The sequence below is a fragment of the Strigops habroptila genome, chromosome 3 (genome assembly GCF_004027225.2).
Source record: "Strigops habroptila isolate Jane chromosome 3, bStrHab1.2.pri, whole genome shotgun sequence".
Lineage (NCBI taxonomy): Eukaryota > Metazoa > Chordata > Aves > Psittaciformes > Psittacidae > Strigops > Strigops habroptila.
Window position 1 is genome coordinate 74692788 of NC_044279.2, and position 140669 is coordinate 74833456.

At 47.4% G+C, this 140669-nt stretch overlaps 5 protein-coding genes and 3 long non-coding RNA genes across 14 annotated transcripts; 5 read left to right on the forward strand and 3 right to left on the reverse strand.

The window, feature by feature from the left end:
* Positions 1 to 7396: 7396 nt before the first annotated feature.
* LOC115604696 lies at positions 7397 to 11122 on the reverse strand. The gene is made up of 3 exons (XR_003990377.1): positions 10968 to 11122; positions 10719 to 10812; positions 7397 to 9454 (listed from the first exon to the last, which is right to left on the reverse strand). It is a non-coding gene; the product is annotated as an uncharacterized LOC115604696 (long non-coding RNA).
* Positions 11123 to 13447: 2325 nt separating this feature from the next.
* On the reverse strand, positions 13448 to 14400 carry LOC115604699. 2 transcript variants are annotated; one of them, XR_003990382.1, is made up of 3 exons: positions 14269 to 14400; positions 13815 to 13913; positions 13448 to 13647 (listed from the first exon to the last, which is right to left on the reverse strand). It is a non-coding gene; the product is annotated as an uncharacterized LOC115604699 (long non-coding RNA). The 2 variants fall into 2 exon arrangements; XR_003990381.1 differs by having other exon boundaries at positions 13815 to 14046.
* Positions 14201 to 17315, forward strand: LOC115604691 (neuropeptide FF receptor 2-like). Its single transcript, XM_030478020.1, is given in 4 exon segments — positions 14201 to 14521; positions 15450 to 15549; positions 16443 to 17103; positions 17105 to 17315. Coding segments are annotated over 4 exon segments (1260 nt in total). The 5' UTR covers positions 14201 to 14205; the 3' UTR covers positions 17288 to 17315.
* LOC115604697 lies at positions 16392 to 40223 on the reverse strand. 2 transcript variants are annotated; one of them, XR_003990378.1, is made up of 5 exons: positions 39646 to 40223; positions 25810 to 27669; positions 24085 to 24175; positions 17727 to 17898; positions 16392 to 16557 (listed from the first exon to the last, which is right to left on the reverse strand). It is a non-coding gene; the product is annotated as an uncharacterized LOC115604697 (long non-coding RNA). The 2 variants fall into 2 exon arrangements; XR_003990379.1 differs by lacking the exons at positions 25810 to 27669; positions 39646 to 40223 and adding an exon at positions 24345 to 24956.
* A 2487-nt stretch (positions 40224 to 42710) lies between these two features.
* On the forward strand, positions 42711 to 57973 carry HMGXB4 (HMG-box containing 4). 3 transcript variants are annotated; one of them, XM_030477993.1, is made up of 12 exons: positions 43360 to 43614; positions 44187 to 44276; positions 45931 to 46036; positions 46662 to 46777; positions 48107 to 48182; positions 48719 to 49878; positions 51079 to 51160; positions 51670 to 51734; positions 52012 to 52117; positions 52266 to 52435; positions 53529 to 53651; positions 55623 to 57973. In XM_030477993.1, the coding sequence occupies exons 3-12, from the start codon at positions 46006 to 46008 to the stop codon at positions 55665 to 55667; spliced, it is 1974 nt and encodes a 657-aa protein (XP_030333853.1). In that variant the 5' UTR covers positions 43360 to 43614; positions 44187 to 44276; positions 45931 to 46005; the 3' UTR covers positions 55668 to 57973. The 3 variants fall into 3 exon arrangements, with proteins under 3 accessions (XP_030333852.1, XP_030333853.1, XP_030333855.1); XM_030477992.1 differs by lacking the exons at positions 43360 to 43614; positions 44187 to 44276 and adding an exon at positions 42711 to 42771; XM_030477995.1 differs by lacking the exon at positions 44187 to 44276 and having other exon boundaries at positions 43372 to 43614.
* A 572-nt stretch (positions 57974 to 58545) lies between these two features.
* On the forward strand, positions 58546 to 79003 carry TOM1 (target of myb1 membrane trafficking protein). 3 transcript variants are annotated; one of them, XM_030478000.1, is made up of 16 exons: positions 58546 to 58691; positions 66046 to 66130; positions 67364 to 67442; positions 67586 to 67735; positions 67866 to 68000; positions 68250 to 68396; positions 69385 to 69501; positions 69949 to 70082; positions 70741 to 70774; positions 71348 to 71456; positions 72447 to 72567; positions 74987 to 75062; positions 75507 to 75569; positions 77104 to 77163; positions 77485 to 77521; positions 77625 to 79003. In XM_030478000.1, exons 1-16 carry the CDS (start codon positions 58640 to 58642, stop codon positions 77771 to 77773), a joined length of 1548 nt encoding a protein of 515 aa, XP_030333860.1. In that variant the 5' UTR covers positions 58546 to 58639; the 3' UTR covers positions 77774 to 79003. The 3 variants fall into 3 exon arrangements, with proteins under 3 accessions (XP_030333860.1, XP_030333861.1, XP_030333862.1); XM_030478001.1 differs by lacking the exon at positions 75507 to 75569; XM_030478002.1 differs by lacking the exons at positions 58546 to 58691; positions 66046 to 66130 and adding an exon at positions 66137 to 66572 and having other exon boundaries at positions 77625 to 77787.
* An 11156-nt stretch (positions 79004 to 90159) lies between these two features.
* Positions 90160 to 96598, forward strand: HMOX1 (heme oxygenase 1). The gene is made up of 5 exons (XM_030478021.1): positions 90160 to 90387; positions 90707 to 90827; positions 93212 to 93703; positions 94290 to 94398; positions 95858 to 96598. The coding sequence occupies exons 1-5, from the start codon at positions 90356 to 90358 to the stop codon at positions 95992 to 95994; spliced, it is 891 nt and encodes a 296-aa protein (XP_030333881.1). The 5' UTR covers positions 90160 to 90355; the 3' UTR covers positions 95995 to 96598.
* A 2240-nt stretch (positions 96599 to 98838) lies between these two features.
* On the forward strand, positions 98839 to 109064 carry MCM5 (minichromosome maintenance complex component 5). Its single transcript, XM_030477991.1, is given in 18 exon segments — positions 98839 to 98923; positions 99167 to 99349; positions 100250 to 100376; positions 100488 to 100616; positions 101066 to 101238; positions 102537 to 102692; positions 102792 to 102958; positions 103574 to 103745; positions 103923 to 104034; positions 104794 to 104880; positions 104882 to 104938; positions 105193 to 105258; positions 106118 to 106294; positions 106384 to 106496; positions 106744 to 106872; positions 107479 to 107621; positions 108292 to 108419; positions 108718 to 109064. Coding segments are annotated over 17 exon segments (2205 nt in total). The 5' UTR covers positions 98839 to 98923; positions 99167 to 99182; the 3' UTR covers positions 108820 to 109064.
* The last annotated feature ends 31605 nt before the right edge of the window (positions 109065 to 140669 follow it).

Below are 140669 nucleotides of genomic sequence, written 5' to 3' on the forward strand. Positions count from 1 at the left end.
CTTTCAGTACTTTCCTGGAGCTGTTGATTCTGTGTCCTGGTGTTTATTTGAGATCCAAGAACAGTGACAAACGAGATCTCAGAACAAGATCCTGTGTCAGCATGTGCCACATGGGCTACACAACGGGGAGCTCATTGCAGCTTCTCTCTTCCAAAGGACACATTCTTCCAATCCCTCAGCAGCATCTCTGTGAATTTGTTTTAAATTGACCTTTCCTTTCCTGAATGAGTGGGCTGTGTGCAACCCAGACTATTCCAGGTGAAGGCTTTCTAGCGCTCCAGCTTGTAAACCCACCACCTCCATCAGAAACACTTCACGTTGTGCTGTCCTAAGTTCCCAACGAGTTACTCACTCCCTCTTTCCTTGGGGGAATAAACCAGAGCTTCCTCCTTCCCTGGTATTTCTGATGGATGAGCTCCCATAATGCAGAGCCAGAAATCCTTGCTGTGACATAAATCCTGGCCTTATTATCAGGATGGAGTTTGATACCAGTTTTACTCTCTGACCTTCCTGTAGTAGGCAAATCAAGTAGTAAACATTCAGTTCATCGCCTGTGCCCATCAGTTGCCTATTCTAATCAGAAAAACAAAGGAGTGGACTCCCCCCACAGTCAGATTTGATGCCACAGATCCCAATGACCACGGTGTGTAGGGTGACTCTTGGCACCCCACAGACGCTTCCCACCACCTGCCCACCCTGTGTGTTGCTGCTGAGAGGATACTTTGAGGTGCTGTTTCCCCCTTTGCTCCAAAGGGTGCTGAGGGCCTGGCTGGGAAGGCAGCCCTGGAGATGGCAGTGGAGGTGTCAGAGCTGCTCGGTGTCAGCCACAGCTGAGCGAAGTTTTCAGGGTGCCCAGCAGGTCCCCATCACCCCGACGGCCTCACCTGGAGCCCCACCAGCCACACACCCTTCCCCATTGGCCCCAGTTCTGTATTTAAACTCAGATCGGGAGCTGCTTTTCTGTTCTCTGAGAGCTGTGTTATAAATCTTTTGGTTTTTTAATTAATTTTTTTATTTTGTGGCTATATGTGTTTTCTGGTTTTATTGTACTAGTGTTATTGGGCTGCTGTTGACTCTTGTTTAGGTAGTGTGGGGTTGTATAAGCAGGAGTAATCTCTGGTTTCCTGCTGTCCTTAGACTTAGGTTTGTTTGTCTTCTGGTTTTGTTGTCATTTGCCTGAGCTGGTACCAGTATGTGACTTCATGAGGATTTTGCTTCTATTGACTGATACAAGAAGGCTGGAATATGTTCTTTTTAAAGCATGTTTGTTAACTTTTGTCCTATTGATCACGCCTACAAATGCTCAGTCTGCTCACAGTGTAATGGTAGAGCTTCTTGTTATGTTGATCTCTGGTAAGCTGCTTCTCAACTTTTTGAGCCTAGTTCAGATTAAAGGGGCTCTTTGGTGACCTGTACCTACGGAGGGGGACCGTAGGGGACCTCTCGAGAGTAAGGACACTTTTTCCAGTTCAAGTCAGAGCCCTGGGGCTTCTGTTCTTGCTCTGGATGTGGAGACGTTAACTAAGGTCTGGAGCATTTGCCGTCATTCCTGAGATTCCTTTCATCTATCCTTTATATGATGAGGGAGAAGGCTTGCTGTGGTAATGGTGGGATGACTATTACCAACTCTGCTGTGGGGTCTTGATTCTGGGGAGGGAGGCAGGAACGGGAAAGGCAAAACCCATCATCCCAGATACAAAGGCCACCTGATTTAACCTGGGCTGTACAGACTATCCTTTCCCCCCTATCCTGGCTCCTCCTGCTGACCCAAAAGCTCCCCCTCTCTTTCTCTAAATGCTGTAGCTCAGCATGCAGGATGAGAGCCTGAGAGCTGCATTCTGTGCTGGGGAGAGCTTGGATGGTTGGGGATGGCTCTGGAGGGTTGTACCCCAGCTCTAATGGCTATGGGGGTGTCAGGAAGCTGGTAACTTAGTCCCTGACCCTTTGAACAGGCTTTCTAAGGTCAAGGGATGCTTTAAAAGGCAGGAATGGGAGGGTCTGTGAAGGAACATATGTGACAAACCCAGCCCAGAAGTGCAACCAGTTGTCCCCCTTCACTGCATGATGCTGGCGGCTGCAGGTGACAGCCTTGTAGCCCCAGGGCTCAGGAGCTGGGCTTTGGGCTGTCCTGCCCAGTCCCTCCTTCTTCCTCTGCCTCCTCCCTGCATCAGGCAGGAGCTGCAGGGTGTCTCTCTTCCCTCTCTGCTGCACTTGGGGCTGTATCCTTCCTCCTTGCTGCACTGAAGAAGGGGCTGCTGCGGAGCTCTGGCACCTGTAAGTGGGGGTCTCTTGTCTGAGTGGGGAGGGATGCTGCTCTTAACCTGGGTTGTTTCTCCCTTCCTGCTGTAACTGGGAGCTGAGGTAAAACTGCAGATGCTTTGTTGGCAACAGGTTTTGTGTGTGAGTGAGGTGGGATGCTGATCCTGCTGCTCTGAGGTGGGGCTGGGGTGCCCCAACTGACTTGAGGACATAACAGTGCCTGTATGGGGCTCTGAGTGATACCTCTCAGTAACCAGAGCCCTGTGTGCTGCTTAGGTTGGTGCTAGGAAGTACAAGGCTGCAGCTCTGGCCACTTCATGCCCTGGGTGGGTGGATAAGGGGTGGCTGTAAATGCCTTGAGCCCAAATGGCTTTGTAGTTCAAATGTTGGGGGTACATAGGACAAAACTTCTCTGTGCCAGTGGGGATGACTGTGTGTGCTGGGGGAAAGCATCTGTGGTGCTGCTGCTACTGGAAATACCAATCTACATAGGCTGGTTGCTTAAGCCCTGCACAGAGCTCCAGGTTTTCATAGAGGAAAGCCAGTTGCCACTACAAGCCCTCCTGTGGAAAAGGGCTGAGTAGAGCCACTGGTGTCACAGGATTTGATTTTTTCTTTTTCTGATTGACTCTAGAAAGAGCTGTCAATTTCAAAGGGCTGAAAGGATGTTGTGTCAGTTGTCAAATGCTGCCAGTTAACTCTGTCCCCCTGCTGTACTCTGAGGGACTTCTGTGCCAGGGATCAGAGTGATGTTAATTTTGCTGTGCATGAAGGTGCAGGAAGCCTAGTACAGCGTTTTGGAGCGAGTTTAGTGTTGGCTTGACCTCTATTACCCCACCTTGTATTTCTGTTAGTGCTAGTAGTGTAACTGGATCCAGATCAAATGGCAAATGTGCACAGAGATACAGTGGAGAATTCAACCTCAATTTCAATTGTTACTTTGAAGGGAATCGACATGAAGACTCTCATTGAAGATACATTTGAGATGGTTTAGGTCAAGGACAACCCCTTGTCAATCAGAACACCTCTCCAAGGGGCAACTTCATAATTTTTTCTTTGACTAAGAAAAGCTTTACATGATCTTACTTTGCTTTTATATCAATAGCAGACAACTACCAGTAGAATAAAAGTATCTGGAGCTTGAAGTACCTTGTTAGCTAACTCTATCTACAGAGGAGTAGTACCTTTATTCTTTAAATCTGAACCATATTTGGGGGCTGCAACGGATAAAATGCGGTGGGAGAAATTTCAAGTGTTTTGCTGTAGAAAGGGTAGTTAATTAAAAGTAACTCTGTGTAAGCCTCAAGAAATGGGTCTCCCTTGCAATGGGGTACTGCAAGATGGCATCTCAAACAAAAGGAATGGACCTGTGCTGCTGCCTTTCTCAAAACGGTAATCTTAGTAAGGAAGACTTAGTTCCAGTCCTTGCTGCTTGAGGCAGAGTAGCAGTGTGGCTGTTCGTCCTTATGGCCAAACCCTGGCTTAGTTTACCTTATGCCTATTGCATGTCATGAATCCTGGGTTGTGATGATGTTAATAGTGGTTTTGATTGGCATCTTAGTGCAGCTTATTTGCTTCCCCAGAAATCTCAGTCTCTTGAAGGTTGAAAGGTGAGTTTATGTACCATGTGATTTGGCAAGCAGTCCAATTGTACAGACCTCACACTACAGCCCCTCATCCTGCCAAGCCTCATACGGTGACCTTCTGTCACCCTCATGGATTTTTTGCTTTCATCTGGACTTGTTCGTTTGCTGAATCTGCTGGGGCTGATGGCGTGGTTCTGCACAGCAGTGCTAAAGGCCTAGGTACTGCCAGGGTTGTTAAGAGACTGTGGAGAGACAAGCAGGTGGCAAACTGCCTGGGGTGGTGTGGCTGTTACTGCTGTATGAGCTTGTAGAGCTCTGTAAGGGAGGAAGAAGATGGGGAGAAAATAGGTACAGACCTGCAAGTTAATTGAGCTGGATCAACTGCTTCCATAGCATTGCTCTAGTCATCTTGTGAGCTGTGATCTGAGCTCTTCAAGCTACAGTAATGGGTAGTTTCTACGTGAATCATGGTGCATGAGAAAGCTGACCCTCAACTTGCAGTTGCTTATTAGATAAGGGTGTCTGTATGGTGCAGACGTTGCCATGAAAGAAATAGAATGGGACTGTCTGCCCTGGCTGTTGCTGCTGGTGGAAGTGGGGTATCTCAAGGGTAAAATGAAGGTAGGATGAGTCTGATGGGGACATCTGTGCCCTGAGCTGCTGACATGCTGAATACCCTCAACTCCTGCAAACTGAAGGCAGCACTTTGTACTGGGTGAGAATGGCATTAGTTAAAAGTAGAAGTTTAACAGTTGGTAGTAGCTGATGCCAGTATTTGATGTGCTCATTCTCTTAAACTAGAAGTGATCAATCCTATAATGATAGATGGCTTTATAGGTAAAAGTAACTTTCCCCATGATATTTAAATCTTAGGACAAGGTGTTTTGAAGCTTTCAGCCTGACCTCTTGTGAGAGCAGGGTCATCTGTCTTGAATGCCAGCTTTCTGCCAGAGTAAGTGAAAGCTCTCAAGAGTACCACACAGACAGAAAAGCAGTTGTCACTCATGAAGATAATGATTAACTCTGCCTTTAGAAGTGAAGAGTTACTGTACTATTGGTTTTCAACTGTCACTAAGACCGATGACTCAAATCCTGAGGCTGAAGGTTTCACTAAAATGCCACTAGCCATGAGGTCACCCTAGTAAAGATGGCAGAGAGGGCTTGTTCTGTGGTTGTCTTCCAGTGGATAAACTCAGGTTGTTTGAGCAACCTGCTGGTAGCAGTGTTATGATATGGCTAGGAGAGAGGTTATGTTATTTAAGGTACATCATTAAACTAAAAGATGAGCACAGCTTAATGACCCATTAAATACACTACATTCTTTAGCATCAGCTGCTTTGAGTACAGAAGCAAATGCTGTTTAGAACAATTGTGGCATGCTTGAGATTCAGCTAGCACTTGTTGAAAAGTGTTGGTTTCAGTGGAGTGGAGGGAGCCAGGTTCCATGTGTGAGCTCAGGTCCACTGTGATGGAGACCTCTGAGCAGGGGCAAAATAGAGTCAATCTTTAGAGCTGAAATGCAGATGCGTGGGCAACTTGTGATAGGTGCATGCAAGGGCAGTTTCCAGTAGCTATTTTCACTGGGGTCTTGGGGTGCTGGTGAATGGATGGTTACTGCTAATAAGTGACAAAAGGGGTCCTCAGAAATGAGAGATGACAAAGCAGGACAGCTTACCATGTCACCAAGCCAGCTGGGTTCATCCCTGTCACTAATGCTGCATGTTGCTCTCCCCTTCATCCCTGACAAGATTCAGTGTACTTGGAAAGAACAGAGCAAAGGGGACATGGGTGACTGCAGAACAGCCTATGTTTGGACAGAAAACCACCTCAACCTTGACAGCTTGAACCCCACAGATTACATCACAGTGTGGTAGGAGTATGTAAAAGTTCTGACCTCTTCCAGAGGTACCTATCAGTGTTACCAAAGTAAGGGTTGAAACTGGAGTGGTTTTAATGGCTCAGTGCATAGTAACAATAAAGTCACTGAGGCAGTAAATAAGAGTTCAAGAGTACTAAATGGATTCAAATAATTAGAGCAACTCACAGAATTGACAGATCAATCTGTAAGTGAGTAAGTAGCTGTGTAGATGATACTGCACCGAGTTGGTAAATGTGAACAGTCAGAAAGCAGGAAGGTATGGGAGGACCTCACTCCATAATTCTACAGTCCTCCTACAAACTACTAGCTCTTCCTAGAGAGATGGCACTATGCAGATGAAACCCTTGCTACATGCTTAATAGCCATGTTTTCTTCTTTTAGTGTTGCTGTCCAAATAAGTCATGTTTCAAATGTGTCTGATCCAAGGAGTGCTCTGGCAGCCTGAGCAAATGGTTCTGTTCTGGGACCTGAATGACTTGCACTGCTCCCAGCTCTGTCTGGGGTTGGCAATGCTGGCTCCCAGAGTAGCTGACAGCAGGGCAAGTTGGGGAATTATTTACTTAGGACCCTTACTTCATTATTAGGACCCTATCTTCCCAACAGCATTATCCCATGTCACAGAATGGGAGCTTCTGTAGGGATTTCCCACGGGATCATCTCGCGGTTGTCCCACTTTGCAGCTTCTACCTAAGCTATGATTACACTTGCTTCCTTCTACCTGCTTCTCCAATTACTTGGTTCACTCTGAGTACTCCAAATGACATGGCTGTTATCTCCACTGGTGTGCTCTGCCAAGGACTGACTCATGTTCAGAGACTGAACCTGCCTGTGAAATCAGATGAATCAGCTTCGTGCCTACCATCCAGCCAATATTGAAGGACTGGGGATGGTAAAAATCGGCTCTTGTGCTGGAAGGTGGCAATTGAGGAGGCTCATCTCCCATTAGTGGGGAGCTCAGTGCTGAAAAAAGCTCAGCAGTGATAGTTCAGCTGTTCCTAGGGCTTAATCCACACCACTTAGTGCTAAGTGCTCACTGGAGTGTGTATGTAATTTCACTGCTCTCTACTCAGCTGAGTGCCTTAGGGTTATTTTCCCCTGTGTTGCTGCTGTTAGTGGTAGTACTGTCCTTATTTCTGGCCCTGCTGCTGGCTGAGAGTGTAAGACTAAAAAAACTCCTTAGATTCTGGTTGCAAAAAGACTACTAAGATGCAAAATGATGATGTTTGGGTTGTGAGTGGTCTTGGGGCAATTCCTGCGATGATAACAAAAAGCCATTTCCAAGTCTAAGGGAGCTAAACTCTTATGACTTGCCAGGCTTCTTGATAAAGTGGCTGGATAAGTGTGCCTCTGTGTGGAAATCTCACTTTAACCTGATTTCAGGGAACAGTTGGCTGTGGTTTTAGCCAATATTTAAAACAACTTGTGATGATTCAACTAGAAAAACTGTAAATTCAGAAGCTTAAAGGTTCAGTAAGCATTAAGCAAAAAAGAGGAGTATAATGACAAGCAATAGGGAAGCAGCTCAAGCTCTAATTTTTCAATGATTCAGACATTCTAAACCTATTAAATGAGATTTTTCAAACCCATGCAGTTTTTCCTGCCATTCATATATATGGAAGGGAAGTGACAACCTCATGGAAATGATTAAGCAATGGTGTAGCATGAGTGAAACTTTTGTTGGAAAGGATTTATTTCAGAAAATTAACATCCACATCCCCCTTAAAAAAACAATCTTCATTTGCTCTGCACATGCTCTGCAATTGTGTAAGGAAGTGGTAGAGTCACCAGCCCTGGAGGTATTTAAAAGACATGTAGATGTGACATTGAGGGACAGGGTTTAGTGGTGGACTTGGCAGTGCTGGGTAAACAGTTGGACTCTATGATCTTAAAGGTCTTTCCCAACCTAAATGATTCTATGATTCTGTGCTTGAAAGGCTAAAATTCATACACTGGCAGCTTAAGGTCAACTAATAGCAAATGGCAGAAAATGTTTAGCTAGAGCAAGGGTTTGCTATGGAACATTTTCAGCTTTACTCTTCCTTGTGTGGTGATAAAAATCAATGTTGGACATGAAAACTGTGTCATTATCTGAATGTCAGAAAAATGAAGGAGGAGGGAAAAAAATTCTATCTTCTAGAGAAACATAAACTTGCTGTGAATGCCTTGCCTGCCATCTTCTGATTTACATTTGAGATTTGGCTTTTAGATGAAATGTTTTAGATTCTTAGCTCAAGTGGGTGAGTAATCTGCAGCTAATTCTTGTTTTATTTATTACCGCAATACTACCACTACCATTGCTCTGGGGTTAAGGATTGGGGTTCTAGACAAGATAGGAAAAGTTCAAGATACTTGTCAAAGTATTTTACTTTTTTAAAAGCCCTTTCTTTGGCCCCAGCTAAGACTCCCCAGATAAACTGTTTCTCCTCCCCTAAGAGCCATTTAAGTCCATTCACAAAACTGTGAGCCATTCACAAGAGCTCTGCATGAATCTTAGAGTGGAGCCTCTCCTTGGCATTGCCCAGTTAAAAATGAAATATTTCCTTATCATTAGATACTTGGTTTTCTTCATGGAAGTAAATGTCGGTAAGAAAATGTATTTTTATGGCAACTTGCTATTTTTATTGTGGTTTTCTTTCACAATTTAAGCCTTGTCTTAAGCACACTTCTGCTTAGGTGGGAAGCTGACATTAAGTGCAAAATGAAGTTAAAACATTCCTTAAAGCAATTTCCAAGTAGTCAGTGGTACTCTCATGCCACCCAGACCCAGGGAAAAGGCCATCTGGCCTGTGGTCTGTATCTTGTTGAGCTTGGGTCCTGCAGTGTGTTAGGGACAGTCTGCACATCACGTACTTGAGCCTCAGCCTGGATCCTGGTGTTTGGCTGGCTGTTGAAGCCTTGCCTCTTCTCTGGAAGAGAAAGCAAAGATGAGCCCAGCTTGCATTGAACTGCAGACATCTGCCCTTCATGTCTAACCTATTGAATGTGTGATGCTATGATAAAGTATTTCTGAAACATACAGCAAAATGGGAGAACATATTGCCACATGTTACCTTTTAGATTAAATGACTCCTTATCTCACAGTATTTCCCTGTAGGTCATACTTTTGAGCCCTCTGATCTTTCCCATAGGCTTTCCATACTTGATCCAAGTCTGTGTTGAATTAAACCAACAATCACATCTATGACAAGCTATTGCTTCCTCCAAAAACTTTATGTTTAGTTAAGACAGAGGTCACTTGTGGCCACTTTCTGTTCTCATACCACTTTATATGCAATACTTAATTGTTTGAAATAGCTGCTAATAGCACTCCACACAGGTGGGAACGCTCACAGTTAAGCATGTGTTTGTTTTTTTAGGCAAGAATAATTAGTTTGTTTTGGTCAATAGCATCTTCTGATCCACTGAGGCTGAGGGTAATCCATGCATTGGTCTCCTCTGTATCTCTAAGACACTTACAGAATGAGCTCCTACTATTTTTGCCATCCCTCGGAAGCTGAATTTTGCAAGCAGGGTTTTCTAATGTTTCAGCAGACCAGAGAACATTTTCCAGGGTCTCCAGGAAATGGCTGTAGCTGACCCATTACTGAGTACAGAGCTCAGGACAAGGAAAGAACACATTTTTTTGGCACTTGTCACATTGAATTCTCCTTTTCTGCAACAACATGCTTCTGTTCTTCATGTCTCTGAAGGTTCCTTGTCTCTGTTCCAGCTTCTAAAGCCTCAGAGGAGTCTGTGATGAGATTTCAGACACATAAAAATCAAGATAACAACAGATGGTTGTGCACAAGGGTGAAGCAGTGTTGCCTGACTCCGGTGGTTACTGGATTTCCTCCATGTGACCAACTTATGAATAATTGCATTCACTTCATAATTACCTTGAACTGTTGTTGCTAAATGAAAAATTTATTTTCCATACCCAGTGGCATGGGATTATCATGGTCACACTGTGAGGCTTTATACTGAATATTGGTGTGTGAATGCTATCAGTGGGATTTCACCAGTGTATGAGCCTTGCGTGTTTAAAATCCCAGAGTGTGGGACTGGGCAGCTTTTCTCTAGTGCAGGTTCTTGCTTTACTTCTTTGCAGATTTTTCTCTGGCACATTAAATGAAGTGGGGAGGCTGTGCCCTTATCAAATTGCTGTGTGGTAGCAAGTTACTTGTATTTATCATCTTGTTTTATTTATGCATTGCATTATTTTGTCCCTTTTCTTAGATAACTTCTGGTTGTCTTCTGTTTCTCTCTCCTTTATTTATCACTGTGTTAGCTGGCAAGTACCTTGTGAAAATGCAAGGCACTGCTTTCATTTCTCCTTCCAGCCAATCTTTTCCCTCCCCAGCCTCAATATAATAAAAATACAGATACCTTTCCCATTCCCTGTGAGCTAAGATAGTTGTACAGCAAATTCACTGTGTTTGCTACAGCCACAGTGATGCAAGATTTCATTAGTGCAACTGGGGTCAGAGCACATAAGACAAACAGACACGGCTCCTATTTTGCTCTGAGGCTGTTTACAACTCCTTGTTTATCAGTTAGGAACAAGAACTAGTCCAGAGTTCATTACTGAAATGGTTGAAAGCTGTTGCTTTACAATACATTGGCAGAAAAAGAGAGAAAATCCAAGAGCTGTATCTAAAAATTATAAAATTATTCATCCTACTTTTAGTAAGTTAAGGCATCATTTCAGTTGTCTTAATGAACAGAACTAAGTTCATTAAGAACTAAGTAATTAATTTGCTAGAAAACTGCCCTTGCATAGAACTGTCCCACAAGGGTTTGTTCTCCTGTGCCCAAAGCCCCACACTAGTACTACCTGTGTAACAATCTATACTTGCAAAAATGCAGGCAAAAGCTTGTGTGGCCTGTGAAAAGTTCTGCATGTGAGGTGTGAAGTAGCAATACAATCTGCTTAAAATGAATTAAGTCCTTAAAAAAGAAAGTCCTTGCACAGAAGAACAATATTCCTCTATCAGGGAATGGCAAAGAACTCATACCATCAGAGGCCCCTCAAAAAGCCAACCTACAGAAGGCAAGGAAGGAAAAAGCCACCTCTGTCTCATCTGCTGGAGTGTCCTTCAAGCACCATCCCTGGGAAGCAAAGGATTACAGAAGAAAATTAGTATTAATTTACAATAATAGTAGTAAAATTGAATGCATTCATGAGTGTCCTATTTGCAGAGAAACATTGGAGAACATGAACTTAGGTGGAACCTCCAAGAAGCCAAAACAAAGGAAAAAAATACCTGTTTAGTTTTGTTAGAAGATGAGAAGAGGCAGAGGGCTTGACTTTATCCAGATTCTTGGGATTGGATGTATTACTGCTCTGTCAGAGAGATGCTGAGCTTCAAACGCAGCTTGACTGACACAGCATCTCCTGGGATTGATAAAAGCAGAGCCAGGGCTGTGATATAAGAAACAGAGAAAACTACTATTGTTGCATATTTACATGTGAATTCTGCCGACGCTCCTCGTTGTATGTGTATGCAAAGTGAATGGTAACATTGCCAATAAAACGCTTTCCACAGCAGTTCACTCTGATCTCTGGCTATTTAAAGCATTTGGCACTTAATACATTAGGATAAAAATATTCTCAATCATTTTGAAAATATGTTGATTAAAACCAATAAAGAGAAATAAACAGTCTTCCTCATAAGGACAGCCAAAGAGAATATGCAACTAGGACAGCTTGTATGTGCTGCCTTGTGAAAATATACAAGCAGACACTTTTTGGTGAGAGATTTCAGATTCTTGTCTATGTACATTCACATGCAGACATTTCAGCGAATATGTAAAAATAGAGACCCATTACAAACACTGTGCTGCTGTTGACTTCTAAAAAGGCAGAAAACACCAGCACTGGTGTGTTTTTCCACTACTCTGTTCCAAACCTGAGGCATATCAGAATAAATATTTCTTTTACTGCACTTGATACCTGGAAGTAAAATGCTTGCAAAGGCTTTGATGTCAGAATTGTAGAATGGTTTGGATTGAAGGGACCTTAAAGCTCATTTCATTCCAACCCCCTGCCACTAGACCAGGTTGCTCCAAGCCCATTCCAACCTGGCCTTGAACACTGCCAGGGATGGGGCAGCCACAGCTTCTCTGGGCAACCTGTGCCAGTGTCTCACCACCTTCACAGGGAAGAACTTCTGCCTAAGAGCTCATCTCAGTCTCCCCTCTTGCAGCTTAAAGCCATTCCCTCTTGTCCTGTCCCTACAGGCCTTTGTCAAAAAGACCTGTTCATGGCTTGGTGTTAGGGCCAGTGTTGTTTAATATCTTTATTGATGATCTGGATGAGGGGATTGAGTTCACCCTCAGTAAATTCGCAAATGACATCAAGTTGGGTGGGAGTGCTGATCTGCTGAAGGATAGGAAGGCTCTGCAGAGGGATCTGGACAGGCTGGATCAATAGGCCAATGGGATGAGGTTCAACAAGGCTCAGTGCTGGGTCCTGCACTTGGGCCACAATAAGCCCATGCAACGCTACAGGCTTGGAGAAGAGTGGCTGGAAACTGCTCATGGAAGAGGACCCGGGGTGCTGGTTGACAGAGCTGAACATGAGCAGCTTGTGCCCAGGCAGCCAAGAAGGCCAACAGCATCCTGGCCTGTATCAGCACCAGCGTGGCAGCAGGGCCAGGGCAGTGATCATCCATCCCCCTGTACTGGGCACTAGTGAGGCTGCACCTCGAATCCTGTGTTCAGTTCTGGGCCCCTCACTGCAAGAGAGACATTGAGGTGCTGGAGTGGGGCCAGAAAAGGGAAATGGAGCTGGTGAAGGGTCTGGAGCACAAGTGTGATGAGGAACGGCTGAGGGAACTGGGGTTTAGTCTGGAGAACAGAAGGCTCAGGGGGGACCTTGTCGGTCTGTACAACTCCCTGAAAGGAGGATGGAGTGAGGTGAGGTCGGTCTCTTCTGCCAGGTAACAAGTGACAGAACAAGAGGAAATGGCCTCAGGGAAGGTGTAGGTGGGATATTAGGCAAAATTTCTTCACAGAGAGGGTGTGGAGGCATTGGAACAGGCTGCCCAGGGCAGTGGTGGAATCACCATCCCTGGAAGTGTTCAAATACTGTATAGATGAGGCCCTCAGTGACATGGTTTCATGGTGGACTTGGCAGTCCTGGGGTAAAGGTTGGATGTGATGATCTTAAAGGCCTTTTCCAACCTGTTTGATTCTATGATTCTAAAAGCCTCTCTGAGGTTTCTTGTCAGCCCCTCTGGGCACTGGAAGATGCTCTAAGGTCTCCCCTGAGCCTGCTCTTCTCCAACCCCAGCTCTCTCAGCCTGTCTCCATAGCAGAGATGCTCCTTCCCTCTTACTGAATTTCACTGACAAGCAAACTATAGAAAAGCTGCAATGCTTTCCTGAGAATTAGGTGTGAGTAAATATATCAGGGAACAAGAGGCAGAGACAGAAGGTAAATTAGAATCTCTCTGAAGTAAAACAAAACCCACCAGAAGAATGAAGAAGAAACACCAGCCCTTTTAGCATTGGTACCTAACACTTATTTTCTTTTCCTAGGGAGAGGGCTGACCTATGCAGAGTGACAACAGAATGTCACCTTCCATCTTTACTCCACAGATAGATAGGGAAAGCTCTGGTCATCGGATATCTGGGAGGCAGCTGAAACCTGAGCTTTAGAACTCTGGTGTAGCATCTAGTATAACCAGAGGTTCTTCAGGGCAAGAAACCAGACTGTGGCCTGTGAAGTTAATCTCAAGCAGTTAAATTGGGAAGTAATTCAGTTTGGGGCATACAAATTCTGTACCTGCCTTAAATGGATTCTTTCAGCTCCAGGCAAACCAGAAGTCTCACGTCCCTTATGTTCAAGCCATCACACCAGCCCAGGTGGTTCAATATCAAGAAAGTTCAGACTTGAAAAAGTCTCTCCTAGAAAGGCCTTGTAGTGTTTGACAACAGTCATCTAATAAAATATAAAATGGGGAATTTACTTGACAGTGTAAATAAACCATGTGGGAAAAGTATTACATTTCATAATAGGAAAACCACAACATGGAGAAATTACCAGTTCCCCAATATCCCCTGGGAGTTCAGTAGCAGAGGCAGGAAACGAATCCAGCCACCCTGTACCTGAGCGTGTTTTAAACACGGCATAGTCCTCGGTGTTTGCAGACTCATCTCCTGATCTATGCAGCTTGTGGGCAGGGCAGTGATGTGGTCTCAGGCCAACTGTACACAAAAATATTTCATTTTCAGTCAAGGGGGATTGCATTTGGATGCATTCAGGCAGAAGGTGTGAGCCACTTCACAAAGATTTCATTTCGTCACTATTTTTCCTATTTGGGGGGGCTCAGAACATGGACTGTTAAAAAAACAGAGAGGGATGAGTTTATATAAGCTCTTCATGTTTTTCAGCACACAGTATGTCCAAACCAGTCATATTTCTTCAGATCAATTCCAAACACACTAAAACAACCTCTTTAAAATGTCTTTTAAAGCACATTACAACACGAGTAAGAAAATGGACTCAAACTCTTCATTCGAATGGCCTCACACACCGAATTATAATGGGACTTACAAGTACCTCTACTTAGAAGGCAATGTCTCCTACGTGGACTTCTACCTTCATCAGCCTTTAGTGGCAGCTGTCTTCATCATTTCTTACCTCCTGATCTTCCTGCTCTGTATGGTCGGCAACGGAGTGGTTTGCTTTGTTGTCCTGAGGAGCAAACGCATGCGTACAGTCACAAACCTTTTCATCTTAAACCTGGCTGTCAGCGACTTGCTGGTGGGAATCTTCTGCATGCCCACAACCCTCCTGGACAACATCATTGCAGGTAGGCTGGTTCGCACCCCGTGGCATAAAGAGCTCGAGGGGGGCTCGCCTCGAGACCCTGAGAGCTGGGTGCATGTTTCTGAGTGGGCTATGAAAGCTTTTCACAGAATCACAGAATGGGTTGGAAGGGACCTTAAAACTCACCTAGTTCCAACCCCCTTGCCACAGGCAGGAACACACCAGGAATAGACACCTGGTCTATTCCACTAGACCAGGTTGCTCAAAGCCCAGTCCAACCTGGCCTTAAACACTTCAAGGCCAGGTTCAAGTCATTGGAAGTCAGAGATAAGGAAGACAAGCCTCTGACCCACGTCCTGACTGGGGCTGTCTTCACTGACTTCCATGTCCCTTGTCCTTCAGAAGGGATTCTCCCGCTGCCAGGTTACATGTTTAGAAAGACTTGGCAGATGCTATGAGCCAGATGCAGGAACAATGAACTGCGGTGGTTGATTCTCTTCCTTGTCCTGAGATCTCCTTTAATGGGATGTTAAACCACAACTTTCTGGACACAAGGAAAATTTTTCACAATGGGAACAAACAGCCATTGTTCTCATTGTGAAAATCCACCACAGTAGTGATGGATTCCCCAACACTGGACACGTCTAAGATCTGGCTGCACAGGGTGCTGGCACATCTAGTCTAGGTCATGCTTGCCTAGAAAAGTTGGACCAGATGATCCTTGAGGTCCCTTCCAACCTGGGATTCTATCACTTTATGAAATGTTGCTTTGCTGGTTTTTGGAACATCAGAAACTCACCCAAGGTGTTTGGCAAAGTGTTTGTTTACAAAACCTCTGCTTCCCTCATCCCTGCTATGGCCTGACACAGCCAAAGAAACATATTAGTTCTGGGGTGGAAATTTCCTCTTTCATGTGTAAGTACAGTGCTGCAGTGAGCTGGTGGAAATTTCAATTGCCTGTTTCCTTCCAGGATGGCCATTTGGGAGCCTGGTTTGCAAGATGAGCGGAATGGTTCAAGGAATCTCTGTTTCTGCCTCTGTCTTCACCCTAGTTGCAATTGCTGTAGACAGGTAAGATGGTGCAGAGACTGCAAACTGCCCCTTCATCTCCTTCGTCCACCTGACCATGCTGAGGCTGATTCATTAATCCACACAAGACTGCAACAAACTGGATGTATTTTGCTGCTAAGGCTATTAAACAAATCAAAATGTGGCTGGGTCTAAAGAGCAGCCATGGCAATTTCCTCCTCCCCTGGTATCTCTTAAAGATGCTAGACCTGGTCTACGCCTAGCTGCCTAGAATTAGACTGTTCCTTAGCTATTAAGATATATAGGAGAGGCACTAGTACCTGCTTTGGTTCAGCGAAGTAGCAGAAGCAGCAGGCTGATACATAGCGGCCTTCCAGTGTCTGAAGTGGCCTACAAATATGCCGGAGAGGGACTCTTCGTTAGGGACTGTAGTGATAGGACAAGGGGTAATGGCTTCAAACTTAAACAGGAGAAGTCCAGGTTAGATATAAGGAAGAAGTTCTTTACAGTGGGGGTGGTGAGGCACTGAAACAGGCTGCCCAAAGAGGTGGTAAATGCTCCATCCCTGGCAGTGTTCAAGGCCAGGTAGGATGGGGCTTGGAGCAACCTGGTCTAGTGGAAGGTGTCCCTGCCCATGGCAGGGGGTTGGAACTAGATGATCTTTAAGGTCCTTTCCAACCCAAACCATTCTGTGATTCTATGATATGGAGATCAAAATGAGGAAATTTGAACAGTAAATGTGCCCTTTTTTTGAGATTGTTTTTACCACACAGCTCTTGAACGGAGCAACTCAATGCAATTCCACTCGTCCATGCAGGATGAGAAAATTATTCCATCTGTGTTTTTAGAAGCCATACGAGTTCAATGTATGTGTAGGCTTGCCTGTTAGACTCAGCATTCCTTAAACGGCTTCTCCACATCCACCATTGACACAGGTTCCGGTGCATCGTTGACCCGTTCAAGCAGAAGCTGACCAGTGCAACTGCCATAGCCAGTATTGTGCTCATCTGGATTCTGGCTGTCGCCATCACGTGTCCTTCCGTGGTCATGCTGCAGGTACAAGAAGAGAAGCATTTCAGGGTCATCCTTGGCTACGGCAATGAAACCCGCCCCGTGTACTGGTGCCGGGAGGACTGGCCTGACCCAGAAATGAGAAAGATCTATACAACAGTTCTGTTTGCCAACATCTACCTGGCTCCCCTGTCACTCCTTGTTCTCATGTATGCCAGGATAAGTATTGCTCTCTGCAAAATAGCAGTGCCTGAGGGGGGCAAAGACAGCCAGGAGCAGCGGCACAGCAGGTCCAAGAAGAAACAAAAAGTCATCAAAATGCTCATTATTGTGGCTTTGCTCTTCGCCCTGTCCTGGCTTCCTCTGTGGACTCTGATGATGCTCTCAGACTATGCCAACCTTTCTGATGTGCAGCTGCAGATCATCAACATTTACATCTACCCCTTTGCTCACTGGCTGGCCTTTTTCAACAGCAGTGTCAACCCCATCATCTATGGGTTCTTTAATGAAAACTTCCGCCGAGGCTTTCAGGCAGCCTCCAAACTCCAGCTCTGCTCCAGGGAGATGGGTCACAGGGAGCTCTACCTCTCAGCGAGGCCAAGGCAATGCCATTCTGCCAGCTGCCAATGACCAGATGCCCCAGGATCAAGCTTGTCAAAATGCAGAAGAGGAGGTGGGGAAGACAGTCAAGAAAGGAAATTGGGTGAATAACCAGCAGGATTTGATAATGGAGGATCTAGAAGAGCCCTGCAGTGATGGGCTCAAGTGAAACGTGCTGTGAAGCCCTAAATGACTTACACCTGGCAGAGTTTATTTATCTTGTGAAGCTCATGCTCTGTAAGCAGCCCTTTCTGATAACAATGTCAAGAAGGAGATAGGCAACTTTTTTGAAGGAGATAAACAACTTGCATCACATCTAAATGTCTGACATCTGTAGGAAACAGAATTCAGCCCTTTGTGTCACCAGCTTTAATCAGTGGCAGCTGCCCTGCAGTCGGTGATGACTGGCTGCTCTTAAACCAGGCTGGAGAAAGGACCTGATTCAAATGGGAGAGCCTTCCACTTACTGTGACATAAGAGAGAAAAAGATTGCTGACTTGGATACAATTACTGCAGATACTCACTGATGAAGAGGAGAACATTTATTCATTTTCTTCTGTGAATCTGAAATATTGGAGGTACAGCCTGAATATTTGAACCAAACTCACCGGTTCCTGGGTCTCCTTGCGGTTGGACTCGTGTTGCTTCTGCCTGGATATTTGGAATGCCAACCAGTTCTGACCCAAGTGACCAGAAGGAAGCGTCTTCAGCCACATTCCATTTACTCCCTTTTCTGGTTGCCTGTCCTGTTCATTCATTCAACATCAATTATTGTTGCAGCTAGAAAAATAAACAGGAGTGAAAGAATGAGAAATAAAGGATGAAAAATAGCTTTTGTGGTACATTTTTTGGGGGAACTCAACTCTACTTTTTGGGGATGGGGGGCATATAAGTCATCTAAAAAGATGCAGTTTCAGTACTAGCAGGGGATAAAGCACCTTTAGGGCCCTTTTGGTCTAACTGAACCCAGCATGTACAGAAAGCAACTCTGGGAGTGCCTCAGGGATGATCCTGAAATGGGTGAGGAGCACAGGGTAGTGTCTACACAGATTTGCTACAGAGCATTGCTGTGTCTCATCCCGTGAAGGTCTGTAGGTCCCAAGCACCAGGGAAAGTCATTCCCCAGCACAGTCCTCCTTTAAGTAAACTGGAGCACCTTTCAGATCATGACGTATTTCCACAATTCAGGAAAACTGACAACTTCTCAAGCTGTGTTGTCCCAAACTATGTTCCTTTCTGAAGACCAGAAAATAAGGAAAACATGTAGACAGTACTGGGAAGAAAAGATGCCAGAGCTGCTCTGATCTCACCAATGGTTTCCTTAATGCATTTTATCTAGGCTGGGATTTTCAAAGGAGATGATCTTAAAGGTCCCTTCTAACCCAAACCATTCTATGATTCTATGAAATGTGGATGCCTGACCCTGCTGTGCTCTGCTGAAAACCCCACCACAGTGGTTTCCCACCCTCCCTGCATCCCTTCCATCCATCCCTTTGTCCTTCACATGTAGTTTGCCCAAACCAGACCCATTTTTCCTGTCAAAGTTGGCCTGGCCTGGATTCCCCAAGCTCATTGCTATGGCCACAGATGGGACCAACACTATTTAGTATCTTCCTCAGTGGCACAGACAGCAGGATGACCCCAAGCTAAGTGGTGGGGTTGATGGTCTAGAAGGAGGGGACACCATCGAGGGGGACCCTGACCACCATGAGGAGTGGGCCCATGTGAACCTTGTGAAGTTCAAGCAGGCCAAGTGGAAGGTCCAGCACCCAGGTCATGGCAGTCCCCAGTACCAGGAGAGCCAAGGAGGATGAATGGAGCAAGAGCAGCCCCGAGGAGAGGGACCTGCGAACAGTGGTGGATGTTGAATTGGACTGGAGTGGGCAAAGTGTGCTTGCCGTACAGAAAGCCAAACCCATCCTGGGCTGCATAGAGAGCAGCATGGCTGCTATCCATCTTGCAGGGCAAGGTGTGAATGGATTTGAGAGGAATATTTAATATGCTCACATTTGAGACAGCCTCTTGTAGCAGTAGGTGGGATTTTCCTTTACAAGCTTTTGCCAAAGACATGTTTCCCTGATTAAAACTAAGGAGCAGATGAACTGCAGAGGTCCCATCCAACCTGTATGGTTTTGTGCTTCCCAATGATTCAGCAATGTTTTGAGAATATTTTAAAGTGTAACTACATGCTTACATTCATCCCAGTTCGGCAACACACTCAAAAAAAACCCCAAACCTGCATAAACTGAGTGCAAAGAAGACATAAAAATGCCCCAAAGTGTTTGGCTCAGGCTGGTACTTCTCATTCCACTGGAGAATAAGGGTGCTGAAGTAAAAGCCATCAAGCAGTTTGCCTTCATGAGACATTGGCCTGTGCTCAGCACAGATGTGCACTTTCTAGTTGGACCCATAGCTACCAACATTTGCCCACTTGTCCTACATGAAAGGCACCTTCATAACCCCGCATCAGCAAAGGCAGCTTGTCCTCTGGATCCCTGACAACCCTCACCAGTACATAATTATTGCCTGTGCTGCTTTTTCTTTTCTTGTGATTCAAATTACATTGATCACAAAAATTATCCTCTTCACTGTGGAAGTGATTTAGTCCTGAAATCATTTGACAGCTTATAAGAGCAAGTAATGAAAATTACTTTAGACAAACCAAGTTTTAGGAGATGGTTCAATTCTGCTGCTCAAAGACAGACAGAAATTGTCCAAAATCAGCAAGAACTAAATGTTGCAGGAAGATGGCCAAACAAAATGTGAAAATAAAAAATCGGGTTACCCTGTATAACACGAGAGCAAAAGTAGATCTGAGGGCTTTGGTGGGCTAACCTGGAGAGCAGTGAAAACATCCTAACAGTGATGGTGTTGCAGAAAGAAAAGCTAATATTGACAATAATAAGGAATCATTAAGCTTTAGTTTCCAGGGATGAATCAATACATTTCTTACGTCAGCTTGAACTAAACAGAACTAAACGCTATATACATGTTGACATTATATATATGTATATATCTCACTCTGGTCTGAATTTGCAGCAGCAGTTGAGAACCAGAAAGAACTGTCTGAAAACTATAAAAGCCTCTGTGCCCCACCATGGGCAAGGAGCTTTCTTAGAGTCTTCAGTGTCAAAGATGACCATGGACATGTTTTCTATGAAAGGAGAGAATTAAAGGAAGGAAAAGGAAGAATAATTTCCTGCAGCTAATGCTACTTCTTCACAATTCTAATAAAGGAATTTTAGGGAGCCACGGAGCATATGTGGTTTACCCACACTGTAAAACTTCCAGTGCTGGGGTTTAATAAACATTCTCAGTTTGCAAATACTAAGCTTTCCGACAGCTATCGGGATCCCAAGATAGAATCGTTGGCTGTTCCGGGGATTGCAGCAACAGCAACCACCTCCCAAAGATATGAATTCATGTGAGTGTGACCAAACATCCAGCAGTGTGGTACACAGCCCTCTCTTAGTACTGCCTTGAAGTAATTCACATTTGCTGGCAGTTCCTCCCTGGGCTTTGATTTAATCAACAGCTCCACACTCCAGTTATGCTGTGGCAGGGCCCGGCAGAGCCAGAGCAGCACACTGCGCTTCCTCACCATCCCTCACTCCCAAAGTGCTGCTCTACAACAGGGAGCTTCCAGACTTTGCAACACGGAATTACATGGTCAAGATAGACCTTTAGAAGACCTGGAAGAGACTTGCCCTTTCTGAAGGCAGAGAAGAAGGCAGACAAGTCTCTTTGCTCTAAACTGGTAGTCAATGCTTGCGGATATTGAAAACCTGGTAACTGTTATCAGTCATTCCTGGCAATTCGATTAACAAAAAATCAAGTTTCCAGCCTCACGTGCCAGACTAGCAGAGAAATAATTCACCCATCTACAGAGGGGATAATGGATGTTCCATCTCTCTGGACTCGTGCCTCTGAAGCCATCAGCGCCCTGGCTCCACGAAGGGAAGAACAAATCTGTCCCTATAACTCGTCCAAGGGCTCAGGCCACATTTCCTGCCATGTACTTCATTCCTCATGTCTACCAAACTGATGCAGTAATACACATATTCCTCTATCCCATGCTTTGGACCTTCCATGAACAGTCAAGATGGGCAGTTGTGGCAAAGATCCCCCAAAGCCAGCACTGCCTGCCTCCTTTAGCTCCCAAGGTGCAGTGGTGTGCAGACTGACAGCTGAGTGCTGCTGAGAATGGCTTTCATTTCGTTTGCTCAAGGGACTGCAGGATACCAGATATGATTTATCACAGATGGTAAATCATGCCCTTTGTCACTCATTTGGCCTGTGCCTGCCTTCGTTCTGTGGCACTGCTGCTGCTCTACCCTAACAGCCAACGGAGATGTGAGAGGAAGACTTACGGAATGAACACAACATTTGCAGAAGATAACTTGCTTCCGATCCATTGTAAGGCTTGCTCTCTCCAAGTGGTGGAAAATACTACTCCATATATCCATTCACTGAACCACAACTTCCTGTGCTGTGCTGGAGCTCCAGGCTCAGGACACTTGCTTAGGAAGAGTCTGTTGCAGAAGCACAGATGGTAGCAAACACGCAGCTGGTAATAAAGTTAAAATGTCTCCACAAAGCGATGGCAAAGCAAAACTACACTGACAAAGACCCTGCCTCTTGCTGCAGCATTTCAGCACTGTCAGAAAACGGCCTTCCTCTCTGTTTTCTGCTGCTTATTAGCAAACATCCCTCCTGAACCAAGTCCAAGACTGGAATTTCAACATTATAAAAAATTAAGCAAATGTAAAACAACAAGAAGAAGAAAAAGGGATGCTAACTGGCAGAATTACATTGAGAGGAATTCTAGTGGTAGGACAAGAGGTAATGGGTTTAAACTTAGACAGGGGAAGTTCAGGTTAGATATAAGGAAGAAGTTCTTTACTGTGAGGGTGGTGAGGCATTGGAACAAGCTGCCCAAGGAAGTTGTGAATGCTCCATCCCTGGTGGTGTTCAAGGCCAGGCTGGACAGAGCCTTGGGTGACATGGTCTAGTGTGAGGCATCCCTGCCCATGGCAGAGAGGTTGGAACTAGATGATCTTAAGGTCCTTTCCAACCCAAACCATTCTATGATTCTATGAAAGTAACATTGTCGCTGGCTAGAGAAAAACCAGGTCATTAAAATGAAATGATCCAAAGCCAGCAGAGTATCAAGGGAGCAAAGTGAATTCTGCAGTAACGTGTCAAAATCCTCAGCAGTGATGACTATGTTCTGTTTGCTTTTCCATTGCTTGCTTTTCTTTACCAAATTCAAATAAAGAAGTTTTCCTCTAACATACTATTAGACAACATTAATTCCTTTACATGCTTTTAACTTGAAAAGAAAAATGTATTCTACTGAAGTCTGGCTTTGCAAGCTGCTCTTATTGAGAGCTTGCAATTATTTAAATTCCTGCTCAATCAAAAAGAACCCAGCAAAAAGTCTTCAAAGTCAACACTGTGTGCAACTGTCAAGCAATTCCTCCAGAAAAGGCAAGAGAAATATCAGACACCAGTCATGCCTACTGAAGGTACCTAGGTGATGCTCAAGGGAGAGCAGTAATAAGCAAACTGTGAAAAAGAAATAATGGGAGTGCTGATTGCAATGCAGATGCTTGAATTTCATCTGGTGGAGGGGAAATCCTGTGCTTTAGGATGAATTTCAGTTTCTCCCTTACAATCAACACGTTACCTATAATTTCAAATACCCTAATGCATTCTCTTTTTTGAGGTGGTCATATAGTCAGAGGAGGATGTAATTTTCACTGAAAAATATAACTCTTTGAAAAAATTTAGCCCCTTTTCTAGCCAAATGAAGATTAGTGTTATGACAGCTCCAACACCTCTGTCAAGATTCAGCTCTACCTGCACCAACACCTTCTCTGAAGGAGAGATCACAATCTGCCATCCTACCTGCAGAAGCATTCAGGAGGGGGGACGTGTATTTCTCTAGTTCCTTTAATGCTATAGGAATCTCTAACAGTTAAATTTACACTGGCAGAAGGAGAACAAACAGCAGCTTTATCCTGGCTGGGAACCCCTCACATGAAGTCCCTGGAGGAGGGTTAATAATAAGCTCTGTGGTGTTGGGGCATTTCTAGCTGTCTTCCAGTCGTCTGCTATTGCGATCATTTATTAAAACCACAAAGCAGTCACTCATTGCAGTCAGTTACCAACATCATAACACATGAGTACATCTGTGTCCAAATGTCCTGCTAGAAAAGGCTCTTGCGTGTGCATGTGGACGCAAATAATGGTGCATAGATGCAAAATGACTCCTCCTGGCTGGGAATAAAACTCACTGACACTCCTCATCTCTGCAGAGATTGCATTTTAGAGGCCAGAGAGACCACTAAGTGTGGAAAAAAGGCTATCAGCTTTCGGCTCACCCTGGTAAAGGCTCCCAGTATCAGTGTGAGCTGGGAATGCCAACAGCAGTGGGAGGGAATGGACTGTAAGTACTCAGCAAGGACCATTTCCATAGCAAATGAGATTTTTGGTAAATAGAGTATTTGCTCTGTAAAAGCTGACTTCATTTTGCAGAAATTGCTCACAACACCCCATCTGCAGCTGCCAGCAATTGCTCCCAGAGTCCCCTGTTGCAGGTCTGCAACATGGGGACATTTCCCAAAGGAAAATTTCCATCTGGGAAGGTTTTGTTTAGAATTTGAAGCCCTTTGAATTTTGCTAAACTCTTTACTGCCGCAAACACACTGAATAACACTGCTACCTTGACTACCCCACACCAGTTCTGGAGTGAGAAAGAGCTTTACCTGTTTGCACATCTCTGCTCTTTCATAGCTAAACAACCTGGAAATCCATGGATCAACAACCTGACACGGCAAGTGCCAGATGGGGGCAGTAGGTGATACCTGATATACACTGCACCAGGAACAGAATTACAGCCTCAGTAAACATGTAACATGTGAGAAGAAAAAACCCAGTATTTGTACAGAAAATGTTTCTCACCCTGGGTGACCTTTGTGCAGATGACAAAACGTTCATGAGCTTCATGTACTGAAGTCCAGATGTACTGGAGAGGTTACTGGTTTTATTATACCTGTTTCAGAGAGCAAAGAGGAAAGAAGTAGATAATTAAGACTTGCTCACAAACAAGGGATTAGATATCCAACAGCACAAGCCCATTTTCCAGAAAGAAACTCAGGCTTGAAGTAGAAATAGGAGAGAAATAGAAATACAACAGGAGGAAAGCCCATCTCAATACCAACCATACTCTCAGAGCTGTAGGGAATTCATGCAGCAGGTGAAATCACATACGGAATATCTGTAAATTCAAAGGCAGAAACAGAAGATATGACAGCAGAAAGGCAGGAAAAGGGAAAGTCCTCAAAAAGCATTTCTGCAATGTAATGAAGAATTATTTTCAATCTCTCCAGTAAGAAAAATACTAACTGGCAGCTATTAAGGCTTTACTTTAAGATCCAACTAATTTATACTAGTGAGTTTTAGGAGAGATGAAGCTCTCTGAGTTGCAAGGAATGCTGCTCAACAACACATTACAAAGTAGCATGGTTTTGAGGCGATTTATGCTTTTTTCGAGCAGTGAAGAGGTGGTTGAGCTGGCTCTGACCCAAAACCAGACCAGTTTGTGTGTCACCTGCCCATTGCACCTCTCTCTGACACAAAGTAGGCAGAAATAACTGTGTGCAAGAAAGATGCTGGAACTATCAGCCCCAAATTATAGCAGCCCTCTAACTGCTAAGTTAAACTAGTTTTGCACTTGGGGGTTAAACTACCACATGCATCAGCAATCACAGCTATTTGTGCTGAAGGAATAAACATGTGCACACGGCTGTATAAGGACACCTTCACTTGAAAATGAAAGGTGAACATTTGACATTTCATTTCATGAAGTACTGAAAATAACAATTCAAAAGCATCCAAACAATCATCAGAAAACCATGAAGAGATTTGAAGCAAACCCTTCATATTTGGTGCCTGATTTGCAAATCAGAAAAGGTCTTCAAGGAATTAATTTCATTTAATCTAACACTATTTGATGAGTCTTCTCGTAGGCTATCGGGACATTGCAATACTTGGGTTGCACAGGCAGACTAATCTGTCAGCAGCATCTTCTCAAAACAGAATTACAGTCTCCATTTCAAACTGCCCCTGGACTTTGGTTTCCTCAAAGACAAATTAATAAACTGCTCATGGCAGTTTGGAGATTAAGCTCTCACAGAGGAAAGAATAAATATTCATCTAATAGCTTTTGTGATCTGCTGGGCTGAATTTCGAAGATTGAAGTATCCGTGCTACAAACATGAGAACCTCAAGTGGAAAACAAAGACTGTTCAGTGGCATATGAAAGCACCAGTTTGACAAACTTCTTTATTTTTCTGGTGACTTTTCAAATCAAGCTTTTAAACTGACAAACCTAAACTTCCAACCATGCTCCATCCTGTTGGCCTGGAGCAAGAGGAATACTCTCACAGATGGGGCATTTAAAGCAATTTCTAGAAAGCACTTAGAGCCCATAGAGAAGGTACAAACAGAGCTTTGTGGTTGTGATTGAGGCTGCAAATTGCTGCAAGAATTACACAACTCCCCAGGTGAGGTAGCGTTTGCAGTGGCAGCAGCTCAGCTTGGACCTGAGCAAGAGAAAGCAGTAAGAAGCATGAGCAAAGCACACAAAGCATTTCTGTTTTCCGTGGCCTTAAATGTCATGCTTACAAAGAGAGAATGCCAGTTCCAGGCCAGAAGGGTGATGCCAGGGACTGTTTTGCTACTCCTCAAAATAACCACTGCCAGAGCTGTGAACAGAAAATTACCCCTTTTCAGCAGACTAAATAGGCATAAATAAATAATCAAGTTAGACTGATGCACTTCTCTTCCTTGTGAAGTAAAAGGTTGTATTTGTCTAATAAACATTTGCCAGCAGAATAATAGATAAGATCCTAAGAATAAATGAGAGTGTGGTGTAAAACTAAAGCTTCACTCTGGTATGGGTGATGAAAAAGGCTTTAATTTAGATATAATACACAGTATGGCCTTCACTTTTTATATCTCTGTGTGAGCAATGAGCTGAGGGACTGTGTACACAGTACATTCAATCCTTGAGAGTTGAGTTAGATGATTAACCTATCGACTTCTTGAGCTCAAAGTCTGGTAGAGGGAAAAAGGAATATTACATCAAGGCATTGGGACTGTATATATTTTAACGTGCATTAACACATTATCCAATTTATCATTGGGCTGCTGACCTCCTACCTGGTTCGAAACACTGGGAGGACAACCAATTCCTGCTTTAAATCTACAGAAATTGGGGAAATCCTGCCAGAGATGAAATGTGTTCCACGTGGGCTTCTGAACAGCAGAATACTTTGTTGCTAAGGTTATCCTGAAGCCTAACACTGAGTCCATCTCATCTCTGACAAATCCACAATTTATCTGTTAAAGATAGTAATTGCACAGCAGGTCAGTTCTCTTTCAGATGTAGTAAGCTTATTATTTATATACACTCCAGCTGGTTAGGAATGCACAACTGAAATCGATAGCATATTTGGCTGTATGTGTAGTCATGAAGCAGGTACATATCAATATGGCCCATTCTGTTTTACCCTTTGTCCCATGAGGACAAAGAACAGAGATGGCAAAAGGAGCTTTGCCTTGGAGGAGGCTTTTGGAAGCCTCGTGATTTGTGAAGGCTGATTTAAAAACCCCAAAGAAACAGTTTTTGGCTGTGAGATTTTTCACCCAAAAGTTTAATTCTTCCTTCTCAACTGAAAAAACCTTGCTATTTCCTAGGAGAAAAATTAAAAAGGCTAAATAATCAGACATCATGAAGATGTCTGAAGACAAAGTACTTGATAAGATTCCAACCAGGCCAGATTTTTAAGTGGTACGGGCAGGGAGGTAGAAACTGGTGATCTTTAAGGTCCCTTCCAACCCAAACCAGTCTGCGATTCTGTGATTTCCAGCCTTATTTTGTAAGGAGTTATCAGCCCTCCATAAACTCAATTAAATGAAGACTCATGCAACTCTTGGATGCGAGCTGGTCATGGGCCACAGAACAACCAGGGCATTTTGGCACTTTACAAATACACAGATAATCACTCATTCAAGTCCAAGCACTTTGATACAGTAATGACAAAAAAGCCACAAAATGCAATACATTTTGCTGCTCTGCAGGCTTAGCAGCATATGCTAAGCCTCTAAAGTAACAGCTGAGCCTTCCCACTGCCTCGCCTGGGGCTTTGGGACAGGTCTTTATCTATCTACCTCCCAGAAACCTCTTCCTCCTATTACTTAACTAATCCAAAGAGATTTCTCTGATAAAAGCTGCAGTGCTCATTTCCTCTGCATTTATAGATGCTACTGCTACAGGCCAAGGGCAGACAGGATTATAGGTCACAGCACACAATTTTTTAAGTGAGCAACACAGAAAAAAGAAGATACTACCCTTTCACACTTAATATGTGGAGAAAATCATTTTTCTTCCCTTTTCCCTTCTCTCACACCAATATGTTGGATAAATTGTGTATTGTTCCCAATGGCAGCTCGTGCGTCATCCTGTGTTGCCAGCCAAACAATCTGGAAAAAAAAGAGGAGAAAAACAGGAACATAGAGAACATAGAGCACAAAATTATTCTTCTCAGGTAAAAGAAGAAGCTTTAAAACTGTTTCTCACCTCAGCTTTTACCAGCGCATTCTTCAGCAATCTGAGCCTTAGGAAGGGAGCTGCGCAGGCAAGAATTGGTGCTGTACCCATTACAGTGGTGGGAAGCAGTGCAGCACTAACACCACACTGCCAGGACAGTAGAGAGCAGGAACAGAGTCATTTCTGGAGGTGCCTGGTGTGACAGGATGGCAAGAGCCATCACAATTTGTAGTCAAAACTGTTGTAGGGTGCACCTAAGCACATTTATTACCCTGCACATCAGGCAAAAGCTTTCATTTCCTCCTACCTAACTGGCACTCACCGCACAGATGGCTCTTCCCCTTTTTGTTGGAAGCACACTGAGAAAAATCAGGGTGGTGACAAGGGCACAGTCAACCCCTAATAACTCTGCATGGTTTCCCTTGAGCTACACATAGAATCACAGACTGGTTTGGGTTGGAAGGGACCCTAAAGCTCATCCAGTTCCACCCAGCTGCCACAGGCGAGGACACCTTCCACTAGAGCAGGTTGCTCCAAGCCCCGTCCAACCTGGCCTTGAACACTGCCAGGGATGGGGCAGCCACAGCTTCTCTGGGCAACCCGTTCCAGTGTCTCACCACCCTCACAGTGAAAAACTTCTTCCACAGAGGCCTGACCCAGTCTCAAGGGAGGTGTGTTGTCTACCAAGGGCTTGGATCAGGGATGTTGCTGAGAGGCTGCCTGGTCTAGTAAGTCCTACTGACTGTTACCCCTTCTAGTGGTCCATGTGGGTGCTAGTGATATAGATAGCAGTAGCCTGGAGAACATTAAGAAGGACGACAGAGCCCTGGGAGAGGTGGATAGGGGCTGTGGAGCTCAGATAGCTTTTTCATCAATTCTCCAGGTTAAAGAGGAGGATCTTGAAAAGGCCAGGTGGATTTGACAGGTTAATAAATGGTTAGAATAGTGGTGCCATAGTCAGGGGGTTGGCTATTTAGATTATGGGGCTCGATTTGGGAGGCCAGGTCTACTGGAGGCTGGTGGAGCTGATCTGACAAAAGAGGAAGAGCTGTTTTGGTAGGAGGCTTGCCAGGCTGGTCAAGAAAGCTTTAAACTAGATGTGTTGGGGGAGGGTGGCATTGATCCATCCCAACACTCCCGGTCAGTTGCCAGCACTTGTAATAAATGCTTGGAGTGATGCAGAGACATTTCACCTGCTCCAGCCATTGAGTCAGCTTCATTTGGAGCTCAGCTCAGATGCCTCTATACAAATGCCCATAGTATGGGGAACAAACAAGAGGAATTAAAGATGTGTGCACGGCTACAGGGATATGATGTCATTGGTATCACAGAAACATGGTGGGATGGCTCCTGTGACTGGAGTGTTGGAATGGAAGGTTACAGGCTGTTTAGAAAAGACAGGCCTGGCAGACGGGGAGGGGGTGTTGCTATCTATGTCAGTGATAGGCTGGAGAGTATGGAACTCTGTCTGGGGACAGGTGATGACTCAACAGAGAGTTTGTGGGTCAGGGTCAAAGGGAGAACAGTGATGGAGAACATTATGGTGGGGATCTGTTACAGGCCGCCTGATCAGGACAACTCTGTGGATGAAGCGCTCTACAAACAGATAGGAGCAGCCTCACACTCGCAGGCGCTTGTCCTCATGGGGGACTTCAACCACCCTGATATCTGTTGGAGGGACGTGACGGCCTGGCACAAGCAATCCAGAAGGTTCCTCAATTGCGTGGAAGACAACTTCCTCTCGCAAGTAGTAGAGGAGCCAACAAGGAAAGGTGCCATGCTTGACCTTGTGCTCACCAACAGGGAGGGACTGGTTGGAAATGTGATGCTCCAGGGCAGCCTCTTGGCTGTAGCGATCATGAGATGGTGGAGTTCGAGATCCTCAGGACAGTGAGAAGCGCATGCAGCAAGCTCACTGCCTTGGACTTCAAGAGAGCAGACTTTGGGCTCTTCAGGAACCTGAGTAAGATTCCATGGGATATAGTCCTAGAGGGCAGAGGGGCCCAAGACTGCTGGTTGATATTCAAGGATCACCTGCTACATGCTCAGGGGTGTTGCATCCCGGCTAGAAGGAAGCGCAGCAGGAGGGCCAGGAGACCTCCATGGATGGATAAGAAGCTGCTGAGGAAACTTAGAGGGAAAAAAGAAGCTTATAAAAAGTGGAAGCGGGGACAGGCAGCCTGGAAAGAATACAGGAACGTTGTCCAGGAAGCTAGGGACCAGGTTAGGAAAGCTAAGGCCCAGTTAGAATTAAATCTGGCAAGGGAAGTGAAAGATACCAGGAAAGGCTTCTATAGGTACATAGCAAATAAAAGACAGACTAGGGACAATGTGGGCCCTCTCTGGAAGCTATTGGGAGAACTGGCTACCCTGGATTTGGAGAAGGCTGAGGTTCTTAATTCTTTGCCTCAGTCTTCACCAGCAAATACTCTGACCACACCACCCAAGTCTCGGAATGCGGATGCAGGGACTGTGAGAACGAAGACCTTAGGCCCACTGTAGGAGAGGATCAGGCTCGAGACCATCGTAGGAACCTGAACGTGCACAAGTCTGTGGGACCTGACGAAATCCATCCATGGGTCCTGAGGGAGCTAGTGAATGAGGTTGCTAAACCACTGTCCATCATATTTGAAAAATCATAGCAATCAGCTGAAGTTCCCGGCGACTGGAAAAAAGGTAATATAACCCCCATTTTCAAGAAGGAGAAAATGGAACACCTGGGGAACTACAGACCAGTCAGCCTCATCTCTGTGCCTGGCAAAATCTTGGAGCAGATTCTCCTGGAAAGCATGCTAAGGCACATGAAAAACAATGAGGTGGTTGGTGACAGCCAACATGGTTTCACTAAGGGGAAATCCTGCCTGACCAACCTGGTGGCCTTCTATGATGGAGCCACGGAACTGATGGACAGGGGCAGAGTAGTTGATGTCATCTACCCAGACTTGTGCAAAGCGTTTGACACTGTCCCACATGACATCCTTGTCTCTCAATTGGAGAGACATCAATTTGATAAATGGATCACTCAGTGGATAAAGAACTGGCAGGATGGGTGCACACAGAGTTGTGGTCAATGGCTCAATGTCCAGTGGGAGACCAGTAATGAGTGGTGTCCTCAGGATCAGTGTTGGGACCAATCTTGTTCAACATCTTTGTCTGCAACATGGACAGTGGGATTGAGTGCGCCCTCAGCATGTTTGCCAACGACACCAAGCTGTATGGTTCGGTTGATACGCTGCAGGGAAGGGATGCCATCCAGAGGGACCTTGACACGCTTGTGAGGTGGGCTGATGCCAAGCTTATGAAGTTTAACCAAGTCAAGTGCAAGGTCCTACACCCGGGTCAGGGCAATCCCAGGCACTGCTACAGGCTGGGCAGAGAAAAGATTCAGAGCAGCCCCGCAGAGAAGGACTTGGGGGTGTTGGTTGATGAGAAGCTGAACATGAGCCGGCAGTGCGCGCTCACAGCCCAGAAAGCCAACCATATCCTGGGCTGCATCAAAAGAAGCGTGACCAGCAGGTCGAAGGAGGTGGTCCTGCCCCTCTACTCTGCTCTCGTGAAACCTCACTTGGAGTACGGTTCTGGTGTCCTCAACATTAAAAGGACATGGAGCTGTTGGAGCAAGGCCAGAGGAGGCCACAAGGATGACAAAGGGGCTGGAGCACCTCCCGTATGAAGACAGGCTGAGAAAGTCGGGGCTGTTCAGCCTGGAGCAGAGAGGGCTGTGTGGAGACCTCATAGCAGCCTTCCAATATCTGAAGGTGGCCTACCAGGATGCTGGAGAAGGACTCTTCATTAGGGACTGTAGTGATAGGACAAGCGACAATGGGTTCAAACTTAAACAGCAGAAGTTTAGGTTAGATAGAAGGAAGAAGTTCTTTACAGTGAGGGTGGTGAAGCACTGGAATGGGTTGCCCAAGGAAGTTGTGAATGCTCCATCCCTGGCAGTGTTCAAGGCCAGGTTGGACAGAGCCTTGGGTGACATGGTTTAGTGAGAGGTGCCCCTGCCCATGGCAGGGGGGGTGGAACTAGGTGATCTTAAGGTCCTTTCCAACCCTAACTATTCTATGATTCTGTGATTCTATGAAGATCTCATCTAAATGAAGTACCCGATGACTGGAAGAAGGGTAATATAACCCCCATTTTCAAGAAGGGGAAGGTGGAAGACCCGGGGAACTACAGACCAGTCAGTCTCACCTCTGTGCCTGGCAAAATCTTGGAACAGTTTCTCCTGGAAAACATGCTAAGGCACATGAAAAACAATGAGGTGGTTGGTGACAGCCAACATGGCTTCACTAAGGGGAAATCCTGCCTGACCAATTTGGTGGCCTTCTATGATGGAGCCACGGAACTGATGGACAGCGGCAGAGCAGTTGATGTCATCTACCTGGACTTGTGCAAAGCATTCGACACTGTCCCACATGACATCCTTGTCTCTAAATTGGAGAGACATCAATTTGATAGATGGACCACTCGGTGGATAAAAAACTGGCTCGATGGCCGCACGCAAAGAGTTGTGGTAAATGGCTCGATGTCCAGTTGGAAACCAGTAACGAGTGGTGTCCCTCAGGGATCGGTGTTGGGACCGGTCCTGTTCAACATCTTTGTCTGCAACATGGACAGTGGGATTGAGTGCGCCCTCAGCAAGTTTGCCGATGACACCAAGCTGTGTGGTTCGGTTGATACGCTGGAGGGAAGGGATGCCATCCAGAGGGACCTTGACACGCTTGTGAGGTGGGCCGATGCCAACCTTATGAAGTTTAACCAAGCCAAGTGCAAGGTCCTACACCTGGGTCGGGGTAACCCCAGGCACTGCTACAGGCTGGGCAGAGAAGAGATTCAGAGCAGCCCTGCAGAAAAGGACTTGGGGGTGTTGGTTGACGAGAAGCTTAACATGAGCCGGCAGTGTGCGCTTGCAGCCCAGAAAGCCAACCGTACCCTGGGCTGCATCAAAAGAAGCGTGACCAGCAGGTCGAAGGAGGTGATCCTGCCCCTCTACTCTGCTCTTGTGAGACCTCACTTGGAGTACTGCGTACAGTTCTGGTGTCCTCAACATAAAAAGGACATGGAGCTGTTGGAGCGAGTCCAGAGGAGGGCCACGAGGATGATAAGAGGGCTGGAGCACCTTCCATATGAAGACAGGCTGAGAAAGTTGGGGCTGTTCAGCCTGGAGAAGAGAAGGCTGCGTGGTGACCTCATAGCAGCCTTCCAGTATCTGAAGGGGGTCTACAAGGATGCTGGGGAGGGACTCTTCCTTAGGGACTGTAGTGGTAGGACAAGGGGTAATGGGTTCAAACTTAAACAGGGGAAGTTTAGATTAGATATAAGGAAGAAGTTCTTTACAGTGAGGGTGGTGAAGCACTGGAATGGGTTGCCCAGGGAGGTTGTGGATGCTCCATCCCTGGCGGTGTTCAAGGCCAGGTTGGACAGAGCCTTGAGCCACATGGTTTAGGGCAAGGTGTCCCTGCCCATGGCAGGGGGGTTGGAACTAGATGATCTTAAGGTCCTTTCCAACCCTTACGATTCTATGATTCTATGATTCTATAAATAGATATTAGGAAAAAAACATTTGGGCCTTTTCTCCCCACAGGTTGGCTTTCTCACTCAGACTTTTAACATCTTTTCTGTTAAGACCTTCTCTGCTGGCATTTGATTTTAGCAGAGGCAGCATTAGGATCTTGTGCTTACAGGCGTCCACAGGCACAATAAGAAACTTATAAATGGTTCACTGAAAGTAATTGCACCAAGTCTTCAATGTGATATCTTGAAAGATATCCTGAGAAAAACTGTTGGTTCTCGAGAAACAGACCATCAGCTTGGTTTTGGCAGCCTCAGCTGACAGTAATTGCCACTCCATCTACTGCACTCACTCCCACACAGCAGACATTTGACTTCCAAGACAAAGAGGAACCTGGCAGCTTTCAGACTACAAATACTTTCCTCTTTACTTGCACAATTACAGTTGAGAAGATGTAAGGTGGTTCAAAGCATCTCTACTATCATTACCAGTAGCTTCCACCAACAGCAAAAGAGCATTTTCCTTGTGGGATAAAAACACTTATTGCTGCCTAGCACTGACCAAAGCTACCTGATACACACATCTATCACATTTACCAATACTAGCTGGCCCCTTTTGCCCTGCCATGGCAGCAGCTACCTCTCAACATTCACCACTTCCTTACTAACTAGTCTCACGTGCAGAGGTTTCTCTCCTGGAACATGAACAGAAGTCAGTGTCTGGATTTCCCAGTGTGTTTAACTTAATGTTACTGTGTCAGCCGATGCACAGAATCATAGAACACAGAACATGTTGGTTTGGGTTGGAAAGGACCTGAAAGATTATCTAGTTCCAACCCCCAAATCTAATTCTTATTGTTTAAATCCATCAAGCTGGTGAGAGTTAAAAATACATCTCACAATACTTGGGAATGTGCTACCTCCCACATTTCTTTTGCGTAATAAAGCTCTGCTGTTTCCACAGCTTTTTTTAGGGTTGCAAAGGGTTGTTTACAGCAAACTGCCTCACATGGATGCTGAGCATGACGATAGAAAATCCCAAAGTATCCAATTTATTGGCAGAAGATACTTAAAATTCTTCCTATTTTCCTGTGCTAGGAAGATATAAAGAAGAGATTTGTTCTCTTCATCCCCTGTAGAATTTTACTAGGAGCTTTTCCTGTGGAGGAATGACAGACAGGAAAAGATACAGACTCTTTCTAGTGCATTTTTTTCTGCTTAAGAGCCTGTTGATGACCCCAGGTCACAATTACGATGTACAGCTTCCCTGCTAAGGTGCTGTTTGCTAGAAGCCAAACTTCAAATGCGTTGCTGACTCTTGTGTCTTCCATAAAGCTCCCCAAAACTTGTGAGTTTTTATGCTGGGGCTGGAAACTGCAATTTGGAACTGCATTTGGAGGAGGATTTGAATGCTGAGAAAGTTGCTGAAATCCCTTGTTCTGTAGAGGAGATTTTGCAACCTGGCAGCCAACATTTCTTCCCAATCCTCTTTAACACAGACCTACCTGAAATTTGCCTCTCATATTGATGCATCACATTAAAGATTTCTGTACAGGGTAAAGAATTTTCTTTGATTCTGACTGGTTTGATTTTCCTCTACAATATAGTGTTATTTCTTTTAATAGCTGTTTTTAGCTTCTTTATTTTACAGCAGTACTTTTGCCATCGTTTTCATAAGCAAGTTGCCCACAGATAGCAAAACAAGATAAAACCACCAGCAATGTCCATGCAACATCCAGGCCTACCTTCACTTCAGTTCGATGCAAACATGATCCTCCACAATAGCAATATACCAGGAGGAAATCTCATGGTGGGCACAGTCACTTTCATCATCACGAACTTTTACTAAAACAGAAGCACAAAACCCTCCAGAGCCACATATTTATCTAGTACCAGCATTAGGAAGTGCTCACATGCCTAAACATGGTACCTCAATTCCTGCTGGAGTAAAACCCAAGCCTATCCCTTAAACTAAGCTCGGACTGAAAACCTGGCCAGTCCGCACACAGCCCACCAGAAACCACTGGCAATCCAGAAAGAGGAAAAACCCAGCACACCAGTCCTTCACCATAAGTACACTCTAATTCTGATCCTAAAGACAGTCCAATGTAATCAGAAGGCAGTAAAGGTCGCTTTGGTAAGTGCTATATCCCTTTCTCTATAGGCAACCAGGGTGCTTCAGCATGTACAGCCTGAAAACAGAACAAATCTCTCAAGTGAAACCCTGTGTTAGCACTAAGCTGGTTATAACTGGGGAAAAAACATCAGAAACCATCAGCATCTGCGGCTACTACTTCATTTTAATCACATGCATCGTGCGAAATTTAGGAATGCCGCTCCTCAGTCCCTCTTACCATGAAGCCTAGTTCTGTACCAAAGTATGATACTAGAATTGCATCTGAAAGAGAACAGTGCCAAAATACTCACAGCAAAGCTCGAAACAACCTTGATGCACATCCACCAGGATGAGTAACACATACTCAACAAAATGCACAAGGATAATCATTTTGTGCTGCTTTCACAAGCCTTCAGCTCAGCTTTGCAAGAGGTAGTAACTGCATGGTCCCTGCTTTCCAGAACACAGGTCCCTTCCCACCCAAATTGTTCTATGATTCTAACACCAGCCATTAGTTTCCTCTGTTTCCCTGGAAAACCTTCCCCAGCCATGATAGGTGACAGGCACAGCTGCAGCAGGGCTGACCAGAAGGCATTAGGCTTCACTAGGAAGAACCCTCACCTGATTGCTGCAATTTGAGTGAGATCCAGCTACAGATGGAGCTCTTGAAATATCCTCCAAAATTTTCTATAATAAAACCTTTAAAACAACAAGATGGCTCAAAATTGCAACAAAACTCCACTTACAACTTGGTAGCTGCAAGAGCCCTTATCCCAGTCATGGAAGACTTGTGCGCACACTCCTAAATAAACAAATGGTCATACACACCTTGCTTTCAGGTTTCCTAACCCAAAGCCTTGCCTTTTCTGGCCACAGCTGCAGGAAAATCTGGCATCATATTAATGAATAACCTTTGCTGAGAGCAGTAATCACTCCAGGCCTTTAAGGTTTGCAATATTTTGTAGTGAACAGCCCCAAATTCTAATCCTAAATCTAAATCTCTACCAAGTTTAGCAATATACATGTCCCCTGTAATGTGTCAGCACAAAGATAGGCACTCATTGTAGTGACGCAGACTTTGCATGAGGTACCAAAAGGGAGGGCTCCCACGTTCCAGGACTCTCAGGAACTAATTCCAGTTCTAAACCAAGACCCAGTGGTGACAGAGTAGACGGCACTTTGGCATGGACCCGAGCCCTTCCTAGGACTACAGGCATTATGAGATGCACTAGTAAAGAGAGATCTTCCCTTGCTGGTTTGACAAAACCTACCCCTAGGTTTTCTGTAGAGCCTGGAGATACAGGGAGAGGTCAGATTCTGCTGGGAACCAGAGACCTGTCGGGACCAACCTTTACTGAAGGCTGACAGTCCTTCCAAACAAACCTCCCAGTCCCACTTTCCCTTGGCCTCCTCAGCAGCCTAGGGGAGCACAAATACACCAAACCCCAATATGACTATTCTTTCCCATCATTAACAAGAGTCATTGCTGAGAACAAATTCTTTCAAGTCCTGAAGCTTCCCAAGATGCAGCAAAGAAGAGAGACTGGCATTCCCAAATCCCCATCCACAGCAATAATCAGTCACTCGTTCTGATACTTACTCCATCAGCTAACCTTCTAAGTCCTTACTCTGTTCTAACTCTAACCCTTGCCTTCCGCAAAGCTTGCAATGAATCTGGCGTTACCAGGGGTGTCTCTCTGCTGCCATAATTGATAGATTAAGAAGTGACTGCTCTTTAGGCCTATCTATCTGCACTCTGACCATACCCATTAGCTGTGCACAGCACCAGATCCCATCCCACCCCCTCCCTTATTTTGATGCTACTTCAACAAACAAGTGCAACAAACCACAAAGCAGCAGCTATTGAGAGAGGTTTTGGCCAGAAACAGATTTCTTAGCATGCCACCTGAGAGATATGCCAAAAACAGCCTGAAAAGAAAACAAGGATGTAGTAACAAAAGAATCTTGACAGCAAATCATACAACACAAAAGACTGCACAATGAATGACAGCAGTTCTTGCAAGGCAATTAGTTGGCTTGCCTGAAGACAGAAAAAAATACACATTCTGAACATGAGAGCAACAGTAACTCTTTACTAGCGACACCATGTTGCATATGAGAGAGACAGGATGGTTGGAGAAATGAGGATTTTCTTGTTGCCTCAGAAAATGTAGATTTAATTCATTAAATTTTTGACAATAAATTCCTAAGTTTTACAGCCCTCCGAGCCCCGGAGCTGTTCCTGTGTCTGGAAGCCCATCAGTGACAGGTACTAAACAAGCCATCTTTCCCACATCAGTGACAGGTACTAAACGAGCCATCTTTCCCACAGTCAGTGTCCTGTTGCTGTTTCTCTAAGTGCAAGGGGAGCAGAAATTACACTGGAGCCTGCAAACAAATCCTCATCTTGGAGTCAAGCAGGAGAAAAAGATGACAGAAGCTTTGTCCAAATAATCCACATGACATTTCTCCATGTTTCTTCTTTAGACTTCACAATTTCAGAAGCATTAACAAACCTATAACTGCTTCAGAGCCCCGCTGACTGGACTGAATTAACTACTGGACTGCTGCCATGAAACTAGATGTGGCTAAAGCTCCCAGAGTCCTTTCCAAACACTTTGGTGTGGGAGCATGAGGGTCACAAAATCAGAGGAAGTGGAGGAGCAGCCAAACTAGTGAAAAATCCTTCCTTCCCTTCACAACCTGCAAAAGACAGGGAGAGGCGATAGGTTTTCCTGCTGAAAGGAAGCAGGTGGCAAAATTACAAATGGAATAGCAGCGACAAGAGGCTGGCGGAGGCAGTTGGTGATGTGGTAAGAGCAAGATCTGCTATTTTGTGTTTGGCTGCACACCTCCTCTCACTGTTCAGAGTATTGTCTTGTCTTCCTTCCTCAGTCAGCTTCTGTTCCTTTCTTTCCTCCTAAGTAGGACTGAATCTCTGCAATCAAGTAACAATAGAGTTGTTACCAACACTTGGGTCTCTCAAACACTTATTAATCAGAGAACTGTGCTAGCACTGAGTTACTAATGCCTTGAAGGATTACTGGGAGGAGCAAGACAACGGCCCGCTTTTGTTTGGAAAGATTCAAGAGATTAAAAGTAATTTTACTTCTCTCTCTCTGACCATAACTGAAGCAGTCACATAGAACATGGACTATTCATTGAAGGACACAGTAAAGATGGCAGCAAGGTTTTGAAAGTAAAGGGCAGAATATCAACCAGCATAAAGCCAGACAGGAGTTATTCTGCCACAGACCCTCTTCTTAATAGCTCCCTTTATAAGTTGACTCAAACGTTCCGCACTGAAACACTTTCTTGTTTATAATTACACCTTCACATACCTACAGACCCAGTCAGTGAAGTCATTGATCAAAGTTGCTCTGATAAAACACAAGTCATAGAATCATAGAATCATAGAGTCCATAGTTAACATTAGAAAAATCAATCCTAAAAATACCCCTAGCCCTCATGCGTTCAGAGCCACGTGTCCAACAGGTGAATATTACTGAGTTACAAGTTGATTGCTTGACATGACCAGCACTGATTCTTCTCCCAGAGGCATTACAAAGTCATGAGCAGATTTACTCCATTCTTTGTTCCCTAACATCCTCTCTCCAGCTCTAATCCAATTTCTCACAGACACGAAATAATCTAACTTAAGGCAATTGTTCCAATCAGTACCTGGAATTAAGTTTCCTTTTGTCTTGTTTGTTTTTGTTCTGGTCCAGCTGCTAATTTCCAACCATGACCAAACATCCAAAGGTAGATGTCTAATCCATCATTCCCCTTTGCTCTCAAGTATCAAACTCAGGATATGTTGCCACCTATGGATTCAATAGCCATAAACCCATAATGCAAACACCAAACTGGGCAGCCTACCAAGTCCTACACCAGAGACATATGAAACAGGAAGAACACTTCTCTCACTCTCCAAGCACTGAGACCTCCTCACTTCAGCATCCAGTTCAGATAACACGAACCTAGTCCTAGACTGTGAAACTAGAGATTGCCAAGAAACACCGTTCAAGTCATCCTGTCCAGGCCTGGGAGAACAGCCTCCCCACCATGCTCTTTAACTTCCCCTCCCTGCCACTCCGCTCTGCTTTCATTTGGGAAAGGGTTTATCTCAAGCTGCATTTCATTTCTGTCCAGTGCAGACATCTGCTGGTCATGCTGGTGATGGCAACTGAACAACAGCACTGCCGTCAACAAGCAGTGCTCAGCAGACTAATGTTCACTGCCCACTTGAAAATATAGCTAGTGCAGTTTGTTGCCTCACCTCAGCAAGAATGCAAAGTCTTTTTCCCCTTACAGTGGCAACCAGCTGTAGAAAGATGTCCTCCTCAGGGGATGGAGCAGGGAATGCGTTCCCAGGCTGTCCACGTACAGCCGGGTCTGTTCTGCAGCGGCACCAGCACCGGCCGTACAAAGCCCCGCCGGGAGCCTCGGGGCGCCCGTCAGTGCCGGGTCTGGGGCTGCCCCCGGCTTTGCTGCTCGGGACGCTCCGTACGGGGGTCATCGCCCAGAACCGGCCCCGTGGGGCTCCGGCTGACGCGACGGGCGGTGATGGGTCCCGGTGGAAGGTCCCAGGGAGAAGCCGCTCTCCCGGGGAGAGACACAGCCGGGGTTAAACGGGAAGAGGGGAGCGGTGCTGGTGGAAACCGGTGTAGAACTGGCGCTACCGGGGCTTTGGCTGGACGTTTCCCCCCAGTTCCGCGTGTTCTGCCGGGGACGGAAGGAAGAGGAGAGACGCGCCGCCAGGTACCGGGTAGGGGGCTGCGGCTGGCGGGGCTACGGAGACGCCACAGGGGGCAGGCGGCGGGCCCTGGAGTGCTCCCCGAGGGGCGAGGCGTGCCCTCTGAAATTAGGGAGCGGAGAGAGGCTGGTGGGGGACGGAGTTAGAGCTATAAAAGGACCGGTAGGGCGGGGCGATATCTATAAAAGGAGGGGGCGGGGCCGGCAGAGCGGGGCGATGTCCATACAAGGAGCGGGCGAGGGGCGAGGTGCGGCTCCGGCGGCTCTTTCGGCACGGTGTGTGCGGTTGGCGCCGCTCCCGGGGCAGCCGGTTCTCCGGGGCCCGGGGGAATAAAGCCCGGAGGATCGGAGCCCGGCGCCCTTGCCCGAGCAGCCTGCCGGTCCCCCGGGGCGTAAGGGCCGGGCTCCATCCCCTGGGCAGGGCTCAGCGCGCTCCCGACTCGCTCCCCCATCGCATCACCCGCATCTCCCCAGGCACAGGTCACACAAACACCAGTGACCCTCAGGAACCGCTGTGCACCAGCCCCGCAGCCCCTCGGCGCGGTGCCGGGTCCCGCAGCAGGGTCCTGGAGCGCCATATTGCCGAACCGGCGTCCCGGGGCCGGGCACAGCCCACGGCAGCTCCTTGAGGATGGTGGGAACGGGGCGATGCTTCCCATGGCCGACCCCAGCAGCGAGCAGCCGGCTTGGCTCAGGCTGCTCCCGCAGACCCGGCACCAGCCCAGCGCCGGCGGGCTAACCCCGGCCCCATCAGACCCCTGCAGGTACGCGGCTCGGGGCAGTGCTCTCAGGCGACCCACAAACCAGCTCGCTAAGTGCAAAGGTCCAGGCCCTGCTCCTAAGCCTAAGGCGCCAAGAAAGAAACCTGGTGCTGGGCATTTCCTATACATGGTGAACTCCGGAACAGTGCCACCAACACGGATATCCACCCTTGCTTTGCCACCTAAAACTCCATCCATGTAAATCCTTTCTGGACAGCACTCTCAGGCAGCCCACAAACCAGCTCGCTAAGTGCGAACATCCAGACTCTGCTCCTAAGCCTAAGGTGCCAGGACAGTAATCTGGTGCTGGGCATCAGCGACACAAGCTGCTCACTGGAATGGTGCCACCAACATGGCAATCCACCCTTTCTTAGCCACCCAAAACTCCATCTGCATTCTGCCTCTTTGGGCAACACTCTCAGGTGTCCCAGAAACCAGATAACTCACTACACAACTAATCTTGCATTAAGCATAAGAAAATATACACACATTCTAAAATGCTCTGCACTGGCAAGAGCATTTCATACAATATGTATCTCACTGCCAAGAAAACGTCTGAGGGAACATACCACATACCCTTTCACAGTTTCTCTCCCTGCATGTAGGCAAAGAATGCAAGATGCTCTTAACAAAAGGAATATGCAAGATTCTCACCATAGTCTGAAAATGACTGAAGCTACACTTCAGGTCTTAGAACTATGGGGACTGTTTGATTTTCCTATTTCCTCACTGTGACCTCTCATTTTCAAGAGTACAGAGAAACAGTTCTGTCAGGTGTTAAGAATTGGAAGGGATTCTGACTCTCTTAAATTTGCTATCAGCATCCTGACATTTTCCCCACCTGGCCTGTATAATCTAGGTGTACACTCTAAAGGGGTCCCTGGATTTTCCAGAAATGGGAAAGGCTAAGCGGTTTGAAAGCACCCAATAAATGCCAGTGTTTTGTGCTGGCTGATTCCCCTTATTAGCTCTGAAGGATAGGAATGATTGAAAATAGTTTTTCTCAGCATTTCTGCACTGATGAAAAATGCAGTTAGAGAGGCTACATGTTGTTACCATTAAAATTACTATTATTACGATGACGATGATTGTTCCGTGGGAGGATCTCACCAGGGCAAGTCTGAATAATTGGTGCTTCAGTGGCTTTATGTGCAAGCATCATGCTCACTTTCGCAAATACACCTGCAAGTTCATTCTCTCTCCTCCACACACAATCACTGACACAATCTAATACCTACGAGCCATCCAGCACTAAAAATGTTAAACTGCGGGGGAGCTAGAATACTTTCTTATTCCAGGATGCAGAATATTGAACGTACCATCTCTACACATTTACTAGCTATCACTATCAAATGCTTGCCATCATCAAATACCAGGCTAATTTAGGCTTTCAATCTTCAAAGCAATTTGTATCCCTGTTCCTTCATGCTGCATGTAGCTTCTCCTAACCATGATAATGGCTCAGCCTAAAGACTGGTGGGATTTTACCCTGATATGTTAATAGCTGTTGCACTTGCAGACATTGATCTGTGCAGAAGGACTCTATCCCTCACTTTAAGCCAAACTATACTTTTATATAGCATAACAGGCACAGGCCTCTATCCTCTTCTAACTCCCCTAGGGCCTACTGTACTGTGATGGCAAATAATTATTGCCATCATTATGTGCTTATTAGGACACAAAAGCATCAGCAGGACCAGAAGGCGAATCTGTAAGCGCTGGGAAACCAGCGTGTCTGTGATGGGCCAGGTTTGGCTCAGGCAGGGCTTAGGCGTGGCTGGGAATTGTAGCCTGCAGACTGCATGTGCCTGTGAGCAGCCCCTGACGGTCATGTGTCTGCCTGCATCTAAATAAAAACTCCTGCATCAGTGAAGATGATGGCATTTAAGGTAAGAATTAAACGAGGTTTGTTGAACAGGGACCTCCTGGGCGGTCGAGTTAAGAAAGACTAATCTGGTGGGGAAAAAGACTTGTCTTTTCTGACCAGTTTCTTCAGGCTGTTTCTTGAGCTCTTTCACCTGTCTTGAATCCTTTGCAGTAATGAACGAGCGCTTTGGAAGATGCTTGGGGTACTTTGCCTTTCTCTTGCCTGCCACCTTTGGACAGTTGATTGGAATGGGCATCAGGGTGGCATGATGCCTTCACTTGCAGTAGCCCCGAGCGTGCTGTTCAGATGTGCTGACTGGTCCTGACTCTCCACCTGTGCAGTGCATCCACTATGAGGGTGCTGAGGCGCTGGCACAGGGTGTCCAGAGAAGCTGTGGCTGCCCCATTCCTGGCAGTGTTCAAGGCCACGTTGGACACAGGGGCTTGGAGCAACCTGCTCTAGTGGAAGGTGTCCCTGCCCGTGGCAGGGGGTTGGAACTGGGTGAGCTTAAGGCGCCCAGCCCGGCTCCCACCCGGCCATCGATGCGCTCGGCAATCCCGCACCCTGCCTTCTCCCCCCCGCCGCGGGTGCCACGTTGGAGATGCTCGGCGCTCGCCTGGCTCCCCCTGGCCGCGGCGCCGGGCGGGTGTCCCTTGTCTCCCTCTCCAAGATGGCGGCGGCGGGCGGTGGCGGCGCGGCGGGAAGCGGCGGTGCTGCGTGAGGCGGTCGTGCCACCTCCCCGCCCTGCGGCTGCCGCTCGGCACCGGCGGGACCTGTCGCCGCTGGGCGGTCCCGCCGCCGGGGCGCGCTCGGGCCTGCTGCAAGGGCGGAGCCGCGGGCTGGAGTGAGGCCGGAGCCGGGTCGGGTGAGGCGACCCGCGGGCAGGCAGCAGCGGGGCGGCCGAGCCCGCTTTAAACGGAGGCGGCGGGAGGGGCGCGGGCGGTGGCGGGGCCGGGCCCTGGGGGTATTGGCGCGCATGCGCGGGGCTGGGCCGCGGGGTGCTCCAGGGGTGCGGGGTGGCCCCGGTGCTGGCCCTGGGTCTGTGGTGGGGTCGGTGTTAGCGTTTGTCCCCTCCGCCGCGGTCGGGATTCCCGCCTGCCCCCGTGGCTCCTCCAGGTCCCCGGGAGCGGTGGCGGGAAACGGGGCGAGGGAACCCGGCCCGAACCGCCGCCCCTCCGCTTCCAGCCACCGCTGTCGGTCGCCGGTGGGGTGTGCAGCCTCCCTCCGGGACCGGAGTCGCTGTGGGGTCCGGGGGCTGCGGAATAGCAATGCTTGGCCTTGGTCCCGCTAGTGTGTGCATTAAGGAAGGGGAGATGTGGAGGGAGAGCTTCTGCACTGAACCTGTGTGATTACTGCTGAAACCGAACAAGTTGGAGCAGGGGAAACAAATGAGGGTTTATAGATGATGCTAGTTAAGAATATGTTTTGTCTTTGCAGGGTTAAAGGCTTAGGTTATAAGCTCCTGTGGGTGTTATCTACCAACCTTTATACCTGCCAAGCAGATAAAATTTAAAAAGAGAGTAAAAGGTATGCATGTAGCTAAAAAACAATCTTAGTTTCTCCACATCATCCATAGTTCCTCCACATCATCCGTTCATGAATGACTGTCTTCAGCTTTGTTTTCCTGAGCAGTATCTAGATTAGGTCCTTATCCTCTTGAACACAGTGCTTTAGTATCAGGTGTATTCCCACTGAAGTCGCTGTCACATCTGAATATCATGAAATGTTGACAAGATCTGGTTCAAGATTGGGAGCCTACAAGTTGCAAAATGCTCTTTTTCTATTCCAAATTGCAGTGCTCTGGTGTGTATACATAAATTCTGCCTACAAATTGCTGTGCTTGCTACCAATGATATATACTTAGAATACTGACTTAACGCATTTTGTGACAGGTGGTTTCCCAAAACCTGAAGAAATTATATGTACTCCTATGAATTTAAACAGAAGTATTTCCCATGTAACTGCAAGCTTGATTTAGTTGGGACTTTGTTGTTTCACTTGAGTAACCACTATAGGATTAATATGTTGTACATCCTCAGCCAGTTATTTATAAAATTAGGGTGCATACAGGGATGTTTAAGCAGAGGGATGTACAAGAGTTTCCTGCTCTCAAGGTATTCAAATGTGACTGGCAAGATTGAACAAGCCACAAGGTCTCTGTGGCTGAATGCTTACACATGGAAGTGTTCAAGGTCAGGTTGGACAGGGCTTGGAGCAACCTCATCTAGTGGAAGGTGTCCCTGCCTGTGGCAGGGGGTTGGAACTGGATGAGCCTTAAGGTCTCTTCCAGCCCAAACCAGTCTGTGATTCTATGTGTGCACATACACACAAACATACAAAATCAGTTAGGTGCAATTAAGGTTTAATCGCTTATGAGCAGAAGGTTGTTCTTTTGATGTTAAGCCGGTCACTGACTGAAGAACTATAGCTATTTACTCTGAGAGAACCAGAGTGCAGCTATTCCATAAGGATACTGTCCTGCTCTGTGTCAGCAGCTATGGGACAGAATTACATAGTTCTAGCAGGCCTGAAACCTGGGGGCTGCCAGGGGTTGTGGTGCTATCAAGGCCTAGTGAAAGGAGTGCTTTCTTCCATTCCCTCTCCTAGGCTGGCACTCAGAATGGCTGCAGTGGTAGTGTTGGGAAACATACCAGAAGGATGCATACCTTCACTACAGAATGTGTGATCCTTTACTTGAAAAGATTTGAAGTAATTCTTTTGTGGTACAATGATTTCTACCTGGTTCCTTCTTTTCTTCACTTCATCTGAGATTCAGGGGTTTGAAATCTCTCTTTAAACATCCCACTCTTTGCTATAGTGGCTCCTGACCAAAAAAAATGGCTTCGACACAAGTTTGGGGGCAGTTTTGCGTGTCACGAAAATCCAACTCAGCTATTTTCTCATCCTCTTTCTGGTTTTGTAACTAAACTATTTCAGTGATTTGGAGATTTTAGAAGGAAGAGGTGGTATTTTGTATCTTTAAAATGATAGAAGAACAACTTCTGATTTAATTTTAGAAAAATATTCTGTCAAGCCTGAAGAGTGAGCATGAACCAACCAGAAGGTAGACTCCTTTCCTTTCCCACTGTCTTCTAGAGAATATTCACGTGGTTCAGAGGAAGTTTCCCATTTTACATCATGGTTCTTTATGGGAGGGTTATTTTCATTCTCTGTTTCTCAGACCTTTTCCTGTAGATGGGAACGGGGGAAGGAGCCCAGACGTGGCAACACATTCTCAGGCTCCTGCAGGACCACCATGGCTTATGATGACTCCAAGAAGAAAGAAGGTATGACTGCTTCATAATCTCAGAGGGAGTTGATAAAAAAGGGGGTACGCTCTGCAGTCCTTGCCAGGCCATGCAGTTAGAGTGGGAAAGGAACCTAGTATGCTGTGGAGCCCTTAAATTAAACCTGGCCAAGTTGCTGGAGGATCCCAAGCCCTTGACTTCCAGGTGTAAAGTACTGGCATAAGAATTTGAAAGAAATAGGTGGTATTTCCTAGTGTAAACACTTTGATGTTTACAGGGAAATTCTGCCACTGCAGCCATTCTTGTCCCTGCTGGGTCAATGGAATGGGAGACCAGGGATAAGGATATGTTTAGTCATGATAACATTTTTAGGTCCAGTTGTCTTTAGGAGGAAATATATAAGGGTTAGAAGTGAAATCTTGACGACTGTGTTACAGCATGTCGTGATTTAAGTCCACGACACAGCATTAGAGCACTGAGCCCCATCCTTGTGGTCAGAGAGTACAAACTGTAATCTTTTAGGCCCCTGTGCTTGTTGGGTTTTGTGCATCACTCTGCCAACATCCACTGTTCTCTTATTTTGTGCATAGTCCACATGTTTATCATTCCTTAGTGGGGTATTTAACTTCTTCCTTTTTGTTTTTCCCTTTCATGTAAATCTTAGAGTTCCTAGAGAGTGACCGAAGTGTTGATGACGGGCTGGCAACTGGCAGGATACAGCGAGAGAAGAAGCGCTTTTACAAGGATCTGCGGCAAGAGGAAGACGAGATAGCAGCTCAGGTCAGGAAGCCCTCAGAGAACAGGTTGAAGGTGTAAGCATATATATAAAGCTAGTGATGGAATGGGATGGATGGGTTTCTTTTTCTTTTTCATATAGAAATGCATGTCAAAGACAGCAAGAGCAGCTAATCATGTCCTGCAGTGTTCAGTAACTTTCCTGGGGAAAAAGAGGGGGTCAAACCCAATTACAGCTGATTCTGATTTTTCAGGCCTCAGAAAATAGGATAGTAGGATGCTGTCCTAGCCTTGATGTAGAACTATGCAAATCATAAGATAGTATGAAGAACTATCTTCATGATTTTAGACTTTATCATTGTATGAATAGCTAGCAAAGCATGAATGTAATGTTAACTGATGCACTGTTGTCTTCCTAATTCTGCAGACAGCCTGAAACGATACCTCTTGAGGGGTATGAACTTGCCCTATTCACCTCTTAGGGGCCTGAACTCTGAAATCACGTAGTGTCAGCTGAAGTTAAAATTTCTGCTGTTACTCCAAGATGACTACCTTGTAATTTTTTTATTACTATTTTTTTTTAATCTGGAAGAGAAGTTCTTGTTTGAAGTCTTCTACCATGCAGATGGAATTCTGAAGAGAAGCTTCATTTTCAGACCATAAATTCATCAAGATACAAATGATAATTTGGTGACATGACATATTAAGGACAATTTTTTGGCCCATCATTTTAATTTTCACCTCTTCGTACCTTCTTTCACTTTTTCTGTCTTTTTCAGCCCATTAAACATGAACTGCTCACCTTCATTTTCAAGGCTTGACAGCCTGTGCATGCTTAGTTATTTCTTAGCTTTATTAAGGAGTAGACATCTGTCTTTTATCAACTTAACAGCTGAACTCCAAGTGCTGACTTTTACTGCCCATTTCTTAACACTTTCAAATGTGCTTTTTCAAATTTTCTGGTGTATTGCTTCTCTCACTTGGTGAGAGCAACCTATAGAGATCTGTCTTTCCATTTCCTTATAGCCCAGTTGTGCTGCAATGCATACAGAAAGCTTGGTGCTGGTTAAGTGGCTGATGTGCTAAAATGAAACCTGACTAATACAATTCTTTGTATTCTCCCTCCTACCCTTACCATGTTTTTTATCGCTTAACTTAAATCTACACTGAGATCTCTTGGGAAGAGAGTGCGTTTGCTTTGCTTGTTTTAGCACCTAGAGTAATGATCCTGGTTCATACCTAGGGTTCCTTGATGTTACCATGGTACAAATAACTCTGGATATCTCCTACAAATTATTATCTGTGTCAGTAATCCATGTGAATCTCATATTATTTCCCTCTTGTTTGTCAGCAACTTTATTCTTCCTATCCTAGGACAGCGAGCGTTCTCCAGGGACAGAACCTCACAAAAAGAAGAAAAAGCACTCCTCTGATGAGTTCTGCTACAGAGGTAAGACAGTAATGAAGCAGGGGAACAGGCTACCAGATCATGACTTTATGGAAAGGATGCTGTTAAACCTGTGTCATCAAACTTTGTGGTTAGTACTTTATGGGGGGAGAGTACATCAACATGTCTCAGGACAAGTAATCAGAAACCTGATGCTGATCAGTGCCAGATAGCAGAAGATTAGGCAATGATATTTCCAGAGTCTAGCTTAACCAGTTTCCGCTGTTGGGAGTAGAGATCTTCCATCCCCTTTTCGTTTAAAAATTGTAGTTTTCTAACCTATTCCTTCCCTTTTGACATTTGCATTTCTTTTTTCCTTATTGCAATACAAAATTTAGTTTTACTTGCAGATAGTATTACTTTTGCTGAATTTATGAAATAGAGCTGGCTACAAGCTTCAGAGATCTTCTGTTTAAGCCAGGATGTAAATCTGTCAGCTGCGATCATGTCTTGCTTATTCCTACTTCAGTTCTTTGCACTAGTGTAATGCTGTCTTTAAGGGAATCATCTTTATGTACATTTCTCTTGACCTTTTTCAGGTGTTACAGCTCTGGATCTACCATCAAAGAAGAAGAAAAAAGCAGTTTCTAGCCCATCCTCAGCTGATACAACCATGGATTTACTCAAGGCTATCACCTCACCTTTGGCCACAAGCTCAAAGTCTTCAAAGAAGACCTCTGAAAAATCATCTTATTCTTCATCTGGCCATTCCGAAAGCAAAAAAGAGCACCCCAAGAAGAAGCTGAGTGGGAGCAGTGGGGAGCACTCAGTGGATGATGGTAGCTTCCACAAATCTAAAAAAATGAAACCTCTCTATGTGAACACAGAGACACTTACTCTTCGTGAGCCTGATGGCTTAAAGATGAAGCTCATCCTTTCACCGAAAGAGAAAAGTAGTGCAGCAGACGATGATTCTTTCTCTTACTCTTCAACACCAGCAGCTTCAAAGAAATCTTCAAAGAAATCAGCTCGAGATGAGCAAGGCTCATTCCTGCTGGGTCATGAACTGCAGAGCTTTCTGAAGTCATCCCGGAAGAAGCACAAGCCACCTCCAGAGTCACATCCACCTTCTGAGAGTTTTGGTGCTGACACCTCCGTTTTTTCAGAGGGCCACGGGAGCGAGTATGAGATTTCAGGTATGGAGGCACCACCAGAATCTGGCTCCTCTTCTGGTGGGGAGTTGGAGGCTGGAGAGCTGGTGATAGATGACTCCTACCGGGAAATCAAGAAGAAGAAGAAGTCAAAAAAAAGTAAGAAAAAGAAAGACAAGGAGAAACACAGAGAGAAGAAGCACGCTAAGTCTAAAAAGAGTTCTGGGCACAGTTCTTCTGAAGTAACAGTGTCACCACCACCTCCTCCCATTACCCACTATGTTCTTCCTCCACCTCCTCCTGCTGTTTTTCACTCAGATGGTCAAAGTGAGAAGAGAAGGAAGAAGGAAGACAAGGAGAAGGACAAAGCTGAGAAATGGGAAAAGGAAAAGGAGAGAGAAAAGGAAAGAGAAAAAGAAAAAGAAAGAGAAAAAGAAAAGGAAAGAGAAAGAGAAAAGGAAAGAGAAAGAGAAAAAGAAAAGGAAAGAGAAAGAGAAAGAGAAAAAGAAAAGGAAAGAGAAAGAGAAAAGGAAAGAGAAAAAGAAAGAGAAAGAGAAAAGGAAAGAGAAAGAGACAGAGAAAAGGAAAGAGAAAGAGACAGAGAAAAAGTAAGGAAAAATCAGAGGAAAAATAGAAATTGGGTGGTGGGTAATAGTGAATTAGGCACTCCATTACAAAGGCATGTTAAATTGAAACAGAAGGATAACTAATACCAGGATCTATGGTTTGACTGAAGCATGTTTGGAAAAATGTGCCAGCCACTGTGATTTCTCTTTGTAGTGAAAGGAATACACATCGTTCTGGTTTTGTGGCACAGGCCGTCTTCAGGCGATAGAGGTTCTTTAAAGAGGTTATACTTAATTTGCTTGGTACAGGTTATGTACGAAGCACAACTGCATCATTTTCTAAGGTAACTGATTCTACCTGCTGCCAGGCAGACTTTTTGACTAGTGATCTAGTCCACCATCACAGTTCCTGTAAAAAGGAATTGAGCTCTAGCCTGGCAGGTGAAGACATTTACCCATTTACTCTTGTATTCAAATGAAATTCTAATTCTTACGGACTGCCACATTCCCAGTTTCGTTCTGTACCCATAAATTCAATTTTCCATGGTTAGTGTATAAAAATGTGACTAGGAGAAATGGTAGTTAGCATATGAATGAGTTTACAGGTGATACAACTGTAGCTGTGTAAGTATATAAATGGGGAAAAGCAGTTTCTCTCAGTTCAGGTAGACAAGAGTTGCTTTGTGTCCGGAAATGGGCCCAAGTTTGTTCAGCCATTATTCTGTTCTATTTGGTAAGTTTATCCTGATCATAGCTCAGCAACTGCTTCTGCCTCTGCTGTCAGGATATTTATACTGTCTGTTTTCCTGCCAATTTGAAGTGTTTTGGAAGGATGGAACAAAACATGATGACAACTGAATTGTTTTGATAGATCTGCACTAGGTACCATGAATAGTGGGACAGATATATTTTTTTTATTATTTTAAATTTTAGAACTGAGATGTATTAACAAAGAAGTGTATTGATCCTGAATTGAGAATGGCAGGTTGTTGAAACTTATGAATGAAATGCATTGATAAGAGTGGTTGCAAGAAAAGCCTTGTACTAAGACTGATTCTGGCTGGTTCCTGTGCTTTCATAAACACCACATTCAGCCAGAACATGTAAAACACTGCTTTTTTAGGTTCCTGGTCTAAGCACCGTGTCTTTCCTTTAGTCTTCAATAAATGACAAATTCTTACTTAATTTAAGTAGGTGTCATGATATTTAAAAATCTTTGTTTCTTTTTCTTCTTTTGACTAGCCAAAGAAGAAAAACATGTCTGCCTATCAAGTGTTCTGTAAGGAATATCGTACGAATATTGTGTCTGAGCACCCTGGAATAGGTGAGACAGTAATCCAGCCTTCTCTTCTCTTGATCATACACCAGTCGGATTAATTAGCAGAACATATCATCTCTCTTTCATACCAACCTCTGTAACTTTGCAGAATGCAAAGAATCTGCCAATTTTCTTTGAATAAGAGGTGACAAAGGGGACAGAAGTGGATTTCATTATTTGGTTTCATTGTATTTTAACCAACTGTGAAGCTGGATGAAGAAATTGCTAGCTCTTTCGTTTTTTACTTAGAGAGTTACTTTCATTGTGTCACCTTCCCGTATATACACATGTGACTTCATATTCCCAGTATTGGCTTGTTTTCATTTTAAAGAGTACTGGGATTCCGCACGGGCAGTCATTTTCAGGGCACCGTGGAGAGTTCCAGTTATGGAATGAGTTGCTTCCTAAATGTGTATGCATGGGCCAGGAAATTTCCTATGTTCTCTCCATGATACTATCATTTAATTTTTTTTTAAACATCTGTTTTAAACAGTTTTCTTCTTTCCTCCTACCAGATTTTGGAGAGTTAAGTAAAAAACTGGCAGAAGTGTGGAAGCAGCTACCTGAGAAGGATAAATTGGTGAGTGTGTGTGACATGTTTTTGTAAACCAATTTGTCTAAACTAGGTACTGAGGTTGGAACGTGCCGGCAGCATTGCCACAATAGCTTGAAAAATACTACCTATGCCCCCAAAGTATGGAAATACTGCCCTTGTGATCGTAAAAGCATCCATTTCCTTCTCATGGTATTGCTTCACCAGTTAGCTACTTAGCATCATTCTGCCTCCAGGTCTTGGCATCAGGTAACAGAATTGCTTAATGTTATGAATATGTCTTTTCATGGCATGGTAACTGCAGATCTGGAAACAGAAAGCTCAGTATCTCCAACACAAGCAGAATAAAGCAGAGGCTACTACTGTGAAGAGAAAGGCATCGTCTTCAGATGGTGCACCAAAAATAAAAGGTAATTGTTGCACTTCATTTGCTCTGGTCTTTTTTCTTGGACAGGGAAGATAGTGTTGCCCGTGAGATTTGAACTTTACGAAGTAAATAGGCTTGTAAGTAAAAGAATGAAAGAAGATAATATGGAATTTGACTTTGTCTGTTTCCAGCTTCTCCAACAGGAGTGATTTCCCCTCATAAGAAATCCCCCACCAGCACTGTGGTGGTGCCTTCCTCACCAGCCAAAGCCCCTGAGACAGATCCTATTGACGTAGCTGCACACTTACAGTTGCTGGGTGAATCTCTGAGCCTTATTGGACACAGACTGCAGGAAACAGAGGTGAGTCTGTAACCAGCAATGCCACAGTGACGTCGTGTCATGTACACACAGGATTGGGGTGGGAATTACTATTTTATTTTACTTACCAGTTTAACCAATGCTTTTGCGTTAGGAAGAGAAATTAGAGATGGTGTGTCCCGTTTCTCTGATGCACTGCTCTTTGTTTCCCGTGAAATAAAGCATCTCGTTTCTTAGGCATCACAGACAGACAGGTCCTTTGCAGCTCTAGGTCTTTGAAAGCAGTTCTTAGTTCAGGAAACTCTTCAGTCTTTTCTTACTGTATGTTCACCTTGGATCTGGTACTTCCTTGCTGTCTTTGCCAGTCTCTGGTCCAGTTTCTGTTACTGTCTCAAGCCTTCTTAGAAAACCATCAGCCTTTACCAAGATGGTTTTTGCATGTCCTGTTGTTTTCTGGCAGTATCATATTGCCAGTGCTTTGATAGGGGCTACTATTGTTTCAACTTACCTGGTAATGTAGAAGCTGTCATATTTTAACATTTTCCTACTGTTAGATGATAGCGATCCGGTGCAGGCACACACACAGACGTGCGCTTCCAGAACTCAGCCCAGCCTATAAGGAGAACACACATTTGGCTCAAATAATGTAATTGAATTTTATGGCTAGTGTGATCATCTCATGCCACTATGCTTGCTTGTTTTATCAGCAATGAAATAAATGTCCTTGCATTTTGGTTTTGGTGTGACCTATTAAAGTCGTTCTTCAGAGGAACAACCAAAGGAAAATGTCCCCCTTTACAGAAAGGCACACAAACAAATTCCCTTTCCTGAAAGTATATCAATGACTAAAGCATTTGTTACAGACTTAGCATTTCTTTAGACTTAATAATAAACCAGCCATTGTCTTTAGGACGTGCGTAGTTCACAAAATAGATGGTACGAAATGGCAAAGAAATGACATTGCAGGAAAATCTGGAATTAAAAGTTTTATGCAACTTTCTGACCTTTTCAGTTGTTACCTGTATTTTTCCTACACCACTTGCTCAAGAGTGAGGATACTGTATCTGCATGAGAATTGAAGGAACCATAATTTCCACTAGTCATCCCTATCCATTTTGTTTTTCTCTCCTTACAGGGAATGGTGGCTGTTTCAGGAAGTTTGTCAGTACTTTTAGATTCAATCATCTGTGCTTTGGGCCCGTTAACGTGTCTGACCACACAACTACCTGAGTTGAATGGCTGCCCTAAGCATATTTTGGTGAGTTCCTTGTGGTTATTCCCATTCTAGCACTGGTAATTTCAGTAGTCCAGCTAGGTTTTTTATGCATCAGTCTTATGATGTGATTATAATTCCAGAGCAGTAAGAAAATTGTCTTGGTCATACACTTTTATAGAGGAATATTTCTTGACATTGTTTCAGATGTTACTGTTCTATGATACTGTGCAACTTTTTTCTCCCAGTGGCAACTGGCCTAGTATTTGTAGCATTGATTGCAGTGGGTGCAGGTCATGTTTTAGTGACTGAATCAATCCATCTGAATCAAATAAAAGCATCTGTACAAATATCACTATTTATGAAAGCACTAATTTTTCATAAAAATAAACCTCACCTTCTAGTTGCTTTGTATTACACAATCTGTTTTTCCTTTAGTAGCACAAAAAATAATTTGTGATCTCAGGATTCCTAATGTGATTGAGTAGAGCCTTTCACATGTGGCTGTAACATTCTCCAAGGAAAATAAAACAGCCTCTGTCTTAAGGAATTGCATAACTAAAGGCTCTTTTCCACTTTAAACTACTAATATTGAGCTGTAATTTAGCAACAGCTTGTGGCATCTATGTAGCATGATGTGGACATAGATTAAGATGGCAGCAGCGTAAAAGGAATCAGGAGTCATACCTCCAACAGGAGACATCAATAAAGCAGTGAAGGAGAGGAGCAGAAATGAAAAATAAATATATAGTCTGCGGAAGTTAAGAAATTAAAACCGAATCTCTCAGAGAACAACAAAAAATGGGATATGAATTGGTATGTTATAAAAGAGCAGCCCAAACATTGATTCATTTTGAGAATGGACAATTAGCAACAGCAAAAAAGTTGACAGCTTAGGCTGTCAGCTCCCACAAACTGGCTCTCTGCACAAAAGCTGAGTCAGAGGGGTGTTCCCATCCTACACCATGGGAAAACATCCTATGCTTTTTTTCCTTCTTGCTTGCCAAATGCACTCAGAGCAAAGACACCACATGACTAATGGTGCCTGTATTGGAAATTTGATCATCTTATTGTTACAAGGAGCAATGGCGCTTTAGGTGGATTAAGGCACTTACCTTTCACTTCTGAAAACTGGCATTTAGACTTGATAATAAATAAATTATTCCGATTTTCACTATCAGATACATAATGATGGTGGTGGTTTAAGATGGATAAAATTGTCAGTGCTCGTGTTGCATGTAGAATGTAATTTATCTTTTCAGTCAGTAGGTGGCATTGTTGAATTCCAAATCCACAACTGGTTCAGCTCTAGCTCCTCTGTCGTCAGCAATTAAAAGTTGATATTCCTAGGGCTGCCTTCAGCCAGCCAGCGACAGGCTTGAGCTAACTGAAATACTGCATTTGCAGAACATACGGATAATATACTGTTGGGTCTTTTTTTTCTGATGTGCATGAGAAGGACTCTTATTCTCAGAATTCTGTTATGTTTTGCAAGAAAAACTGCAAAAGGGCACTTCTTTTTCCTATCTGACACCCTCTTAGTGGGTGTGTTTAAGGGTTTTCCTCTTTTACTCTACAGACTTTCATAAAGGATTTGTGAGTGTAAAGTCAAGTAATGTTGGAGTTTTTTTAATGTGCTAAACTTTGATCACTTTGCTCTAATCCTTATCACAAGTCTTTCCTGTGGTTGATGTGATAGGGTCAGTGTGGTTTGTTTCAAATTCAGAGACAGAGTATAGGGTTCGTAAGGAAGAAGTCGCTCAAGGAAAGCCTCAAGCATTTTCATTGTTTCCAAGTGCCTACAAATACTGAGGCTACCTTTATGTTTCGTTAACTTACACTGGCAAAAAGTGAAAATAAGCCTAGCACTGGTAGCGATGACCAGACAAATTGGCTTGTCTCATCATATGGTAACTTGTAAGACAAGTTAACATGCTTAATACCCTTGTCCGTGTCATTTTCTAAGGATTTTGAGTCATTACCTGACACTAAAAAATACTGACCTTCTTTTCCCAGTCAAACACACTAGACAACATCGCCTACATCATGCCTGGACTTTGATGGGAAAGAATCCTGGGATATACTCAACCTCTGCATAACTGACTTGTGTACATATGCACTACGCCGGCTCTCCTGAAGGGCTCCGTGTGTAGGGTTTTAAACTTTTATATCTGTGTAGTATATACATAGGATTGTAACTATTTGACTTCTGTTTTATGAAAAGTTGTGAAGTTAAGCTGAGAAAACTCTTTCGTGTTGGTGGGTGAAATGTCCTCCAATCTGAAAATATTTTGTACAAAGAATTCAGAAAGCTTTTGGGATACTCGCCTTAAATTCAGATCCTTTAGTTGGGGAAGCAGCCAGAAAATGGACTTCTTGATATAAAGAAAAAGGTCACCATGAGAAGGGGTCATTGAAACAGATGGCCCAGATTGGTTGTTGACTCTCCATCCTTGATGATACTCAGACACTGAATGACCAGTTTGCTGTAGTTGGACTTTTTCTAAGCAGAGGGATGGACCAGATGACCTCCTGATATCCCTTCCAACCTAAAGTATTGTGATATTCTTTGGGCAGGTAGAGATGGTAATATATTTTGGACCAAGGAATAGAACTGAACTCGTCACCAGCCCTATTTCTAAATGTTTTTCAGTTTAAAATCTGCTGCTTGAGGGGAAAGCTGGATAGCTGATCAAAGATAGAGAGGTCTTTGCCTCTTGGTCACTTCTTCTAACCCCCCCTCTTCAGACAGTAATAACCGAAAGTTGTCAGCATCAGCTGGCATTTGAAGTACAGTGGAAAATGACAACAAATTTAATCTCTTCTTGTGGACTTGCATCCAAATCGTCATTAGCACAGTATACCAACCAACTGCATTGGCCTGAGAGAATGAACCTCCTGCTGATTTTTCCAGGGTGTGGTCAGCCTGCTTTGATGGAGGAGAGCATGGAAGCAGATGGGAAAAACTTGGATTGCTTCTGCCCATCTTGCACCTGTTTTGTGAACAGACAGCTTTGGTTTCTGAGATCGCTCATCCCTTTCACCAGCAGTACTGACAGAGCTGTGGTGTTGCTGTGAGGCAATGAGTAGTGACCAGTTAGAAGCAGTTACGACTGAGTAAGGCACATGTGGGTCGAAGGGACCAATTCCCCTTCCTTCCAGCCACATACTTGGTGTTTGGTTTTCTGCTCCTCTGGAAGAGGACCCGCAGGAGAGCACTTGATTCTCATATAGGCTTTTGTGTGTTTGTATGTACATGTATGTGGTGTTCACATCATATGTATTTAACTTTTACCAATATCTGTAACAGATTTTAATTTATCCTGTATATTTCTCTCTCTCTCTCTCTATGTGTATATATATATACATAATTTAAAAGCAAAAATCCATCCCTCCACCAACAGTGTGTGGAAAATACAAATCAAGTTTGCCTCTCCCCACTTCCTGCAGGAATCAGCTGTATGTGTAGTAGTAAGCATTGGCGTTGTATGGGGAAACACCAGGAAGGTTTTAAAGCATTTACAGAAACAGGCTATCTTGTGAAGGTAGGTAGAACCACTGAAATATAATTTAACTCTAGCCTTTCCAGGCTTATAGAAGTTTTTAAATGAGAAGAATGCTTTTTTACTTCCAGTCTGAATTCTAGCTTGTTTTTCAAGATGGTTGAAAGTGAGATGTTCCTCATTGTGGCTAAGCCCCAAATCATGTTCAAATCCTCAGGTGTGCAGGAGCGTTTTTCCTCCCCTTCCTCTTTGCCACGTATTCCCCAGCTGTGCCTGTAGAAGGTAGTCTTGTCTCTTACAGAGCTTTTCTCAGTGCAGTGTTAGGTTTTCTCAGCCAGTGGAGGAGGCAGAAGGTTCTCAGTCCAAGCCTCACACCAGACTGTACATGTTTTAACAATGTATGACTAATTCCAGTGAGCCTGTAATTGGGAAGGGCCCAGGAGGGAGGCAGTCCCAATCCTGATGCAGATCCCGGCCTGTCCTAAAGCATCTGCTGTTGGGAGCAACGTAAAATCACTGGCTCTTTCCAGCCCTTCACAACAGAGCATCGTGGTGAAGGTGTGGACCTGCTCTCTAAGGAACAGAAGGGGATCAGCTTTAGCTTTGTCATCTGCACAACAAACCTCTTTGACAAGTGAAACACACACACACAACCCTGGTGTATTGTATTTTTATTAAAATTTGTACACTTTGTATAATCTGTATCTTGTGGTATTTGGTACTAGAGGGAAAACTTTGGCAAGACTTAGTTTTTATATTTTTTGTTATTTTCTTGCTGTTTGATCCAGATTACAATTGTACAAGGACACTGTGGGGTTGGTTTTTTTTTTTGTACTGTACTTACAATATAATTTTCTTTTGTAACATTTGGAGTATTGTCATTCATTTCTGGCATCCACCGTGTTTTTGGCAGCTGTCATTACTACTACTATTTACTGTTTCTCAGCACAACGCCTCCCAGTTAAACTCTTTAAACCCAGTTTGCAGGCAAGCTGTTCCATTCCCAGGAGCACCGGTCAGCCAGAACACCGCTCCAGGACTACCGGCGTATGGGGACCTTTCCGAAGGGACACCCGGCACCGAACACTGCACATGGCACCGCGGCTCCGGTGGGCTTCGCGGCGTTAGGGCGAGGACAGCACAGGGGACCGGAGGGGAGTACGCGGGTGGCGGCGTGCGCCGGTCACCAGCACCCCCCCGTTTCCCGGGGCCGGGCGCCGGTCGGCTGCAGCCTCGGCCTGGGCGGGGCGGTGGCGTCGCGGAAGGCGGTGCCAGCCCGTACCCGCTGCGCCGGTACGCCCCAACGCCGCGTTACGGAAGCTAAGCCCCATCAGCACAGGCTCCCCGGCACCGGGGCGTGCCACCGCAGCCGCGGCGCGGGGCCCGGCACCGCTCCGCGCCTCAGCCCCTCCCGGGCGGCGGCCGCTGGCGTCACTGCGGGGCCCGCTCGGGGGCCCGCCCCGGCCTGGCGCGCGGGTCACGTGAGCGGCGGCAGCGGCGGCGGCGTCAGCTGATCGCGGCGCGGCGGCGATGGACTTTCTCCTGGGGAACCCCTTCAGCTCCCCCGTGGGGCAGCGCATCGGTGAGCCCCGCGAGCCCCTCCACCCGCTCCCCGCCATGCCTCGATCCTGCCCCCGGGGGCGCCCGCCCGCCCGCCGGACCCCTTCCTCCGGGAAGCGTCGGCACCCGCCTTCGCGGCGGGACGGAGAAGGGGAAGGGGCCAATCAGGGGAGAACCCCGCTCTGACTGACGGGTGCTGCTGACCAATAGCGGATGCGCAGCCCGAGGCGGTGCCGTCGGCGGCCCCGCCAGCCAATCCGGGCGCGAAGGGGTCTTGAGGTGGCGAGGTGAAGTTTCCTCGCTTAAAGGGGCCGCGGCCCCGTTGTTCGAACCACGCCCCCCGCGGCGGAGCCGAGGCCCGCGATTGGCTCGGGGCCATTCCCGCCCGCACCTCCGCGGGGGCTTCGCGGGAAGGACGGGGTCCAACCGCGGGGCACGGCGGGAGCCGCTGTCGCGTCCCGGGCGGGAAGGGGGTTTGCGCTCCCTGAGGTGACAGGGCGGCAGGTGGCCGCCATCACCAAGCTGCAGGCTGCCGGGGGCATCGCGGCTCGCCCAGCCGGGTCGGTGTTCCTCGCCTGAAGGACGAGCTCTCTGGGCACCCCGGGGTGGGCTGCCCGCCCTGAGCTTCCCAGCACGGAGGTCTAGGACAAGGCTCTGTGGAGAGCACCTCCTCTGAGCCACGGGCATTCTCAGGGGGCTCAGTACCAGCCCCGGCAATGGGGCCAGCGCCAGGAGTCCACTCTGTGTCTTAGTCCCTGTGGTCAGGTCAACTAGATGAACACAGGAGAAGGACACAGCCTGAGAAAGTGGAGCGAAGAGATGCTATAGTTAGAAAGCGCGAGAGCATTGGCAGGTCTCAAAATAGAGATGCAGTTCTTAAAATACTCAGAATCTTTCTTCCCATTGTCTAAATGCGTGCGAGTTGTGCTTGAAGGGTGTTTAAATGTTGCCCATTTAAACTCTCCAGGTCATGCACAGCCATCTATAAATGTATGCGCTTACTTCATCTTGCTTTTTGACGCTTGCGCAGACCTCTGTTCTTCGCTGTGAACATCTCGTCCCTGATTCAGTACGTTCTGGTGTGCTTGCTTGGGTGAACAGGCTGCTGCGCTGGGGTGGGAAGGGAGCAAGCAGCTGCTTTAGGTAATGCTTTTATAAGCATCGCTTGTTTTAGAGGCTCCGCAAGAGCACTGTCCAAATGATGGGTGAAGGGCACTGCGATGTGCTACTCTCTAGTGTTGGGAGAGATAGGCGAGACGCATTAGCATAGCAAGGTGGGGGAAGGATCCCCAGGGAAGGTTTTCTGTAATGAAAACCTCAGATGATCTTTAACATCTCCCCAGATGAATGTCACATGTTTCATCACGCTTTCCAGGCGAAGCCGTCTCTCCCTTTCCAGAATGAATGCTCTTTGATTCCCTCAGTGAGTGCATCAGATAAGTTTTTGTGTTTGGGTAGAGGCAATCTGAAGTTATCTTTAGACGTCACAGATCTCTTCAAGCCCTCTGAATCTTCTCATCAATACAGTAGCCAGATTGCAAGTGGGTTCCCTCTGGGCTTTGCTTCAATTAAAGATGGGATTTTCAAGGAACAATAACAAAACAACAGAAAAGAAGAATAAAAAAGTATTTCAAGCGGTTTGTCAAAGAGAAGTTTAGAGTCGTTACTATCAATCAGAGGTATGACAGTAGAGAGATGTTGATGATTCAGGTTACTTTAGGTTATGGGAGTCTGAAGGGGTGGAGGAATTGCAGTGTATGAGAAAGAAACTCAGTATGGAGACTTGAAAGGTCTGGTGACTGAAAATATGAATGTTTTCTCCCTTTGAACATCACCTATCAACATCCTGGGGACATGGATAAATGCTTATCATCTTCCCTGTTTAATTTGAGACGCGAAGATGACTTACCCAGACTTGTTCGGTAGGTCCGTGGCAGCTGCATGTTGAACCCATGAGCCTGATCACCAAACCTGCACAGCACTGCTGCTTTGGGCTGTCTGTGTCCTTGCAAATTACTCGGGCAAAGTCGTGTATGCCTGATAGAGCCTATAAAGTCTAAAATAGCTTTAGGTGAAGGCTGAGGAACAAAAAGTACAATCCTGTGTGGCACACTGCAGCAACATTCTCAAATTCCTTCATCAATGTTAATTAGTAAGTCCCATTTATTTTGCTGACAAGGCAAACGATGCTCAGGTAATCTCAGTGATCAGTCACAGAATGAGTCAGTTGCAGAGGAGTAGGTTTTCTAACTTCTTACACCCAGTCCTAAGATTCAGTCACAAAAAGCTGCCTCTGTCCTGGTTTTGGACTGTGATGTCTCTTCCCGAGTAAGATGAATACAGACTTGTTTGTTTGGAGAATTTTTGGTATTTGTTTTTGTTGTATGTGGGTTGTTTTTTTAAACACAGTACTTCCAACCAGTGGGAAGTTTTCCAAAGAGTGCCGAAGCATCGTCGTTTGGATTCCCCCCCTCTCCAAAGGGAAATCCACTGCACCTCCATCTAGGAGCTAAGAGAAACTTAAAAATGGAAAGTCTAATTCCAAGGTGGTGCTCTGGGTGAGAGAATGGAGAGGAAACCACCAATGCTCTCTCCTGACCCTGGAAGTCTGGAATAACTAGTAATTACAGCAATACCAAAAGGGACAAAGACAGGTTATTTCAGTGAGTGAGAGCAGGCGAGAGAGAAGTAACGGTGTAAGCATAGAGTTGAAGAGGGGTTTTTTTGTGGTTGGCGGTTGCTTTAAGCATGAAAACCAGGAAAAGTTGAGACTGTAGAGAGGGAGCAGCTAAGAGAAGCTCATGGGTGAGGAAGAGGGGCAGATACAGCACAATATGCCAGAAAAATCCCCATAGCCATTTGGATCCCAGCTTGCAGGTGTCCCTGCACCCCTCTGGAGTTGGGACCTTGGGAGCTGGTGGGCAGCAGCTGTTGTCAGTAATGCTCTCCTCTCAGTAGAGCCAGACGGGGCCCTGCAAGGTATCGCTTCTCAAAAGGGTACTGCCTTGCCTGCTGTGCCCACTCTGTCTGGAGGAGAAGGGGCAAAGGCAGCAATTGAAAGGTTGTTTTGATCCCTAAGAGTATGAGCTGAGTCACAGGAAAGGAGGAGGAGAAGTTCAGGGACCCAAATACCCACAGCACTATGTCAGCAGCACAAGTCTGTGCCCATCACCATCCTTGAATTAGGTCTGGAGCCGTATCTCTGTTCTCTCTAGAAAGCACGTTGTCCCCTCTGTCTTTGGAGAAGCAATACAGCTAAATGGTGGAGTCCTGACTGAGCTGGTGCTGAAATTCCCTCAAGGGAAGCGAAAGCACGAGGCTTAGCAAGGAGACTTTCTTTGTACAGGGTGCTGATTTGGGCCAGGGGGAGTATGACTTGAAGGAAGGTGGGGAGAAAGGACTGTTGCATTGCTTTCTGCTGAACCTATGCTGTCTCATGCAACGAAATGCTGGTGCCCTCAAACACCTGCTGAAATGGGTGAGAAGGTGCTTCATGCTTTGCTGATGAATGTAAAGCCAGCGAGACAGAGCACTGTAGGGAATGCTGGTTAAGGGCTTGACGTGGAGGAGAGACCTGCAGTCTCTGATGAGCTATAGCAGAGCAGGTCACAGGCTTCTGAACGGCGCCTGGCTGGTTTTGAGTGCTTCAGATCTGTGATGGGGAGCAAAGGGAACAGGATCTTCTGTCCCCGGCTCCTGTACTTCTCCAGGCTATTTGCTGTAGTGCCGGTGTGCAAGGCTGGGTCAGATTGCCAGTCCCACAGCGAGCTCTCCCCTGCCCCGAGGGCAGAGACAATAAACTCAAAAAGAAGCAAAGCTGTGAAATTCACTCACAGCACGAAGCAACGTACAGCTCCGCTGTGTCAGTTATGCGCAGCTCAGAGTTCTGATCTGATTATTCCACCTAACTTTTATAACCCAGTTGCAGTCAGCAGGACCACATCAAATGCCAGGCAGGAAAAGAGTTGATGCTCTGGTTCAACCCGTACCACAGTCCCCAGCGGTTCTGGGTCTATCCGAGCAATCTGTGAGGCAGCAGACTGGAATCAGACAAACCCCAGTGCTGTCACACCCGGGGAGCCGGACTGGCTGCCAAAACAATGTGGCTTTGAAGTGGCCCCAGGAAGGGCCTCCTGTACATTCAACAGCCACTTGGTTTCAGGCTTGGAGGGAGATGGCATTCATAAGCTCTCCGATAACCTCCTCCGGGGGGAGTTCTCGTTTGCACATGTAAGTAGAGGCGGCTTGATGAGCCCCACCAGGCAAACCACTGGGCGGGCAGCCGTGCCCTGCCTCCTGTGCTTGCTGTTTTTAGGGTCTTGCTGCTGTCCCCAGCCATCCCAGGCTCAGATTTCATGAGGGGCAGAGAGCTCATGTGCTAATTACGGCTGATGAAATGGGGCCAGCCGCCCTGATCCTTCATGTGACTAATGAATAGACTTTGTTTCCTTCCCTTCTGCAGGCATTAGTAAAAGGAGTAAAGTTCAGGAGGGGTTTTTTTCAGGATTTCAGAGAAAACGCTGACATATCTTACTAGGCTTTGACAGCAAGCAAGCAAGGAGGATTTAAGGAGCATTAGCTTCAGCTCTCCCAAGGCTAGCTAGGCCAGGTCTTAATCTATACTGGGTAAATTCAAGCGCTTTGTCCTTGAAAATGCCTCATGGTCCTTGAAACATGCTCCTGTTTTCCATGTGCCCTAATACTGCTCTTCTAGCTTTGTATTTGTTGAGTCTCTGTTGAGCAGGTTTGCTGCTTTCCTGCAGTTCTTCATTGACCAGCGTGTGAATGGGGATGACAGTAGCAGGATGACCACAGCGCTGCAGGGTAACAGCAGGGCAGTGTGTGTCACCTCTGAGGAAGCCCCATTTTCCCCTAAGTGGCCACCAAGTGAAGGAGCATGCACAGTTTATTTGCATTCCTGCCTGAAAAGCAAACCTGCGGCCTGACCTTGGCAGGACTGGTATGTTTGGAGGAAAAGGGAGGGTGGTGGGGAGCAGGTTACAGAGTGCCACGGAACATAGGGAAGTGAGGGAAGGATGTTTGCAGGCTCAATTAATGTTTGTTCAGTGAAAATGAGCATGAGGAGGGTTGGGGAGACTTGAACAGCAAGGACTTGGTGGTTAAAGGCTTTGTTTCATCCTTGGTTTCTCCTGTAGCTCAGAGCTTCCCAGCAGGCTCACCCCCGTTCCTGAGCTGTGGGGTTTTTCCTTCCACATGCAGTGTTTTTCTTCAGGGGTGAGAAGAGTGGACGTGGATTTTCTTTCAGTAGAGCATTCCCTGTGTGATTGATTCGTGTGCTTCATTGCCAGAGGCAGCAAACAGTACAGTACCTCTGGCTAGGCTGGGGTTCAAACCAACATGCGTCATGATCAGGGGATGCCAGAGGAGAGCACAAGTGAAGGGTGCCTTTGTGACCATGTGTGCCAAGTCCATCAGACCAGCCTGATCTACAATCAGTCTCCCCTGGCCATGTGGTGTCCCAGAGCAGGAGGGAACCTGGAGCTCTGCTGCTATGTCGAGTCCTTGTCCCAAAGGAGCCCTGACAGACAAAATTCCCCCCATGCATTCATGCATTCATTGGTCTATGCCCTGGTCCACCAGACATGCTCCCCTGCAGCCCACTGCCCTGGCTATATTCTCCACCACATCACCCAGTGTGATGCTACCTCCTATGCCTCACTGAGGAAGCTCAGATCTGCAAAAGACCAGGATTCCTATATAAAATTAATACTCAAAGTGAGAAAAGGTCACCTGAATCAGGGGGCCTTCAGGATATCACAGAAATAGCCAGACCTTGAGAAAGGTGAAAGAGCATCAAGAACATTCTGCTGCTCTCTTTCCCTTGTTTGCCGTCTTGCATCTGGCTGTGGCCACAATGTAATCAGTGTAGTCAATACATTCTGCAGTCAACAGAGAAGGTGGCGGTTGGATTGTGGTAAGGTACAGATAGATACCTTTATGCTATGATGTTTAATCTGTGGGAGGGACACGTGCGTAAGAGGCTGCATTGCACAGTGCTGTGAATAGCTCTTTGCCTGACCCTTAAAAACAGGACATCCCCAAACATGATGGATGTGCTTACCCAGGCAGGAGTTAAAAAAGATCTTCTTTTTCCTGTGTTTCGGTCCTATCTCATTACTGCGTGAATGGGTGTTTCATTTCATTCCCGCAAAGGGATCATTAGCTGCCGGGCCAAAGGCAGAAAAAGGCAGCTCTGCCGAGGAAGGGCCTCTCCAAAGGGGTAGAAGACCCACAGCAGCAAGGGCCAGCTCCAGATTTTGCACGGAGAGCAGTTTTGGAAATGCAGGCACTTCTCTAAGTACCTTGTTGAGTCTGAGCTCTCTGGAAGAGCACCTGGTAGGTGCTAAACCGGTCTGGCTAGTTTTAATTCTCTTGCCCCAGTGCTAGGTCAAGCGTTTTACAGGATAGGAGAGCTGTGAAGGATGGTTCTTGTCCTGTTTGCCATCTGCTGCCTGTCTCTCTTTTCCAGTGGTCTGGAGAGTGCCTGGGCCCTGCCCGCCCCACTGGCAGTTCTCTTTCCCCCAGCCTCTGGTAGTGCCCCTGAAGGCATCAGTCAGTCAGTGTGGCTGGGGCCGAGGCATGGCTGATTATAGGGTGGAGACACTGGTGCTCTCAGTAATAGCTGCTCATTTCCCAAATCTCTGCCTTGAATAACATCAGGGCTGACTGAGGAATTGCTAATTAAAGGGGACACAATCAAAGCTGAAACAGTATTGCTTCAACATCAGTCCACTTTTGTCCATAATCCCCAGAGGCCAGAAGTTCAGGGGAGAGGTGTAAACGTGAAACAAGAGAGAGAGAGCCCTGCTTCGGCTGTTTATGTTTGCTTGGTTGGTTTTGTAGGGCCCATGTACAAATAAGGGGGTTGATTTCTTTTGATTTCCCTAACTTTTTTGATTTCCCTAACTTGGTGCAAAGCAAAAGTGGTGCCACTGACAATGGATCTGTGTCAGCGTGAGCCAACTAAACTCACAGTTTCTGGCCCTGCAGCAACAAAACAAATAATCTCACTTTTCTCCAGCTATGGAGCTGAAGCCGTGCTGAGCCCCCTCCCTTCGTGTGCAGGACACCAGCGATCATGCAGTGTGTGTTTGTGTGTTGGCAGCATGGTGGCATGGGCAAAGTTGAGCAACCATCGGTGCCAACGCGGGCCAGCCGTGTGCTTTGCGGTGGTGACACCTAGTGGGGAGCACTTAGCGACCCGGACTTCGCAGCTGCATTCACCTCCTTGCCTGTTGTGATGGAAGCCAGGGAGAGGGAGGCTGGGCTCTGGGGTATTCCAACAGCTGAGCAGCAGCCTGTGAGAGTGCCAGGGCTGCTCTTAGCCTTGCCCTGTCTTGGTTTCTGTTTTCCAGAGAGAGCTACCGATGGGTCCCTGCGGAGTGAGGACTGGGCTCTCAACATGGAGATCTGCGACATCATTAACGAGACTGAAGAAGGGTAAGGGAGCTGGTACACATCCAGCAGCAGATCTCAGCACACCCTGTAACAGTGCATCCCTAGAGTGCAGTGGCAGCATGCACCGGTGGAGGTAATAAGCTAGCTTTCCCAACAGTCCCTTAGACAAGATTCTGCTGGGAGACCTAAAGACACAGCAAAGCTGTCACAGCAGATACTTCCCCATTATCTTTGTGAGAGCTGGGAGCCATTCAAACAGGCCTTCAGGGTCCCCAGGAAAACCTCAGTTCAAGCCAGGCTGCCTTGCATCTTCCAAAGGCATATGTGCAATTCTTCCACTTCAGTTTATCCCTCCTTCATACCCCTCTCTTTCTTTCCCCTGGGAGTGTAAAAATCTGCAGGCTGGTGACTGAGGAGAGAGGAAAATCTCAGGCTGCTATTCAGTCCTCTGAGTGTGCAAGTCCTGCTGGGGTTCACTTCTCAGGTACTTTCATGTACAGTCACTCAGACATACACAAAGTGGGTGGGGGAGGCTTTGTCCCCTATCCCTATGGAAAGATGTTCAGAAATCTGCCATGCTCATTAGCTCTGGATCTGGGGATTTGCCAGTGAATTCAGGGGGGCTACTCCTTGTCACAGTGGAGATGTAAAGAGCAGCATGTAAAAAGGAAGGTGCTACATGGAATAAAAAATGTAGGTTTCACTCCTGCTGTCTTACCCCACAGTGATGCTGACAGAGGGTTAGCAAGCCCAGTTTTCAGCTTCACAGTTATATGAAAACAAAGTCAAACATCTTTGCTCACAGATCTGTCACCAATTCTTTTCCATGCTATCCCACAGTGCAAATACACCTGTCTCTGTCCCCAGTTCTCAGTCCCAAGCTGTGGCCACTTGGTGTTTCGGTTTTGGGCACCTGATAACACAGCCGTACCCTCCTGGCATCACAGCTGTCCCATTGGTCTACTAATGCCCGTCCATAGCAACTATGCTGCTCCACAAGCCAATATGCTCCTGGCCTCCTCAACACCCTGAGTTGTTGCAGACATCAGCACAGAGGCCTCCAATTTCAGTAACAGCACTCGTCAGCAGGACTCCACTCTTGCAGAACCACAGGCAGACAGCTTCACCAGCCATTGCTTCAAGCTGTCCTGAAAACATGGTGGGGAAGGTCACCTGCTGAGTGTATGAGTCATCCAGAGCCAGTGGCTGTTTTGCTTTGCCTCTCTGTAGGTGGGTCTCAACCTTCTGATGACCTTTCTTTGATTTCTCCTGCAGGCCCAAAGATGCCTTCCGAGCCATTAAGAAGAGAATTGTAGGGAATAAGAACTTCCATGAAGTTATGCTGGCATTGACGGTGAGTGGTCAGGGCTCTTTCTCAGCTCTGTGATAGCCTGCTGTAAAGCTGAGTCCCTGGCTGTAAAAACACAAGTGCCTAAAACCAACAAGGCAAACACGTAAGCAGAGAAGTCTATAGCTAATGCTTCATTGCCTTTGAAGGTCCTGGAGACATGCGTCAAAAACTGCGGCCATCGCTTCCATGTCCTTGTATCCAGCCAGGACTTTGTAGAAGGTGTCCTGGTGAGAACAATCCTGCCGAAGAACAATCCACCTGCCATAGTGCATGACAAGGTGCTGACCCTCATCCAGGTGAGACAAGAAGCATGATCATCTGTGCCAGTTCAGACAGTGTTAGTCTTTAGGTGTTTGTACTGAAGAAGGTGTTTGTACAGAAGACTCCTGTAAGTCATATTGGGCTGTACTGTCTTCTTCTCCCTAGTCCTGGGCAGACGCCTTCCGCAGCTCGCCGGACTTGACCGGTGTCGTTGCTGTGTATGAAGACCTGAGACGGAAAGGCCTGGAGTTCCCCATGACTGATCTGGACATGCTGTCACCCATCCACACACCACAGAGGGTATGGGAACATTGCTGAAGAAAAGGGTGCTGGGCAGCTGCCATTCTGGAGCTGTGAGGGGACTTCAGGAACTCTAGCTTGCATTTAGAGGGCTTTTGGGGAGTGAGAAGCTTCAGGACAGCCTTTTTGCTGAAAGAGGTTTTGAAAGCAGATGGGGAGTTGCCATCAACATTTCTCTGCTAATTCCACTGTCCTGTCAGCTGTGAGTGTCTAACATCTCTCTGTGACTTTTCCCACCTCTGTGTGTAGACTGTGTATAGCTCCGACTCCCAGTCCGGACAGAACTCACCTGCGGTCAACTCCCCTCAGCAGATAGAGTCCATCCTCCATCCTGTCACCCTGCCCACCGGGAGAGGCACAGCCAGCGATTCACCCATCACACCCACACCAGAGCAGGTGAGTTGGACATGATCCCCATGGTGTTGCTGACTCTCCCTGCATTTGGGGGCTGTTTCATAAACCCTCTCTTGGTCCTTCCTCAGCCTCTTTCCTCAAGGAGCGATTCCTCTAAAGCATAGTCCCTCGAGAGCTCGTCAGACTTCCATTGTGGCTACAGCGATAAGCTGGGATACCACAAACACTGAGCGGTTATATTTTCCCAAGACAAGGCTGCTGGCAGGTAGAGGGAAGATCTCCTGCCTACAGGGAAGTGGGGAACTGAGACACAGGTTTTGAGCGAGGTCTTTGTAATGCTGTATAGCAAAAGCTTGTTCAGTAGATAACTCCTTATCATCTTTATTTTGCCTCACTGCTGACTTAATATGAATGAACCCTATCTGGCTATGTGGTTTCCAAAGGCCAGGGCTTTCTCACTTGTTTCCCATCCTCTGTTCTTCTTCCTCACCCTGACTTCATATGACTTCAGCACCAAACCTCCAGCTGTTGGTACACTGCAGAACAGAGGTTAGAAACTGTTCTCAAGACGCTCATTAGCAGCTTTTGAAACCAGAGGGATAAAGCTTCAACTGCACGCTTAGCTAAGGCTTGCCTTTTGAATGGGAATTCATTTCTCCCTCCTGCCTTTTATGCTGCTTTGGAAATTAAATTATTTGAGTGGCTGCCACACAGGAGGTGCTAGCTGGGGAGAAATTTTAATCAGAACAGCAGCCTGTGCTGGCTATTAAAAATCAAGGCTAGGCTAGTGTCCAAAGATCCCAAGTGAGGCTTGACATCTGTAACCAGCAAATGAACTTGATGGTAAATAATGGAGCTTCCTTCTGCCGGGAGCTCCCGAGAGCTAAACTGAATAGTAACAAAAGAGCTCTCCAGTGGCCACTCGGCTCTGTGAACACATGCACACAAGCGGTGTGCTGCCATTCAGAGCTTCCTGAGCTATCTTCCTCATCTTCTCGGGCAGAGCTGTCATTTGCCCTCCCTTTTGCAGGTTGGGAAGCTGCGCAGTGAGCTGGAAGTGGTGAATGGGAACATGAAGGTCATGTCAGAGATGTTGACGGAGCTGGTGCCCACCCAGGCCGAGCCTTCTGACCTGGAGCTGCTGCAAGTAAGGAAGGCTGGCAGGGCAGAGGGCTGGCACATGCTGCTTGATTTAGCAATGACTGGAGGCCTGAGGCATGACACATGGTAGGCGTGGGGAACAATTGGAGAGTTTAGTGTGGGGCTTATCTGGGAATGATGGGATAAGGGAGAAACAGAGAAGGTGGAGTTTTAACAGCCAAGGGAAGTTGCACTATTGAGGCTAGAATCATCTCATATGGGGACTTGTAGTTCCTAAGGGCCTTTCTTTCTGGGTGAAGTGTTACACAAGAGGCATACAATTATGGTCTGTAAGGCTCAGAGTCAGTTTACCTCTTACACTAATACTTCCTGCCCATCAACACTTGCTGATAGACCCCAATAGCCTCTGGGGTCTGTCCCAGTCAGACTTCCAAACCTATGAGTGTTCAGCCTTAGCCTGACCTTTGTGGTAACGTTCCCTTGCTGTGAGCAGGAGCTGAATCGGACATGCAGAGCCATGCAGCTGCGTGTTCTGGAGCTGATTCCCCGTGTTCTCCACGAACAACTCACTGAGGAGCTGCTCCTCATCAATGACAACCTCAACAACATGTTTCTGCGCCATGAAAGGTACCTCTCTTCCCTTCTCTGCTCTGATCTTCCACAAGAGTTTACTCCCCCTTGATGGCCTTCTTGATCTGCCCATGAGTATAATACTCAAGATGTATCAGCCTGTATCAGCCATCTTTGACAACATAGCCAGTTCTCAGGTTTTGCTGATTTATTCCTGTCCCTTTAAAACTGCTGTGTAAGTTACTGGTGGAATATAAAGATGGGCCTGTGGCATAACTCAGAAGAAGGAGGGAAGTGCATGGAAGGAGCTGCGTTTCTAGCTCTGAGGCAGACAAGGACAGACAGGACTTTTCCAGGTGGGGATCAGCACTCCTTTCTTTTTATTTCCATTTCATCAAACCCATCTCTTAAGCTAGGATGAAGTCTGGAGAATTTAGTCCCTGTGTCTGTACGGAGAGCTGGGTTTCAGCCATTTTGGTTAAAAGTAGCTCTGGAGGACCACAGAAGCTTCCTCACACCATCTCTCAGGAGATACCAACTCTCAGGGCCTTGTTGTAGTGTCTTTGGTCTTGAGGGGGAATTGGGCCCTAAACCATGGTCCCCCTTTCCTAGCATGTAGGAAAGAGCAGGCTGTGCCAAGCCTTATAAGAAATCTCTTTGGTTGGGGGTGAATAAGCAGGTGCTACTGAAATGCATCCTGTCATCTGTCTTGCAGGTTCGAGCGCCTCCGGACAGGACAGCCAGTTAAGGTAACTCAGAACAACTGCCCCTCTGTGCAGCTCAGTTTGCATCCTGCAGGTCCAGCAGTGTCCTGCTGAATTGGAGAAAGGTTCGGTCTGCCTTTGTTCTCTCCCAGCCCAGCTGCACCAGGCCATGTTGGTGTGCAGGACGCTCCCATTCCCACTGCTGGCCTCTCCTTCCCTACCAGTGGGAGCCTTCCTCTCACCCAAAGAGCAAGAGCAGACCAGCAGCAGTTATGGTTTTCTGGTATTGAACATTGAGAAGACCAATTCCCATATGAACCTCCCTTTGTCCTCTGAGCGTTGCCCTGTCCTCTGAACCAGCAAGCACATACCCTACTTTCTGGCATCCAGCAGAGCTGAGAGGTTGGCTACCAAGGCATACTCTGCCCTGGGACACTATTCCTAGCCCATTCTCTCTGACAACTGTTCCCCTTTTCACAAGGAGAGGCTTTTCAACTGGTATCTTCCGATGGGTAAAGAAGGGCTTCCCCTCTTCAGCGTCAATGAGCTAGGACTGAAGAGTCAAGGTGTCCAAGCTTCAGAAACTCTGTCATCTTCCTTTTTTTTTTCCCTCCAAAGGCACCAAATGAGGCAGAGAACAGCTTGATTGACCTGGGACCTAGTACTCCTTCTGCAGTGAGACAGCCTGAAGTCACCAACAACCTCTCTTCTCAGCTGGCTGGAATGAGTAAGTTACCATGCAGTCTTCCCCTCGGTCCTTCTCCTGTGCTGCTGCAGGGATCCTTTCATGCCCTTGAATCACCTCCCCAGATTATTTAGGCATATTCACAAAATAACCTAGAGAAATAGGGTCTATTGTCAACTTATAAACTCATGAAGAAACTTGTATATGCCCCAAGGCACACAAGCATATGTCTCAGCATCCACACCTGATGTTGTGGGGGTCATGACACAGTGTTAGGCTGTGACTAAGTACTGGGTCTTCCAGCAGAGCAGGGGGGAAAGTTGCTCCCTCTGCAGTGCCAAGCAGCAGTGCAGTTGCCTCTCTTGCTGTGTGGTGTCAGGCTGACCACTGAGGTTTGGGAGAAGACAAGCAGCTAAGCTGTGCAGGAAGGGCAACCATGAGCATCTTGGGCTCAGGACCCAGGATGTGACAGGTTGTTTACTTAGAAAGCCTGACAAATCCTGAGGGTTCTTCAAGACATACCAACAGCCTACATAGCACTGCTTGAAGCTCTTGCTAGTTGTGAACACATTTAGTACAGCTTTGGATGCAGCTACAGAAAATTGGCAAGACCGTTTTTACAAAGCCAGTTGAGATATTTTTTCAAGTCAGGGTTTTTCAGATGATGCCTGAGTCATGAAAAGCCATTCACCTGTCTCAGAGATGCTTGCCCAGAAGCACAGGTTATCCTCTTCCACAGGTTATGTAGCAATTCCCTCTGAGTTGTCTTAAATGGTCAGGAATATCTAGCCTTCAGCATCAGTGCATTAAATTGCTGCTGCTGCCTGAGATTAAGCTAAAAATATCTGCTCAGCAGGAGAAGAAACTGCTTCTGTTACAACACTACACACATGCATAGACTGTGCTGCAGAAGAGTGGGCCTAGAGCAGTGTAGCCAGTTCTGATGCTCACTTTCCACCCAGCACCCTCCGAGCCCACAGCTCTCTGTTTAATGCTCTGTGCTGCCTGCTCACTGTGCTCTCTCTCCCACAGACCTGGGCTCGAGCAGCGTAAGCGCAGGGCTGCACTCCCTCGACACCTCTGGCAAGCTGGAAGAAGAGTTTGACATGTTTGCCCTGACCCGCGGCAGCTCGCTGGCTGAGCAGCGCAAAGAGTGAGTGTAGCAGCCCCTCTCGGTCCTGTCCTGCCTTCTTGCAAAGGGGGAGGGCTCAGGGCATCTGGGGCTGTGACCCCAACCAGCAGCAGCTCCTGGGAGACAGCAGGACACAATAGAAATGCACTCTTCTGATGCACAGTGTTTGTAGGGTGACCTCTGTGTTCCCAGTCCTTCTTCATGCTGCCGTCATCTCCCCTTCACCTGGGCACCGGGAGAACAAAATGGTTCTCTGTGTGTGGAGGCATATGCTACGGAGACTCAGTGTCTGGAGATGAAAGTGTAGAGTGGGACTGGCTGAGTTTTCTTGTCTCTGAACTCATGTGCTCTGACTGGGCTGATGTTGAATTTGGGAGTTGCTGAATATCAGTGCAGCCTAATGGACAGAGTAATGAACTGGAGTGCAGGAAGTATGCAGTCAGTTGTGGCTTGCAAGGCAGGGCACTGGTCTGTGCCTCAGCTTCCCTGTTGGTTAAGTGGGACTGATGTTTCTTCCTCCATAATGTGTTTGAGACCTGGTGTAAAGCACTAAGATCGGAGTCTCAATAGTACTGGTTGAACTGAAGAGTCATTACTGAAGAGTCTCTACTGCAAAGAGTGGATTCCTGAATCCTTGTTCTGGGAGGAGCCAACAAGAGCTGTGCTGGCTGGTCCCTTTGGCTTGAGAGACTGAGGCTGATCTCGTGCTGTTTTGCCTGTCATAGTCATCCCCTGCTCTTTGTCAGTTTCCAAGCAGTAAAGCCCACAGGCACATGGCTGCTTCCAGCCCCCAAAGACCTGTGCTCCTGATCTCTGTCCACTGGAGTGCCTTGTTCTGCAGCTGGACAGTAGCAAGTTAAGGTCTCTTAAGGATGTCTCCTTCCATTCCTCTGCCTCAGGCTGCTTCTGGTAAAAGTGGTGGGGAAGCTCCTGACTGACACACATCTCCATGTTTTGCCCATGGGTTTCCCCGCCGATTTTACTGTGGGGTGTGCTGCCTGAGGACAGAGAAAGTCTAGGACACAATCAGTGGTCACAACAGCACGCAGTCTGGGCCTGAAATCTGAGCCACCAGTATGTGCTCAGTGCTAGAGGCTGGGAGAGATCTGGACATGGGTGGAATCGTATCCTCTCCGATGTGGCGCAATCCTTAACAGACCGAGGCTTATGATCTCTGCACAAGTAACGAGACATCTTCTATTTATTCCTCCATCTGCCTGCACTTGCACTCCTGCCAGGTAGCCTCTCCTCTCACTGGCTCAGGCTTCACATTTCACTCCCCAGCCTCTGCTCTCAGTGTCTCCGTCCATCTGAACAGACCCATCGCCCTGCTGTTCTCAAACGGGACGTGCTGGCAGAAGACACAGGCAGGGCCGCTGGGGTTTGTTCCTGACCCCCCCATGCTTCATGTGTGTCTCAGCAAAGCAGTGCTTGAAACACCTCAAGCCTTTCCTGCCATTCTTCCTCATCAGCTGCATGATAGCAGCATTGTACTTCATCCTTGATGCCATTGTCCACAGTGGCCCCTTCACTGATGAGCACTTCTTCGAGAAGTTTGAGCACCGGTGGCCCAAGCCCCTGGCTCCCAACAAAAACAGCTCCACTTGATGGTCTGCTGGATCTGCAGAAAGGGTCCCGGGAGCAGCTGCAGAAGAGACTTGAGGAGAGTTTCTGGGAGAAACCTCAGCATGGTTCTCCCAGCATGGACAGACTGTTTCCTCCGCTCTGCATGGATCAAATGGTGACGTGTGGCATTAGCATGTGTGGTAGCAGCCTAAACGGGACACAGAAATGGGATGAGGGAGATTATGGATGAGATGTCTGTGTGTGGAAAGAGGTTGCTGTAATGGTGCACTTGGAGATCTTGGAGCGACACTAGGCTCTTCTGATCATCCAGTCTCACATCCTATGTGGGTAGCATAGACAAATGAGTCTCTGTCACCATCAGTTCTTGAGTGGTGTCAGTTAAAGAAATGTTTTTGAGCTGTGTTTGTGTCTGTGAAGGTAGGTATGTAGGGGCTTGTTGCTTGAATCCTTTCTAAAGTAGCTGTAATCTTCTGGTCAGTCTGTGTTAGTTATCTCTCTTCTGTAGTCAACCCCAGAGAAGACGAGTGTCATGACTGATGCACCTAGCTCTGTAAGTCTGCGTTTTAGTCTGTTGTATGGTTGTTTTCATATGTTGCCTTATCATCCTCCTATCATGTGTCAGGGCTGTCCTGTGGTATCCCACCGTGATGTTGCAGTAACTAGCTTAGTCTGTTTTGTGGTGGCCTACAACTTTAGTAGGGGTTTTGCACACCTTTCTAGAAGCTCTTGGGAGCAGAATGACGAGAGATGAAAAGTTGTGCAGTCAGAAGCACAGAATATATGTTTAGGAGTTCCTGCTCTTCACTCTCAGGCATCTCATCAGCCTGTGTGTTATTTAACTTCATGCTTTCAGGGTGAAGTACGAAGATCCCCAAGCCTCCAAAGGACTTGCTGGTGCCCTGGATGCCCGGCAGCAGAACACAGGAACGGTAAGTGGCCACAGAGCTTTTAGTGCACCACTGGAAATAAAAGTATTCTTGCTCACCAAAGCAATAAATGTGCTGTCTGTTTGGGAAAAATCAAGTGTTTAACATGGCTGATGTTAGAACTGACTCCCAGTCTCCACCAACCTGCATTTCCTATCTGGGCTATATGCCTCATTCTTTAAATCCCAGAGGTGGGGAACTATGGAAAGTCTGGGGTTGACTTAGCCAGTAACAGGATGGCCTCTTTATATCTGCAGGGAATTTCCACCTGGAAATGTATGGTTTACCCCACTTCAGCAGGTTTCCAAGGCCAGCTGCCTTCTCTCTGCAAACAGAGAAGTAGGCCACCAGCACTAGTGTGTTCTTTCCCCTACCCTAAACCCACTGCCTTCCCTCTCCCTCACCTTCTGCAATAGCAGCTTTCAGTGCAGACTGTCTCTCAAGCAGGGGGAGTCTGGTGCCTCTAGTGATGGAGCCCAGCTGACTAAGTGGATGATGCGGCAAGGAATGGTGAGATCGTGGAGTGCCAGGAAGGAGGAAGGAAGCTGGGGCTGCTCACCTAGAAGTGGCACTGGCACAGCACATGAGGATGCACAGCAAACATCAGCAGAGGCTGCAAACTGAAATGGAGCAACCCTGGTCTGGACTGGTAGTGGAGACCAGGGTTGGGAAAGAAGCAGGCAGACTGTCAGTCCTTCCTCAAGTAAACATGACTCTAAGAAAAAATCATAGGAGCTCTGAGGCCAAGAGAGCGTGTGCCACTCTTTGAGTTAGAGGATGGCCTGTTTTGAGGTGGGTGATTGGGGCAGAGGCAATAGCTGGTGGCATCATGAGGAAGGCTGCTGCCATTTATTCCCCTTGCATCCTCTCCCGCTCAGCATGAGCTGCCCCGTTTGGAGGAAAACATTCTGGCTTTTACCCTGTTCAAGGCCTCCTCCTCTAAATTGTTTGAGCCTTCAGGCTGTTGAATTCAGTCTTTTGGCAGCAGGAATTCCTGCAATTATGTCCCCTCAGGCACACTGAGGCTTTGACACACTTGCTTGAAGGTCTGAAGCTTGTTAGCCTGTCTTCCTGAAATGGGCACTGCCCAAACTGATGTCTGCTCTAGGAAGTTTCCCCACATGCTGTCCAGTTGGCTTGAATGCACTTCTACTCCAAAGACTTCCGTTCTGGGTAGAAAAAGCCAGTTTGCTTCGAAGCTTCCCTAATCTCACACATCCTCTTCCATCACCATTCATCCATCTGCCAGCTGTGTAATTACTCTGCTCCCTGGTTTGGGGAAATTTGCCTGTTCTTGGTAAGAAGGCATTGCTCTTTTTCTTGGTTTTATTGTTTTCCTGAGATCAAGGGAGCTATACATACTGGGACGCTAATAAATAACTACCCACAAACACTCTCTCATGCTTCCGCTTGTGGAGCCTCTACCAAGGGCTGCTCCTTGCTCAGCTTTGTTCAGGAGCTCATGACTGGAGAAAAGGATCTGGGGTTTGGAATCAGGCTTGATTTCCTCCAAGGTTATGTCTGTCCACTACGAAGGTGTCTCTTCGCTGTGCTCCATGGGAATCACTTCTTGGCAGATGCCTTTCCCCCTTATTGTGTGCCAGACCTGGCATGTCCAATATCTTCTGCATTGCAGACTTTGTCACTGGTTTGTAGAAGGGAGGAGTTGTGGGAAAAAGCACACCTCTTGTTCTCTGGCTGCCTAACACAAGCAGCTAACTTCCACCTAGTGAGTCCTCACCAAAATGGGAAGCCTGGTCCAGTCCTAATACCCCAAAGCCAACCACCAAACCCCAGATGCTTTTACTGGCATGTATCATGAAAGCTGTGTGTGTCTGGGTGTGGATGGGGCAGAGGAAGCAGGTGAGCGGTGGCACTGGTAGCTGGGAGAGCTTTGCAGTGGCACTGGCTGGATTGGGAAGGGCCTGAGCAGACTGAACAGTGGAACAAGAAGGTTAGCTTTTGGGTTGGGCTTGCTTTTTGCAGAGGGGGTTTCCTGGAGTATCCCCTCTTGGCCTCATCGCTCTTTCTCCTTCTATCCTAGGTGCCGGTTCCCCAAGCCAATTTCATGGAAGACATAGAAAAGTGGCTCTCCACTGATGTGGTAAGTGAGCGGCTGCTTCCCTGGAGCCAGCAGTCTTGCCAGAGTTGTCTGCAGGGCTAGATTTTAGGCACTGTACAACAGCACTGGCACTGCTGAATCTGCTCAGAGGGAGCAGGGGAGGAAGAGCCAAGGACACAGGGTTTGGGATACCACACCAGTATAACTAGCCTTCTGGGAGGCATAGCTAGCGAATGAGGCTTAAAGCCACTCTAACATGTCTGTACTGCAGAAGGGGTGGGAACACTATCCTGTCTCTCTCCATGCAGACATGGAGATGCCTTTGTCTACCTTGCTTCTAACCATGCCCTTCTCCTTCCCCAGGGGGAGTCAGAGGATGCAAAAGGTGTCACCAGTGAAGGTAAGACTTGCAAGCCAACCCCTGTCTCCAGCTGTTCCTGGCAGCACCTTGGTTGTTCCACAAACCAACCTCCTTTCTAATGCCCTGCTCTTCTCTTGGCCAGAGTTTGACAAGTTCTTGGAAGAGCGAGCAAAAGTTGCGGACCGGCTGCCCACCTTGTCCAGTTCCTCAGCAGGGACATCCGTCTCCCCTCCTGCTGCCAGCCATCATCGGAAGCAAGCAAAGGAAGATGATGCTATGTTTGCCTTGTGAATGCTATGGACTGGTGTGCTGTGGAGCAAGAGGCTGTGTGTGCTGTTTCGCTTGCCTCTGACCAGGGGCCAGCAGGGGAAGGACTCTGTCCCCTTCCTCCACTCTCTTCCTGTTTTCCCTTTGAGTTGTTTTTATTTTTAAGCTGCTTTAAGATTTCAGATAATCTTTATTGTGTTTAGGGATGTCACACAATATACTTGTGAAGGGGGTTTTCAAAGCTGCTAGAAAGTGTGGGAGTTCAGTGGGCTTTTCTTTTGGTACAGTGTGGGCAAAGCCGAAGAAGCTGCCCATCCTCCTCTCCAGTGAAGCAGACAGAACTCTTGCCCAAGAAACAGGAGAGGCTGAAATCATTCCTGCCTGCCTCTTTCCTCACCCCGTCCCTCCACCCCTCTGCCTGACAGTGTTAGGACAGGAAAGCATGGGGATGCAAAGCATTACAGGTGGCAGAGGAGGAACACTAATGTTAGAGGTGCCCTGTTGCTCTAGTGTCTCTTGCACAAGTGCTTGTGGTATGCAACACCTTCCCACTCACAACCCCTTCTCTTTCTCTTCCTTTCCTCCGCCTCCCCATTATTTTATCCATAATCCTACCCAGAGCCTGAATGTTTCTGTTGCATGACAGCCAGTTACCAAAGCCCTCGCTGCACACAGGGCTTGAGCTGTGAGCGGTACCCCAGGCTGAAGGGGCTGTCTGCTGCGAGGTAGGATGTGCCTTCAGCAAACTCTTTGCAGTTAATTTAATTCTCCCATTATTACGCTTTTCCCCCTTCTTTCCCTGATGCGATCCCAACTCCCTCTCTCACATCCACTGATGCCTTCCACCACATCACGCCGTGGTGTGGGGAGTCTCACTGAGTCTCTGATCAGGCCAGTGCTGTAGACTCCCTTAGGGTAGCTGTGTGTGCTGTTCCCTAAAGCAGGAGGCCCTTACATCGACACTGTTACACGCTGCTGTTGCTGGGATCGCTTGTTCAGCTGGTGGGCACAGAGGTGAAGCGAGACATCAGTCATCTCATGCCAGCAAAGCAGCCCTGCCGCAGCCAGAAGCTCTTTTGCTCACGGGGAGGAGAACCTTTCTGAGTAACCTGCACATGCTGCCCAATGATAAAGGCAGCCAGGGAGGAGGATGCCAAGCCCGGGGCTCCTGCTCGTGGGGTTTCTTGTCAAGTGCAGGAGGGTTGCCTTTTTTTATTGCACATTAAAGGAGCAAAGTCTTGAGCTTCCCGTGAAGATCTGCGTGTGCTCTCAGTGCTGGTGTTGAGGAGGGGAGGACCCTGTGTGGGAGAGGAGGCTATACACCCACATTTGCTCTCCATGAGAAGGCAAGGGCACTGTGGTGCTGAGATGAGGCATGGCGTGGGGCCCAGGGCTGCTGCAAGCCAAGGCAGGTGCTCACTGGGGTGGTGATTACAGCCCATCTCAAAATAGCAAAAGAGGGCGACCTACCTCCTCTATTTTCCCTCTCTGCCTTGTGACCAGATCCAATACCCACACTGCAGCCCATAAGTCACTTAAAGACATGCAAGAAACAGAGTTGCTATGAAAGGGCTCTCTGGTATCCACAGGGTGTCCTCAGTTGTCCCCGTGCCATCCCTCCATGTCCAGCTGAGTGGGAGCTGGGGGAAGGATTCTTAAGAGGAGACTGAACAACTTGATAGTGTCATCTGAGCCCTAGACTTGTAGGAAGGAGTTAAATTATCATAGAATCATAGAATGGTTTGGGTTGGAAGGGACCTTAAAGCTCATCCAGTTCCAACCCCCTGCCATGGGCAGCAACACCTTCCACTAGAGCAGGTTACTCCAAGCCCCGTCCAACCTGGCCTTGAACATGGAGCATCCACAACTTCTCTGTTGTCCAGATGTCAGCACCTCCCTCTCCCCTGCGCCTGTACTGCAGTCTCAGCCTCACCAAGCTCAGGCTGATAGATGTGTGAGGATAAAGCTGTGAGCAAAGCTGACCTGCAGCAGGGCTGGAAAGACCGTGGTGCTGGGTTTCCTCCTTCGTAAGCAGTTGTGGGCTGGGAAAGGGCTTTGTAACTTCAGTATTCCAAGCCAGACAGCACATACCATTCTTGGACAATTTGTTCCTTGGAAAAATGAATCACCATTTCCAATTCCATTGCATTCACAATGCCTCTGGGAGGAACCAGGGGAGAGCCCTCCTCCTTTCTGAACCAGGTAGTATTGTGTATTTAACATAACCCTCTGAGCAGTGCTCCTCAAAGCAGGGTGTCCATGCTATCTCCTGGAGGTGGTGGGAATGGGAAAGCCCAGCCTAATGAGCCTAAAAGCTGCCTGTCCTGTCCCAGCAGAGTCCTCTGCTGCAGGTTACCTGATGCTGAACAGTTGTGGCTCCATCTCTGAGCTCCTCCCACAGCCAGTTCTGCAGCAGGACTTCACTGCACCACGGGACCCCATGTTCCTCATCGACGAAGGGCTTAGATGGAATGAAGCGTGCAAAGCACTTTCTGAGCAGCACAGCCTAAGAGCTGCAAGTGTCTGCCTTACCAGCTGCATGAGGTGTCCTTGCCCATGGCAGGGGGTTGGAACTAGATGATGGTAAGGTCCTTTCCAACCCAAACCATTCTGTGATTCTATGAGGGTTTCATGCAGCAAGCACAGGTAAATGCTGGGGGGTGGCACAGCTGCAGACCTCTATCACAAGTCCATTTTTACCACACTCAGCTTCCAGAAATATCATCTTTGTTTTTGATCCTCCAAAGCATCCTTGTCCCAGCAGATGCTTGAAGTGAAACCTGGGCGGAGAGGCTGGATTTGACCACGCAGCACTGGCTCTGGCCTCTGTTGTCACCCCTGCAGCAAGCCCAGAGCAGAACTCAGCTCCCTGAGAGCAGGTCCCCCCTTGCCCCAGCCAGAGCACGCAGGGCTTGCACCAAAGGCTCTGTGCTGGGACTGTGGCTCGCAGGAGGACACTCGAAGTCAGGGGACCATGAGGGACCAAGAGCTGCAGGCAGCACAGCATCCCCCCAGTGCTGCAGACCTGCAAGGGCTCCTGTGAGATGGGACTCTGGGCTGAGACACAAGGGTCTCTGCATCTTCCCTCCTGCCAGTCTCAACAGACAAACAGAACGAGGAAGAAAGGCAAAAGGGCCAAATGCTGAGATTCCCCTCCTGCACCTCCCGCAAGAAAAGCAGCAAAAGCAGAGGCATGACAGTGCTCAGGCTGGAGGGGTTTGCAACTGTAGGGCCAGAATGTTCTCTGGAGCAAAGTCCCTGACACCTCTTGTCAGTGCCTGGACCCAGGCTGCCTGGCTCTGCTGGGAAGGGAGGGCTTCTGGTGTCCGGTCAGCATTTGCAAAGGACACCAGCCTGTTCACACCACGTTTTGAACACCAGTTCATGCCTCAGAGAGCACTTAAAGTTCTCGGTGTCTCCAGCTTCCTCTGTGCATTGCAGGCGGCTGCCCCTGAAAGTTAAACAAAGCCATTCCTAAATGTATACCCCGAGTTCAAGCTTCCCCTTGCTTCCCCCGGGGTGTTCTGAGCTTACCTCGGGGTAAGGTTCCCTTTCTCCACTCTCACCTTGTTTAATTCTTCTCCAAACAGCCAGCAAAGGAGCTGGCAAAGCCAAGAGGGGACCATCCCCGAAGAAGACCTGAGCACAGGGGAATGGGCTCACCACTATTTTTGTCATGGGAATGACATGTGGGAAGCAGTTTTGGTGTCGGCCAACGGGGTCAGTTTAGAGATGACCAGCAGGTGAAAACCTGTGTCCCTCCAAGCGAGCCCGTGCCCTCCCCACCACACAGCCAGCCTGCAGGACACCCAGGGCAGAATTTTGTCCTACAGGGATGACGTACCTGACAATACGAAGAATGGGGACGAGGGCATGGAATCTTTCCATGCCCAAATTAGTACTGTCGTTATAGGTTATACCGGTGACAGCTTGAATCATATTGCAAGGTTTCTTTTGAGGAGGAAAAACAACCAACCTGCCAGCTCTGCAAGGGATAATTTTAAGTAGAGGCCAGGGGTTTGGCATTGGCAAAAACTGCTTTCTGATTGTGAAAAAATAAGATGACACCACTATAAAGAACTGCTTTAAACACCTTTCCCTTTTAGAAAGCGTTGTCTAATCTTGCTATTCTATAAGGAACGAACACTGCCTGCTGGCTTCTGACCACCAGATGGCTGTGGTCCCTCACACACTCAGCCCCACCAACTGCAGAGGACAGCCCCTAGCACCGCAATGAGCCGTTTAGCAGGCTGTGCAACCCCTGGAAACAAAACAAAACAAAACAAAGCTTTTCCTTATTCTAAGTATTGTGCTGTGACCATTATCCCAGTGTGGGCTCACACAGCGACCGCTCCAGAGCATGGATTCATGCGTTGGGACTGCACAGGGGCCGCACGGGAAGGAGCGCTTGCGCTGTCTCCAAACATCCATTAATAACCACACTGGGAACAGGATCCCGACCTGGGCAGCTATTTTGCATGACCCAGAACAGTTGTTTCTATGTAAGCTGAAGAAAGGAATAACTTCTGTGGACTGGGTCAGAGTTGCTTCACGTCTCTAAAAATCAAATATATGCTGAAAGTTAATGAGAATTTCCATGATGTTTGGGTTGTGTGTTTTTTGGCATACCAGTGTTCTTAGAGGCAAAAAGATACAAGTTTCTCTTTTACCTACTACCAGCCCCCAAATAGTATATGATTTTATTTTTTCTAAAGAGCAGCTAACAAAAATATCTCCTGATTTCCCACAGGATCATCTCACACATCAGCACAGAAGAGTCTGGGAAGGCTGTCCTCCATCCCACAGGACTGTCTTGTTGCTCTGCCATATCAAAACTCCCTCAGAGCTTATTTTGGATAATAAAATTCTCTCTTCCTTCACAAAATGAGATTAAAGCCACTTCCCCTTCACTTCAGATCACTGTTGGTGGTGCTGCATAGGGCAGATAGAGGTACTGGGAAGGGATGTATGGCAGGGACCCAGTGGGCAGCAGAGAAGGGGTTATGAGGAAGGAAAACATTTCTGTAGGTAACTCATTCTTACCTGTGTGGGTGCATAAGCAAATGGAAGCACAAGAAGAGAGGAAAGAGACAAAAAAAGGAAGGAGGATAGGAAAGTGTGCAAACACATGAGAGGAAAAGTAGATACCCCAATGGCTGGAAGTAAGGAAATGGAGGTGGCCAGTAGTCACCAGTGCAACAGGAGGAGTTGTACTGACAGCCAGTCTGGGTTTCTTATTGTTCCTCCTGAAGACATTTAACAAACCATGCAGACAGAGGTGACTTCTTGTACCACAGTGATGCCAAAGTGGTTGATAGCCCTGAGGAGATTCCTCTCTCGTTAAGCTGCCTGCTCTCCCCTCACTTTTAGGGCACCCACAGCATCCCACACGGCAGCTCTGCCATATGTTGTGTGAACAAGTGTCCCTGTTGCTTTGTGTCAGTGATGGAGATTCAAAGACGTGCTCGGAAGCAAAAGCTTCCTCTTCCCAATCTGCCGTTGTCCTTGCAACATCCCGTGTGTGCGAGGGTGCACAGGAACTGCAGCAGGTTCGCACTGCACGGGTGGGCAGATTCACTTCCCCATCCTGATGGGGTCACCAGCGGTCAGAGGGATGGAGATGGGTGAGGGGGGACAGGATCACTCCACACAAGCAGAAGTTGGTGCTGTGCTGCCTCCAGCCCCATTTCTGTGGGGTTGGACCATGGTCCTTGCTGGGAGCCGCTGGCCGGGGGATGCAGGGGTGTTCTATGAGCCTTAGCGAGGAGGCACCCAGGGAGAAGGGCCTGGGATCAGTAATCCCCCCAGCACAGAATAGCCGCATGTGCCCAGCTCAGGCACTGCGTTCTCCTGGACAATCTTGGTGGAAAATCATGGATCAGGCACAAGGTGAATTTGACAGTGGGGTGAGGCAAGGACATGGCTTTCCAGCAGCTTCAGAGAAGGCTCTTTCAGCAGCATAGAGCGGCAGGAAAATCTGTGTTTATAAAAGCTGCTGTGATGCACTTCAGTGGTATTTTTAGCTCCTTGACCAGAAAAAAACAGGCCTTAAATACCAGAACAACCTCAGAGGGACAGAGATGCCAGTTTCTCTGAGCTCCTTTGCACGATTTCAGTCCACAGGGTGTGGGTGATCCCCTGCCTGCAGTGCCTCTGCCATCCCCGCTGCCTTCAGTGCAGCAATTCACACCATCAGTCACCAGCAGAGAGATAAGGGGGTGCTCACCCTGTGCCAAGCGCCTCCAGTCCCTCTCACCTCTGCCAGACTGCTCCCAGCAGGCAGATGAAGGCTTTAATTCCAATCCCATGTTGCCCAGGTGCTCTTGTTAGTGATTATTAGCGAGTGCAGAGGAGGTCATGTAGATGCTCTGAGGGCTAGAGCACCCCTCCTATGAAGACAGGCTGAGAGAGCTGGGCTTGTTCAGCCTGGAGAAGAGAAGGCTCTGGGGAGACCTTAGAGCAGCTTCCAGTACCTAAAGAGGCCTACAGGGAACCCGGAGAGAGACTTTTTACAAGGGCATGTACTGACAGGACATTAAAACTGACAGAGGGGAGATTTAGATTAGATATCAGGAAGAAATTCTCTACTCTGAAGGTGGTGAGACACTGGCACAGGGTGCCCAAAGAAGCTGTGGCTGCCCCATCCCTGGCAGTGTTCAAGGCCAGGTTGGACGGGGCTTGGAGCAATCTGGTCTAGTGGAAGGTGTCCCTGCCCATGGCAGGGGGTTGGAACTGGATGAGCTTTAAGGTCCCTTCCAACCCAAACCAGTCTGTGATTCTGTGATTATTTAACTTAAGAGCCACAGCCTCAAGGTCCCGCTGTGCTAGGCACTGTGCAGGGGAAGGGGATCTCTGCCACACAGAGCCGACAGCCCTGGCTCCTCAGTGCCCAGGATGCCAGAGAAAGCCTTTGCAAGAAAGGGGATGTCCTTGCTGTTTTGCACTGGTGGCTGCAGTTACTGTGTTGCACGGGGCTCTCCAACACTGCGCGCACTCTGCCCCTAAATGAAGGGCTGTGAAGAAATACCTGCCCTTGCTAACCTTCCTTTGGCTTAGATCTTCTTGGTAGCATGTAGCCATCACTCATTCAGAACAGCAGCAGGGCGAGGTATATATATGCCAGGAGCTATCTTTGGCAATGATAAAGGGAGGGAGAAGGGAAGGTCACAGGCTGTGCCACAGACACCCTGTGTGGCCTTGGGTAAACCACTTAGAGTCGGTATCACCCTGCATGCCAGGCTCTAAAATAAAGTCATTCCCACACTCTCTTATCTCCTGGGTTTGGAAATAGGACAGGCAAAGCCAAGTGCCCATCCAGCACCCAGCGAGCAGTGTTCCCTTCACTTGATTCCCTCTATGGAGTGGCGACTGTCCCGGTACCAGGGCAGATGGCCACATCTCTCTGCGTGCCTGCATCAGTGAGGAGTGCAGCTTTCCCAGCCTGGGACACGAGCTTTCCCAGCCTTTCCCAGCCTGCGGGGTGCAGCTACAGGGGGCTGGCAGTGTTTTGCTGCTGGTGTCGATGCTGCATGTCCTTCATAGCCTCCCCACTCTTGCGTGAACCCCTGAACCCCATAACGCTGACTCGCCCCTTCCCCAGCATGGCCGTCCTGCTGAGTCAGGGTCAGCCCGGGCCACCCCAAAGTGCTGAGTAAAGGTTCTGTGCTGTGTCAGAGGCTGTTTTGCTGAGTCACGGCAGAGCAGGGTCCACGTGAGGCTGTTTATTAAGAGGCGGTTTCCTGCGCGCTGGGATTGCAGCTGCTGCTCTTGGATCCGGTCCCGCTTCTTGGGACAAGGGGAGAAATCTCCAGAAACAGCCCCGTGCAGGAGGAGGAGGAGAGTGTCTCCGTACCCCAGGGGCAGGCAGCCATGCAGGGGTGGTTTGGGAGCCTTGAAGGGGGGGTTTGGGGTCTCACTCCCTTTGCAAACCTTGGTTTCCAGCCCTGTCTCTTCCCGTCCCCTGTGAGCTGTGGCACAAAGTCCTCCTTGTTGCATACGTGTGATTGTCACATCCAGGTTTTCACGATCCGTCCTGTCTCGCAGTCAGGGCACTCTTTGTTTTACACGGTTGCAACACTGACACAAAGGAAGGGGCACAGGCTGAAACAGTTGAACAAATGGGGTTTTCATTCATTAACTCTGCCCTGCTCCCTTCCACACCTCCCTTTTGCTCCCAAAGCCAATCCTCAGCAGGGCACGGGGTTGATCCCCAGCACCACCAAGGCTCTAAGGAGTGTGGTGAGCTCTGTGCATCCTACCCCAGAATTTCAGCCCAGTGTATCTGTAACCTGGAGACCTGCTGCATGCTTTAGGTCACTGCTGTACCCTGGGTCTGGTCACAAAGCAGGGTGCCTGCTCTGTTCTCCTTCCTTTGCCCTGCTCTGTTCCCAGCCAGCCCAGAGCTCTCTCTTTGCTCATAGCCATGTGCTGGAGACACTTGTAGGATCGCAGCCTGGTTTGGGTCAGAAGGGATCTTAAAGCTCATCCAGTTCCAACCCCCTGCCACGAGCAGGGACACCTTCCACTAGACCAGGTTGCTCCAAGCCCCGTCCAACCTGGCCTTGAACACTGCCAGGGATGGGGCAGCCACAGCTTCTCTGGGCACCCTGTGCCAGCGCCTCAGCACCCTCACAGGGAAGAGCTTCTGCCTAATGTCTAATCTAAGTCTCCCATGTGCTGCAGCACACATATATCCATACATCTATAAAAACATATACTGTAATCATTTCCTGGTTTTGTCATGCTGGTTTCTTTATGTCTGAGTAATTTGCCTGCACCTCCATCTCCCACGACGTTGGTCTCCAGGTTCCCGTGTATGGGGTTAGCCCAGCACAGCCACGGCACCAGCAGTGCCAGGCTGAGGGACACTTCCTATTGGATCTGCCAGTGCATTGCACTCCTGACCTTCCTATTTCCACCTCTATCTTTTATCTAGACGTGGATTGTTTGATGCTGACCGCAGTGAGCACACTCAGTTCTGCCGGGGCCAGGCAATCTCCCTTTGGTAAACATGAATTAACCCCCAGAGTATCCCTGGATACTGCAACACTGATTCCCTTCCTCAGCAAGCCATTTAAAGAGGTTATTCCAACTTCTTTTTTTTTCCCCTTCCCTGCGATTACACAGCAGTTCCTGGTTACAGTCAGCTTTCCATGTGCAAGCCGGGCAGCTGCGTTTTGCTGTGTCATGGTCTGAGAAAGGCATTAACCTCTCCTAGCCTGCTGGTTAAGGCTGGTTTCACTGGGTGGTGCATTCCCCAAGGAAGGAGCTGAGGGAGCTGCCTGCTGGAGCTCAGCATGGAACAGGCAGTGCTTCCCACGCGGGCTCGGGAGAGGTGACTTTGCACTCTGTGCCTGCCTGTCTAACCATAGATCTATTGGCAGAACAGGCTGCCAACTGTCTAAAGTGGAGAAAATCCCCCACTTCCCTATCCCACGTGTAAACACCAACTCCTCAATAACTTTCTGTTGTTGTTAACCATTCATTTATACCATCTTTTAGTATTTTCACAAGACCAGTAGTGCAGACGGAGGCTTTAAAGCTCAGCAGGAACTATTACAAATATCCTGCTTGAGGCTACTTCAGTCATTTTTGCTAGAAACACCACAGGAAAATGCCCAGGCACATCACCCTCATAGTGAATAGCTCTGGCACCACGCAGCCACATCTCACTTGGATGAGATTTGAACAGAATCTCCTAGTGAGCTGGGTGCAGGCTGGCCTCTGCTTTCCCATGGAGTGAGCTGCTCCGGGAGCCAGTTTGCTCCTTTCACTAAAAGCGTACACCTCCTTCCTCGTGCATCTTGGGAAGGTGCCAACTTCCCAAGTTCTCTTCATGGAGGAGATAGTTCCTCAGAAATCTCTGCCTGCACGTTGGCACACTCAGTGTCATTAACCTTCCCCACAGCACGTAGCAACAGCACAGCAGAAGCAATGCAAGTCCTCTCTGCAAAGCACTGGATGGAGCCAGAAACACCCCAGGCCAGCAACTGCAAAGATGATGACACCCCACTTTCAGTTCTCCTTCCACCTTCCTACAGGGCATTTGGGCCTGTTCAGATAGCTGGGTCCCATCTCACAGCTGCTCCATCCCAAGTAACACTGATCAGCTGAGATGAGGCAGCATAAATCAGTGACAGGGCACAGCTTGCTCGCCTGTTCCTATGGGAAAGCTTACAGCAGAGGTGAGCTGCAGTAGGGACCTCATTTCTTGTGACAAGCCCAGGAGAAGGTAAAGCCCCAGCAAGATCCAGAAGTAGGTAAATTGGGTCCATGTTCAGAGGCAGTGTGGTTACAAGCCAGGACTTCTCCTGGGAATAATTATCTTACCTGGAATGGCAGCAACATGACTACACACCATCACTCTCTTCCCCCAGTCTTACATCTCCACCTACTACAACCCTAGATGAGAGGGAAGGAGGAGGACCTTTTAGATGCATCCTTTACAAGGCCTCCAAGCATGCAGCCTCTTGGAATACGGCAGGCAGAGGACAAAAGCACTGGCTTGAAAGCAACCAGAAAGCCCTTGGGGAGAGCTGCATAACAAAGGTGAAAGAAGAAGCGGATCTTGAGGGTTGGTATATTTTCATATGATCTCATAAAATGAATAATATTATTCATTTTCATATTCTTATATATTTCCTACTTCCCTCCAGCAGAGCTACAAGTTCAGTCTGTGCTCCAGCTTCCCCTGTCAGAATAGGACTCACTGAAAAGGACAAAAAATGTGAGCTTTAAGGAGCAATGCCAGAGGGAAATGCTCATTTTGGGACCATCCCTTTGACAAAATGGCATCAATATTTTCCGGAGGGACTGGCCATGCAGCCCTGATATGTTTATTTTACCTTACAGAAAAGCAGGCAGGCCAGCAGCAAGTTGTCTGCAATGAAATGGGCGTAAGAGTGGAACGTGACAGCTTTTGCTAGCGTGCACTATTGCTTTAAAAGACAAAGGCAAGACAGGAAAAGTGTGGCTGAGTCAGGGTGGAAGCGCTGAGTAATCCTTCCTGAGCGCTGCACTACATGCCAGATGTCTGCCAGAGCTGCAAAACAAGTGTGGAAGCATATTTCCTCCAGGACAGCTTTCTAACCTACAACACCTAACCCATCTGTGGCCTGGTATAGGTGCAGTGACAGGGAGACACACAAGGAGCATGGCTTGGATGGCAGCACCCATCAGCAAAGCTGGTGGGGACAGATGGACAGAAGATGTCCCAGTCCTTCTCCCTCCTCCCCAGGCTCTGCCTCCCCCCACCACCCCCTGCACAACTGCAGCACAGGGCTTTCCTACACCCAAACCATCAAGGGAATGGTGGCTTTAAGTGCCCAGCTCTTTGGGTTGAGCACAAACTGTGTGCTTTTCCCAAGTAGCCAGTGCGATGTCTGCCCTGGCTAGTCCTGCTCCCAGTACAGCTACAGCTGAAAAGGAAGGGTCCCACTTTACCTACTGGCTGCCTTGCTGGCCACCAGACAGAACAGCACAGCAGCCAGCTATGAGCAGAAGCACTTTGTCCAACTCTCTTCTACCAAATCAGAGAAATTATTTGCCTTTAAAAGCCTCTGCAGACTTCCTCAATGTCCCCCAAGCCTTGTATGACATCTTTTCAGAGCACCAGCTACCCCAGCCTTCTGGGTATCTAGGAGATGGAGCGCTGTTCTCCTAAATCGCCTTGCACACAGCTGTGGTAACACAAAGGTGACAGGCCTCACAAATCAGATGGTATTGTTTCCCATGTGGAAGAGAGTTTGGAAAGCATTTTGCTGTGCATCGGTGCTGGCATACTTGTGCTGGCTCTGCGCGAAGTGACAGGGTTTATTCCCCTCTGCTCAGCACTGTGCAAGGGCAGTTCCGGTGCTTGCAGACCAGAGCTGGTGCACATATGTGCCGCTGCAGCCGCATTACGCTGGGTGCCCACAACAGGTACATGCCCCAGGGTCCTTCCTATGCTCCCTGCCATGAAGGGGGTATGCTCCTAACCTGTAGTGCTCCCCATCCCATGACCCACAAGCACCATGTTACCTGAAGATATGCACAGTCATGGGAAACAAGATGTTTATACCCGAGTTGTGCTGTATTAGCTGCCCAGGCAGGGTGCAGTCCCATGGGGCTCAAACTGGGCGTAGGGAGAGGAGGCTGCCCTCCCTGCCTCAGACATAACCCTGTAAATCCACCCCTCTTTGTCCAACCCCTCTGCCCCAGCACAATAAGCACTTCTTGCAGCACTTGGGCTCTGCCTGCCATGGGCACTGCACTGAAAGGGTTACAGAGCCAGGCACCCTTGAAGGAGAAGTTGCTGGACATCCTCTTGTTTGTGCTTAGTTATCAAGGCGAATCAGGTGACTTCCTTCTGGTCCCTTGGGATTGCAGGCGCGGGGAGGGTGACAGCCGCGCTGGGAAGGGAAGTGCAGCTGTGTTGCAAGAAGTTTGTACTCACGCTGAGGTCAGTGGTTTGGCTGCTCACGTGGCCTGCCAGTATAAAGCTGGATGCGGGAGCTGGGGTGCTCAGCTCAGAGCTTCACTGTCCTGGGAGCAGAAGGGAAGGAAGGAGGAAAGTACAAGCAAGAAAAAACAGCAGGGAAGCGGAGGAGCTAAAAGACTTGGAGAAACATGGAAACTTCCTGGACACACAGCTCTGAAAGGTGAGAGCGGGACGGGAGCGAGAGGGAATTCTTTGCCAGAAGAGTATTGTGTTTCTCCCTTGCTTTTAGGCATGCTGTTCCTGTTTCTGCTGTGTGGTGAATGGCATGCTCCTGCTTTCACCTCTGGATGGAGTCTGTCAGTTTTCCTTTCTCGGGACAGTGTTTGCGATGCTGGTGCTCCCTGGTTCCCATCCGTGGCTCTCAGAAATGCTCTGCTCCTATTCCTGTCATCCTCTTATTCACTCTTCCTAAAGAGCTAAGATCTGTTTTGCCAGAGGAGAGCGATAGCACTGACATCTGTTTTGCTGCTCTTCCCCAGCATGTCCAAGGACCTGTCAGAACTGTTGAAGGAAGCTACCAAGGAGGTTCACGAACAGGCAGAGAACACACCGTTCATGAAGAATTTTCAGAAGGGGCAGGTGTCGCTCCATGAGTTTAAGGTATTTTATAGCAGCGTTGGGGATGCTTGAGGATCCCCATAGATTGCATGGGGACAGGGCTTCCTTGCCACTGTTAGATCAGACGGACTGCATGGGGACTAAAAGGGGGAGGATGGGGATGGCACAAGGAAGGAGGTCCTGTGCCTTACAGCTGTCTGGTATCCTGTGCAAAACATGCTCTTCATTAAACTCCAGCACTCTGAGATCTCTTTTGCAGAAGGTGGGGTGGGACTGTGCGTATCAGGATGGGCAGCCAAGCTGAGGCAGGATGAAAAGACAAACAGGTTGATGAAATTGATGCAATTGCTTTTCTCTTTCTTCATACATGCTTGCATGTTAATTATTGGCAATGGTAGTTAATGGGGATATGACTATGTGCAGATACTTGAGTGGCTGAAATGCCAAAAAGAGGGAGAATACTAAATTTACAACCCTCTAAGCAGCCACGGCTAGAAATACTGGTGGAATAGCAGAATGTGAGGATGTGGGATCATCTCTGGCACTGAACTTCGTGATGTTTCAGTTGTCATTGGGTTATACCAGAGCTGAGCTCATGAACAATAACAACTCGAAGGCAGACTGAATTTGAGCAAGCTATGTCTGACGCTAACAGGTAGGAGCCTGTTGCTATTCTTCAGATAAAAGAGAAAACATTTGCAGATATTAGTCTGCACCTAACCTGGCTAGATACGTGATTCCTGGGATCTGAGCCACATAACAAAGCCATGAGCAAAACCAAAGCACACATCTGGGCCAGAAATTCCTGGGAGACTATAGGATGTGACGCATGGTCTTGGAAGTAACAGTTAGCAATCCAACCTGTGGCTTAATTACTTTGTTATTGAATTGTTCCTTGGCAAATAAATCCACCAGAGTGGGAAAAAGACGACTTATTTCTGACGGGTCACATTCAGGATACTTGGTCAAGCACAAATTTAATCTAAGATGCTGACTTCCTGCTGTTAGGAATGCGCTGCTGGTTAGGCAGTGAACTTTGAGACAGGCTGGCAATAACATAAAACGTCAGGCCTTCAGGAATACAGCTCCATTTTGTAGGAGACATTTACATGCTGTCAGGGGAAGTGAGATGTGATGCAGGTTTGAAAAAGTAACGACAGCTTTCCAAAGCCACGTTTCCCATTAAAACACTACCTGCCTCTGAAAGCAACCACGCAAGTTATATTTTCTCAATTTGTTAGGCAATGTTCCTGTATTTTGTTTCTTTTCTAGTAAGTTGGCTACCAGGTTACTGTTTAAAAACCTCTATTTTTGTTGAATCTCTTGGCACACTCGTGTATCTGCCATGATACGTGACTCACCAGAATCTCAGTATTTGTTTCCAAATATTCAACCAAGCCACTGCCCACGTGCTTATCAAAGTCCTATTTGCTGTCACAGTGGGGAAAAGTTGAAATGGTAACTCTTTTACTGCAGAACTCATTGCTCTGTGGGAGGGCAAACTGCTTTCTCTCCTGTCATCCACGTAACCTCCCCTGCCCAAACCTGACTCACTGCAAGACCTTAATGTTTCACCCTTTGCTGCTGACAGGGAGTTCCAGTGTCAGGAAGGGGTGGTGTAGGTGTAAATATGAACACAGCCCCTGAAAACAGAATGCCCGGGGCAGGAAAGAACACAGCTAGATTGTCTTATGCCACATGGAAAAGCTGGCAGATGGAAGAAAGCATCGCGTAAGCTGGGAAAAACAACAATAACAATGGTTTCAAAATAGAAAGGAGAACACACAGCCTCGCAGTGCTCCACCACAAAGGCATCTTTCAGAGGCAGGCTGTGCTTCCAGCCCCCTTTAATCTTGTCTCTTTCGGGCAACCCCACTTGCATTTCTGAATGAGAGCGTTGTGCCTCAGTTCCCAGGATGGTGGGATGCCAACAGCACGAGTATGTTGAAAAACAAACAGGGTGTGTCATCATCTCACAAGGCCCTGCAAAGGGAAGCCACATCCTAAAGCATTCAGATTTGAACAATGCACCAGAAAATATAGCTTTGGGAATACCCGCTCTATTGACCAAGGAGATGAGGAGAATAGACCAGGCATGATTTAATAGGGCTCCTGTTTCCATTACATCAAGCTGCAAGACCTTTAACTTGATGGTGAAGGCAGCAGCTTTTAAGAGCAGGTAAGACCAATATCTGCTGGAAAGGACTTAGGTCTTACCTGATGCTGCCTCAAGCAGGAGGGGAAGGGCTAAATGGTGTCTCACTGCACCATGCAACTCTGTTTTCCACATGGGAAACCTACAACATCACAGATGTGCATGACTCATACCGAGTCTGCCCATAAGTAACTTCTTCATTAGCAGGATTTGTCCCCAAAACCTGAAGAAGACACATACACCCATAGCTCACCTCTTCTTTCTCTTTCAGCTGGTTACGTCGTCCTTGTACTTCATCTACTCTGCTCTGGAGGAAGAGATTGAACGCAACAAGGACAACCCAGTTTATGCCCCTGTGTACTTTCCAGCGGAGCTGCACCGGAAAGCTGCCCTGGAGCAAGACTTGAAGTACTTCTATGGCAGCAACTGGAGGGATGAGATCCCATGTCCTGAGGCTACTCAGAAATACGTCGAGAGGCTCCACTATGTAGGCAAGAACCACCCAGAGCTCCTGGTGGCCCATGCCTACACTCGCTATTTGGGAGACCTCTCTGGGGGGCAGGTGCTGAAGAAAATTGCCCAAAAGGCCCTCCAGCTGCCCAGCACTGGGGAAGGGCTGGCTTTCTTCACCTTTGATGGAGTCTCCAACGCCACCAAGTTCAAGCAGCTCTATCGCTCCCGCATGAATGCCCTTGAGATGGATCTTGCCACCAAGAAGAGAGTCTTAGAGGAGGCCAAGAAAGCATTCCTGCTAAATATACAAGTGAGTAACAGACAGCCAGCCCTGCCTGCCCACACCCTCTATGAAATAAGATAATAGCTAGAGGGGAAAGGCAAAGCTGGTATTTCTGCTGTGGAGCTTATGGGAAGTTGTGGATTACAGCAAGCTAGTCAGAGTTGGATGGCTACACTTGTCCAACCTAGGAGCCTAGTAAAAGGCTGGTATCTGAAAAGCTTCTCTCCCTTAAAGATTGATTTCAGCCTTCTCCATGTGCCATTGGGGGCTTATACTGGGAGTGGGGATCACCACTTACCTGTTCTACCTCTGTAGTAGAGATCCACAGGTGCTCTGTGGATCTCTGCTGACCAGATGCACAGGTACCATGCTTTCCTTCCCATCAGAAGGAAGGAGCTGGAAGCTTCAGAGAGAACCTGTAAAGTGAACAAGGAGTTTGAAAGACATGCTCTCGCCCCCACAGGCAGATTATGTTCTGTGCAAAAAGTGCCAGGAGAGTTGGACTGAAGGCATGTGCCTTCCTCTAGCTCCTAAAGTGCCTGGGGCAGGGACAAGGGGTCCAGTGAAAGGTGAAGAAGAGGCCACATAATGAGACACTGTTCCCTCTTCTCAGGTGTTTGAGGCACTGCAGGAGCTGGTGTCTAAGGGCCAGGAAAATGGTCACCCTGCACAGCTGAAGGCAGAACTTCGCACGAGGAACATTAACAAATCATATGAGCACGGTAAGACACTTCTAAGTGTAGGGGTTTAACACTGGCCCTTCTGGTTTTGTTCTTCTTCCTTCCTCTGTTCTTGTCTGTAAAAGCCACTGAGAAATGAGCATGAGGTGCTTGCCCCGTCTCTTCCCCAGCCATCAGTAGGTAGTGCAAGGATAGGCACTAATTGTGTGCAAAGCTGCTTCTAGAAAAGTCAGAAGAAGGATGACACATGTGAACTCTCTAGAAAACCAGTAAATAAGGGAACTTGACAAGAAGAGACTCCCCTCTCCTCCTTTTATAAAAGTAAGGTGACTTTTGACCACAGGAAAAAACAGCCTTGTGTTCACAGAAGCAAAGGCAGCGATTTTGGACCAGCAGATCAGCTGTGGTGCTGTGATGCTCACAGAAAGTTCTTCTGGACACACAGCCCTATGCAATGGCCTGTCCTTTCAGACTAAATATCCCTCTGGTGATTTTCCTGCCTTCCAGGAGTATTCACTGAAAACACTCCTTAAAGCATGGTGCGTTTATATCCAGATGGTGAAATGTAGCCAGCTGGGAAGCAGGGATGTACAGGCTGCCCATCAGTTTTGCAAAGCTGAAAAGGTTCCACTATTGGAGAGTGTCAATCCCAAACTGGGCAAAGCCTGAGCGGCAGCTGCAAGTAAAGCAATCCCCTCTCACAGAGACAGGCTTGTGACTGAGTGAGGAGCGGGCTCAGATGTTTACAGAGGAGAGTGGTTTCCCTGATAACATGTGATTCAGATAAAGAAGCCCTTATGACCTACCCACTCTGAAACCAAAAGGGAAATTTTTCAGTGCAAGCTGGATTGAACCATCCTTTTCCCATGGCAAAGAATGAAAAGCAAACCTCATCCTGTGCATCTCTAGGCAACGAAGCTTAAAGCAACCTCTTTGGGAAAGGCAGTAAAAGTTCTCTGTGAAACTTTGCTGCTCCTTTCCCAATACACTCATAAAAGTAGTAATTTTCAGAAAAGTTTGGTGTTGGATGAGGTATCCCATACTGGGAAAACTCTCTGGAGTGCTGAGGACTGTTTGAGGTCACTAGATGCCTAACCAATTAAGTCAGCAAGAAGTAGGACAGAAACCACCTTTTAAAATTCCAACTTAAGTATTTGGCCATCTTCTGCACACAGCAGGGGTTTGATGGAGCTGGGCAGTGCATTTGTATGCCTGTAAGGAGACAAGGGAGGAGGTTGGTACTCGCATACAGGCAGAGTGGTTGTAAGCCTTCATGATTTCCACATCAGGTCTGCTGTTTCCCTTCTTCCCCTACCCCAAGAGAGCAGAACCTGCTGCTGCTGTTTCCTCCAGCCCGACTGGACCCTGGGTTTCCTCCTCTTCCCCTTGTAGCTCCAGCAGGCTCTGCTCCAGCACTGGGGACAGCAAGCATGGCATACCAGCAGCTTCTTGCCTCAACCTCTTCTCACTTGCTTTTCTTTTCCCCGCCTATTTGATCTAGGTCCAGCGCCTGGGAAAGAAAGCGAGAGAACAAACAAGAGACACACAGATATGATGCCCACGACTCCCCTGGTGCGGTGGATCCTGGCGCTTGGCTTCCTTGCCATGACAGTTGCTGTGGGCTTATTTGCCATGTGAAAGAGCAGGAGCTTCACCTTCTCTTCGTGCCTTTCCTCATTCCGAACTAATCCACCTTCCCCAGTCTTTGTGAGAGAAATTTCCCCCAGCTGGGTACTGTGATCTTGGCTCTGCCACTAATATTAGGAGACTTTTTCTCCCCAGAAATCAGAGCACTGTAAGGGGGGTTCAGGCAAAGTCTCCTCCATGCTTGGTGTGAGCTCTTCTCAGAGACTAACTTTACCACCAAAGGGTGGAAAGGGCTAAAAACAATGGCCAAGAATTGTTGTTGCTTTACAGAATGCCTGCAAACCTTCTACAGGATCAGAAATGCAGCTTCGACATCTGTCTCTCCTCAGAAATACGAAGCTCTCTGGAGCTTCTTGTTTGCTCAATTTTTTATACTGCTAGATAACACTGTGATCACTTTTTCTGTGGAGCCACATGGCTCCTGTGGGTTATAGACTGTTTTATATGACACGAATAGGTCTTTTGTTCATTCTTTTTTCCAATCATTTTTGTTTTTTTTTAAAAGAGGCAGAACACGGTTGTTGAAGACACATTGTCATTCCCTTGTCTGGTGATGTAATTTATACGCATAATAAACTTCAACTTAAACTCTTCAGGCCTGGTATTTCCTATTATTTAAGCCTTACCTGTGGAGAAAGAAGGTGTCTTTCTTCCTCCCAGTTTTATGTCTTTTGGAGCTGCTGCCTCCAAAGCCATGACAGTAGACAAAAGCGGGAGCTATCATCAGAATCTGACTCTTCTCCCACTCGATGCTATCAATAACCTGTTAGAAGCTGGGGCAGGTTTCTGCAGCTCCTACATGCTGCTTTCTATTTCTAGAAATGGCACAAAAGTCTGTGACTGTACAAAGTATTTTTAAGAGGTAGAAGGCATATGTAAGAGCTACTAAAAGCAATAGGTGGTGGGACCCTCAGCCAGTTGAAACCAGGACAGATCTCTCTGACGACTACCAGCTAAGGGCTCCATTCCCAGGCTGCCTTTACAAGAATCAGAAAAGCAAGTATGTTTTCACCACCCCGAAATGAAATACACACTAGGTTTTGACCCTATGAGGCAGCTAAATGGGAGACATCAAGCACACAACCATATGCCCTCACCTAGGTAATAAACCAACCCAACTTCCTCCCAGGGCTCAGCACACACACATGGCATTGCTAAAGACACTCCCAACACACAGCACTGCTGGATGGATGGCTATGTGGCCAACCACTCTTACAGCCACAGGTCCTGTCTGCTTCGGAGGGTCTTCTAACACAGGAGTCACTGCAGGACAGGCTGCGGTTCAGGTATATGGAACAGTAGGTACCAACAAGGCCATTATCTATCACCTCAGAGCCCTTTCCTCTCTTTCTGCCAGAAAGCCTCCATGATCAACCCGTCTCCTGTTGATGACCTTAATCCCAAAGACATGCATTCCTTATGATCTGTTTTAACGACCAGCACTGAACCTGCTCAAAGAGTGAGCATCAGAAGGCAGGTCATGCCGAGAATAAGCAGTGGGAAAGAGGGACTGATTCAGGCTGATTATTCTCAGGCTCTATATTCCTTCCGAAACCCCTTTAATACTTCTCTCTTTGGGCCCATCTGAAACCCCTGGTAGAAAAAATAGTTCTTAAAAAAGATAGTCAGATGTTTGAAAAGCAGGCATATGTGGCTTGGTAGCTATTCAACTATAAGAACTTATTCAAACTTCTATTAACTTCAGCCTATTCAGTCCATTTAACCCACCTCAACTAAATCATTATGTTCAACCATGCTGAATAACTAAACATCCCAAACATGCAAACATGCCCATGAGCTCAGAAATGTACTCTACCACACTCAGCATCTCTCCACTAACCAAAGAGATTGTAACTGTGACCTCAAAGTTAGGAAACCTGGGTTCAGACTGACACCATCTCCTCCCTTCTCATGGCAGAAGAGGTATGGTGCTCTGAGCACCTCGTTGTCCTTGTGCTATCACACACTGAAAGGCTACACACTGAGCCTAAAGAAGTCTTCAGAGGCAAAAACTAAAGCTTTGCTTGTACTTGCCTACAATCTTTATGAATATATAAGAAGGACATGGACCTGTTAGAGCGAGTCAAGAGGAGGGACATGAAGACGCTTCTCCATGGAGACAGGCTGAGAGAGTCGGACTTATTCAGCCTGGAGAAGGCTCTGGGGAGACCTTAGAGCAGCTTCCAGTGCCTAAAGGGGCTGACAAGAAATCTGGAATGGGGCTTTTTACCGGGGCATGTAGTGACAGGACAAACGGCAATGGCTTTAAACTGACAGAGGGGAGATTTAGATGAGACATTAGGAAAATGTGATGAGATACTGGAACAGGATGCCCCATCCCTGGCAGTGTTCAAGGCCAGGCTGGACGGGGCTTGGAGCAATCTGGTCTAGTGGAAGGTGTCCCTGCCCATGGCAGGGGGTTGGAACTGGATGAGCTTTAAGGTCCCTTCCAGTCCAAACAGTTCTGTGACAGTGATTCCCCCGCAGCGCGTCCCACCGCACACTGCAGGTTTCTCCTCTGCCCCGTCCTCCATGGCCGCGGGCGCACCCGCCGCCGGGGGGTACCCAACGCCCTCCCACCGCCCGCAATGGTTTCACCCGCTCCCCCCCTCCGCGCACCGCCACGATGGTCGCACCCGCCCGCCATTTCGCCTCTCCCCGCCCTTCTCTCCCAGATTTCGCGCCAAACTGCGCCCTGCCAGCAGGGGGCGGAGCGCCCCGGGCCAATCAGCGGCAGAGGCGAGGCCGCGCGCTTCCCCTTGAGGCGGGGCGGGAGGACGGCCGGGGTCCAATCCGCGGCGGCGCGCTGCGGGCGGGCCAATCGGAGTGCGCGGCGACAGCGGCGGGGCTCAGGTTTGGTTTCCGCCGCGCGCTGGTTTTGCCGCGAAAAAGTCGGTGGCGGCTTCCCCCGGACCGCGAGGTGCGGAGCGGAGCGGGGCGGGACCGGGACCGGGACCGGGACCGGGACCGGGACCGGGACCGGGACCGGGGGCCGATGGGGGGCATGGGGACGACGGGGGCAGTGCCGGGGTGGCGGAGGGGGAGCAGTGGAGTCGGGGTATCCCGTGGGGCATTTGGTGCAGGGAGGGGAGGGAGGAGGAAGAGGAGGTGGAGGAGAAGAAGGGGGTATTTGGGGCTGACCGTGGGCTCTCTCCCCCCTCAGGGCAGCAGCAGTCACCATGTCCGGCTTTGATGATCCCGGCATTTACTACAGCGACAGTTTTGGGGGCGATGGGTCGGTGGACGAGGGGCAGATTCGGAAGTCGCAGCTGCAGAAGCGGTTCAAGGAGTTCCTGCGGCAGTACCGGGTGGGCACGGACCGGACGGGCTTCACCTTCAAATACAGGTGCTGCTGTGATCCTTTTTCTCCTTTGGTGCTTTACCCGCTCCTCTTTGCACACCCAGTCTGCTATTAACGTCCCTACTGCTATGTGCACCCCAGATGTACAGTGGCACATGTCAGCTTTTCTCTTCCCATAGACCATAAATAGCTTTTTGTCATTGTAAGAAATGTTGTTGTTCCCGTTTAGCCTTATAGGAAAAATCTGGTTTTCTGCCACATTTTTAGGCAGCCAGCAAGTGGCAGAGATAACAATAGAGGGAGCTGCGCTGCCAAGCTTGCACCTAGCTCTGAAATTTAAGGTCTGTCTTCAAGTTCTAGTGCTTGCTGGTCTGGAGTTTTGTCTCTGTCCATTAAAATCAGTGCAGCACTGTCCATGTGCGCCTTTGGAGGCTACAAAGGTGCCTTGGCCATCCCTTTGCCTGTGCAACTTGGAGACAGAACTGTGAGAGAACATGGTGGTGTATCATGCAAGGGCTGGGGCAAGCCTTTCATCTCTGAATTTCCTGGATCCTGTTTTTTTTTTTTAAAGGGATCATTGCCTGCTGTGCTATTACTTCATTTTTTAAAGTCCTATTTTAGGTATAATAGGTTATCCTGTGTGGAAGTTTTCTAATTGCCTATCTGGTCGTGTAACTATAGTGAACAATTAGTGCTATACTTCAAATTGTCACTGTAAGCACTGGTGTCCCTGGTCTTATGTCACGTTTCAAAGTGGTTTTGGGTGAAAGATTTGCTGGGTCCCCCCCTACACTTCTCTTGGCATTCTCCTGATTTTTCCTGTTCACTTTCCAACCCAAAGACTCCCTGCAGAACCTGCCTTCTCTGCTCCCTGCTTGTCATAAGGTCGCTGTGGGTGACTGGTGGTTTCTGCCCTGCCAACCTTTACTGTTTACTGCCTTCCAGGGATGAGCTTAAGCGGCACTATAACCTGAGTCAGTACTGGGTGGAGGTGGAGATGGAAGACTTGGCCAGCTTTGACGAAGATCTTGCTGACTATCTGTACAAGCAACCAGCGGAGCACCTGCAGCTGGTAAGGAGGGAGGAGACTGGCAACCTGGTGTGCTGACATTGTCACATCACGAGAGCAGCCCTGACGATATACTGTAATATACCTATAACAGCCTGATTGTTCCCCTTGTAGTTGGAAGAAGCAGCAAAAGAAGTCGCAGATGAAGTCACTCGTCCTCGTCCTTCAGGGGAGGAAACTCTCCAAGACATCCAAGTGATGCTGAAATCGGATGCCAACGCGGCCAACATCCGCAGCCTGAAGGTGAGGGGAATGGGCTGCCACACCGAGCAGTGAACGGCAGGGCTTGCTTGTGTGGGGCTGATTGCAAGGAAGGTTTTGGTACTTGATCACATTGTTCAGGACACGGGTTGTACACTCATTTACAAGCAGGGATGCTCTGCAGCTTAAATCTGACTGCAAAGGACTTACTGCTGGTTTCTGTTGCAGGGACATTATTGCTGTTAGTTGTGTTCTGCACAGAGTGTTTTGTCCTTTTTCTGTACTGCTTTGAAATCATGCATGCTCAAGTCATGCAACATTCCTTTACTGCTGTAGAGCAAAAGACTGATGTGCAGGCTTTTATGTTCTGGTACCCTAGTCCCATAAATGTGGGATGTGTAGCTAAGAACTGTGTTTCTTGAACTTCTTTAGCTTCCCATCCATCCTTCGATGATGGCTTTCTCACCTTCCCTTCACCTTTTCCCTTTCAGTCTGACCAGATGTCCCACCTTGTGAAGATCCCTGGGATTGTAATTGCAGCAACCCCTGTGAGAGCCAAGGCCACCAGAATAGCCATCCAGTGCCGCAGCTGCCGCAACACCATCACCAACATTGCGGTGCGCCCGGGCCTGGAGGGCTATGCTCTCCCCAGGAAATGCAACACGTAAGGATCGATGTGGGGATGCGTGTGGCAGGCTGGTGGGGATAAAAAAGGCTGCACCCCTTCCTCCTGCTTCCCCTCCATCCCATGCGTGCTGCAGGGTCAGCTCCATGGTGCATAGGCAGAAGCATCTGCACTGCTCTCTGCCTCCTCCCTTTGTGTTGCCCTTGTGCCTGCATGTGCCTGTGGCTGGCAGGTTTTAGCTCCAGCAGCTGTCTGTGGTCATGCTGGTGATGATGCTGCATGACCAGTACTGCAAGCATAGCTGTCCGGGGAATTAGTTTTTAATCTGTAGTGTGTTTTGCCTGTTGTACCTAAAGGTTCATTCCTGCCTCAGCTGTCCCATAATGCTGTGTTAAGATGCTGGCCTGACTTCCTATTAAGTCCTTATCTTTTTCAAACAAACTTCTTGTTTCCACGTTCCCTCTTCTCCTGAGGAGACTTGTGTTACCTTCTATAGGAAGGCTTTGCTACTAACCTTCAAATCCTGCTTTACAGTTCTTGATGCCCATGTGAACCATGAGTGTTGGGCTGCTGCTGTGCTGCAGCTCTCACACCGACCGATCCTGGTGGGTTGTGTCTTCATGCTCATGCCTGCCAGTATTTATTTTCTGTGCCTTAATTCTAATGTAGCTTGAGAGGCCTTTGGAATAGGGATCATTCTTGTGCGTGGTCTGTACAGCACCTTGCTGCTGATCCTTGACTGCACAAGAGCATCTGCACTCTCCTATTACCCTCCCTGAAAGCCCTGCATGGGGTCAGGCATCAGCAGTGATGTACTGAGATGGCAGCAGGACATGGAGGTTCTTTTTGTCTCAAAGAGCTTGTAGTTTAGCAAGGCAGATAGGTCTCTAGAGACTGGAAGGTTGATGGCAGCCTTGTCACATTGCTAATTGCTCTCTCACCAGAAACCACTTAACATTTATTTCGTGCATGAGGTTATAAAGAAGAATGCCCTGCTGTGTTGCTGAATCTATACTGTTACCTTCTGTGTAATTAATGAATTACCTTCCTCCCTGCTTTTAGCTAGCAGGAGACAGGGGGGAGGCAGAGAGAGTACTCAGACAAATATCACCCCGTCTTTGGCTTCTTATTGTGCATGCTTTTGGCAGCTGTTGAAGACAAGACAGAGGGCTTGGTGAGCCTTTGGTTCAACCTTATGTGACTGCCCTTCTCGCTTGCTGGGCACTGCTTGGAGGGGTGGCTGCTCTGGGCTGTGTCACCACTGTCCCCTCTTCAGGGGTGCTGCCAGGGTGGTTGTTGAGTGCCAGCAGCCTCCCCTGATTGCTGTATCTGCGCAGAGAACAAGCCGGCCGCCCCAAGTGCCCGCTGGACCCGTACTTCATCATGCCAGATAAGTGCAAGTGCGTGGACTTCCAGGTGCTGAAGCTGCAGGAGTCCCCGGACGCTGTGCCGCACGGGGAGATGCCTCGGCACTTGCAGCTGTACTGTGACAGGTACCAGTGCAATCTCCCCACCCTGACCCTGCTGGGTGCTGCTGGGGCCATCCTTTCCCCCCCCTACCATCTTCTCTGCTTTCCCCTTCCTCCTCTTAGGTACCTGTGTGACAAAGTTGTCCCAGGGAACAGAGTCACTATCATGGGCATCTACTCCATCAAGAAATCTGCCCAGAGCAAGAACAAAAGCCGTGACAATGTGGGTGTGGGCATCCGAAGCGCTTACATCCGCGTGGTGGGCATCCAGGTGGACGTGGAGGGATCAGGTGAGCGCTACTTTTGGTGACCATCTGGTCTGTGTTGATAGTTGGGTGCTGGGAGAGCCCCCTCTCTGAACACACTGGTCCTTCAACAAAGAGTGCATGCAATCACAACCTGGGTCCTTCTCGGCTGCTTATATAGCAGAAGGTTCAAGCCAGTTCAGGGGTCTCAGTTGCCCTGGATGCGCTATAGTCATATCCTGTATGCCTTTTTCTCAGTGATATTAAGTGAGGAGGCTTCAGCCTGAGTCCTTCAGGGTATTTAAGTTGCTTTTATCTTATTGATCTTAGTGGGAATCTGCTAAGCCATCCCTGAGGATCCAGGCTGAACTTGATGGTTAAATTTGAGCTATGTATTGAAAACATTGTCCTGACTGTAATTCTCCCTCTGGTTCCTCCAGAGTTGCTTTGCCCAAGATCTTTGCTTTTTCCTACCAGCCTCTAAGGACACAGCCTGCCTTGCTGGAATAGCAAACGCCTGCCCTCTCCACCTTTCCCTACTGGCATGATTTTAAAGAAGGGGTTGTGATGGTAGTGGGTGTGTGGGGGGAGTAATGTAATTTACTTTAAAGAACATCCATTTGTTCACTGTTGGATCACACAAACATTATCTGTGTGCAGGACACAGCTTTGCTGGCTCAGTAACCCCTCAAGAGGAGGAGGAACTTCGTCGCCTTGCTGCCATGCCCAACATCTACGAGACCATCGCCAAGAGTATCGCGCCCTCCATCTATGGCAGCACTGACATCAAGAAGGCCATTGCCTGCCTCTTGTTTGGAGGCTCCCGCAAGAGGTGGGGAGACGTCAGCCTGGTGGAGAGGGTGGTGGCAGGGGTGTCATTCATGGCACAAAGCCCTTGTATGGTCTTTTGGCAGTGCTGTCAGGCATTTGGTTATCAGCAATGCTGGGTCATCAGAATAAAGGCTCACCGTCTCCCCTCCCTCTCTTCTTCCCATCTGCCCCACTCCAGGCTCCCGGATGGGCTGACCCGCAGAGGAGACATCAACTTACTGATGCTGGGTGACCCTGGCACGGCCAAATCCCAGCTGCTGAAGTTTGTTGAGAAGTGTTCGCCCATTGGGGTAGGTGGTTTGAGGGACTCTCTTGTAGTGCAGCTTGTTTCTTCCTTCTACTGCTTGCATAGCATGGAAGACCCAACCATGGTCACAGCAGATACCTGCCCGTGCATCCACAGCTGGCTGGCAGAGGTGTGAACTGTTATTTCTGGTGCTGGCTTGGAAGAGATGGGGTGCAGGATGGGGGACAAAGCAGGGAAGGGGAAGCAGGTAATGCCTTTCATTATGATCCGAGCCAGGCTATTTGCAGACATCCAAAGACGTGACTGGTGCTGTTGTTTATTGTTGAGACTTGATCAGCAGAGATGCTGGCTTGTCAGGGCAAATGAAGTTGACTGCATCTCAGGCACGGACCTCCAGGCTGAGCTCAGGCATGAAATTATATTTTCAGCTGTGTTTTCTTGTAGTCTCTATTAAACTCAGGCTCTGACTGCATTGTCGCCTCCGGAGGGAAACAAACCTAATACAGCAGACCACCAAACAATGAATCACTCCCTGTTCTGTACTTAATACTTGTATTTGTGTGTCTGCAAGCCCTCCGGTGCGTCACAGCTGCTTGGTCTGAGGCCTGGGGCAAGGCAATAGTCTGGCTCTGTACCCTGACGGTCTGCTTTCTGTATGGCCTGAGGGGTTTTCCTGGACATCCTTGTGTTTGCTCTGGATTTTGTGGTGCTGGGGGTGCTTTGTCCTCTAGCTGGAGCAGTGCGCTCCTGGGTCCCACAGCAGCTGACGTGTTGTCCCCTTCCTTGTCCTGCATGCCACTAGGTGTACACCTCTGGGAAAGGCAGCAGCGCTGCTGGTTTGACGGCCTCGGTGATCCGTGACCCTTCCTCCAGGAGTTTCTTCATGGAGGGGGGGGGCCATGGTGCTGGCAGACGGAGGAGTGGTGTGCATCGATGAGTTCGACAAGGTACCCATGGCACTGCCTGTGCGGGAGAGTCCTTAGGCTGGCAGCTTCTCCTGTGGGAGCCCAGACCTGCAGGGGAAGGCCAGGGTCCGGGGCTGCAGGGGAATTCTGGTTACATCCTGAGCTCTTGGGCAGAAGTCCTCACAGAGCTCCCCTTCGGGGGGCAGCATCAGTGGGTGTGTAGCTGGGGCCTGGTGGGGGTGACTGATGATGACTTTTTTTCTCCTCACCTCATTTCTCCCACCTTGGATGGGAAGATGCGGGAGGATGACCGTGTGGCCATTCACGAGGCCATGGAGCAGCAGACCATCTCCATTGCTAAGGTGAGCTGTGGGTGGGTTTCTGAGAGCCCAGCAACCAGTGGTTGTGCATCTTTTGCCAGACTTTTGCCGTTTCAGAGTCCAGGCAGTGGTTTTGATGGTCACTGTTTTCTCTGATCTGAGACCGTTCAGCCCTACCTGTAGGCTTTGGGTTGTCTTTTCTTAGGCAGCCTGAACTTCAGCAGGACTGAAACAAGCTCCCTCTGCTCTGCCTGTCCTCTGCTCTAGATTTAGTAGTTCTGCTGATGTCACAGCCTGGTGTCGCTTCTTCGCCTTCTTTTCCTCCACCCCCTCTACAGAAGCTGCCTGACATCCTGGTGCCAGGTCTTCTCTCAAATCACAGTTTCTCTTAATTTTTACTGCTCAAATTTTTGGTAGCACCTCTGCTCCCTCCTGGTTCATCCCTTAGCTATTCAATCCCTGGTAACAGAGCACCCCCCACTGCTGGTCCCTCTTGCCTGTGCTACCTGCATACCAAATGCTTTGTCGCCAGGGCTGCCCAGGGAGACTCAGCCCCGGGCCACCCACTTTCTGGCTCAGATTGCGAACTTGGGTCTTGTGTATCCTTGCCCTTGACATGAGGTTTTAAATGAAGCTAGTCAGTGCTCAAGTCTCAGCTGAAGCCAGTCCTCCAGAAGGATGTGTGGGTCCAGCCCTGTGTAGCTTCTGTGCTGACCCCTCTCCAAGAAGGAGCCATTACAGAGCAATTGGGTGCTACTTAGAGGGTTTTATTTAAATGCAAGTGATTGAGGATGAGTCCCTGCAGACTGCTTTGGACTTTTCACTATGATTTAATAGCCTTCTAGCCCTGCTGTGACGTGGATGTGGCCTTGACCCCATCCATTTCTCCTTCTGCCCACAGGCAGGAATCACAACCACACTCAACTCCCGCTGCTCAGTGCTGGCAGCTGCCAACTCCGTCTTTGGGCGCTGGGATGAGACCAAGGGCGAGGAGAACATTGATTTTATGCCCACCATCCTGTCCCGATTTGACATGATCTTCATCATGAAGGATGTGCACAATGAAGAGCGAGACATGGTGGGTCAGGCTGTATGGGTGCAGCTGGGACTGCTGGGTAGGGGGAGGTATTGTGGTTCCTGCTGCCTGACTAACTTCTGCTCTTCTAGACACTGGCCAAGCATGTGATGTCCTTACATGTGAGCGCCTTGACGCAGACCCAGGCTGTGGAGGGCGAGATCGAGCTGAACAAGCTGAAGAAGCTCATCTCCTTCTGTCGGACGTGAGTGACTTTTTGGCAGTGCCCGCGCTGCACGGTGGGAGGCAGTTGTGAGAAGCAAACCATGCAGCTGATACTTGCAAGAGCTCTATCAGGGTGACCTTATGCCTGCCTTGAAAAAAGAGAAGCGAGAGCAGCTTGCAGCAGTGCCACAGCGTGGCCCAAGGAAGAGAGGGATGCCTGGGGACACCCCTGCGCAGGGGGACCCTCTGTGGTGCTGCTGCCTTCCAGCTCCTGTCCCCTCTTGCAGGAAATGTGGCCCTCGGCTGTCAGCGGCGGCGGCAGAGAAGCTGAAGAACCGCTACATCCTGATGCGGAGCGGCACTCGCCAGCACGAGCAGGAGAGCGACCGCCGCTCCAGCATCCCCATCACTGTGCGGTGAGCAGCACTGCCCTCCTTCTCCCACCAAAACCCTCAGCCTTGGGGTTGCATTGCTGGGAGTCACCTTGGGTAGCTGGGGAAGTGGGTTAGTGGGGTGCTGGGGTTTGGGGGCAGGAGGGATGTGCTACCAGGCACTTCCCTGGTCACATGCTGGACCAACTTTTTGAGCAAAGGCAAAGCAATGCTTGTGGCAGCAAGAGGCCATCATGGCAATGGGGCTATGGCTCACAGGGAAGGCAGTGACAAATGATACTGAGGGTCTCCCCTCATGCTGGGCAAGGGAAGGATGGTCTGGCCCTTTCTGGTCTGAAGGAGAGTGACCGTTGCTCTAGCATCCCCATCGCTGTCTGGTGATGGCATCATCCCTTGACCTTCTTATCCTATGAGAACCCTCAGGTTCTGGTATTGTAGGGTTGGTATTGCACCGCTGGCAGTCACCTGGGGTAGCCAGGGAGGTAGGGTAGTGAGGTGCTGGGGTTTGGGGCAGCTCTCTGTGAACATGGAAGCACTGTAGTGCTGCAGGGGGTGCAGTGGGCAGGGTGTCAGGGAAGAAGACGACCCCTTGGAGCTGCAGTAGAAAGCAGGGAACATCTTTGGCTGTAGGCAACTGGAGGCCATCGTGCGCATTGCTGAGTCCCTGGGGAAGATGAAGCTTCAGCCCTTCGCCACTGAGGCGGATGTTGAGGAGGCCTTGCGGCTCTTCCAGGTGTCCACGCTTGATGCGGCCATGTCAGGCAGCCTGTCAGGTGAGGGGGAGATGCTCTGTGCAGGTAGGACATGTTGGGCCTGGCTGTTCAAGGCATGGAGAGATGAGCTTCCTGCCCACGATCAGGCTGGCAGGGCCAGGGGGTGCCAACAGACATCGCCAGGTCACATGCTGAACCTATATTTTGAGCAAAGGCAAAGCAATTTGTGCTTTTCCCAAAAAAGGTTGCACCAGATGATGATTGAAGTACCTTCCAACCTGTTATTCTGATTCTATGAATGCTTGAGGCAGCAAGGCACCATCATGGCCACAGAGTTGTGGCTCACAAGGAGGCCAATGGCAAATGATATCGAGGGTCTCCATCTGTGCTGAGCAAAGGAGGGGTGGTCTGGCCCCTTGTCCCAATGGTAGAGCCTGCTGCTGGAGGTGATTCCCCAGCCTGTTTGTCCTCTAACGTCTTTCCCTGTGGGGCTGGAGGCAGTGTTTCCTTGGGAGGCAGCATGGCACAAAGGGTTTGAAGGAAGCTCTAACCATCAGGTCCACACTCAGCTGTGTCTTTGGAGCTTCACAACCTTTGATGGTGGATGTGCTCCTGGGCTCCCTAAAGTCTCGGAGGCATGCAGGTGTGGTGGGAGACACAGGAGATGGGCACTCTGGCTTTGAGAGTGTGTCTGGGTGGCACAGAGAGCTCACGCAGCCTTTCCCTCCAGGGGCAGAAGGCTTCACGACACAGGAGGACCAGGAGATGCTGTCCCGCATTGAGAAGCAGCTCAAGCGCCGCTTTGCCATCGGCTCTCAGGTGTCGGAGCACAGCATCGTCCAGGACTTCATGCGGCAGGTGGGCCAGGGACTGCCTGGAGGGTTGGGCTGTGAAAGCAGGGACCCCAGGCTGCGGCTCAGGGGAGTGAGGTCCATTCCCCAAGATTGAGATCCTAGCTTTGAAACCAGAACTGTTTGATTTGTGAGGCTGGCTGTGGTCAGACTGGAATAGTGAAAAGGGAGGGTCAGCACGTGGTGCTGCTGGGCTCCCTCCCTCCAGGGAGGCACAGCCAGGCTTTAGCCAGGCTGCAGCGTCCTGCTGGGCGCTGCTGAGCTTTCCCTGCCAGCTCATCTTCCCCTGCTCTCCCCTTTTCCAGAAATACCCAGAACATGCCATCTACAAGGTGCTGCAGCTGATGATGCGGCGGGGGGAGATCCAGCACCGCATGCAACGCAAAGTCCTCTACCGCATCAAGTGACCTCCCCGTCCCATACATGGGGAGGGAACTGCTGCTGCCTGACACCTGCCCACATGCACGCAGAGTGCCCCATGGGGCCAGAGCCTGCTCCTGGAAGAAGCTTTTCCTTGGGGAGCCAAACAGCCTGTCCCTCTTGAAGCAGGGTTTGGGGTGGTCAGGGTTCCCCTGTCACAGTACATGTTGATGTTTCTTTGAACTCCAAAAGCTTTTAGTTTGTATTAAAATAAAAACTTATTTGTAGCCCAGGGACTTTGACTGCTCAGAGGGAAAAAGAGGGTGTATTTCCTTTCTCCTTCGAATGTGGTGCAGGATTTTGGTTGGAAAGGCATCCCAGCTGCTAACCCTGTGTTGCCCAGTGCCCACCCTAGGGACTTCCCCCAAGGCAGGGCACAGACCTATGGGCAGCACCAGCAGCCCGGAAGGCAGAAACTCATTTCTCACTCAGGGTTCGATCTGTTTGTTAAGGCATAAATCGTGTTGGTGCTGTCAGCCCTGTTGGGCTCAGTGGTTCAGAGGCACCTTACTCGGTCACTGTGTGCAGGCTGCTGCCATCTTCCCCATCTGCCAGCAGCAGTGAAGGAAATGACCTGCTGTTCCCTGCTTCAAAGCTGCTCTTAGCTTATCCCTCATTCCTTCCAAGGGCTGCAGCAAGCAAATGCTTTACCCTGCAGTGTAAAGGGCTGCATGAAAGCCTTGCAGGAGGCATCCGCAGAGCCCGCTGCTTGCCCCAGTGAGGATGGGGATATGGGGTGTTGCCCAAGAGCTGTGTACCCTCCTCCAACTAGGCTCTGCCACCTCCTCGTGCCAACAGCCATAGCGAGGGTTGTCCCACTCGCTAGGAGCCTCTCTGGGCTGTCAGCCCTAGGGTGGACTTTTGCAGCCACTCGCCCTTCTGCATTTGCTACATGACCTTGCACTTGTCAAATGGCAAGTTTTTATCACTTCTAGCAAAGTAGTGTCAGTTCTATTAAGTGTCCTTCTGAAGAGGTAAGGTGTGAGTAGGTCCCTGTCCTTGTCCTCTCAAGGCCAGCTTGCATGTGTGAGGACAGTGGAGTGTCCAGCTCTGCAGGCAAGTGAAGACACTCCCCGTCTGCAAGTGACCTTCAGGCTGAGAAACATCCCAGGAGAGGCTTCATTAACAGAAGAAACGTTCAGGGCCAGCAGAGGGTACCAGAGCACTGAGGATGCTGGGCTGTGGCGCTGTGCACAGAGCTGCCTTCTTCTCTGAGAGCAGAAACCAAGGGGGCCCTTTGGGCTGGGTGGTGGGATGAAGGGTGCGCTCAGCCTGGCAGATGTCATACAAGGGCTGGGCTCCACTGCAATCCCTGGGGGGTTCAACAGCATCCCTCTTTGCTTTGGTCTGTGTGTTTTGAGAGGTGCACAGTAAACTCCTGACGTGGCTGGAGGTGGTTATGGGGCTTGGGGGTCTGTCTGGAGGGGCTGGTGCAGTGGTGGCCCTGGTGAGACCGGCTGCACGTTGGAGAAACAACCTCCTGCTCTTCATACTTCAGTTTTTCAAAAGGAGCTGACCTTTGTGGAGGGCTTTGGGAGAAAGGAGGCTGGCACAAAGTCTTCCGATAGGATTCACAGGGATATGTCTCCAGAAAGCTCACCCTAGTGATTTTACTACCCTGTATTTTTGCAGGTGCCAAGCACCTCACAGCGCTGCCTGGAGCAAGCGATGCCGGGGCAAAAGTAGGCATCCTTCTTTTCCCTTTATAAAGAAAACGAGACACTTTCTCTCCCCAGACTGCTCCCTGATTGAGAGGCAGGGCTGGAATAAGAGAGGGATGCAGCTGCTGTCAGCTGCTGCTCCATGGAGAGGATCAGCTCCGTGGAGGAGGAATAAGTGAATGTGGGAATAATAGGGCCACATTCTCACCTGGAGACTGAAATTCCCACAACTGCCAATGTCTCTTTGAAAGCATCCCACCCTCCTTGCACACTTCTGCAATATCAAACTCTTGATATTGCAGCATCAGGAGGTGGCCCATTAGAGCAGCGTTAACACAGCCCCAAAGCAGCAGCATGGTGTCATTCCACATCCCATGTAGCACTGTAGCAATGGGTCCTACAGGTCTTTCAGTCCCTGCCACCTTTCCACAGTACCTCTGCCCTTTGGAGATGCTGGCAGTACCTATCTATCTATGGTCCTTCTTCCAGAGGTGCAGCAATAGCAAAGCAAACAGGGAGGTGAGATATGGGATCGGTACCCACAGCCTGCTGTTAATGCCGCCCCTGGAGGAGGCGACGAGCCGCTGTTCCCAGGCTTGGAAAGAACACCCAGCAATTGAGAGGGGCTGGGTAGGGAGAGAGTGTCCTGGGGAGGGAAACACAGTGCAAAGGGCTCTGTTTTTACCACCCTTCTTATTCCCTGTTTTGTTCCTTTTTTGCTCTGTGCTGGAGCAGAAGCTCACGGCTGGATTTTGACTCCTGTCTGCCAGTGGTGGTGATGTGGTGCTCACAGATTTGAAAAGAGCCATGGTACATGGAGCTCAAGGTACATGGAGCTACGCTGGGTGCTGGCAGATGTGGAGGTTGGAAATCCTTTTTATTGGGGTTTTTTTTTTTGTTGTTTTCACGGTATGATAGAGAGCAGAGGTATAATTCTGTGACGGGGATCAGAATGATTGATCTCTTCGTGTTATGAAATGTGTTGATTATATGGTACGAGGTTATGTAAGCGCATGTATGGTTTCAAACAACATTGTTTAGCAGCTAATGTATGCAGCTTTATCAGAAGAAATGTGTTGATGTGCGCAACTTGTACTATCTTGGAACTCAAGATCATTGATTAGTAATAGCTTGTTTTGAACGTTGCACTGCAGATGGAAACTTTGTGAGGAACAGCAGCTCTCAGTTGGGTGCATGCTTGGTGATACCTACTTGATAAGGGCTTGGTGGTCCTCCTGGTGAAGATGACCAGATTTTTCCTCAAATGATAGCTACTTGGTAAAGGATTGGTCATCCTTTTGGTGAAGGCGTCTCTTTTTTGCCATTCCTTAGATTCTCACTTGCTGAGAGGTCTCCTTAGATGCCAAAAAATACTGTTCTCAAATCTAACGCTAACAGAGAGAGCAAAACCAGCCAGACTTAGCCACTTCGCACCTCAGCAGCACAACATTCCCTTACCTAGCCTACCAATCCGACCTTGTGCCTTACCTCAGTGCTGTGTCGCTGGCATAGGGAGCCCATTCCCCAATCTTGGCTTCTCCCCTTGGGAAATACAATTGGAGAAGTGTAACCACCCCAAACCAGGCAGCTGCCAGGAATGCTCAGGTGCCTTTAATTCAAAACTTGGGCTGGTATAGGAGCCACTCACCTCTTGCCACAATGGATTATCCCCCAAAGAACTTGCAGATTACATGTGATTCTGCATGAGATGTGTTCATCTGTGTGAGAGGAGAGGAGTTTCTCACTCAAAAGAGATCCAGGGCACTGGGCTCTTCCCAGCCTTTTTGGTTCTCCATGGGAGGGCTGGGTTGGGATCCATCCTATCACACGTCAAGAGCTGTGTCTTGGGCAAGGCACTCTCTGTGTCAGTGCAGGGGAGTGAGCACTTCCAGGCAGCAAGTTGTTTTATCCAAAGTAAATGTTTAAAAGAAACCAGACAAGCTGTGCCCTAATTGCATTTGTTTTCTCTCTGTTGACTACAAAAGGGGGTCAAGACAACTAGACTGAGTAGGTATTTTTACATCAAAGGTGTCTCAAACTGGGGAGATGTGCATGTCCTTCCTTGTGTGCTGCACTGCTGTATCAGAGGAGGAGGACTTTGGTGAAAGTTTGTTTTAGGTGGCTAACTTAGGGGCAGCTTCACTAGGATTGATTCTCTTTCCTTGCACACCAAGCTCATCACAATGCCTCTGTGGGAATGTCACTGGAGCTCCTCTACTGTAAAATCCAGCAAAGCTGAGTCATCACATCTGCACCGCTTGGATCTCTTCCATCTCCATGTAGGATGAGAGCTGTTGCAATGCAGCAACCTAACCTCTGAGCGTGTTCTGTCACTTCCCCCATAAAATAAAACAAAGCTGAACTGCAGAGTCCTGAGGGCTATTGCTCAAGGATGTGAGATAAACACGGGCTAGTAGAATATGCTGATATGGGCAACGTGAGAAACGATCTGAGCTGATCCACCAAGCACCAACCTCAGACGAAGGAAGCTGCAGCTCCTTTCTCCTTTCTGCTGCTGACTTACTGGGCCAGTTGAGCAAGTGACTTCCTCTTGCCTGTTCTGGATTATAATCTTTTTGGAGCACAGGTAGCCTCTTACTACTATTTTGTGTAGTGTCTGGCACACAGTAGCCCAATCTCAGTGTCAGAGTTAGCCTGCTGACATAAATAACACTAATATGTTCTAGGGTTCTTCAGCCCTCGCCAAACTGAGAAGTAATCTCCCAGAGGCAAAGAAATCCTTGTGCTTTGCTCTGGATAGTGCCAGGAAAGACCAAGAGACAAAGGGAGAAGTCCGGGAGGGAGGCCATGGTGCAACAATGCCACGCTGCCATAACATCACCCTGCAGAACAGTACATGTGTCATGGGCCTGGGTGCCTGTGATGTGGTCTGCTGAGCAAGGGTGTCTCACGCCGAGTTTCAAGTCCTTTAGAAAGTTTGACTAATGGCCTGTATCCTGTAATTCTGGGCTAGGTTCCTCCAAAATCCCAAACCACTCATTCTCCCATAGCTATAATGTACAAATTTCTGCTACTGCTCTTCGTCCCATTTTGCTTATCCCTTTGCAACATCCTTTACTCCTTCCTGCACACCTCTGCTCCAGGTCTCTCCCAGCAATGCCAATAAGTCCATTTTCTCCTCCTCCACCCCACGGCATGCCTCATGTCTGCTCTCTCTTCTCTGCATGGTCATCCCCTCCTATTCCCGTTCCTGGCTGTTGTGGTCAGTCCCTGGCCGCCTTGCAGAGCGCTCAACACAAGTCTCCCAGTTCTGCTTTCAAGCCTTCTGGCTTCACAGGCAGGCAGGACATAGGGGTATAACATGCTGCATCAGCTCTGAGGGCTGCCTGTTAGGAATGGGACACCAAGGGTCATGCTTCAGAGAACATCCCCTGGACCATTTGCTGCTTCTTGGCTGTTCCTCTCCTCCTTGCCCTTCAGCTTTCATCCAGCCAAGATGCTTCACTTCCTCTCCCTGTTCTTGATCTTTACCTCATTTCACCACCCTTTTTTTTTTTCCTAATACTTTTTTTTTTCCTTTTCTCAAATTGCTGTGTGGGAAATTTTGCCAGAAAGCACACAGACCTCTGGCTGGAAAAGCCAGGCAACACTGGTTTATATGCCCTTCACACCACAGATTTTTGGACCTTCATAGAATCAGCTAGGTTGGAAAAGACCTTTAAGATCATCAAGTCCAACCATTACCAAGGGACTGCCAAGGCTACCACTAAACCATGTCACTGAGGGCCTCATCTACATGGTTCGTGAATACTTCCAGGGATGGTGATTCCACCACTGCCCTGGGCAGCCTGTTCCAATGCCTGACCACCCTCTCTGTGAAGAAATTGTTCATAATAGTCTAAACCTCCCCTGGTGCAGCTTGAGGCTGTTTCCTCTTGTCCTCTTGCTTGTTACTTGGGAGCAGAGACCGACCTCACCTCACTCCATCCTTCTTTCAGGGAGTTGTAGAGATCAATAAGGTCCTCCCTGAGCCTTCCCTTCTCCAGATTAAACCCCAGTTCCCTCAGCTGTTCCTCATCACACTTGTGCTCCAGACCCTTCACCAGCTCCATTTCCCTTCTCTGGCCCCGCTCCAGCACCTCAATGTCTCTCTTGCAGTGAGGGGCCCAGAACTGAACACAGGATTCGAGGTGCAGCCTCACCAGTGCCCAGTACAGGGGGATGATCACTGCCCTGGCCCTGCTGGTCGCCCTATTGCTGATAGAGGCCAGGATGCCGTTGGCATTCTTCAGAATGAAAGCAGGACCATTATCCTGCCTGCCTCGATCAATGTACCCATGAAATGCTTGCTGAGCGGAAAGCAGGTCTATCCACAGCTGGCCACATGCTGTGTGCTCATCAGCATCCAGCACCTCTGCGGTATAAATAGGCATCTATAAATAGGGATGTAGGCATCTTTCCTTTCTGGAAATCCTTCACTTGATGGAATCTGTCAGGTCTCAAACTGCACCTGGTACTGTGTGGACTCTGTCACAAATGATCATAAAGATGAACTTCAGTATCACTAGGAGTTAAACACACAGTGCTCAAGATATTTATCAGGTTTTTAGAGTGACAGTTGACAGGTCTTCTAGCATACATACAATAGCACCATCCTAGACCCTTGCACCAGTATAAGGTGCACATACGACATTATCAGTTATCTTCTAGTTGTGTTTAGCAATGAAGAGGTATTTGGTGGTGTGACCAGGCTGGGAGGTTTGCCATCCTTGTGGATCCAGCTTTCCAAAACTTCCATGGAGAAACCAGGACTTCTCCTCTTTTGTCTCTTGCACTGGGAAAAGGGTAACATTAGGTCAGAGAATCAACTCAGAAGGAGAAGCCCAGCATTTGAGTCCCTGTTCTATGAGAAAAAGCAGAAGACCTATTTGTTTGTGGCTCATGCTGCATGCCCCAAACCCAGAGACACACAATTTACAGTCATGACCCCTTAACCTTTCTTGCTCCTCAGAGGATAAAATGGTTTCCTGTTTATTCCAATGGGCAGCTGTTGTATCCACAGGGGACAGCAACACTCATGGTTAATACGGCTGATGTCCAGATACGTTTTGCAGAAGCTGCTTGTTTGTTTGCTGGGCCATCCAGCAGCTGCTGAACGTCCTGTCTTTGGGAGTAGGAGTCTCCCAGGCAATTCTCAGATGCTTGAGCATGGGAGAGGACTTGTTCTCCCCACACTAGGATCAGCAAGCAGGAAAATGGTCCTGAGGGCTTCTTCAAACTCTGCCATGTGATGGAGTATATCAGGAGATAGGGCCTCCTTCACCTTCTCCACCTAGCTCATCTGTGCCCCAGGGATGTTCTACATTACGCAGGGGAGAGTGCAGTGCACTGCCTTGGGGTCTCATAACCTCAGCAAATGCTGTGGGACATGAGGTGGCGTTGCCAAAGCTATGGGACATCTGGGACCATTGAGGGAAAATCCCTGTAGTCAGTGCCCACGCAAGAAAAGTCCGGGGACTTGGGCAATCCCTGGAAATCACCAGAGGAATACTAGCACCATGGGAGCCACTCCTCAGGCTGCTTTTGTGGTCACTTGGATAGAAGAGTGTCCAGGGATGCGGAGGATGCAGTCCCTGGTGGGTTCCTTGCCAGATATGCAATCACCATAGGACATTTTTCCATCAACATGGAAGAGGCTGTTAAAATTCAATGCCCTTGGGAAGGAAGCATCAAGGACAATCAAGTGCAGGAGAAAGACAAAGCCTGCTGCCTCCTGTGTCTGTATGTTTCTTTTGACATCAAGAGCACTCCACATGTTTGCTTTCCTTCTTTACCTCTGCCTGGCAGGGCTGTGTTGGCTGTTTGTATTTTTAAATGCCACAGTGACCCAGATTTGGATAGGCAGGTGGTGATCCAGGCAATGGGGTTTGTACCTGACTGCTTATGCAGTCAGCTATGAGTTGCTGAAATGGAAAGAAATCAAAGCCTAATCTCCAGTGACCCATACATTGGCATCAGAGCCACCATCACACTGGAACTGGGGCACTGAGACACAGGCTGCAAAATGGAGACATGGCGAGCTAGCCTGATGAATCAGTCATGCCCCCTACCCAAGCAATAGCTGATATCAACCCTGTATCTACTCATTGGCTTTGCTTTTCAGTAGCACCGTGTTCATCTCCAGGCTGGGAAAGATGCTGGCTCACAGGCACTGCAATAACCTAGGGCTTTGAAGAACCCCTGTTGAAGTGGTAATTTGTTTTAAGCACTTGTATTAACCTGTTTTAAGCAGGTTTACCACCTGCTTATTACATCAGAAAGGACATGAATGGTTCTGTTCTGGGTCCCACAGGGAGCAGCAAGAGGTAGGTGGAATCTGTACAGCCCAAATTGCTCTAAATGAGCTAGCTTCTCTGATTTTTCTGGTCACTTCTGTGGGCTTCCTCATGTGAAAGTGACATGCAGGCAATCCATGCGAGAATATCAATGGGTGCTGGTGGAAGCAACAGAAATACAAGGCTAATAGAGGCTGCTGAGAGGCAGGAGGAGAGAGATATTGTGTAAACCATGCCTGTGCAATCTCACTCCTCAGTCCTGAACTGGTTCTTGTCCCGGCAGTGACTTGGCACCTTGCAATCAGTCACACATCTATCCTTTCAAACCCTTTGGTGGTAGAGAAGTGCAGTCATCCCTCCTGCAGAGGAGGGAGTCGGGGCACGGGAAAACGTCTGTCTTAGCCCAAGGTGCCCGAGAGTTAACAGCAAAGAAGGGCAGATGAAATCCAGCTTCTTCAATCCCAGGCTCTGCTCGTAAGGATTTCCTTCATCCTACAAATGCCACATGCACAGTATGTTTTAATCCTCCTGAACTCTCCCCTTCTCTTTAAAAGGCAGAGAAACGCGTGCCATGGCTTTCCACCTCCGTAATTCCCCCCTCCTTCTGCTGTTAGCTTTTTTTGTTTTCTCACCTTTCTGCTGTCCCAAGCCTTCCTCTCCTGGTGGGCTGAATCCCAGCCCTTTGTGTGGAACACCATAGCTGCACAAATGACACAGTGAATAAATCCCCTCTGAAGAGTTTTGCCTGGCTGATCTATATTTGCTGCTGCTTCAATTATGTCTCCTCAGCAACTTTAATGAAATGAAAGCTAATTTCCCTCTTCATGCAATTAATACTAATTTGTGGCAGGATAGTCTTCCTAGTGCTGATTTCCCAGGTTCCACTCTCAGCCCCCGCATTAGCAGCGGCAGTGTGCCATGCTCACCTCCATGCTAGTGTCCCCTCGCTGCCCCTTGACTGTTCTCATCCTGTCTTGTGCTCCTCGTCCTGTGCCCATTTCCTGTGGTGCATGCATGGTCTCATCCTGTGCATTTCCTCAGCTCCTGCTCAATGCTCACCCAGCCACCCCTCTGGGACCCCCTCCACAACCCATTTGCTCTGCTACACTCTGTTGCCTCCCAAAGCTGTTCACTGCATTTGTGAGTTGGCTAGAACATATAGACAGGCAAGTGATGGTGCTATGTCCCTTCCACGCTTCCAGTCAAGAGGAAAGTGGGAATGACCCCAATTAAAGAGCTGCTCAGAGCTGTTATGATTGTTGGTGTCGATCACGTTTATTGCAGCAGCATTTCAGGAAGAATGTGGATCCAAGCCTCACTGTCTGGAAAGAAAGGAGACCCTGCTTCAGTGTGTTTCAGCCAAATACATTGACAAATAGCAGAGGTGAGGACTGTAATATGTCAGCAAGAGAAAAAGCAATTGCAGTGCTTCCCTGCAGAAGGTAAATGGGTTTCTGTTTAAGTGTAAATTAAACATCAGAGGAATGATGATCTTACGAATGAAACACAACACCTCCAGGGGCTTAGTCCTATATCAGCCACTAATTTACTATGTGACCTTCAGTATTTCATTCAAGCTCTCTCTGCCTCAGTCACTTCTTGTGTCAAACAAGCCCAGTGACAAATTCCTTTCTTGTAGAGGTCTTGTGAGGACTATGCATCTCCATGTGATCCTCACAGGATACATCGAAGGCAACGAGTTTTCTCACCGAGACCGCATTTAATATCCCCGGTGATGTAATGTGGCACATTAGCTCACTGATGCTAAGCCTGGAGCCTCCCACTCGGAGCCTGTCCCACCTGCCTCATGCGAAGGCGTGTGTTGCCCCTCTGCAGCACAGTTGCTTCCTCTCCCCCTGCTTCCCTGGGTATCTTTTTAGCCTCCCTCACACCTCCTCCCTTGCCACAGCATGCCGGTCTTCAAAGACAAGCCCTTGCCTCAGCACAGATGGGCACAGCCGATCGCTTCCCTTTAAAGGGAGACGTTGCCTCAGCAACCAAAGTTTTGAAGTTGGGCAAAGTTCTGGGGGAGAAAAAGAAAAAAAAGCCCAACTAATTGTGATGGGAAATGACACTCGGGAACAAATGTACCACGTTGCCATGGCAACCGGAATACTTGCACGGAACTTGGTGTTTTGAAAATATAAAAAGACTGTGCTTCAAGCGAGTCCAACCAACTTAATGCCTTTGTCAGGTAGCTGCACAGCGCCAAGTGTCTGGTGTTTATGTTTTATACCTGGCGTGTGAGCGACTCCGGCACTTCTGAAATGGAAGTAGCTTCTGCTCTCAATCCAACAGAGGACTATTTGAGACTGAAGGTTTTCTGCGTTGCCTGGTCTGGTATCGATCTGTTGGGGTTACGAAGTTCATCGGTTCTTGGTTGTCTTGGTTTCCACATCTGCATTTGATCTGTTATTTCATTTGGTGCGCTTTCATGCCACAGTGTCTGGGCTAAAGACAGCAGGTGATTTGTTCAAAAACATGAATCTTTTTCCTAGTCCCACAATAATCCAATGCCTTTCCTTTGAGTCATAAGGTACGTGAATGGCTCTCAGGGGCCACAGCCTGCTTCATTTAGCTCTGTGAGTTGAACCAAACATGATTTTTCTCCATTGGATATTTTTCTCCATTGGGATTTTCCTCCATTTTCTCCTCATTATAGTGAGAAAGAGGAATAACCAGCCTGAGGGTATTCCCGTGCCTGTTGGACAGACTGTCTTTGCAAGCCCAAAGGTGAACTGAACTCCTGTGAGAGTCTGTAAGACTATACAGATCTTGAGTTCACCACCATTTCCTCTAGGAAGGCCTTTATTCTCATATTGCATGTACTTGGTAGGACTCCCTGTGGCCTGGGAAGCTGGGAAGAGCAGAAGAAGAGAGGAAAACTGGATTTCAGTGATCTCTTGCTGTTACTCTTCACTACCTCATGCAGCCAGCCCTCTGGCAAAAGCAGTGTGAGTAGGAGAATTCCTGTGAGATGGAAAACAATCCCCGGTCCAGTCCTGAGAAGATTAAATCCCAAAAGGGTCATAGGAGGAGGGGTATTCTCAGTATTTAACTGAGAAATAATCTGGAGCCCTGATACCACGTTTCACACCTTGCCAGTGAACCCTTACCGAGAGCTGAGCACGGGGGCAGCTTTCTCAGCTGGGCAGAGCCAACCAATGCCTTTGGCAGAGTCAGCTCTCCTCTGTTGGCAAGAAAACACCCCAGCTGAGGACCCACAATGCTGTGGGTGCAGCGAGGCCACTGATGGACCCCCATGTGCAAGCCTGGGCTGGGTACACGCACAGAGCATCATGCCGTGAGGACTTCCCTCTCTAGGCTGAGCCACAGCTCAGAAATCATGTTCTACCATCATCTGTGAAGACCTTGTGTTTTTCCTCATCCACTGGAGTGTATGCTTCTATTGCCCAATCCACCCTTGCATCATATCATCTGTGGTTCTGCTTCATCTTCATTAGCCTCCTCCCTGTTGCCCTGGGTGGTCCAGCGTTGGCTGCTGTTACTTGCAGGCTGTGTGGGAGTGACCTAATTTGGAGAGACTGTGGAAGGAGCATCGGGAAGCCCACAGGGGAGCAGGGATTTCTGTGCTCCTTGGCAAGAGTTCAAGCCACGTACCCAACCCCTGCAGCTCCTGGGCTCTCTTCCCTGGGTCACCTACTCCCCTGGTGATACATACTCCGCATGTACATCTCATTCCAAACTGCTCGTCTCCAATTAGAGTACGAAGGAGATGGTTTATCCCAAGTGCTTTGGAGAGGGCGTCACTGTTCTTAACTTAATTACTTGGCGTTGCAAAGGTTTCTAGTCTCTCATTTCCCCTTGACAGTTTTATTATGGAAATATTTTTTACTCTGGGCTCTCTCCTTTGTGTTTCTGTATGGCGTTTACAATAGGGGCTCCTCAGTGCCTCTTCTCAAGCAGCTCAAATGAGACATTGGCTTTAGACAAAACACGCAGCTGGCTCTGGGGGGGCAAGAAGAGAGATGCAGTGACTGTTTTATAAGGACACACTTCGCTCAGCCCCAGCTTTCCAGCCTCCAGTCCCCCACCTGCCTTTTCTTCTTTTGGCCTCAACATCTGCAGCAGAATCAAGTGAAAGGACCAGTCCCATGTCCAGTGCCAGGTTCCTCTTTGTAGCAGTGCCCTCCCCATGCTATTTGGGACCACAGGGCTATGAGCTTTGTCCCTCAAAGGAGTGTCCTCTGCCAATTGGCCTAATTTCTACTTCTTACCTACTTCTTGTGCAGAGCCATGCCAGTGCATGGAAAGGTATGGTACTTACCAGGCAGAGAAGGTGGGATCTGGAGAAGGGTGAAATAAGAAATGGAAAGGACATGAAGTCTCTTTAAATATTTTCTTGAAATGGAGCCCTTGATCTGAACTCGTTTGATGTCCATGGCAGTTTTCCTGGAGATTAATCCCACAATTACATGATTTAGAAACTGTATAAAATCCATAATCATCAGTACCTTTGGGATTGTTCCAGTTTACCAGAAGAGCACTCGCTTCTGCTCAAGCCTCCAGCAATTCCATTCAGGAGCTTTATTTTGCCCCTGGAGGACTAAATATGTTTCTGAGACTCATACTTACTAGACTTAGAGGGATAAAAGTCTCTTCTCAATCTATAGAAGAAAATAGGAAAAGCCTATTTCTGGCGAGCACCATTTACTGCAATTAAACCATCGCCCTGCCCACGATCCTGCCCACTGTATTTTGTTGTTTTACATGGAACAGGTCTGTCTTCTTACTACATGTGTGGCACAAGGGTATCAATCACAATTACCATAGGAAGGACAGGGCATTGAAAGTAGATGGTGTGTACCCCAGCCTGCACCAGTTACCCTGCCCCAGTGGCTTTCAGGGAGTGGGATCTGTGTAGGGTGTTCAGATAAGGAGTGAAGGTCAGTTTCATGCTGTGTTAGTATTTTCCCGGGGTGTGTAGTTTGCATTAGTAGGGATGAGTAAAGCTGTATCGGTGGGAATGAAGCAGAAATAGTTTCCTAGAGAAGTCCCAGTGGATCCATGGTGGTTGTTTTGCTAATAATTTATTGCTCAGAGTTGACTCACTCTGTCCAGAGGGGACCTGATCAGCAATGGCAGAATCTGCCTTGTAGGACAGAGCCTGGTGACGTGGATTTGTGAAGATGGCCACATGCAATTACCTCTGACAGTTCCTCATTGTACTTCCCTAATTAAGGTTTCTGCAGGTGGGAAGTATGGTGTGACTATGTGATTGCCTGCAGTTTTGGTGAGTTATTTGGGTTTTGCCACTTCATACATGCAAGAATCTGTGTGTGTACACTCATCTATAAGTTATAAATCACCATGCCCCTCAGCCAAAGGAAACTGCAGCTCCTTGTTCCTGAAGACCCCTGAGAACTGCCAGCTGAAAACACTACCAGCATAAATAACCAGTGACTTGCAATTATTTCCCACATCCTGAAACAGGAAAATGGCTGATATTTCTCACCATACTTTATTTACCTATTTTTTAAAAGGGGGATCGTGGCTGGATGAGTCCCTGCTTTCTGGCCTCAACAGCTGGCGCAAACCTCTGTTTACAGTGTGTGTACAGATGTGCAGCCCTAGTTCTGGGGCTGGATGAGTCCACAGGTTCCTGCTACACCTGGAGTGCTGAACTGAAGCTGTGGGAATTAATGATCAGGTTAGGGAAGGAGGAAAGGGACGAGGGAGCTGAAGGTCAGACTGGATTTTGGCACCCATGGGACAGAGGGGAAGGCAGTATTGCTGACAGTTCCAGAAAGAAGGAGGAAGGGCAGATGAGAGATTAGGTGTTTCGTGCTAGTGTTTGCCACAGATTATGCAGATGGAAATACGAGAAAGGTCATGGGGAACCTACATCAAGGAGGAAGATCAGGGAAGGGACATTGCAGAGATGCCAGAGGAAGAGACAGTAGCTAAGGGCACAAGAGTGGGGTTGTTGTGGGGGGAGGCAGAAGAGACCCCGAAGAGGCTGCATGCTCACAGTAAACAGATGCCAGATGCTGGCCAGCCACATGCTTGACCAAACTGAGAAAAGTGCCAGCATCCATCAAGATAAGCACACCCTGCCATTGAATTGCATGCTTTCTCCCTGGCCTCCTTTATGCCAAAGGGACCTCTAGTCCTCAAATACAAGGACACTGGTTACCAGGAGATATGGGCTACTCCTGGCATTTGCTCGCCACCTAAAAGCTATCTGTTGTCCAGTAAGGCATGCTGTGATATCCCTGAGGTAGTAGGACTAGATACAGCCCATCTCCTTGCACCAGGGCAGAGCCCTTCTTGGGCCTCAGGAGAGTGCGGGCTGCGCTCCTGCTTCTTGTGTGCATCCCTGAGGACCTCTAGTTTGGCCCTGCACTGATTTGGGTTTCACATGTGACCGTTTCCTAATGGTAAAGTGGGTTATCCAGCAAGTGTTTCAACAGACATCCCATCCCGAAAGAGAGGAGGGCCAGCACCTCCTCTTGGGGCTGGTGTTCACACAGCCCTGAGCCCAAAAGCACTATTGTTGTACAGAGGCAGCGGCAGAATAGCTCCCATGTCCAGGGGAATGTGCAGAATGCAGCAGAAAGAGACACAAGCTTGTTGATTAACACCTGAAATCAGAAAGGAGACGAGAAGCATTATCTCTTAAGTACTGAGGCCATCAGGACGGACCTGGAGTACCGCAGAGCGGGACAAGCAACGACAGGTATACTAAAATAAATGACTCAGAAGAAGGTTGGTCATACTTGATTTGCCAAAGGCAATTTGTGGTGAGCCTGCAGGCTGTGACATGCAGCAGTGACCGCTTTCAGATGATTTGTTTTGAGGCAACTGTAAATCTATCGTCTTGGGAACCATTGCCCTGAGAGCCTTCAGGCAGTGACGTCTAACCCCGAGGAGAGTGGATTTCAGCAGAAATGGGGTAGAAGTGGCACAGACAAGGGTCTTTGAATTGTTGGTAGGCAAACCTGGTCAGCAAACTAAAAACAATAGGGTTTTTCTTTTCAAACCTTCATCTTCCGAACATTTTATTTGTCATAGAGAAAAGAGAAATGTTGGGATTTCAGAAAGAAAAATATCCTTTTTGATTTTCCATTTTCCATCAAAGCCAGGAATGAAAATTGGTGATGACATTCATCTTGGAAGGAGGAAAACACGTCATCTCTAAACATGTTCAAGGAAAATTCAGATGGCTTTCCACAAGTGTTTTGCTATGCCACGTCCCAGGTCTCTCTCAGTTTGCACAGAGGGTCATTCCATAAGCATGCACTTAGGACACCCTTTGGAAACAACATCCTCTCAGCAGGATCTTCCTGGGACATCCCAGATAACAGAACAGAATGTTTCTTCTTCTTCTGAAAACAACTCCCAGACAGTCTCTGGGCACTCTCAGTCTGGTTATATGAGTGGCTTTTGAGTACAAGATGTGGTTTGGTCATTGCAAACTCATGTCGTTAAATAGATTTACATTGGCGCTTCACTGGGAACGTTTACTCCTGCTTCCCTGAGTTCCAGCCGTCAAAACAAATGGGTTTTGCTTAATGAAAAGCACTCTGCAGGAGTCCTCCCTTAGCTGGGAGATGGGGGGTCAGAAAAAGAAATAAATGGGGAAAAAAAGAGATGTATTTCTTCTCTTTGAACTGCAGATTTGTGGCAGGATCCCCCATTCTGCTAATTTGTTATACAAGGGGTTGTTTGACTTCAGAGTTAAAAATCCATAAAGCAAACTAATTCATTTTAAGCTTCCCACATGGATCTCAAAAAGAACAAGATATTCCTTTGTATTACAGCACAATTGTGAGTCTTTCATTACTTCATTAAGGTGTTTTTTTGCCTGTCCCTATCCTAGCAGGGTGGGATGTGTTTCTGAAGGATACTAAGCTTCTTTCTTGCCTGAGCAGGGCTCCCTGTTTCATGGTGGAGAACAAGTGCAGTTGAGAGGGATCAGGACCTTTAGGGGAAAGGGTAGTGTTACCTCATTGCAGAAACCCAGATTTAGCAGAGGGATGATTACCATCACAACTGACCCTGTAAATGAATGTTCTCAAACATAAATTTCAAAGACTTAAAAAGATGCTGGTATTGAATATTAAATGGAGTGAAACTGTCTAAAAATAATTGTAATACTAATGCTGGTGTTGTAGCAGCCTCCAGACAACGATTCTCAGCCCTTTTCACTGGTGTACTGTTTTTGCTCTGGCTTTAGGAACAACACTGATCCTAGTCTCAGCACAGGCATTTTCATGGAAGAGTGCTCTCTGGGATCCTGGATCCTGAAGGCATGACAGCAATTACAATTACATAAGCTGTTAAAGAGTGGTTGCATCCACAGCAGTGAGCAGCAAGATGAAAACTACCTGTAAGCAGACCCATACTTCTCCCTCTGTGCACCACCATTCTGTGGTGACAGAAACAAGAGTTATGATTTCCAGGTTAGGTTCATATGATTTGTGTCAGTGGAGCTAAGGTAAAAACAGCCATGGTGGTGTAAGCCCAAGATCCAGCTTCCCTTTGCCTCTTCCAGCAGAGAGTTCTCATGCGTAAGGAAGAGTACAGCATGTAGGGTAAATCTTGAGTACTCTTGCCTCGTGAGAACCCTTCCAAAAATCAGCGGTTACAGGAATTCCTGAGCTGAAAGATGCTTCTGGGTGATTATGATTAATAATCACTGGAGAACCCAGGTATAGCTACTACAACGCCTCAACGAGAAGTTCGACTCTGCAATAATGAGCATTTTTTTGCCAAGATTCAGAGAGTTGTTACTGCTGTCATTTTAACTACATTTTTATACTTGACAGTTTTCAGAACATTGAAAAATTATAGGAAAGTGAACTGGATGCAGTTCTGCATGTGTCAGATTGTGAGCTGACTGTGGTGTTTCAATTTAGCCTCTTTACTAGAATGCTAGAGAGGAAAATACTCCCAGCAGCCTTGTGATGATAAAGGAAACAGAGAAAACACATAACCCTGAACTCTGTTGTTATTATTATTCAGTATTCACAAGATGAGAATATTTCCTATTCCTAAGAAATAACGTGCAAAGTTATTTTCATAGAACATTTTTGCAGAGCATCTCAGTGCTGAATTCTATGACCAAAAAAGGGTTTCTTGGTGTTTCTGAACTGCTTTTCCCAAATCCAGGTAGCATATATGATTTTCCAGTGATCTTAAACACTAATTTGGCCAGTGAATTTATGGGATGTCAGTGTTCTGGAGCCAATTGATATCCCTATAGCCTTGTGTGGTACTGAGCTCACCCCTTCACACAAGCAAAGACTACTGTGGAGCTTTCACCTTATGAAAATGTTCCTAAAGCAATGGAAGAGCAAGAAGTTTAAAGAGCTGTTGAGAAAAGAGGTTTATGCAGGAATGAAATGTTTCACGTAACAAGCAATATTAGAAAAGTAAGCCAAACATTAGAAATTAACATAACAACAGAAAGAAAAGCAGAAATATTTAAAAATGCATCAGTGCATCCTTGTGGAGATGGCCTTTATACAACCTAGTGCCATCAGGTTTGCTCTATACTCACCATTTAAGGAGCTCCTTGCATTATCTGTGCATCATTACAACATTCATCCTAGTATGCAATGAGTAATTGTGTTTGCTTTCAGTGAAAAGCTCCAGCCCCCCAGCTTGGTTTCTAAAGCCATGTTCTTGTAACCATTCTTGAGATGGTGCCTGATATTGTTCCACTTATTCATTAATAACATGTGTTTTGGCTTCTTCTAATGTAAACATTAGGCAGGCTTTCATGACATTTTCAATAAACTTCTCCACCACCACATACATTAACATGAAAAATTATCGATGACCCCTTTTGCAAGCCATTAATGATGACACGCAATTTGGCTGATGAATCACAAGTTTGCTGTAGATTTAGGCTATGTTTGTGTCCATCTCAGTGGAGTCTGTCCCCTTCTTCTCCATGGTAACTGCTCTGCCTCTGACATCACTAGCCAAAATAGAGCATGGAGGTTAAAAAATCCTGAGGGGGTGTGGGATGGGGAATGATGACAGGGATAGAATGAAAATATAATTCAATAAAGGAAACATCCTTAACACTTAAGTCACCAGACAGTGTCCAGTGCATCGATCAGGCAAAGTACATCTGAAATCTGAGATGAGATTATCGGCATTTTGGAGCCAGAATTTTGAGTAAGGTTATTGAGAGAACTTAGAAAGCAAAACAATTTGTGACTCCTTTTTGGACTGTGTCATGATGATCTCAATACATATGACAATGAGGGTAAAGAGTCCTATGTTGGGAGTCAAAAAACTCTTGGACAACTAGGGAAGACAATGAGACAAGAGCAGAAATCTCAGAGTCAGTGTACTAAAGCAGATGCCAGTCCTACTCAATCTTTATCACAATCTTTATCTCTGATCTGGGATGCTGCTTTTCTAAAGCCCAGACCCCAGGAACCATGATCTAGATGACCATCTTAACTTCAATTTATAAAAAACCAAACCAAAACAAAACAAAAAGGGGTGTGGGGGGAGAGCAGACTTTATATGTTAGGAGAGACAAATCTGAATAAAAAGACTAATATACCTTGGAAATTCAAAATCAGAAGGGAAAGTCAGTGAACCCAGTTTTCCAGCTATTAACATTTCACAGTTAAAAGTGCAATTGGGAATTTCCTAGACCCCAGTTTAATGCTCTAGAGCCGTCACTACAGCAGTTTGGATGCCAGTGAAAGACAGGAGAGCTTAGAAGTTGTGATGTGGGGTGGGGGGAGACAGCAGGCATAGGGAAAGGTTGAGAAGATGGGAAGATGTTTAGGCTCATTTCTGTTCATTTGGACAAGGCTGTCAGTCTTAGGAGGGTTAAGTGTTTCCAGGAAAATGGAAACACAGCTCCAGCCTTGTCAGAGCTCTGACGTGACAACACGTATAAAATAAACACAAGTGGAGCGTTAAGATAATGCACATACACCAGGTCTGTGCAATGTCGGGATCATTTTGGTTCACTTCACAAAGCTATTATCCCTTTCTGACTTGCATGGTTAGCCAATTTTAAACGTTCCGAGGACTGTTTCATTTAAGAGGGGAAAAAAAGCTAATAATGGAGCCCTGTATTTCTTTCCTGCCGCCCTGCTTTATTTACAAAGAAGGTTCATGAAACCCTCTTTTCTTGGACAAAACAGGAATGAAACCGCAGGAAACAATTCCTTTGTTCACAATTCTGAGCCAGAATTTAGTCACAAAATCTTTTTCTGTATGTTCTTTCATTTCTGTGTTTTCCCTTTCTCAGTGGTAGCTTTTTATTTTCTTTTCTCATAAACCAGATGTATGTAGGGGTTTTGTTTATTTTTACTTTAATAAAATGTATTCTAGGAAATTTAGAAAGCAAGTTGTCACAATGAACAGCAGCAAGACTGCGAGTTCTTATAAATTTGTACCCAGTGTCCCTCTCTCTATTTCCACTCAGAGCTCAAACTACACAGACAGTGATCATCTGGCTGATGATATTCATTTGCAGTTTGGCTGGCTTGACAGCATACCAAACTGGAAAAATAACTTAAATGTACACTGGGGCCTTTCCCTCAGCAAGTTCCTAGCTTGGATATCTTGACTTGGTCATTGATTCTCATGCGACTTGTAAGAATTTATCTTTATGACTTCCACTGTAGAAACTAGTGAGACTGATGGCCAGACAGAGTTGTCTCAAGTCTTTTTTATTTAGGATACACAGATAAAAAAATACCCCAAACAAATAAATCCACTTTTTATTTTCTTTTTGTTTCAATCAACTAAATAAAGAATAATCAAGAAAAGAAGAAGGGAAGGAGAAATATGGGGAACAAAGGAAAAATATATTTTAAGCCAACATGAGAGAAGAAAGAAGGCAACAAGCAATTGAGGAGAAATAGAGATGAAGAGTCAAAAGTAATCCACACATATAATTTAGGAAAAGGAATTTTATTCTCCTTATTTTATAAAATTAATTAAAGCTGCTTTGCAAATACTGGTGCAGTTAAATCACGTTTCTCCATTGAAGTCAAACATGAAAGAGTAATAAAATTTAGTTACGCCATCTGTAGAAACAGCTGTCAAATGTCTGCTGTTTCTGTTTATTTTGGTGAATCTGAGAGAGCTTGGGCCATTTCACGTATGCACAGCACATATATAATTATATTAAGAGGACAGCTGACATGATGTGGTCCTTTCTTGAGCTGCTTTTAACCAGGTGCTCAAACATATATGTTCCAAAATGCTCTTCGCTTAAAGGATGGATATTACACTGTAGCCAAAGTCCCAGTGTTGAGGTTCAGACTGGTGTCCAGCAGCACCAAGGGCAGAGGTGTGCAACCACACAGGATGACATTTTCATTTGTTCCCAAGCCCAGGTGAGAAACTGGCGCAGACCAGGAAGGGGAATGCAAGCAATTGTCACGGGGTGAAAGAAATGATGAAGAAATGCTGCCATCCTTCTCCAGGTCACTCTTTCACCAGTGGGCACCTGCAAATTCATAGTGTTAAACTCCTACCTCACCTTCCCCCCTATCTTGCGCTTTTGCCGTGCCGTGACATGTGGTCTGAGCTCTGCAATTGATCACCATGCTGCATGGTGACCCATGGGGTCACTGAACGTCGCACCTAGCAAAGAGGAACAGCGCATAGAGATGTTTTTAAATCAGTGAGTAGACAAGACACAGATAACAAGAATCAGCCCAAAAGCCTAAGCTATCCAACATTGCAACTGGGATCCAGCTAAAGGAGCAGAGAGGGTCTAGGGGCACACTTCCAGGGGCGAGCAGGCAGCGTGGCTACTCTTAAGGCAGAGATGGAGCTCTTTTCTCTAAACTAGTCAGAGAGCATTGTGAAGTGAACAGAAAATGTTTGCTCTTTGGGTTCGGCTGTCCTGTTCCTCTTCTGTGTGAGGTTGAGATGAAGCTTTTTTGAGGACATTTGGTTGCATGCTGGCTCCTTGTTGCAGAGTTGCCTGGAGGCCTGACCAGCTTCACCACACCCCCGTGCCCCTCAGGAGCCTTAGGAAAAGGAGCTTCCAACTGCTGCCTGACGTGGAGGTCTCTCCCTTGTCCTGGGTTAATCTGCAGATCTGTCGAGTGACAAGTGTGGGTTTGCTCCAGCCATGTGACAATGAATAAACCCTGGCTGTGTGATTCAGATCATGCAGAGGCTGAATGATCTGAGCGAGGATGCAGGGGCTGAGCGTAGGTAGGAAGAAAGTGGAAGAACCTGCCAACGGGTGTCCTCCTCATCAGGCAGGGAGGCAGGTGCTGATTAAAACACAGTGTCTGGTTTCTCCAGTAGTGGCTTCTCTGCTTCATACTGCCTGTGCCCCAAGTTTGCGATCTGCTTCAGGAGACACATAGTGATCCAGGTTCCACAGCGTTCACATTTGATACCAGCAGTGTGTGCCGGGCATGTGCTGGTGAGAAAGGTGGGGTGGATCTTAACTACCTCCTACAAGAACAGCAGATTTAAATACAAAAATGAAATGACAAACAAAGCAGTGACATGATTTTAACTGTGGCATTTATGGATTCCCTGGTGATTCTTGGCAGCTATACTCAGAAGTCCCCCATAGCAAGACACTCTTCTGAGCATGGGGTGGAAACACCGTTGCTGCCTGGTTGGGATGGGTACTCCTTCACTGCAGCTTGGTTGTGGAGAAGGTGCTTTAGGAGGCAGAGGATGTCTGCCTGCTCATAGGCAGAGAATGTGATATGATAGTGTGGCTCACCGCCATTGGACCCAAGTTGTAGCTATCACCACAGATAATTACAGGTGTTGGAAGTTTATCAGTGTGCTTTTCCCAGAACTGTGTATCTTAGCACATTTCAAAAGAAGCAAGCAACCCACAATGAGCATGCTAATTAGCAAGCGGCGCTGATGAGAGACACCAAAGAGATGTTGGAGGAATAAATGCTGCAAGTCGTTCGCAGGATCAGGCATTGCGGCTCTCAGACAAACTCAAATGCTGCAGTCAGTCTCATAGCTTTGTGGGGTGACATTTCTGGCCTTTGAAGTCACATTGTCTTTTGACACCTTTGTGTGCTGAAGATGAGCCCATGCTGCAATCCCTGATATGCAGAAAGGGATGCAGATGAGCTACTGCAAATCAGTCCTGTGGCAGAGCTGAGCTGAGCTGAGCACAGCCTGCAAACCCTGCAGCAGACTGGGGACAGGCTCAGCTTGAGCAAGAATGTCCTTGGGCAAGCCAGGCCAGGCACATGGTCTGCACAGCAGGTCCCAGTTGAAAACGGGACTCATGGGAATGCCGGGAGGCTGGTAGGTCTGCTGCTGGCTGAAGAAAATGGCACCTCGCTTCAGAAACGAATCACAAAGTCTTCTCTTGCACGTTCCCATACAATACACAGAAATTGTCCTTTTTTTTCCTCCTTCTTCTTTTTCTGGGCTTTCTCCCAAGTGCTTTCTCAGAATTTCCATAAAAACTAACTGACAGAATAATGGAAATAGAATTAAAAAATACATTATCTCATTTTTCTTGCTAGCCTCAGCTTTTTTTAAGGTGCGTATGTCACAACGGATGAATGGGGAAGTTAATTTCCATTTTAATTTTAAACTGCAATGGAGTGGGTCACTCGCTTCGTTCTCTGAATGAGTCACCATGAGCTGAAAGCTGTTATCTCTGGACTGGGCTGCATTAAGAAGTGCATTACACTGATTTCAAATCTCCTTACATTATAATTAAACTCTAGGTGTGCCTACAGGGTGGATTTGCAGAGGCTACTGGTAGCCTAGCAAAGCCAATCTCTCTCTCGGAGCTGCCCCTGTAGCCAAAGGTGAAAGAAGTTGTTCAAAATTCCATTTAAAATGGTGGGAATCAAGGCCCTGACTGAGACTGGGCAAAAGAGGCTCCATCTTACTATGCTTCTTAGTGGGAGAAGTAGAGGCGATTGTTTGGGTCAGACTGAAGGAGAAAGTTTTACGTATATTTTTCTCAACAAAAAAAGTAAAAACATGAAAAACAATGTTCAGATAATCCTGAAGCCTTTTTGCTCAGGCCAGGAGAAAACACTTCACTGTTATCTTGTGAATTTTCTGCAAATCTTATGTTTTCTTTTCCTTCTTCTCTTCTCTTCTCTTCTCTTCTCTTCTCTTCTCTTCTCTTCTCTTCTCTTCTCTTCTCTTCTCTTCTCTTCTCTTCTTTTTAAACAAAAATGCTAGTCAACTATTCAATCAAAACCCCCTGTTTTGAAATTCAGAGGTTGGAATGCTGTTTGAAAGTCTGAAGTCACTCTGAAAAACTTTGATGCAAGTTAGGCTTTTCCAAAATGGAACATCTCGTTTTTCACATGTCTAAGTGACATCGCACGGCATTTTCAAAATTCCTTCTTCTCATCACACTTTTTCTCTGCCAGCCAAAATTATTTGCTAATTTTGACCCAATTTTGCAAGTAGTTGAGTGTTTGTCAAAAGATTTTCCAGATGATATAGTTGTGTTAGAGTGAGAGGCCAGAAGATACGGGGTGCAGCAACATGGGCTGTGTGAGGAAGGAATGGAAGGGCAGGAATGTGGATGGTTGTGCAGGGGCAGAGCTGCTAAGGATCCTGGCCACTGCCCTCACTAGGGATGCTTAAGTTCAGCAAACAGGTCATCACAGCATGGGCACTGCTTGGGGAACAAGAAGTGGGAGGAAACCTGGAGTGCAGAAGGCACCAGGAGAAGAACTGAGGGGAAACAGTGAGTTAACTGGAAAAAACGAAATAAATCATGAGTGTATTCTCTGGTGACAGTAAAACCGCACTAATTCATCCCAGCTCAGTAAGGAACTGAATGCAACAAAACTGACTTAAAGCAGTCTCAGAGTCTATTAAGATGGTTGTGCAGAGGGTTAAGCTCAGCCAGCTGAGCAATATATCTCTGTCTGAGCTGGCCCAAAAGGGCATGGGAAGAGGGTAAAGTCCCAACTGCAGCTCAGGGATGCTGCACAGGTAGGGAGCAAAGCTGTCAGACAGACTTGTTGCCCATTAGCCTGTGAGACTGTGAGCTCTCTTGCTCACTTACAATAAGCTGAGCTCTGTTTGCATCCCTATTCCTGCACTGTCTGCAGAAGCCAAGCCCCCATTGCCTAGATGCACCCTGGAGTGGGCAATGAGAAGTGCTGTGTTCTCTGTATGGTGCCACGTGAACGACACACTAAAAGCCCCCGAATCCACCTCCACTTGGATAACGCCATTGCTTCTTGAAGGTAAAGCTTCTGCATTCAGACACTGGCTGGGTTCCTTCATAGCCTGGGGCTGAGCTAGCTGTGGGGGACAATAGGGTCTGCCTCTGCAGGCAGTAAAGGGAAACAGAGGCAGGAGCATGCTTACACATAAAGATCAGAAAATCTAGGAAATAGCTCCAGGAAATGGCATCTTAAAAACTGGCAGTCAGTCCTCCTCTCTTCCTTTTTTTCCTGTTATCCCATCCCTCTATGCTGGCTTGGGATGGGAGAATCTGGTGGGGCTACGCAGCACTGAGATGTCACAGCAGTTAAAGCCAAGCAGATCCTCAGGGCCCATGGGAACACATCCTCCCACCTATTATTTATGCATTGGGCTGGCTTCCATGCTGAACGACTGTAGATCTGTTTCTATTCATGTCTGTGTCGTTCTGTGATATTTAAGTAGAAGAGACATCCATGAGAAAGAGGATTCACCCACAGGACTGGGGGAAGCCCACAGCTTTAAGTATTCCTCAAGGATACAGAAGATATCCAGGGATAAAGGAAGCCTGGCAGCTTCAGACTTGTGCAAGCAGTGGTGGAGGGAGGCAGGATAAATAATAGAGCCTGGTGATTAAAATGTGAAACTCATAACTGCCTCGCTTTCCCTTGCTGCAGGCCAGGTATCCTATGTCTTGTGTGTAGGATATAATACTCTGGCTCTTTCCTTTGCCACAGCCTCTGGGCCAGAGGGAGCTGGACATCTTGGGTGTCTCCTGCTCCACAGTGCCTGGGTGGGAGAGGCACTGCAGTACCGCACTGCTGCAGGGAGTACACCAGCCTCCACGGCTGCTGCTTCCTGATGCAGGCCCTTCCCCATCCTCCCTGGCATGCTGGGTACGTCTCTCATCGCATAATGTGATCGCTCAAGCATTACACGGGAGGATACTTGAGAGATCTGGGCAAGCAAGATAGGGCCTTTTTACAGAAAGGAGGGGGGGAAATTGTATTCATCTCTCCTGGGTTAATTGGAGAGAGTTATTGCAAGCTCTAGTTTCTTCTCTGCATAGAGGAATAATGGGGTAGATTCTCAGCTGAAGTAAATCAGCATTGATGCACAGCCAAAAGAGCATCCCTTCACAGGCATAGCAAGTTGTTCTCATGCAGTCTTCTCTGCCAGTAAATCAAAAGCATCCTTCTCAGATCAACATTGAGATTAAAATCTTTAAATCTCTGATGGTGCCATTGTTCCAGCAGCTCTCTCTGGCTTTGGCTAAGTCCTAAATACTTTTCCTTTAGTTCCTTGATTCTTACAGGCCACTTTTTATTTTATGGAAGCTTTTCCAATGAAAACAACAAAACAGGTAAACAGAGAGCTCTTGGGTATGCTCAGAATGGAAGAATGACTCCAAAGTGAGGGCTACAGCTTGGCCACACCATGGTCACAACTCTGCTCTAGGCTCCCCAGGCAAGTCTCCTAGTTTTCAATTCGGGACAACAAACCTCCTGTGAAAATAGCAGCTGGAAGCACAAAAGCCCAGTTCTATGGTATGTTGGTATGTTTCAACACCTTCACTCGGTTTCCACCTCATCCTACGAGTATTTAAGTGCAGTTCTGCCCTGCTTGCGTGGTGCCTCAGGTGCAGGTAGAGGAAACTATTTTAGGAGCCTCTCACAAGCCCCAGCTGGAATAAGGGGCCAGATTGTGCAGGGGTTGAAGTGGAAGGTCTTGTACAAGGCTGATCTCTTACGGAGGAGGAAGCAGCGCTTGGCCAGATTTCTTGGCTTAGGGTGACCACAGAGCACAATCACCTCAGTAGGAGAAGGGGATGCCAACCTGACCTACAGTTTCTTAGAAATGGAGAACTGAAGAAGGGTTAAATAGCACTGCAGTCTGTATTTACAAGCAGGGGATTCTAGGAAAAACAAAAGAAGTCTGATAGAAAGATCAAAACATGTCAAGGTTAAAATGAAATATCTGAGCAATGAGTTTGTAAACAAAGTACAAAGATCTGGTGAAAAAGGTAGAAAAGTTTTAATTCTAAAAAAACAATGCTGCAGTCTAGGTTAGCTGCTTCCTTAGTCTAATCCCTTTGTTTAACTTCAAAATAGCACCTTCTGTCATGACAGTAGCTGCAAGCACACAAGACAACCACTGCTATGCAGTGGATCTGCTGTATTCCTTTTGCTGAAGGGGGAAGTCATATCCCCCTGTAGCCTTTCATGCACACTTCTGGTATGCACTGGATTCCTTGGTTTGCTTATTTTGACTTGCTAAGTTGACAGAAAATTAGTTCAATCACAAATTAAAAATGGCTAGTCTGCTCTTAAGCTCCTGAGCTGAACTGAGCTCTACCATGGGAAGGATAAAGGCTTGCAAATGGTCTGTGTTTTGCTTGGGAAGAGGATGGGACAAGGGCACTAAGGAGCACAGGGACCTCTGAGACACATGGCTTTGTGGGAGCATAAGTGATCAGAGGTCTAATGTACAAAAGCACATTGTACAAGGGGTTTGATTCCACCCAAACACATCTACCCAAAACTTTCTTGTATATGAAAGACATACATTCAAGGTCCCCTTTCCATCTTCGCAGGAGACTTCTGCTGCCCTTCACACATGCCTTCCTCCTGTGGCTACAATACATGGCTTCAGGCTATTCTGCCTGACTTGGTCATATCCCCTCTGGAAATATCCCCTATCATCCTGGGATATTTCTGCCAATGCTGTTATCAGTGAGTATTAGGCCCTATTTTCAGTGGCAGACTGGAGGCATTTTTCTGTCAGCCCCAAACTGCCTGGTTGTTGTTGACTGAAGACCTTGACACTGTGCTTTCCGTTCCTCTTACCCACGCATCTCCTTCACAGTCTCACTTTCCTCAGAGTAACAAAAAGATGTCTCTCCCTGACTTATTGTGTAGACCCATTAGAGCTAAACTTCTCCAACAGAAATGCCCTTAGAGCAGTTTCACAAGCTTTTAAAATCCAAGGACCACCTTTCCATACTGAAAGGGCTCCAAGGACATCCTATGCTGTTTGTGATCATGGAGGTTTTCATTCACAATCCAACAACAATTAATCCATTAGAAATGCATCTGTTAGTTTTGTTTATTCCATCTGTGTGTGTATTTTCCAGCTCCTACATCAGGAGAATTGTGAGTGGGAGGAGGTTAAGAAAGAAGGGAGTTGCAGTAATTTTCCTGGTCACAATCTGATGTTTCTCCAGTGCCATCTGAGGATACCATGCTGTAAGGGATGTTTCTATTTTTCTCCTTACTGATATCTACCATCACCCTCCCCTCCATCCCAATGGGACTGGGGCTCATTTGACCCATCAGTATGCTGGTTTAGAGACCAAAAGAGGTGAAGAACTAATAATTTTATTATTTCTATGACCTAGCCCTGTGCTGTGGGTAACTCTGGGGACAGAGGATCACCAATGTCAGGGCAAGGGAAGGGACAAGGGCACCTGTCTGGGGACAGGGTGCAGGACAAGCTTGCCAGAGACAAGAGGCCACTGGATCTAAAACCGAACATATGAGGCCATACTGGTCCAGTGAATGGAGAAGGCTGCCCAAGGACCTTAATGCTGGCCTAGGTGCTGATCTTCTACTATTCTCCATTTGCCTAAAACTGCTGAGCCTCCCTGACATATTTATTCCCTCACTATAGGTATTCACTAAAAATAGTCATATTAAAACTGAAGTTTTGTCTTTAGAAAAGAGTAATAATCAAATCCTCAACAATGTGAGAGATTATAGGTTTAAGAGAGTCCTTACAAAAAAGGACTGAAATTAAGGAGTGCTAACTCCTTCCTTTGCCAGCCACTCATTCAAGCCCAGCCTTGGTCATTACTAACTGGAGTGGTTCCTGCCTGCTGGGTTTTGCATTGTGCTACATAAAAAAGAGGTGCAACGGAGAGGACCCTTAATGCAATGGCCAGATGCCAACATCACAGCCTCCTGATACTGTTTTCAATGGAATTGAATGGATCAAATGGATTATGAACAGCACCTTTTTCAGTCAGTTTCCATATTTTCCTTCACATTCCTCTCCTGGTGGTGAGTAGTTTGCCTTACTGCTATTGCAGCTGTAGCTTTTTTGTGGATAAGTGGAAGATTTCATTCTTCCGGGCTGCCAATTAGGTGGCTTTCACTACCAGCTAGAACCAGAGAGGTGATTAAAATAAAGTACAGCCTTTTGTCCTGCTCTTTGCAAAACGAACTATCAGCCATTTCAGATGAGAATAGAGACAACTCCTACCTCTTGTAGTCCAAAAGATGGAACAGAATAACTTTCAAAATGTTAGAAATATATATTGATTTATTACAATTCTTGTTTCCCATTTAAAGAGACAACTTGACTTTTTTATATTACCCCTGCCATTTTATTTTAACATTTTGGTTTTTTCCAGCACCTCTGCTCACAGTATGTGCAAGTTAGTGACCAGTTTTAGCCTAGCTCTTACTCACAAAATAGACATTTCTTTTCTTGTTACTTGGCGTAACTGTACAATTTTCTGTTCTCAGAAATGTAATGATGTCTTTACTAGCAGACTGACATCCCGATATCAAAAGATCCTCTAAATTCTGATCAGACAACAACCCAGACTACTCACCATTTATGGTCTCTTGCAAACAAAAAGAACCTTCTCAAAGAGCAGCGGTCAGACTGCTCATGTCCTGGACAGATCCCAGTCTGGCAAACTTCAGTTGCAATTTGGGCTGGAATATTCTTTCACTCTCAACCCTAAAGCTTTCTGCAGGCTGTTAAACATATGCCACATTTCATACCAGATGTGAATTTCCTAAAGTAATTCCTGGTGTATCTAGAGAAGACTAATCTAAAGTCTTTGAAGTAAGTAGTAAGACCTGCTGTCGACTTTGGATGACATATGTATGGGCTATAAAGATATTTGCAAGTTCTTTGGGATAAGAAGACCACATAGATGCAGAACAGTAAATGCTTCTACAGGCCAGTAGAAGAGTCTGTGATTCATTTAAGATGGGAATCTGCCTGCTTTCTTCAAAAGGAGATATATTTCAGCCTAAATATGGACAGTAAATGTATTTTTCCATCATTAAAAGTTTTCGGAATGGTAAACATTCTTCTATTCCTGCACTGATACGAAATCTACTGGGAGGTCTCTCTCTTCAGTTTCAGCAAAGGCAAAAAATACACAGCAAGGTGCTGAATGACGACTGTATTCCCCCAAGGACAGTTTCGTCCCAGATGGTATATCCCTGAAAAAAATCCTCTGTTTCAGTGGATGGTCATGACAACATTTTAAAAAATGCTCCTTTGGAACATTCCTGATTGGGAATTTTGTTATAGACAGTTCTAAACAGAAGCTGCTACTGAGAAGGATATTTGGAGATATTTGGTTCCTGCCAGGCATTGTTTCTCAGTTTGATTAAGCTCTTAATCTTGTGTTTCCTCTGTGGGTATCGAGCTCCAGGAAACTGCCTTATTCAGATGCCTAAAGGGAAATAAGTTTCAGCTTCAAACAAACAACAAGCATGGCTCCATTTTTGATTGTAATCTGGGGGGAAATGTATCATGAAGCACTGTGGCTCGATACCTCAAAAAATCAACTTTGGGAGTCAGAATTTAAGAATCTGTCAGAGCTAATCACTTCAAATAACGCTGCAATAGAAGATTGGACTCACCACAAGAAGCAATTGCAGCAGGAGATAAAAAGATTACATGCTGAATGATCTGATGTGAATAGGAAAGATGCTATTCTTAAAGCCCTGAGCTCCCATGATGCAGTATTTCAGCTTTGGACTGAAATGGTAAAGCTAAGCTAGAATTGTGCACTGATAACGTCAGAGCAATCAACTGCTGGGATGGGAGGAGAATTCCTACTTCAAAACAATTTTTTTTTTGGTTGAATTGCAATTGTTAGTATTCAAAACAGCAGCAACTGGAGTCACTGAATCCAAGCCACATTGTGCTAGGCTTTATTCCATACATCATAATACACAGGCATTGCCCTGAGGACTGTAAATGTGTAAACAGACAAAACAGACATATGGTTGGAGGGAATACAGAGAATGAATGGTCTGCTTAACCCTTAATATCAAATCAGCATCAGAGCTAAAAATACAAGGCTGGGTCCTAGTGTGCTGCCCACTTCAGCCAAACATCCCCCAAAGCTGCCTCCCCCAAGGATTCACATTTTGCATAAATCTCAAAGGAATCTCATCTTGATGAGACTTTGCCCAGGTGGAAATGGGGAAGGAAATGACAGCAGCTGTGATAAAGTAAACCTCACAGCTTAATTACCTGTTCTGCTTTCACCTCTGAAATGAAAAGCCTTTTAGAATGAAGCATAGGAAGAGCCATTCCTAAGGGAACAGGGATTGAGTCCAGATCTTTCTAGATAGGACACATTGTGGGCACCTTTTCAGGGAATTAAAAACTGCTCTGCAGATGCACAGACATCTGAAGAACAGTGGGTACCAGTTGCAGTGAAACTTAGGCTAGCAGGCTGCATTCAACCCCAGTCAGACCGTGTTCAGGACAGGTGAATTCAAGAGAGAGAGAGAGGAGTTTCTTGAGGAGATTGAGGAAATGCTGTCATATGAGAGCCTACCTGTTGAGTCTGGCTCCAGCTAAACACATCAGGAGGAAAATACGAGGTTGGAAGAGCAGCTGTTAAAGCTACAGGATGATGTTTAAAAGCAGCAAATGAGCAAAAGTTTTCCACAGATGCATTTAACCTTAGAGCAACCTTGGCTGATAAGACTAGTGAGGTAAAAACTAGTGGTGTTTTTAACATGGAGCTAGGACAGCTTGTGAACTGGATATTGTGATGTGCTTCCCTATGGAAAAGTGAATGGAGTAAATTGATCCTCCCAGGCCTTTGTTCCTAAGAAGATAATGCTGCTCTTCAAAAGATACTTTTCAAGACAAAAGGCAATATATTTTTTAAAAAGCTCTACTTTCCTCAGAAACCTTGGGAAGTCTCTTTCCTATTGCAACTCCATGAAATATTTTAGAAATACAAGAATATCTGACAACATCTCGGAGAGGCTTTTGTGGTCACTGAATCATTTAGATTTATTTTTATTCAGCTGGACCTTTCACAGTTTTAAGAATGATGCTTCTAAAACCTGAATCCTTTTAGTCAAAATAACCCAAGCTCCCCCCAAAATGGAGGCAACTGAAAGAACAACTATCCCCATGTGAAAAGCAATCCAGTGAACTGCAGTTATCCTAGAGTTCGTAACAGACATATTTATAGCGATCTTTTGACCCCCTTCAAGATGATTCATTCTTCAAGAAATTTGAAGCCTGCCTTTAAAGGATACTTTCACTGGCACACACATCCATATCTGTTGCCTCTGGGAAGAAAAAGACATTATAATACACTGCGTTGGTATTGGTATGTTAATCACACATATGCGATGATTATTCTTGATAATGCAGCATAACAATGTAATACAGCATTAAGGTAGAGGTCTGATTAAATGTCATTCAGCAAGGGTTGAGCCACTATATTTAGATGCTGACTAATTTGGGAGAGCACTTATCCATCTTCCTGGGGGATTTCTGCAGCTCCCCTTTCTGAGGAACCTGAAGACTTCACAACGACCTGGGAATTTTGCTCCCAGTGCTCCTGCAAGACTGGAAACTTCTTACCTCCCCTGCCCCATACCTGCCTCCGAAGGCCCCTTGCTTCTGCTTGCAATGGTGGCTTACAGGTACCACCACTTCTCCTGGCTCTCCCAAGGGTGG

Bases quoted from the DNA above. Each gene is read 5' to 3' on its own strand.
- HMOX1 (XM_030478021.1), top strand. From the start codon at position 90,356: ATGGAAACTTCCTGGACACACAGCTCTGAAAG. The intron at 90,828-93,211 runs GTATTTTATAGC...TTTCTCTTTCAG, and splicing joins TGTCGCTCCATGAGTTTAAG to CTGGTTACGTCGTCCTTGTA. The intron at 94,399-95,857 runs GTAAGACACTTC...TATTTGATCTAG, and splicing joins TAACAAATCATATGAGCACG to GTCCAGCGCCTGGGAAAGAA.
- TOM1 (XM_030478000.1), top strand. From the start codon at position 58,640: ATGGACTTTCTCCTGGGGAACCCCTTCAGCTCCCCCGTGGGGCAGCGC. The intron at 66,131-67,363 runs GTAAGGGAGCTG...TTTCTCCTGCAG, and splicing joins ATTAACGAGACTGAAGAAGG to GCCCAAAGATGCCTTCCGAG. The intron at 68,397-69,384 runs GTGAGTTGGACA...TCCCTTTTGCAG, and splicing joins TCACACCCACACCAGAGCAG to GTTGGGAAGCTGCGCAGTGA.
- HMGXB4 (XM_030477992.1), top strand. The intron at 46,037-46,661 runs GTATGACTGCTT...TGTAAATCTTAG, and splicing joins TGACTCCAAGAAGAAAGAAG to AGTTCCTAGAGAGTGACCGA. The intron at 52,118-52,265 runs GTAATTGTTGCA...GTCTGTTTCCAG, and splicing joins TGGTGCACCAAAAATAAAAG to CTTCTCCAACAGGAGTGATT.